Raw genomic sequence first — 144,179 nt, 5'->3', positions numbered from 1 at the left:
CTCTTCTTTTACCCTCTCCTTCATGCTTTTTTTCCCCTACATCTCCTACATCTTTCCCTTCTACTTCCCTTCTCCATGCCTTTTCCACTCACCCTTCCCTCCCCTTTACCCTACCCTTCAATTTCCCTCCTCACCCCATCCCTCCTCACTCCCCTCCCCTTCCTCTCCCACCCCCACTCCTATTCCCATCACTTCCCTTTTCTTTCTCCCCTTCACCTTCCTTCACTCTTCCCTCCTTGTGCACCCTTCTCTTCCCCTCACCCTTTCCTTACCCATACCCTTCCCCCACAATCTCCTCAAAATTCACTTCCATTCTTCAACCCACCCTTCCACTTCTATCTCCTGAACCTCACCCCCCTCTCCATCTCTCCCGCTCCCTCTGACTTCCCTTTCCCTCACCCTTTCCTCCCTTACCCTGTCTCACACCCTTCCCTGCACCTTCCCCTTCCTTCCCTTCCATCCCCGCTCCTCTCCCCGTCCCGTCACTTCCCTTTTCACCTCCCCATCCCCCTCCATCTTCCCTTTCTCTTTACTTCCTTTCCCTCCCTTTCCCTTTCCCATCCCCATCCCTTCACCCTCTCCCCTTTTTACTTTCCCTTCCATTCCTTTCCTTCTTTTACCCTCTCTCTTACCCCCTTCACCTCTAACTTCTATTTCTCCTCTATCTCCAGTTTCCCCTCCCCTTCACTCCCCCGACACATCCCACCTTTCCATCCTATCCCCCTCTTCCCTTCACCTCCATGCTCTATTCTATTCCTCCTATCCTCTTCCTTTCCTTTCCCTTCCCTTCCTCATACCTTCACCTTCCCCTCATACCCTACCCTTCCACTTGTTCAAGTCCCTTCCCTTTTTCCCACCCCACCCCACCCCGCTTCACTTCCCTTCTCTTCTCTCCCTTCCCCTTCATCTTCTCTGACTCTTCCCTCATTGCAGATCGTTCCCTTCCCCTTCACTTCCCCTCACCTCACTCTTCCTTCCCCATCCCCTCACAATTCATTTCCCTTCTCCAACCCACACCTCCACTTCTATCCATCCACTTCACTCCCCTCTCTACCTCTCCCGCTCCGGCTCCCTTTCCCTCTCCCTTCCCTGCTTGTCCACTTCTCCTTCCCTTCCCCCAACCTTTCCCCTTCCCTTCCCTCCCCGTCACTTCCCTTTTCACCTCTCCTGCCATCTTCCCTCCCTCTCCGCTTCCTTTCCCTCCACACTCCCCATCCCTTCAACCTCTACTTTCTCTCCCCTTTTTACGTTACCTTCCATTTCCTTCACCTTCTATTCCCCCTCTCCTTCCCACTTTCTCTCACTTCATCTCAGCCTTCTACTTCCACTCTCCCTGCCTCTTCCACTCACCCTTCCCTCCCCTTTTCCCTCACCTTCCCTGCACATCCCTTCCCTTCCCATTCCTGAGCTGACCCGTGGAGCTGACACCTGGCCGAACAAAGTGACGCCAGTCTCACTCAAAACACTAAACCACACAGACTTAGGGTCCAACATATGGGGATTTGAAGGAGTGGTGACGGAGGCAGCAATAGAAAAGAACACCCTCACAGGCAGCTGGGAGGAAAAGTGAAACCGAAACCGCCTTAGACACGGAACAGCCTAAGGGGTGCCACAGTGAAGTGAAGAAGACGACATAACAACAGTGTTCACTCCAGTGGGCGGTGACGGGAGCCTGCGTCACTACACTCTGTTGTCTCAACTCTGTGGCCTCAACTCTAAAGCTACCTTTGTATGATGCCCGGTGGAGCTACCTCGCGAACCATAGGGGAGATTAACTTTGGACTCCCTCCTTTGACTATCACCTACCTAGCCAGACTTCGGGCAAACACTGCCACGTCTCTCCTGACCTTATCTCCCCCCTCTCTCTTCCCCCAACCCTCTCCCCTCTCCGCTCCTACTCTTTCCAGCTTCTGTCCTCTGCCATCACCTGCCCCTGCCCCTTGTCCCCACCCTGGTTCTCAGTGAACCTCTTCCCTTGACACTTGAGACCGAACTATTTTGTCTGATGCCCGATGGAGCTACCTGGTTTAGCTATAGGGGAGATGAGCCATGGATTCCCTCCTTGGTCGTCACCTACCCAGTCGGTCTTCAGACAGACTTCCTTTCGTCTCTACAGTTGTCTCTTCCCTTATCCTCACTTTCTCACCTCCCCAACCCCCCACTACTTTTCTCTCTCCTTTCTCTCCTCTCCTAATGTATTGCTGATTGTCTGATGTAATTTGTAATTGTCTATCTTTTCTGTTATATTGTTGAACCACATTGTTCTACTTCCTTTCGTCTCTCCTGTCCTCGCCTCCCCATCCTCCCTCTATTTTATGTCTCTCCTTCTCTCCTCTCTCAATGTATTGAGACTGAACTATTGTGTCTGATGCCCGATGGAGCTACCTGGTTTAGCTATAGGGGAGATGGGCCGTGGATTCCCTTATTGGTCGTCACCTACTCAGTCGGTCTTTAGACAGACTTCTTTTTGTCTCTCCTTATTGTCTCTTCCCTTATCATCACTTTCTCACCTCCCTTACCCCCCACTACTTTTCTCTCTCCTTTCTCCCCTCTCCCAATGTATTGCTGATTGTTTGATGTAATGTGTAATTGTTGATCTTTTTCTGTTATATTGTTGGACCACATTGTTCCACTTCCTTTCGTCTCTTCTGTCCTCTCTTCCCACATCCTCCGTCTATTTTATGTCTCTCCTTCTCTCCTCTCTCAATGTATTGAGACTGAACTATTGTGTCTGATGCCCGATGGAGCTACCTGGTTTAGCTATAGGGGAGATGGGCCGTGGATTCCCTTATTGGTCGTCACCTACTCAGTCGGTCTTTAGACAGACTTCTTTTTGTCTCTCCTTATTGTCTCTTCCCTTATCATCACTTTCTCACCTCCCTTACCCCCCACTACTTTTCTCTCTCCTTTCTCCCCTCTCCCAATGTATTGCTGATTGTTTGATGTAATGTGTAATTGTTGATCTTTTTCTGTTATATTGTTGGACCACATTGTTCCACTTCCTTTCGTCTCTTCTGTCCTCTCTTCCCACATCCTCCGTCTATTTTATGTCTCTCCTTCTCTCCTCTCTCAATGTATTGAGACTGAACTATTTTGTCTAACGCCCAATGGAGCTACCTGGTTTAGCTATAGAGGAGATGGGCCGTGGATTCCCTCCTTGGTCGTCACCTACCCAGTCGGTTTTTAGACAGACTTCTTTTCGTCTCTCCTTATTGTCTCTTCCCTTATCCTCCCTTTCTCACCTCCCCTGCCCCCTCCACTACTTCTCTCTCTCCTTTCTCTCCCCTCCTAATTGTATTGCTTAATTTTTTGATGTATTGTGTAATTTGTTGAAATTGTTCTGTTACATTGTTGACTCTCATGTAAAGCGCTCTGATACCTTCGGGTCTAGCCAGCGCTATATAAAACTCTTTTAAATAAAAAATAAAAAACATTTCCCTTTTTACCCGTCCCTCACCATCCATCTTCCCTTCCCTCCTCGCTCCCCTCCCCCTTCCATCACTTCCCTTTTTACTAAGTATGGGCTGAAAATCCGTTCCGTTCGCGGAATTTGCGGATTTTTGGCAATTTCGCGGTCCGCAAATCGTGCAAATTTGTCCAAAAATCCAAATTTCGCAAGCTGCCGGATTTTTTTGCTTGGTCGGGCTTCAAGAATACAATCTCGCGCGCACAGCGTTGACTTACCGTGATTCTGAGTTTGCCGATTTGTTTTTCCTCCCGGTTTGCATGCGCTGCACCATTTTGGATCTTGCTGCGTGATCGCGCGAGAGTTTTTCGACCGCGAGAACGTCATTGCGGTGCGCCATGTTGCACAGCGAGAGTTTGACAACGCGAGTACGTCATAAGGGCCCGCGATCACGCATCGCGGGAGTAAACAATTGCGAACACGTAGATGCAGCGCGCAGCTGACTTCCGGCGGGAGATTTGAACAGCTCGCTTTCCCGAACTTGCAAAAATTGCAATTCTGCACAAGAAATCCACCGCAGGCAGCATAAACCTTCTGAAAATGATGGTTTTGATCAGAATAACTCCTCAGATTGACATTTGGCTACACTTTTTTGTGCAAGGAGTCCATTTTTGGGGGTGGGGTGGGAGGAAGGAAGTGCCCCAGAGTCTCCAACTTCCTGTTCCTGTCCAGCAGGCTCCCCCCAGTGCTTTGTCCATGTCCTGGTCACTTTTCATTTGGATCTGGAGCTGGAAGGATTACTTTTTGTGGCTGCTGCTGGATATTTGTATTTGAGGACTTTTTGGACTTTGGATCACTTTTGGATTTGAGATTTTACAAGTAAGTTGGTATTGTTTGTTAGGGGCATTGCAGTTGCTGCAACTACAATTTTAAAACTTTTTCACAACTTTAAAAACATATATTATGGGTAGCCACAGTATCCAGTAGGCACAGGGTTAGTCATGGGTGCATGATACAACTGTTTCTGTGAGTTTTGTTGAACTTAAATCTCATTTATGTCATGGAATTTTAGCTCACTGTTATATGTGGATTTTTTTTGGGGTGCCTGTAAAGACCACACTAGCCAGGAGGCCCAGGGGTAGTGAGTGGTGCATGGAACAAGGCTTTCTGTGGGGTGTCTTGAATTTAAACATCATTGAGGGCATGGATGGCATTGGATTGTGGTGATTTTTCTGTGCTTTTTGACTTTTTGCTGTGTTGTTGGGGCCTGGCCATGTGGGTGGGGGCCGATTTGAGGCCTGGTACAGGCAGGGCCTGGCCATGTGGGTGGGGGTCAAGGGGCCATTTTGAAGCCAGGCAGTGTGCTCAGGCCTGCACCCTGTTTCCCTTGCTTTCATCCATTATGCCCAGGGGTACTCAGTGGTGCATGGACCAAGTCTTTCTGTGGGGTGTCTTGAATTTAAACATCACTGAGGCCATGGATGGCATTGGATTGTGGTGATTTCTGTGTGTTTTTTGACATTTTGGGGTGTTGTTGGGGCCTGGCCATGTGGGTGGGGGCCATTTTGAGGCCTGGTACAGGCAGGGGCTGGCCACGTGGGTCGGGGTCAAGGGGCCATTTTGAAGCCAGGCAGTGTGCTCAGGCCTGCACCCAGTTTGCCTTGCTTTCATCCATTATGCCCAGGGGTACTCAGTGGTGCATGGACCAAGTCTTTCTGTGGGGTGTCTTGAATTTAAACATCATTGAGGGCATGGATGGCATTGGATTGCGGTGATTTTTGTGTGTTTTTCGACTTTTTGGGGTGTTGTTGGGGCCTGGCCGTGTGGGTGGGGGGCATTTTGAGGCCTGGTACAGGCAGGGCCTGGCCATGTGGGTGGGGGTCATGGGGCCATTTTGAAGCCAGGCAGTGTGCTCAGGCCTGTACCCAGTTTGCCTTGCTTTCATCCATTATGCCCAGGGGTACTCAGTGGTGCATGGACCAAGTCTTTCTGTGGGGTGTCTTGAATTTAAACATCATTGAGGCCATGGATGGCATTGGATTGTGTTTTTTTGTGTTTTTCGACTTTTTGGGGTGTTGTTGGGGCCTGGTCATGTGGGTGGGGGCCATTTTAGGCTTGGTACAGGCAGGGCCTGGCCATGTGGGTGGGGGTCAAGGGGCCATTTTGAAGCCAGGCAGTGTGCTCAGGCATGCACCCAGTTTGCCTTGCTTTCATCCATTATGCCTAGGGGTACTCAGTGGTGCATGGATCAAGTCTTTCTGTGGGGTGTCTTGAATTTAAACATCATTGAGGGCATAGTTGGCATTGGATTGTGGTGATTTTTGTGTGTTTTTCAACTTTTTAGGGTGTTGTTGGGGCCTGGCCATGTGGGTGGGGGCCATTTTGAGGCCTGGTACAGGCAGGGCATGGCCATGTGGGTGGGGGTCAAGCGGCAATTTTGAAACTAGGCAGTGTGCTCAGGCCTGCACGCAGTTTGCCTTGCTTTCATCCATTATGCCCAGAGATACTCAGTGGTGCATGGACCAAGTCTTTCTCTGGGGTGTCTCTTCTATTAATTGATTAGAATTGCAATTTTTATTTTGGGTCTTTCCGTTTTTGGGTGTGTTGTAAATATAAATGCCTAGTTGCAAATATTAATTGAAGCACGACATATGCAACATTTATTTAACTGATGTTCCTCTGGCTTCCTTTGCTTTTAGGTGCACAAGAACAGGACAACTACAACATACAGTTACAGTATCCTCCTCACTTCTCCTTATCTTTTAAATAATGTTATTGTTGTGAACTTCTATGAGTGTGACTCTGTGCATTTATTTGCTCTCTGCTTCAAATTCATCCCTCCAGCCATTGTATACGTTTTTCTTTGCTATTTTTAAAACTAATTTAATGTACTAAGTGTTTATTCTCTCTGAGGGCAGATAGGCAAGTGAAATTGCGTAATTACTGCAGCCCTCTACTGTCACATTGTTTCTTCATAGTTAGTAAGTTGTAGAAAGTACTACTTAGTTTTCAGTAACCTAACCACCCATTTAGCAAACAACTTCATGCATGCAGTAGTGCATGCACTTCCTTTATGTCCCTTAAAAGATTCATGGATATCTTCGTATCCAAAGATTTGTTTATCTTCATTTGTTGTTTGTCCAGTCTGTTTTTTTCCTCTCTCCATAAAACTTTCCCAAGAACCCCCATTCCCATCCAATTTTCAAACCCTAACCCTCTTCCCCCGGGCTGTGTGGTTTTCATTGAGGTGTGACTAAATGACAACAATAATTCCACACACTTGCTGGGGAGGATACAATCAAAGCAAGAGAAAAATCATTCAAATCAGAATTTCATGTGCGCCATCGTGGATTGATCATCAACAACATCCTCCTCCTACACGTGACGAATCGAATGCTTAATGCTTACGCTTCTGTGTCCTTCACCTTTAATACTATTTCTTATTGTAGCCATACTCCACGCAACTAGTACTGATATTTTGAATACTTTAGCACTGCTCAGGCTACAATTTATGGCACTGTTCTCTAACTTACTATCTATCGTAGTGTTCTAATGCTACGCTCAGGCCACTCAATGTTTCATTTCCTTTTTTTTCATATGCTGCTACTGCCAGTGTGTACCACTACTACTACCAGCACAACGATGACATTTCATCCGTCCAGGATTCCATCCCATACCCAACCTTAATCGTCATTTGCCATGCAGTCAGCCGTGTGCCTAGCTCTATTCTCAAACATGAATCACAGGTAAGATAAGCATTTTGGGGAGGTAGAATAATGGGCTAGGACTCGGAGGAGAAGAGAGACTGACAGTAGTGCTAGTAAAGTACTAGTAGGGCAATTGAATTCACTAACTCTGCTAGTGGCACTTTTGTACATTTTTGGACGTTTAGATAATTCATGCTGGTAAGTTTGAGGAAACCAAACGTACAGTAACCCCGCCCACCATCACACAAAATAATATGAATGCGTATACTATGTTTAAGTATGTAAAATAAATAAATATATTTTCCCTGACAAAAATAAACTATTCAAACACCCAACTCACCCCCCTCCCTAATCCCAACCAATGTCCAAATGTCCTTCAAAACTCCCTTTTAATCCCCAACGCCCAATTCCCACCCCCCCAACAGTCTTTAAAAAAGGGGCAAGGGACAGTCACTTCTTCCGGCGGTGTCCTGTGGACAGGTGGTCCCGCATCTCTTTGCGGAGGTCCCGGAGCTGGTGCTGGAGCTTCTCTACCACGCGCTCCAGGGAGTCCACTCTCCGGCGGAGGCGGCGCTGACGTGCCATCCAGGCTCTGGTGGGGGGGCAGCTGCTGGTGTCTTCATAGCTGCTCCACGGAGGCGGTGGGAGGCTATCGGGCCACGGTGCCATACCACTGGAGGCTGCTGGCTGGTGGACCCGGGGGCACTGGAGGAGGATGCTGCTGTTGCCATCTCCTCCTACTGCTTCCGAGCCACCAGCCGCCGATATTCGGCACAAATGGCCTCCAGTTTCCGGGCCCTCGCCCGGACAGCCATCTCCTTCCTGGTGAGCTTTTGTTGCGGAGCATCTATGAAGAAAGAATGAAAAATACTGTAACCAATACTCTTTAACATTCACACAAAATAATTCAACAGAAAGTTGTCTCACAGTAACACTAGCAACTTGCAAGCACAGTATAACATTTTGGCATGTATCTTTCCCGCCGTCATTTTAGGCCTGTAACATTAGTGGGAGTTTCAGGAATTCTACTAGTAGCACTATGAACTCACTACATAGTCAGAGAGTCAGAGAGTACACCAGTCTTCTTATTTTTTTCTCTTGTTTTGCGAAATAAATTACTTGTACGTAAACTTGTGGTAGCCGGCATAATACAATATAATTGTGGTGCGTGGATGTGCACTGCCAGTTGAATTGTGAATTGCCTTGATTTTTCCGTGCTCCTAGGTATCACTCACTACTCTCGAGTGATTGTGAAATAATCCGGTCTGCAGAACATAAGGTTTTGATCTGTCTCCTAGGGCATCAGGGTGTGCTGAGAGTCCAGCTGTTAGTTGCGTTCAAATTATTATTTCAAATTAAATCATGTCGCATAGTTGATAGTTGTTCATAATAGATTTTTTATTCAATAGTTTCGCTTTTCATTTAGATGTTGTTTTCACATCTCATTATATATCCATCATTCAATCATTTTTCGAAATCATTATTTTAACAATCTTGATCATTAATGTTCCCTTTACTCCCAATGCATTTCGGCGCTCTGCGCCTTTGTCAAGAGATTAATCTGTCAAAAAAACAATAATACATTCTGTTACCCATGTTTCTCCATGCCACCGTATTTCACATATATAGTACATGTAATTCATCCTGATTATCGTCCAATTCTCAACTCATGGCTGTTAGCTTCAATGTGGGAAAGCTTAACCCGTGTTCTTGGATTACCTAAATGCTATACCGTACCGCCCGGGTGCTTCTGTTTTGGGTCACTTATATGACAAACTAGAGTCTTCGCGCTGCTGGCTAGTTCGTTATTGTGCACTGCTGCTTAGCCTGTGCTCTATATCTAGAAGCTGCTGCCTAAATATCGTATATCCTTTGAAGCTGCTTATGTGTGAGATAACTCACTTAGTTGTGTTGTAGTCCCTCCGAGGAGGGTAGCGCTTACCGTGTCGGCGTTCTGGAGCCGTTACCTCGCTCTCTGCATGCTGGGAATGATGCGTGAAACGCGAGCGTACTGTTCGTGTTTTTAAAGAAACCTTCCTCTGTGACTGGGCTGTTCTTAAAGGCACAGTGTGTTATATGAACACCCTTAATGGGTAGCTTTCTCTTAGTGCACAGCCTACACGTTAGCAACAATGTCAGATATAATACACAATTCATAATCATACTTTTCACAAATAACAAGCAAATTTGATCCTGTCATTTAATCCCTTCGGTTTCATTGTTTGTAGAAAATAAATCCAATGGTTTTCTCGTTTTACCAGTGGTTTTCTGTTATCTCTTCCTGGTAATTTGTCCACTTGTTCCAAGATACATGTTTTAAGGTCATCAATTTGGTGTTGAGCCTCTATGAAATGTGTGGCTATTGACGACTTCATCATTTTGGTTCTGATGTCACTTTTATGCTCATTGAGCCTCACTTTTAATTTCCTTTCTGTTTGTCCCACATATTGTTTACCACAGGGGCAGCTTAAGAGGTAGATGATATTGGTGGAATCGCATGTTCCATTAACTTTAAGTTTTACCATGTTTCCACTTTGTGAGTGGCGGATGTGTTCGCCTTTCGTGATGTTACCGCAATTATGACAATTTAGACAAGGAATTGTCCCCTTATATTTGGTTGGAGCTCTTTTGTTGATGTTGGGTTTGAGCAATTCACCAATGTTTCTAGACCTCGTATATGCAAAGAGCGGCTCTTGAAGAAATTGACCTTTGAAATCTGGTTCAGTGGCTAATAGTAGCCAATGTTTAAAGTGGTAGCTCATGGTGGAAAACTTACTTACACAAGTGAAAGTGAAAGGCGAACACATCCACCACTCACAAAGTGGAAACATGGTAAAACTTAAAGTTAATGGAACATGCGATTCCACCAATATCATCTACGTAACATCAGAACCAAAATGATGAAGTCGTCAATAGCCACACATTTCATAGAGGCTCAACACCAAATTGATGACCTTAAAGCATGTATCTTGGAACAAGTGGACAAATTACCAGGAAGAGATAACAGAAAACCACTGGTAAAACGAGAAAACCATTGGATTTATTTTCTACAAACAATGAAACCGAAGGGATTAAATGACAGGATCGAATTTGCTTGTTATTTGTGAAAAGTATTATTATGAATTGTGTATTATATCTGACATTGTTGCTAACGTGTAGGCTGTGCACTAAGAGAAAGCTACCCATTAAGGGTGTTCATATAATACACTGTGCCTTTAAGAACAGCCCAGTCACAGAGGAAGGTTTCTTTAAAAACACGAACAGAACGCTCGCGTTTCACGCATCATTCCCAGCATGCACAGAGCGAGGTAACGGCTCCAGAACGCCGACACGGTAAGCGCTACCCTCCTCGGAGGGACTACAACACAACTAAGTGAGTTATCTCACACATCAAAGGATATACGATATTTAGGCAGCAGCTTCTAGATATAGAGCACAGGCTAAGCAGCAGCGCACAATAACGAACTAGCCAGCAGCGCGAAGACTCTAGTTTGTCATATAAGTGACCCAAAACACAAGCACCCGGGCGGTACGGTATAGCATTTAGGTAATCCAAGAACACGGGTTAAGCTTTCCCACATTGAAGCTAACAGCCATGAGTTGAGAATTTGACGATAATCGGGATGAATTACATGTACTATATATGTGAAATACGGTGGCATGGAGAAACATGGGTAACAAAATGTATTATTGTTTTTTTGACAGATTAATCTCTTGACAAAGGCGCAGAGCACCGAAATGCATTGGGAGTAAAGGGAACATTAATGATCAAGATTGTTAAAACAATGATTTCGAAAAATGATTGAATGATGGATATATAATGAGATGTGAAAACAACATCTAAATGAAAAGCGAAACTATTGAATAAAAAATCTATTATGAACAACTATCAACTATGCGACATGATTTAATTTGAAATAATGATTTGAACGCAACTAACAGCTGGACTCTCAGCACACCCTGATGCCTTAGGAGACAGATCAAAACCTTATGTTCTGCAGACCGGAGTAGCCGGCATAATGCCAGCTCAGTCAGCTTGCACCCAAGAAAAACACAAGCCATGATGACGCAGACTCGCATTACTTTAAGCAGTACATACAGGTGGGGATAGGGAAGCTCTTACTTTTCCATAGGGGTGGCACTGGCCATACTCGGTTACATCAAGGGCTAATGCTCAATGTAATTTATATTTCGCAATGCCCCCCGGGCCTTCACTACTACAAATGTAAAATGAAGATTATTCATTTCTGATCATATATCCACCCGATCACATGATCTTTGCTTATATGATGGATGACTTTAGGTGCTTTGTTTTGATAGATTGAGTGAACAACAGCGATAGTCCACCCATGATTGACACAGCAGAAAGAAAATTATTAGCATAGGGAGTGAGTGTGATACCCATAATTGCCGGAGGAAGGGACTTGACTTGATATAATGTGAACTATACAATACATAGACAATATATGCAGTGCTTGCAAAGTAAACTACTGTACTGTTAGTTAAGGGAGTAGTTCTGAACAATCACAACTTCTAGTATTTGGATTTCCTCTGCTTTGCTACTCTGGCACAGACATGCTGTTCAAAGTAACACTCTTCATCCACTGAGCGTCTGCTCTACATACGCCTCTGCTATCTATGAGGAAGAAGATACCATCCAGGCGTCCAAAGTAAACGTCTATCATTCTTCTAATGTCTCAACTGTACCAACTTTACTTTTTCTCAACAACCAACTAACACCCTTATTATTTTATTTGGTAAACCACCGTCTTGACTTGCATTTGAGTTTCACCCAAATGATATATTACAATGCACACCACACATGCATTTTCTGATTCACCCATACAGGCAGTCATCTTTTCTTTCTCCTCCAACCATCCTTGCTTCAAGCAGCCATGCATCTGATTCCTTCCTATCAGCCACCTCTGCCTGCATTCAAAAACACGTATCATTCTTTACAGTCATAAATGTTACGACTCGCTCGTCCTTCCTTTCACCCTTCTTTCCCTGTTCATTCATCACATCCCTCAAGTTCATCTGATATGACTTGGCATCACGATAAAAGTTTCCCAGCTGAGTTGAAGTCAAATAGAGGGGGGCATTGCTTACTCGAAAACTACCGCCGCTAATGCTATTGCTATGCTAAGTCAAGGGTGACTGTCTTCTCCGTGATTGGCAAAAATGTAGTTCTAAATTAGTAACTGTTCTTAACAGTGCAGTGTACTTGTACTAGTGTACAGTCTACTGTACAGTACAATCATACACTCCTTTGCGAGCCTACTCTAAAATGTCAATAAGTAAAGAGTATAATAACTTACCACTGTCCGCCGCTGCTGAGCCATCCCCCTCAGCTCCTCCTGGTGCCACTTGGGGTGCCGCCGCATCCGCCCCTGGAGTAGTGGACGCCTCCACGATGCTGGCCCTGGCACTGGTGGTAGGAGGTGCCGCATCAGATGTTGTGATGACACCTAGAAAAAACATGTCATATTTTTAGATGCCATACACCACCCCCTATGTCGTCTCGTAATGGAAGAAAATGTTAATACATAACCAATTTTTTATTATTGGGAATGAAAAAAGTGACGGTTTTGGGGAGGGTGTTAACCTTTTATATGCTTAGCCATTACATGCTACACTTTTTGGCACAACTGATGAATGCTTGCTTTTTAACGTGCACCATTTTTCTAATTACAGACAGAAGATTCCATTGCCTTTCTGCCAACAAGAGCTTTTCAATTCACCACCTACTCCTCATCACCACCAGTACTTGAAGTTCAAACAAGGTGAGGGCTCCCGCACAGTTATTCTAATAATTAGGGGCCAGATGTAGGTCGGTCGGTAACGGCCGAAAATCGGTATTTTCGGCCGTTACCGACAGGTATTGAAAAATTGGTATGTGTAGGGGCTTATTTTTACAGAATCGGTAATACCGATTCTGTAAAATACCGAATCGGTATTTTTTACCGATTCGGTAAATTTGAGATGTAGGTGGGACTCTTCTGAGTCCCACAAGCCTTACCGAATCGGTAGTTTACCATCAAATCCAATTTGATGGTAAAATACCGATTCCAGTGTGCATGCACATGTGTGCATGCACACCTCTGCCATATGACAGGCAGACCTGCCCTTGGGGCATGTATGCCTGCCACATGGCACCCGAGCCTGTTTTGGGGGGCCAGAGGGTGTCAAAGTGACACCCCCTGCACCCTTGTGAAATTCGGTATTTACCGATTCGGTAAATACCGAATCGGTAATGCCCATTCATTCCTATGGGCTTCCCATAGGAATAAATGGGCATTACCGATCGGTATTTAACGAATCGGTAAATACCGATTTTTCTCCGATTCGGTATTCCAGCACATCTGGAATACCTACATACCCACCCCTCAGATTTACCGATTCTTAATTACCGAATCGGTAAAATTCGGTAATTAAGAATCTGTAAATCAATCCTACCTACATCTGGCCCTTGATGTGTTAAGTTGAAGTATATTGATTCTAGGGAAGGGTGTTTAAACTTTACCATCATCTATCACCACTGCTTGCTCGGAATACTGCGCTACTAAAAATAAAGAATTTGTTTTTTTATTTCTTATTTGAAAATAAAACTTTAAAACTAAAAAACACTGTGGTTTTTGTTCACGGGTGAGTGAGCGGAAGGGTTTGCACTACTGCACTTTGCAGGCATGCTTCCGTGACTCTGATAGGTCGGGACTCGGCGGTAGTCTTCTTCTGTTCTTCTGGGTCATATAATCATTGGTCAGACACACTGGATAGTCGGTCAGGGGATTGGGGGGTTCAACTTCTGTTCGGAGTGAGGTATGTGGAAAGTCGAACTGCACCTATCATCAACAATGTCCTATTTCTCTTGTCCATACTTCTCTATGTCCAGAATAGTCCCTGAAACACTAGCGGTATGGTATGTGCTCCTATCAAATAAAAGAAGCCAACTACTAGCTTATTCTTGGTGGACACATTGACATTTTGTTGTTGGAAATTGTCAAAGCACTTACATTAAAAAGACTGGAATAGACAGTGAGGGCAACCTAGAGGACTGCACTCAGTGCCTAGAGCTATTGCTGGATCAGAGTTTTGTTTAACACAGTTTGCCGACTGGACAAGCTTAGCTACCTACACAGACCGAATCATAATAATAGTAAATAGTAATAGCACAGAGAGTGATAGTAGAGGCAGGATAAGAATGTAGAAACAGTCTACAAGAAGACCAAAGACTATTTTGTAAAAAATAGAATTAGGAAACAGTTTGGAATGAATAGGTGCTGTAAAAGTTAGGGAAGTATAATTATTAATAGTAATATTAACATTACAACAGAACAACTTACTGGGGCCAGCAGAAGAGATCTCGGAGGACCGATCCTGCCCACCTTGTTCCGCTGGCGTCGCTGTTGTCCTCTTACCCCTGGGAGTTGCTGATGATCATGAAATAAACACAAACATGGATGATTGTTATTTTGAAATATTTGATTTCTTTGACCACAATCTAAAATTATCTCGGGGAAACAAATTACCAACAATTGCACTACATGTATTGACCTATCTGATCTGGTCAACTAGGAGAATAGTACAGTATTGCTGGATTCGCAGACCGTCTACTTGGAAAGTTATGTAAATCACTAACTAAACCAACAACAAAAAGGTTCTACTACGACTGCCAGCACTCAGCAGCACGTGACGTGACAGACACAGTCCGTCATCATGATTGCAGACCACTGAAAAATGTCCTACTACTAATAAAAAGTCATAATATACTCAACCTATCAATCCACCACTATCTCTTCTTCTTAGTGGCAGCAGGGGTACAAAGGAACGACTAGACTTGAGTCTCTAGTCGCTCTAGCATTACGCAGTTCTGTAAAGTACTACACTCATACATAATCAGGCCAAATGAGCACAAAGTTCCAAACAAGTAGCCATAGTAGCAACGCCACTGAGCAGGCAAGCACCAGGCTGCAATCACAGAAGCTATAAACATTAATTTACCTGCAATGTAATCGAATCGGCAGCATTCTTGCTCTTCGGGAAAAACATATATTAGCAATATAATAACACAGAGCAGAAGAAAACAAAGTAGTTATTAAATATCTACTCACTAAGCCCAGGGATCTCTACGCCTAGCAGGTCCTGCTCCCAGTCAAGGAGGTCCGCCCACCGGTGCGTCGCCTGTTGGTAGGTGCACCGGACCCCCGACTCCCTAAACATGGCCCGGCACACCTTATCCAGAGCTGGCGACGCTCCCGGAAGGCATACACTGCACCAGGCCTGCCGCCTGCTGCGACAGTCTTCGGGAGGCGGCGCTGAACATACAAGATAAGTGAGGCCACCTCCACCGCGCTGAAAATCTCCCGGGCCAATACATCCTCCCCCCTTAATCGCCCGCAAGGCGGGGTGTGGGACCCTTCCCCTTGTTCTTCCCGGCTCCCTTTGCCATGGTCCTGGACAGGAATGGAAATAATAGAAAGAGAATAGGGAAAAAGTGAATAAAAGAAAAGAGTTAAAAAAGTAGTTTTAAAGTAACCAAAAGTAGAAAAAAACACAAAATATAGATGTAGAAAAAGAGAGGGAAAGATAATGAGTATAAAAGATCAAAAAAAAGTTCAAAGAAACAAAGGATTGCAAAGATTAGGGGAGGATTGAAAAAGCATTCCCAGAACTATAGCAATTAATGAAAAACAAGATGGCCGCGCACATTGAGGACCGCGTGGGTAAGTTTGCACGATATTTCCCCAGCGAACACGCAAAACTCACGCCACGTGCACAACGCGAGCATTCAACTAGCACCCTGAAATGGAAATACGCAACGCAAACAAGATGGCTGCGCCCATGTACGACCGCATGGGTAACTTCACGGTCGGCGCGCTGAAAGCGACCCGTGAACACGCAAAGCGCCGAGCGAACACGCAAAAAAAATTAGCCACAAATTCGCACAAATTCGCGGATTATGCGACCACAAATACGCTTTCGCACAAATTCGCGTACTGCAAATTTGCACATTTCGCCCTATATTACTTTTTACCTCTCCCTCTAACTCCATTTCCCTTCCCTTCTCTCCCCATTCCATTCCAGTTCCTTCCCATTCACCACCCTTCACCCACTCTCTTTTTCACTTATCCTCCCTTCGCCTTCACCTTCCATTCCCTTCCCTTCTTTACCCCTCCCCTTCACCTCTCCCTTCTACTTCCCATCCCCATACCTTTTTCAGTTACCCTTCCCTCCCCTTTCAACCACCCTTCCCATCACCCCATCCATCCCCATTCCCCTCCCCTTCCATTCTCCTCCCCTCTCTTGACCCCTCCACCTTCCCCACCCCTCCTTCCATCCTACCGCCTTCACATCTCTTCCTTCTGTATACCTCCACCTTCCCCTCGCCCTACCAATCCCCTTTTTCCAGTCCCCCTTTTAACTTTCTCTTACATTTCCTTCTCCTTCTTCCTGCTTTCTCTCCTCGTCACCTCTCCCTTCTACTTTCCCTCTCCCTGCCTTTTCCACTCACCCTTGCCCTCACCTCACCTTCCCTGCCCTTCTCCTTCCCTTCTTTTCCAATCTCTTCCCTCCCCACTCATCTTCCCTTCCCATCACTTCCCATTTTACCTCTCCCTCCCTGTCCAACTTCACTTTCCTTACCTCTTGCTCCATCTCCCCTTCCTTTCCCTCCCCATTACCCATCCCTTCACCCTCTCCCTTTTTACTTCCCCTTCCCTTCACCTTTACCTTCCCCTTCCATTCCTTTTCCCTTCCTTTTCCTTCCCCACCACCTCTCCCTTCTACTTCCACTCTCCCTGCCTGTTCCATTCACCCATCCCTTCCCTTCCCCTCACCCATCCCTCACTCCCCTCCCCTTCCATTCTCTTCCCCTCTCCGACCCTCTACCTTCCCCTCCTCCTCCTCCTCCTCCTTCCCTTACCCATCCCATCCTTCTCATCTGGTCCGCTCCCCTTTAATGTCTTTTCCATCCTCATACCCTCACCTTCCCTCACCCCGTCCCCTTTTTCCAGTCCTTTATATTCCCTTGCCCTTCCGTGTCCCCTTCCCTTCCTTTCCCTCACTCCCACTTTCCCATTTACCTCTCCCTTCTACTTCCCCTCTACCTCCCATTTCTCCTCACCCCTCCTTTCTGTCCCCTTCTCCACCCTTCCCATCCTATCCTCTCCTCTTCACCTCTCCCTCCCACATGCAATCCTTCTCCTCACCCAGCCCTTCCCTTCCTCATACCTTCACTTTCCCTTCTCCTTACCCTTACCTTTTTTACAGTCCCTTTTTTCCCCACACCTCTTCTCCTTTCCTTCACTTCGCTTCTCTTCCATCCCCCTTCACCTTCCTTACTCTTCCCTCCTTTCATAACCTTCCCTTCCCCTTCCCCTCCCTCTTTCTTTCCCCCACCCAACACTTCCCGTTTCCCCTCACCCCTCCTTTCTGTCCCCTTCTCCACCCTTCCCATCCTATCCCCTCCTCTTCACCTCTCCCTCCCACAGTCCATCTTTTTCCTCACCCTGCCCTTTCCTTCCTCATACCTTCACCTTCCCCTCGCTCTACCCTTCCCCTTTTTCCAGTCCCTTCCCTTCCTCTCCCACCCGCACTCCCTTCCTTTATTTTCTCTCCTTCCTCCTTCACCTTCCCTCCCTCTTCTTCCTTGCACACCCTTCCCTTCCCCTCACCCTTTCCTTACGCCCGCCCTTCCCAGCCCCTTACAATTCACATCCCTTCTCCAACCCACCCCTCCAATTCAATCCCTTTCCCTTCATTTCCTCTCTGCATATCCCACTCCCTCTCGCTTCCCTTTCCCCCACTCTTCTCTTCCCGTCACTCCCCTTTTCACCTCTCCCTTCCCTCCATCTTCCCTTCTTTCTTAACTTCCTTTCCTTCCCATTTCCCATCCCTTCACCCTCGTCTTCCTCCCCCGTTTTACTTTCCCTTCCATTCCCTTCGCCTTCTATTCCTCCCCCTTTTTACTTTCCCTTCCATTCCCTTCGCCTGCTATTGTTATGTTATGTTATAATATTTAGATAGCGCATGGCTGCCCCTTCATCGGGGCGTCCCAGCGCTGATTTAGAACACTGAGTGGGGGAGAAGAGCGAGGATTAGCAGTGGGGAAAACGCCAGGTCTTCACCAGCCTTCTGAAAGTCAGTTGATCGGTGTTGCTATGAATATGGAGAGGGAGTTCCATAAGGCGGGAGCCAACCACTTAAAAGATCGACCACCCGATCTGACTCTCCGTATTTATGGCATTCTGGAAAGGAGCAGGTCGGCCCAGCGCAGCGCTTGTGTGGGTACATAATAGGAGCGTAGCTCACTCAGGATTCCTGGGCCGATACCTGAGAGAATATTAAGAGTGATACATAGCATATTGAAGCATACTCTTTGCTCAAGGGGTAGCCAATGTAGGCGGTGGAGGAGGTTGGAAACATGACAGTGTTTAGGGAGGGCAAAGATAGCGCAGGTTGCAGCGTTCTGAACACGCTGCAATCTTTTGATCACAGATTTGTTGGAACCCATATGTAGCACATTACAATAGTCCAGTCTGGCCAGGATGGAGGCTTGGATGATCAGCTGAAGGGTGTGAGAATCAAAAAAACCAAGTATAGGCTTTAGACCTCACACCAGTCCGAAACATTTCCCTGCCACGGATTTGGCATGCGCATCAAAATTAAGTTCTTTATCCATCATAATACCCAAGTTCTTCACAGATTTCAGTTCGGGGGCACTCTAAGAGCTGGAGGCCACCATTCATTGCCCCAGAGATGGGAGTCCCTGCCTACCAGAAGGATCTCGGATTTGGCTGAGTTTAGCTGCAGAAAATTAGCGGTCATCCACTCCGAGATGGCTATTAAATCTACTCTGAATTTTGCAGCGTCCTGGCTGGGATTGTTGGAAAAGGTGATCACCATCTCGGTGTCATCGCGTATGACACCATTGAGATGCCACAGGCTTTGGCCAGCAGCGCCAATGGTCTCACATACACATTAAATAAGGTAGGGCTCAGTGCCAACCACTGATGAACACCACATTATTATGAGTGTGTGCAGGATGAGAAAGTAGGGGCAGCTACTTGGAAAGTCCGATCGGCCTGGAAAGACAAGAACCAAGAAAGGGCTTTATTGTTGACCCCGATCTCCTCCAGGGGATGGAACAGGATTTTGTGGAAGACCATGTCAAAGGCCGCACTCAGATCGAGCAGAACTAACACTGTAGTTCTCCTGGCATCTGAGGTGATCCGCAGCTGTTCTATGACCATCGGCAAAGTGGACTTGGTACTGTGCCGAGGTCAGAAACCATTTTGGAATGTGTCTAGTATTGAGTTCAGTTCCAAGTAATGAGTTAGATTCGAATTGACATGCGATTCCATGATTTTAGATAAGAACGGAAGCAGCGAGATCGGTCGGAAGTTTTCTGTAGGGGGACCACTTTGGCGTGTTTCCAGGATTTAGGGACTACCGCCGAGTATAGACTCCAAGCACTCAGGCAGAAGACACAGTTGGAATTTAAAAGCATCAGGTCTCAGAGGGTCATCTAGAGACCCTGATTTTACTTTGCCAAACAGTGCTTCCATAGCTTTAGTTTGGGAGAGATAGAAGGGAGCACAGCAAGAGAATAAGTCTCAGAGCCTGCGGACACGTTCCTCCCTGTGTCACCTGGAAGAAAGCTATTGTAGATGCGTTCCACCTTCTCCAGAAAGAATTTGGCCAACACTTCGCATTGCAGGCTCGAAGATATTATATTGCCTGAAGCAGAGAGAGGTTTGACCAAGTCCTTCAGAAGAGAGAATATGGTTTTCCTGCGATTATTACTGGTAGTGATCAGGTTAGAGTAGTACACTCCCCTAGTCTTGCAGACCAACTTTTGATATGCCTTGATCACACTTCCATATTGTGTTTTAGCCTGAGGGTCATACGATCACCTCCAGGTTCACTCCAGGACCTTGCGGTTCCTCCTGGATAGGGTCAGAGACTCATTAAACCAGACGTTAGCTGTAGCACTTTTTGAGTGTGTGAATTTGAGCGGGACACAGGTGTCCAAGGCGTGGGTAACCCACCCCCGAAAAAGCGCATCGGCCTCTTCCATATTCGTGGATTTTCCTGGAGGCTGAGTGCTCAAGGCCGCAGAAAAAGCCACCCGGTCCAGTTTATGCCAGGAGCTTTCGAGTGAGAGGTTGTAGTGTAACTGTAGTTTGAGGCCAGCTAGTGCTAGCCGCATGGAAATGAGAAAATGATCTGCCCTGGACATAGGAAGGGGTACTGGACTTCCAGAGACTGGAGATTTGAAAAAATCAGCTTGATGAGATGCCCTGCGATATGGGTAGATCCCGGGACCAGTTGGGACAATTGGCAGGCTGCCATGTCCCAGAGAAAGCTGAGAATGTCATGGGACTCCTACAGCTCTAAATGGACATCCAGGTCACCTATAACATTAAAATTAGCTGTATGAAGGGCTAATGCGTGTGAATATCTTTATTCGTTAAAATTTGCTCACCATAAAAGATGACAATATACATTTAAAAACAAAAGGAAACAAAAACACATTTCATCAAGTTAAAAATAATAACTATCCACAAGGGAAAAACCATGATTAAAATATAAACAGAGGACAAGACAATACAATTGATAAGGGCCACAAGCAATAGTACTCAGCAATTCGTTTAAATAGATGGCCTTCAATTATCTCCACTCTGATCAATTGGTGGCCTAGAGTCCATTTTCAAAATTCTCGAGCGTGTAAGCCAAGCACTACTCAAAAACTTTGCCACCCCGCAAATCAGTGTGGTAGATGATGAGTCCGAGGATAGCACTCGTAAGGCCAATCTATGGCATCTCAACCCCAAGCCCCTACAAACTGGTTTCAACCAGATGTTCCGTGCCACTTTATACGCGGGACAGGCAAAGAGTAAGTGGGCCACAGACTCTTTAGGAGCCGCACAGCCCGGGCATGATCGCGGTGGGCCACCGTGGTTAGCCCACCTTGTAGTAAAATCGTGAACCGGCAGGGTCCCGTACCTTAGTTTTAGATATAGTGCCCTATCTAGCGGCTTAGTTATGAGGTCAAAAAGGGGTTCCAATTTCCTGGCCCACTTGAACCCAAGTAAGCGCTCCGTAAGTGAGCCCCTGACCATGCTGCGTGTTGCCTCGGCCTGTACCCAATCCCAATATAGTTTCTTGATCACTAATTTAGGCGGGGGAGATTGAGTCACCCAAACATCTCTCAAACCCAGTTGAGAGACTAAGTGCCTCACGTTGGTCAACCATCCTATTTTGTTGCCGATATCAAGCGAGATTAGGTCGTCCAAACCTTCAGCATATTTGGCCAGCTCCTTAGTCCTTCTTAAGCGGACCCAGAAGAGCAGTGGGCGCAGCCTCACTATATCCTTTAGGGCTCGTCTACCAAGGTCTAGCCGCAAGGGGATCAGCGGGGTAGAAGCGGGTAGGGCCACCACATCTCTCAAAAACTTATTTTCTGCTAAGATTAACTCATTAACATTATCGAACCCCCATAATTCGGAGCTGTATAATGCAGCCGGGAGTATCTGACCCTCATAAATAGCCATAACCGGTGACACTGGTTTACTAATTGATTCCCGATACTCTCGCAAGGTCACCCCAGATACTCTTTTGTGGCCCAGTAACATTTTAGCCAGGTGATCCTTCCAGTTCATTCGGCTGTTTATCCGGACCCCTAAGTAGTCGAATGCATCAACCATCTCCAAGGAGGCCCCATTGAGCAGAAAGTTATTTTTAAATTTTTTGGAAGGCGAGAAGGCCATCAGTTTGGTTTTCATGGTATTAATGATTAGGCCTCTATCTATACAAAATGAACTAAATCGGTGCAAAAGTTTTTGGAGGCCTATCGGGGATTTAGCTATCAGTAAGGTGTCATCGGCGAAGAGTAGAGTCTGGATCTTTTCCCCCGCCAGGGATGGAGCATCCGTCTCTTCTCCTCTTAGGTGGTCCACCACTCCATTCACAAACAGGGAGAAGAGGGTCGGAGCCATTACACATCCCTGTCGGACTCCACTCCTCACGGGTACCCTATCTGTAAGTTGGCCCTGGGCACCCCATCTGATCCTCGCATATGTCCCCTCATGGAGCCTTACAATTAGTCTCAAGAGAATACCAGGGAAGCCCATGCTTTCCAGAATCTCCCACAGTTTAGCACGAGGGACCAGGTCAAAGGCCGTTTTGAGATCTATGAAGGCCATATACAGGCTGCCCTTCTTGATGGTAACTGTCTTCCAATAGATCCCAAATAAGCGAAAGACCTGGTCCATCGTGCCCACCTTCCGGCGAAATCGGCCTGGAGATGAGAGAGAATACTTTCCTCCTCCATCCAGTCACCTACCCTTGAGATAATGACCCTGCCAACCACTTTCTGAATTATATCTATCAAACTGATAGGTCTGTAGTTGGCAGGGTCATCTCTTGCCCCCTTCTTATACACCGTGACCACCTCGGCACCCTTCCAGGAATTTGGCACGGGGTGGCCCCTTACTATCAAATTCATAATAGTGGCTATAAGATTGGCCCAGGCCAAGGGTTCTGCGATCAAGAGGTCCCCAGGGATCCCGTCCGGACCGGCCGCTTTCTTTGGGGTCAAATGTCTAATAGCTACTGCTACTTCAGAGGCCGTGAATAGACACTCAGTCTCCCCCCGGGGTTCCCCTCCCACACCACTAACCACCATGGGACAGGATATATCTTCACTGCCACCATATAGAGCTGAGAAGTGATTAAACCACTGTTGGCTAGTTATATGGGCTGCTAGAGGTTGGGATTTGCCCTGTCTAGCTCTGTTAATTAAATCCCAAAATAACCTCGCATCCCTCTTGCTCACCGCATCTGTTATATCCTTCCAGTGCTCCTCCTCCCAATCACGTTTGGCCAGTGCTATTACTCTCAAATAATCCTTCCTAGCCGCTCTAACTAGTGTTGGATTCCTTGAGAGTAGGGCAACTGTCAAATTTTTCCTTTTCCCCTTACATTGTGCCGAGTACCACGGGTTGCTAGAGATAGGCGGTGTCATGTTCGGTCTACAACTTTTCCCTTTGGAAATAAAATAATGACTCACTTGATCTATCGTACCTTTATAAGCAGAATCAAGGCTGAAGGAAGGGTTCGGGGCACTATCGTCCTCCCGATTCCTTCCCTCTAATTTTTGTTGCAAGTCTACGACCAAGGATTTAATGATCCCTAGTTGGTCTTCATTTAAATGAGCCTTATCCCATTTCAATCTTCGATTATTCCCATAAGGGATAATCTCCTTAGTTGTTTTCAATGGCACACTCGCCTCCCTCTCTTTGTATTTCCCCCATTTAAACTTACTGCATAGAGGATTATGGTCACTATCCAAAGTAGGTACCACCTCCATATCGATAAGGTCAGACCACATACTAACGTCCATTAAGATGTAATCTATTCTGGACGGGCCCATAAGTCTATTAAAAGTCATTGCACCTGTCTTATCAGACAAGGTCCTGCCATTGAGAGCTCTTAGACTGTGTTCCCTGGTAAGGGCATTCATTTGGATTGCCCTTGCGGACCATTTCCGAATGGGTGGTACTAACAAAGGTGGGACAGACCACCTACAGTCTTCCTCCTCAGTGCCTAGGGGATCATCTCCAAGGAGGGGTTCATACGTACAATTAAAATCCCCACCCACAATAATTTTAGCTGCAGGAGGGCAATTAGCTAAAGCAGAATCTAAGCTCATTATGGTAGGAGAAGTATTATCCCCCGAAGCCCCTCTAGCATACACATTAAATAGATCAAGCCTATTCCCCTCAAAATGGCCCCTAGATGAAAGGTGCAGTATGTCATTACACAGAGGGTCATGGATAACCATGTCCCAATCCAGATCAATTCTTATCCAGACAATAAGACCGCCTGCTGGTCTGCCCTTCCCTCTACTTATCGCTGGGGAAAAGAAGGTAGTATAACCGGGTTTATCTAATGGTAGCAGACACCAGGTTTCCTGGAACAGACAGACATCGAACTTCTCGATGAATGCATACCATTCAGGGATATCTAACTTCCGTTTTAGCCCTGCTACATTCCAGGATAACAGATGTATTACTTGGCGGCCCTTAGGAGCTGGTAGAGGCCCACCCTCCCCCCCCCCAATACCCACATTATTCATACAATTATTATCTGCACAACTAGATTGCTTAGGGGGTGCAATACAACCAGCAGCATTAAACATACCCAAGGCTTCAAGGGGAGCCACATTCAAACAGGTACTAATCTTATTAGGAACGACTGGAGTATCCTCCTTGCATTTGTCATAAGTTCCCACTACTTTCGGGGGTTCCACACCTTGTTGAACGCAACCCTCCTCCTTAGACTGTGAGTATCAATCACAGTCCTCCATACCAGTGAGCTGCGAGAACCTATTATAAGTATCCAGAGGGGTGAAGGGTCTTAGATGCTCCATCCCACTATTATGACTTGGGTAGTGTCTCTGTGGTTTCGTAATCCAGCCAAACTGACCATTGGGCTGAAAGGGATATTGGCCATATAAGGGGGGATAGATGCTACTATATACAATTTGAGGATTAGGCCTCGGAGGATAGAACTCTTCCCGGTGGTTGGGAGGGTACGAAACAGACCTCGGATAGAAATAGGTTAAAGCCCTAGGTGAGATACAGTTTCCCCCTCCTCCATTGGGCCAATTTAAAATGTAATCTACTGCCAGAGGATCTCTAAAATTGACCACCACTAAGTCCCCTTCGATGTCTTTCCGTCTGCTACCCAACCAAGTCATCCGCCTGACATGTACTATATCACCATCCACATTTGGGGCTATGGGCCTGTACGTCCTCAACCAATGAATTATTTTATTTTTCAATTGGGCATAACCCTCCTTCTTATTTTCTGCTAATGGCGGAACCCCGGTCAAAACTACTACATAGGGCACAGCTTGTGGGGGAATCTCCACTTGTGGGACCTTAGTTACGAGGCCTCTAGTGTGTCTTCCTTCCCCCTGCCCCTCACATTTATTTACTATAGGTGCCTTTAGCACTGCCCTTTGAGAGTCACCCTCTGACCCTATCGCTAAATTGTTTGTGTTTTTTAAGGGGTTTGGTTTTTGAATACCAGGCGGAGCCCTACCATGAGGCTGTGACGTCTGTTTTGACAACTGGAGTGGGGCAGTAGGGGTTTTAGCTGGGGTTTTAACAATCTGATTAATCGGGACGCTAGTAATAGGTTTGGATTGAGCCCCCCCACTCCCCTGGGCCTTGGTTAATGTAACCATACTATTTATAGCAGACTCTAATAATGTCAGTCTAATTTCGACTTTCTTGATGCTCTCAGTAACGGGTAACAACAGAGACCTCAATAGAAATTCCAAATTCCCCATTAATGAATGGGAGGTCAATCTATTTGGTGTTGTGGGCCCCCGGCTAGTATCGGAGCCCACTATATTTGGGACCATAACGGGCGGAGTAACCTCTGGTGTTAGTGCATCAGATGTTAATGATGCTGGCAACTCCACAGTAGCCCTTGCCTGTGTTGTGGGTAATTTAGGCCCTTTACCAAAATCTGAATGGGAAATTTTTACTTTGCCTAGCCCCACCCTTAATTTCCTCCTTTTTAGGTCTCGCCCTGCGATTGCAGGCCAAAGGCCTGCTGTCGCAGAGCGAGACTATTGTTATCATTCCGGCTTTCAAGGACTCAAAGGGAGCCGGAGAGGACAACAGACTGTCACGCGCACGCAGCAGCAGCAGCAGCAGCCTGCCGGGATCAGGTCGCGCGCATCAACAGGCTCTTCACAACACATGCACAACACACATACAGCCCCCCCACGCATACACACACACATACATACATACATACATACAGAACCCCCCCGCATACACACACGCACGCACGCACACACATACACAGAGAACCCCCGGCGCTTACACACACATCCCTTACCTCGTCTCGGCGTCTTCGCGCTCCCTTGCCCCCGCTCCTCTGGTGCGCGCGCACCACTAGTTTCGATTCCCGCGTCGGCTCCTCAGCCAATCAGGAGGCAGTACTCCTTTTAGACATGCTCCCTCTCTGGTCCGCTATCATTTCTAACTGCAGGGTGCGTCGTGGCCCCAGCAAAAACGGCAGCATGGGCCAATCACCTTTGTTTTTGTAGTAGTAGCAGTTTAAAGAATGAGAAATTATACCTGTTTAAGATGTCAGCAAATGTTTAGGTGATGGCAGTTTTCGGTCTGCGAGTCTACGAATAGCAAACCGTTTTCGGAGTGAGCGGCCCTTTGCACACTGCAGGCGGTCGCCTCCTGACTGTTCTTTCGGAAGATTGTCTGTAAATGTTCCTGCGTGAATACGAAAAAGCGGCCATCTTTAAATGGAGACCGCACGATGTTCCTAGGACTTTTAACATAGGAATAACAATAATGTTTGTCATCATATGTATTAGGTTTGTACTATATCAATTTTAAATCGTATATATTTTTTAACAAATCTAGGAGATTGATTTAATATAATAATATAAGAATATTAAGAAATGCCTACGCTCACATTGTCTCATTCGTAGCTTCCATTACAGTTTGCGTTTTCTGCTATTTTCAATAGTTTACTCTTACAGAAGGTGTTTTTCAAGTTTGGTTTCTGATCTTCCCGTTGAACCTTGACGTTCTAGTATTGTTTGGTTCTATTGTTCATGTATTGCTCCTTAACCAAAATGGCGCTATGTTGACTTCAGAAGGGTATCCCAGCGTTTGTTCTGCAGGGCCCCGGAAGCGTAGTGGCTGTGGTGTCATCACTTGTCCCGCCTCCTGCTTTCCCTGTGTCTCCCTGGGAGGCGGGTGTAGAGTTCGCCAAGCCGGGGCGGACTTAGGAAATGAGGCAATATCCTACCTCCGGGACCCTTCTCTGAGCTGCTGTACTGTAGAGGCCCTGGGAATGAAGAGGACGAGGAGGAGACCGCAAGGAGCAGACCACGGGAGGCTGTAGCTCCCGGGGGTGGGGGCTGCAGTGTGGTCAGCGTCCACGGAGTCGCCATGCAGGGGGAGACCACCCCGGTCAGGGTCTGCGACACCGAGAACAAGCTGGAGGTTCTGGGGCTGCCGAACAAGAGCGACCCCGGGCCTCGAGGGCCAGGGGGTACTGGCTGTAGCGGTGGCAAAGGCTGGCAGTACAGGTACATTTACCCCTCCTTCTGCGAACTGTCACACTGTATTGTAGTTATTTAGCCTCCAAATGCAAAAAAAGATACGTTTAATGCACACAGCCTCAAGTATACCTATCACATTTTTAACACCCCTGACAAAGAGGTGCAGTCCATCGACGCCCAGGCTTTGCGTGCAGTACCAAGAGCTGAACGTGTGATGTTTTGCCCAGACATTCTGGCATAGCTTTCATCCTAATGGCCAGACAAACATGCGCGGCTCATAAGACCTAAGGAGATGAACTCTCACAGAGGCAGCCAGTAAAGCTAGAGTAAAATTACGGTACATTTCGCAAATGCTGGCACACAGGTCTACCCTATGCCCTCTATGTGCAGCATTCGATCACTGTACTTTTTTCAAAGGATGAAGACATGCTACCACGCCTGGTACTGTCAGCAAGTAATTGAATGTAATCCCTTTACTTTAGAAGAATCAGCTAACTCCTTTGCCAGAAACTTTGTTCATAGCACCATCCATTATTTATTCCACTAAAACACCTAAAAACACACATAGATGTTTTCAGTGCTAAAAGTTTGGATATATTGTTCAAGCACCCACTTCTGAATATGTTATCATCCTACGCCCATTAAGATTTTTTTAAACATAAAACAGTTTTGGAAATGCTATGGCTGCTATCAGAGAGGCACACTGTGTGATCTTGAACATGTCGCTGCAGCACCTCGACTTTTTTCCCTGCAGACAGACTATATGAACACTTCCTTTAGATACAGAATCTGCCTCTCCCCTGTTGACCATTGATTAGACCAGTTAGGCAGCGCGCACCAACTAACTAATAGCCTCTCAGAGCTATGTGTAATGTAAGCCTCGCTTGAAGGATGAAAAGCGGAGCCAGCCCTGCAGGGATTCCTGCCTGAGATTTGAAGGATCTCCAGCGACACTTAACCCCCCAGCGCCAATATTTACACTCAAAAGGCCTGCTTTAGAAATCATCCAGGGGGAGCTAGTCCTGACTTTGACAACACTGGCAAGAGATTGTTTGAGACTTAAGTCCTGTGCATGAAAGGGTGTCTGACTACAGCCTTGTGGGCAGACATATAATTTATTGGCTACACAGCGTGTTCGCAGTGACTTGTTTTATTTTATTTACATGAAATCACAGCTGCTGTGCGTCTCTAGCAACTTAATGGATTTTTTAAAGCTGGTATTTACCTCTATGTTTCTTTATTTTGTATATTGCCATGCAAACTCCTGCACGTATGTAATGTTTCCCAATATTCATTTTCCCATAGTTTATGTTCCCAGGAGACTCACCCTCACACACTCTGCACCCTCACACACTCTGCACCCTCACACACTATGCACCCTAACACACTCTGCACCCTCACACACTCTGCACCCTCACACTCTGCACCCTCACACACTCTGCACCCTCACACACTCTGCACTCTCACACACTCTGCACTCTCACACACTCTGCACTCTCACACACTCTGCACTCTCACACACTCTGCACCCTCACACACTCTGCACCCTCACACACTCTGCACCCTCACACACACACTGCACCCTCACACACACACACTGCACCCTCACACACACACACTGCACCCTCACACACACACACTGCACCCTCACACACACACTGCACCCTTTTTATTTGTAATATCAATACATCTAAGTCACGTAAATACAACACATATTGCATTACAAATGCTATAGGTGTCACATTTGCGAAAGTTAAAACTTTTGGCATTGTAAATGACAAAGCTATTTTCGCTATTTTCAAAACCAACACATAAATAAAAAATGTGTCATTTACAATACCAATAGCTCAAACTTTCCTAATGCGAGACCTATTGCATTGCAAATGCTTGTTTTACTCGGTGGTGGGCCATGTATCTGGGCTACCACTAGTTGTTTAGGTTTCGTTTTCCTAGGTTTTAAAGGAGTAATAGTGTCACAAGGATTATGAGTGGGAGAATCAATTACAATAGGGTCCGGGATCATACAAGGGGTTGGGGTACAGTCGCGCAGCAGATGAGGGAAGCCTTCTTGGCTAATGGTTTCCCTCCCAATGTCAGTTGAGTCCCCCTCCTGGGACGAGGAAAGGAGAGCAATGTCAGTAGAGGATCTATTTTTCATACTTTCTACTGAGCGTCGCCGCTCAGCCCTTCGCTCAGCCATGGTCAATTCCTTTTCACCCTCAGTCAAAACCTTGGGAAAATATTTGTCCAGTGACCGATTGCGAAGTTTTCCCTTCTTCCCAGGTGTCCCCTCATCAGATGGCGTAGCCATGGACTAACCTGTAGCAGGAGCTCCGATCTGCAGGAGTTAAGGGATGGGCCCAGCCCGGCCTACTCTGGCCTACAAGGGCCTCAGAGGGCCCGCCCTTTGCCCGGGCTTAGCCCCGGGCGCTCCCGCGTGCTCCCGCGCAGCGTGTGATGCTAATTCTTATAGGTGACTTTTGAGGCGGGTTGGGCTGGGCGGGGCGGTCAGGGAGAGCGGGCCAGCTGGTTTGGCCTGAACAACCCGGGACTCCTGGGAAATTGAGTCCAGGTTGTAGCTCGCAGCCCTGTCACACACCCAACACCCAGCAGATGACAGCCCCGGTTTCCCTCCTCCAGCGACGCGGGACCCGCGGAGCGGGTTCCGCTAGGCGTAGGCTCCGGTCCGTATGAAGCAGCAAGTAAGATAATGGCACAATGAATCCCAGGGTAAACTGGAAGCAGCGGCTTTTGAGGCGGGTTGGGCTGGGCGGGGCGGTCAGGGAGAGCGGGCCAGCTGGTTTGGCCTGAACAACCCGGGACTCCTGGGAAATTGAGTCCAGGTTGTAGCTCGCAGCCCTGTCACACACCCAACACCCAGCAGATGACAGCCTCGGTTTCCCTCCTCCAGCGACGCGGGACCCGCGGAGCGGGTTCCGCTAGGCGTAGGCTCCGGTCCGTAGGAAGCAGCAAGTAAGATAATGGCACAATGAATCCCAGGGTAAACTGGAAGCAGCGGCTTTTGAGGCGGGTTGGGCTGGGCGGGGCGGTCAGGGAGAGCGGGCCAGCTGGTTTGGCCTGAACAACCCGGGACTCCTGGGAAATTGAGTCCAGGTTGTAGCTCGCAGCCCTGTCACACACCCAACACCCAGCAGATGACAGCCTTGGTTTCCCTCCTCCAGCGACGCGGGACCCGCGGAGCGGGTTCCGCTAGGCGTAGGCTCCGGTCCGTAGTAAGCAGCAAGTAAGATAATGGCACAATGAATCCCAGGGTAAACTGGAAGCAGCGGCTTTTGAGGCGGGTTGGGCTGGGCGGGGCGGTCAGGGAGAGCGGGCCAGCTGGTTTGGCCTGAACAACCCGGGACTCCTGGGAAATTGAGTCCAGGTTGTAGCTCGCAGCCCTGTCACACACCCAACACCCAGCAGATGACAGCCTCGGTTTCCCTCCTCCAGCGACGCGGGACACGCGGAGCGGGTTCCTCTAGGCGTAGGCTCCGGTCCGTAGGAAGCAGCAAGTAAGATAATGGCACAATGAATAACAGCATTAGCCAGGGCTTCTCTAAAAAATGTTGAAAGACCAGGTGGGCAGTAGATGAGTAGCCCAGAGAAAATTAAGTTCGCTGTTAGCGTGATTTCGAAGAGCGCACTCTCACAGTCCGGGATGTCTCTGGGGGCGAGGCTACATGTGTGGACTGCTTTGTGTATAATTACAATACCTCCCCTCTCCCCATTGTTCTATTCAGACTTCACATTGCATATTGCATATCCATTGGGGATCGCCAAGGCTGGTATGGCCACAGAAACCTCTGAGAGGCAAGTTACCGTTAAAAATAAAACCTCAGGGGGGGCGTGGTCAGCCGGCACCCAAAATGGCCACAAAGGAGTAGAGCTCCGATCACCAACCCTCTAAGTTCCTCCACATCTTCGCAAATATGGGTTTTTGCCAACTATTTAGGCCTGTCCTGAGCTCCCGGACGAGCAAGGGAGCTCCGGTCCAAAAACGAAGAAACTCCGACGACCCAGTGCTGAGATATTGCTGCGGGCATCAGGACACTCCGAGAGGTGGAGATGTGGGTTCCAGCAACGACGGCAAAGGAGCGTCCTATTACACCTCTTAGATCGCTGGGAAGAGTGTGTTCCAGAGCGCGTCCTGAGTCAGCCCTGCCAAGTATCACGCTTCACGTGTGACACTAACGCATTTCAGTGTGGTGAGATCCGCATCACCGCACTGAAATGCATTGTCACGCATTATAGCGCCTCCTCAGCTGCCACGTGGAGCGCTGCTATAATGCTCATATGATGGACTGAGGTGCCTCTCAGTGCCGTGCGCACTGCTCCCGGTAAACAGAGGCAAAGAGGCTGGCTAAATCTGCTTGCAGCTCTACAAGTACTGACTGCTACAATGTAATTGTATCCAAGTTAGGCCTTAAACTGGGGGCCGATTTACGTGGCGCCGAATTTAGACTGACGTCACTACAGTCAGTGGCCAATGGTAGACTTTGACTGACAGTGAGATAAATAGCTACCTTCCTCCTGCTGCCACCCCGCGCTTTTCGAAGTTCAATTGCGCAGCTCCTGGCCTCGCCGCTCTCACTGCAGTGGGGTGCGGGCCGGGGATGAGGTGGTGGATTTCCACCGTCGATGGCTCATTAATCCAATCTGGAAAAGGATCCCACCTGCAGCATTTGGCCACAGGCTGACTCACCAGTCAGTATCATCGAGACAGCACCGGGGGCCAGTTCCAGTGAGAGAGTGGGTGCAGCATGATTAATGGCACAGCGGCAGCCGTAATATCTCACACAACGAGGGCCTTCACCCAGCGCACCGGGCCTCGCCACCCCCAGCCGGGCTCAGCTGCCCAGTGAGGATCATGATTATTCAGTAAGTGCTTGGGAGAGCAGGACATTTTAACTGTAATTTTACATTGCGTCTTAAAAAAACTTATTTGTGTGCGCTCGCATTTCTAGTGCTTTCGGATGTTTATTTCCTGCCTCACCCCTGCCCCAGCCCTGGCCCCTAGATATTCTTGCTGTCGCTAGCAACACTAGCACTTCTGAACACTGCTCTGAGTCCGGGAGAGGCTGAGCAGGTCGTGTTTTCGGCAGGCACGCCTCTCATACACGACTAGCAGGGAACTACAAATCCAATCAAAGTAATTGTTTAACAGAAACAAACCATGCAGGTTTGAAGCATCTCTAACTCACATAAAAAGGTTCCCATTAATGCACAAAACATAAATATGCATCTCAGTGACCAGTTTTTCATTCAGAGGCAGGCGCGGTGCGTCCATTGGGGCGTAGGGGCGAAGCCCCACTAAGCCCCATGGACCCACCACGTCGTCACTAGAAGCCAAACACAATTATTTAAAAAAATCGCGCTATCTGCCGGCCGGGAACCCGGGAGACACCCGACCTTCCCGGAGTGCGCAAGGGGGGGGGGGGGGGGGGGGGAAGGATCGGGCTGCTGCAGCTGCGCAAGTGTATTTTTGGGCACAAACATGCCCGCGCATGCGCAGATCGTTTTCTTGTGAATTCCCCCTTAGAGAGAGGACCAGGGGGCGGGCCGCAGCCCCCGGGGTTACACAGGGCGACTGGGCGAGGATTCATGGTGCCCCCCCAGCCAATCCTGGCGCAGGATTGGCTGGTCACTACATAGCCCGGTTACATAACCCCTGACGGATAGCACGGCCGACTTTGGTGCTGGGAAACCAGGTTCGAGCCTCTTATCGAGCCATATAAATGTATACATGACTTACTTTGGTGTTAAATAAATAGATATTTTAAAAAACAAATAAAAATGATGTTCCCACTAAGGTGTGAAATTGGTGTCGAATAAATACATGTTTTTAAAAACAATTAATATTAATCATGTATCATTGGTGCTGGAGTACAAGGTTCGAGACTGGTATTAAACGCTGACAAGCTGTGTGCAAGTTATATGGTCATAAAAATACATGAATGATGGATGCAGGATGGGTGGATGCATGAATGGATGCAGGATGAATGATGGGTGGATGGGTGGATGCATGAATGAATGATGGATGCAGGATGGGTGGATGGGTAGATGAATGATTGATGGATGCAGGATGGATGCAGGGTGGATGGATGGGTGCATGAATGAATGATGGATGCAGGATGGGTGGATGGATGATGGATGAATGATGGGTGGATGAATGGATGGGTGGATGCATGAATGAATTATGGATGCAGGATGGATGCAGGATGGGTGGATGAATGAATGATGGATGCAGGATGGATGCAGGGTGGATGGATGGGTGCATGAATGAATGATGGATGGATGGATGGATGGGTGGATGCAGGAATGGATGCAGGAATGGATGCAGGATGGATGATGGATGGGTGGATGGATGGGTGGATGGATGGGTGGATGGATGGGTGGATGGATGAATGATGGATGCTGGATGGGTGGATGGATGGGTGGATGAATGAATGATGGATGCAGGATGGATGAGTGGATGGATGGGTGCATGAATGAATGATGGATGCAGGATGGATGGGTGGATGGATGGATGGGTGCATGAATGAATGATGGATGCAGGATGGGTGGATGGATGGGTGGACACATGGATGGATGATGGATGATGGGTGGATGGGTGGATGGATGGGTGGATGGATGGATGCATGAATGAATGATGGATGGATGGATCGGTGGATGGATGGATGGGTGGATGCATGAATGAATGATGGATGCAGGATGGATGGATGGGTGAATGCATGAATGAATGATGGATGCTGGATGGATGGGTGGATGCATGAATGAATGATAGATGCAGGATGGATGCAGTATTGGTGGATGGATGGGTGGGTGGGTGGATGGATGGGTGGATGCATGAATGATGTATGGATGGATGCAGGGTGGTTCGGGCTCGCTCGCTGCGCTCGCTCGCTGCGCTCGCTGCGGTGCAATATGCAAATTAGTTTACGCCCCACAACTTTCAAATGTCACCAGCCGCCCCTGTTCAGAGGTCCTCAGCAGTCGTGACTGGGGACAGACCGACTCCGATACTGTGCAGCAGGTGAGAGAGGCAGCCTGCTGAACAGACAGAGAGATATTTCTCTCAAGGACATCGGCAGATGCACTATTTTGTATATTTCCCAGTCTAGGTACGGGACGGTAGTGTTGTAACTTTAATGGAGAAAAGGTAACAGTGATTTCTTACAGAGGGGTTAAATATCCCTGTTGAAAGCTATTGGCTGTACAGCAGTTTTAACATTTTCTTAGTTTCTTGTTGCTCAAATGGGTGTCATTTCTAATATTTATGTTTCCCTTGTCTTTATTACTTGATTTTGTTCGAGAGAAAGTGTCACTCATTGTGGTTGAAATGTCACCCAAAATTACACTGAAATTATAAAAATGTCACACATGGCCATCTGAAACCTTGGCAGCTATGCTGAGTGGCTCCGTGCACCATAAACGTGATTGTAGCCGCAGCGCTCCCCGCACGGACACCATGGGATTCCTGTGGTGGCCCTGAGGGACTTCCTGTAACCGTCCAGTAAGCCTATGCAGCCGGGCGCTCTCCGGTTCACGCTGTGGGCCTCGAGGGGCCTTGAACGCTTCTGGTAGGACTCGGCACTGCACAGCGAGGGGAGAGTGGTGCCTCCCTCCCTCTCCCTATGCTTTCTTGCACAACGCCAAATATTCGGGCCCCCACCGCATTTCAAACCACTGGAGACTCGATTTGGGCCCAGTGTTTGTTTCCGCTCCCCCACAGCAGGAGCTACACACCGCAACAGCTCATTGAGGCCTAAGAACCCACTAACAGGCTAAGGGGTAATATCAGAGTGGGGGACCCCTTCAGCAGCACCTGGGGTACCGATACTGCTGGCTTTGTCGCGATGGCCCGGGAGACTGGAGAGTGTCCCTCTCAGTAAAGAGTTTGCCTGCAGCCTATCACAATTAGACGGAGACTGGCGGCGCAGGGTGCTGACACGATCCGAGGTGTACTGAGAGGCACCACAGATATGAACTTGTCCTTCTTTCTGCAATATCAGATGTGGTGATCACCCCCAGGGCACTTAGGTGGGACACTAGTCATTATCGTTCTCTCTTGTCTTTTGGACATGCCTGATTCCCACACAAACAGCCTCTATACCCAAGGTGCCACGGGAGCGACTCCCTGGTGACAACTCAGCAACATGGCCAACGCAAAAGGGTCCAGACAGACCCACCTACTGAAACTGGCAAATTTCACTCACTCCAAGGCAGATTCCACAGAAGAGAAAGTTGCAGCGCATGAAGCAAAGGATCTGGTGGAAGACGGGGCCCGACCCTAGTGGATGTGATGGAAGCCATACAGGGTGTCCGCTCGGTGCTGGAACATAAAATCGACACAGTGACGGCTGAGGTCACCCTCATACATGCTGACCTACGCAACCCAGGGGAAAGGGTCAAAGCGACCGAAGACTCAGTATCTAGCTCCAAAAATCCACAAAATCACTAGAAACAACTGTTAAACGGCTCCAAGCGCAAACTTCAGACCCGGAAGCGAAATTTGAAGACTATGGGGGGCGCGTACAAAGAAACAATGAATGTATTTTCAGGGTCCCCGAGAGAGCGGAGGAGCAAACCACAGACCTCTGGAGGACTTAATTCAGAAACATCTACAGCCACGGTCCCTGTCACAATATTTTTCAGTCGAACGTGCTCATAGAGTACCCGGAGGTCCCGCGAAACCTGCCCCCCCTCCCACGTCCCATCCTGGCGAGAATATTTTATTTTCGTGACAGAGACATTATCCTTCAGGTGGCGCGGGCTGCCCCCGCTCAAATTTGAAAACTCTATGATTACGTTCTAGCCAGATATCACCTTCCCTCACTCTTCCCTCCTTGTGTGCACCCTTCCCCTTTCCCCTTCCTCTCACCCTCTCTTTTTCCTCACCCTCTCCGGTTCCCTCTCCTCTCCCTTCCCTTCCTTGCCCTTTCCCCCTCAGTGGAGAGTCAAGGAATGACTAGAGGCTGTGGATTCAGAATCAGATGAAGGGAGATCACGAGGGAGAGTCATGGGATGGGTAGAGGCTGGGGAGCCAGAGGAAAGGAGACCTCGGGAGAGTCAAGGGATGACTAGAGGCTGGGGATTCAGAATCTGATGAAGGGAGATCACGGGGGAGAGTCATGGGATGGGTCGAGGCTGGGGAGCCAGAGGAAGGGAGACCTCGGGGAGAGTCACAGGATGGGTAGAGGCTAGGGATTCAGATGAAGGGAGACCTCGGGGGAGAATCAAGGGATGGGTAGAGGCTGGGGATTCAGATGAAGGGAGACCTCAGGGAAGAGTCAAGGGATGGGTGGAGGCTGGGGAGTCTGATGAAGGGAGACCTTGGGGGAGAGTCAAGAGGTGGTAGAGGTTGAGGAGTAAGATGAAGGGAGACCTTGGAAGAGTCAAGGGATGGGTAGAGGCTGGGGAGTCAGAGGAAGGAGTTGTGGGTTTAGGGAGAGAGGTGTGACAGACATTGTTAGTGAGAGTGGAATGGGCAAGGCATGTTGGGACTTATAGGGCCACAAGAGGCTGTAGTGTCAAGCAAAGGTGGCCATGGGGAGAGGCTGGGGTAGAGGACTAGCTTTGGGGGAGACAAGAGATGCAGTGAAGTCAGAAGATATTGTGAGTTTGAGGAGTGTGAACACAAATAGAGGTTGTGATGCAGGGGAGAATAATTGGAAGCTGGAGTAGAGGACAAGGGGCTTGGGGGCCGGCAGGGGCAATGCGAGGCACAGACTGGCTGTCACTCAGTGCTAGACTGACAGGTCTAGGAGGAACCGGGTTCAAGCCCCACAAACACCAGCACTAACACATGGAGTGGGCAGGACTCACTTAGGCATGCCCACTGCCATTGTGTGTGTTGCATGGCAGAAGGCTGATTTTCTCAACCCTTTTCCCTCCAACCTCTACCTGTCCACCACATATCTATCTATCCTTCTGCTAATGCCCCAGCTTTTCGTATGGGGCACATTCATTCCCCCGCCTGCATATCTCTGGTTGGGTCTATGAATCAAACAACAAATCGGCAAGTTAGGTGGCTTGCCAGAGACTGTGCTTTTGTACTGTTTGCCTGTTTGTGAGCACCTGCCTGTGAGTTACTGCGCACCTATTTGCCTCTGTATATGTGTGTATATCTGCTACACAAGCACTTCAGTGTTTCAGTGATTTGTGCTACATTGTGGTAAATATGTGCTGTGTTGTGGCATAGTGGAAACGGGGCATATGGGTACATTTCTGTTGGGTTGTGGAAAATGGGCAAATATGTGCACAGCTGAGTTAGTAGCAAGGGGCATTGGACTGAGCAGTAAAGTGTTAATGCATGGATATCCGTTTTTCTAAAGTAAGCTTATGTTGCAATGTTATCTGTTCTGAATAGGCTTTTGCCGTTAGTATGATACTGTAGTGCTTTCATATGTGTGCTCTTTCGTACACTGAGAGATCTCCATCAGTCGATTGTTATTTGTTTGGTAGTGATGGTTAGTAGTGATTTCTTAACCTCTTCGCCCTGGCAGACATTCCGTCGGGGTGCGGCCAAATCTGACACGTGCACAGATCGGACGGCACCCGGCCGTCCTCTCCACACTCCCTCCGTGACGTCCGACGGCCGGGGGCCGTCCGATGCATGGAACAGGTTAAAGGTCTTATATAGTAAAGTTTATTGTTACTTAACGTGAAACAAAAATGGGCTGATTTTAGTAAAAGACCTTTCTAGTGGTCAGAGTCTTTGGTGTGCTGAAGTACTTTAGGGTATTCCATTGAGCTGGGTGGTCAGTTGTTTAGTAGCCCGGGCTTGGGAGATTGTTTTCTGGGCAGCATCACTAGCCTAGTAAAAGTTATTGATGCAATGTGTGCAGTAAATGTAGGTTAACATTATTTGAATGCCTGTAAGACAGATGTTGATGTGTTGCTTGGGCGCCTTGGTCTTGAAATCAAATGTTAAAGACATAACTTCTTTTGTTTTAAAGATCCTTGTCTTATTTGTAAGTTATTTGTTCTATGATTTGCCTGCTTTGGCTCTTAAGGTCAAGTGAGACCTCTGGCCCGACTCTAACCCGCTCTCCTCTACACTTTGAACTGCACTGATTAGCTGTATTAACTGATCATTGCATTTGATCAGTCAGACATAGAACACACAATACAAGGAATAAGGATTCCTCTCAAACAATCCTTGGTGACCATAAAGTAAATGTGCTGCATTACCCCCAACAGTCTTTCCACACAGAATGAGTGGAGATGTTAGACAAGGACACCATTTTGGTATTTCTACTTCTGGAAAAAAAAGTTGTAATTGCTTACTTAATAATTCTGAAAGCAACAAAAAAATTATTAGTGGAAAATTTAATTGATTTCAGCCACTGCCACTTGTCATTACTTGGGCCCGCAGTCCCATTCCATCATTCTTAACCATCCATACCACTCTAGTTAAAGAGTAGCCATATGTAAATCGGTATTGGCCCTTTCCCAAAAATGAACAGCCAACGAGCCCAAACTGCCAGGCCAGATCCGCTCCAGGAGGTAACACAAACAAAACAAGATCAGTGTCTGCCTTTTGGGCCTTGTCGGTGAGATGGAGCTTGAGCCCAATGGCACAGTGAGCTACAGGATCCACATCCAGTGATGGGGGAATGCTTGTAAATAGTCTTATGACTGGCAATCCAGGTCCCTTCTGCACCGGGAAACAAGCAACCCAAATTCCAGTCCAGAGAGAACTTGGCTTGGCAGTTCGGGCTGAACTGTTCTTTTTGGAGCAGGACCAAGGCTTATTTGCACATGGATCCAGGGTCTGGCGTTGAAGTGGATGTCTTTTCTTAGTAACCAATCTCAAGCAGTTCGCCTTGCCAATTTCTCCCCTAAAAACATTTAATTGACCTGCAGGGTGCCCCAGGGCTCCTCCCTTGATTTGATCTCTGTGTGAAAGAATGGTTGAAACCTTTAACTACGCATTCGACCTTCAGCTGGTGTTTGACACCAATTACTCCACTTCTTCAGTGTCTAATTTCCAGTCCACCATGAGCTTTATCAGTGAATGGATGAATAACAACCAACTGGAACTAAATCCTGATAAAACAGCTGATTCTCACAGAAGGAACTGCTAATTCATGGAACTCTAATTTTTGGCCTCCACTGCTGGGTAGCTCCCCACTTCCAGCAGGCTCTGTTAATAGCTTAGGGATTGTGATCAGTAATGATCTGTCCATGAACGCCCAGATTGCCCCAGTGATCTCTGCCTGCTTCTTCCATCTGCGTGGAATCCTGAAGATCAGTAGATTCTTGACCACTAAGGCCTTGACTCTGGTTATTCTAGCTGTGGTAATCTCATGCATTGATTACGCCAACTCACTATATGGTGGCATCACAGCATATCAATTACATAGCTTGCAGCTGGTGCAAAATCAAGCGGACAGGTTAATCTATCGTCAGCCCAGACACCATCATGTTAGACCTCTGATGAAGAGACGACACTGGCTTCCGGTGGCTAAATGATGTGCCTTCAAGCTGAGATGTACCATCTTTAAAGCCCTTGCCGGGAATGGCCCAGCATTCATTTCCTCAAGGATCCAGCGCTATATCTCTTCTCGGGAACTGCGTTCTTAAAATTTGAACTTGTTGGCCACTCCCTTATTCAAACATAAAAACATGGGAGACTCAGATTTGCGGTCTTGGCCCGCAATTTTGGAACTCAATTCCTGTGTATTTGAGGTCTGTGACTTCCGATGCACAGTTCAGGAAACAGCTCAAGACCAGGCTGTTTCCCCAGGCATATGAGTAAGCTAACTGGCCCGTCGATGCCACCCCCCTTTGTTCTCAGTGCCATACCATTTGGTGTACACACGCTAATAAATATTTTTAACATAACATGGATAGGTCTAACGTGAGGTGACATGGTGGTCAAAAGGTTGATGGATTTGAATGCTACCTCAATGGATTGTCAGTGGTTAGTCAAATTACAAGCATCCTCCTTTCACTTTTTGTGTCTCTGATGTCTTTATTTCAAGAACAAAAAAGTGACGGGGAATGCTTGAATTTGAATGTTACCTCAATGGATTGTCAGTGGTTAGTCAAATTACAAGCATTCTCCTTTCACTTTTTGTGTCTCTGATGTCTTAAATTCAAGAACAAAAAAGTGACGGGGAATGCTTGAATTTGTGTTAGCCGCATTTGTCTACCAAAATTCAGCAGAATAGGCACCACAAAGCTAATAGTCATCTCCACCCATGAAGTGATTCATCCATTTACTCTGTACCTTATTTGTATCTCTGGCAAGACTGTCCTGCAGCCTATCTCCACAGTGTGAATCAAGAAGGAGATGGCCGTACATTCAAATGAACACATTATAATCCATACATATATATTGTGAGAGTGATGTCGAGCCTTTTCTAAATGTTTCCAGCTTCAGAGACACAAAGAAGAAGTAGAAGATGAAGAAAATGGAAGTCAGGATTTGATGAAGTGGTGATGCGGATATCGAAGTTGAGAATGTCAACACATTTTTTATGTATTTCAGTACTAGGGGCCAGATGTAGGAGCCATTTACCGACCGGTAACGGCCGATTTCGGCCGTTACCGACCGGTAAATGGGTTTTTGGTATGTATGGGCACATTTTTACAGATTCGGTAAATTTACCGATTCGGTAAATTTACCGATTCGGTAAAATACCGAATCGGTATTTTTACCGATTCGGTAATTCCACATCTGGATTTACCTACATCTGACCCCCTCTATTTTACCACTTCTTAAATACCGAATCGGTAAAATTCGGTATTTAAGAAGTGGTAAAATAGATTTACCTACATCTAGCCCTTGGCCTCTTTTCTACTATCACTCATGGGTAGCAGTGTTGGTCAAAATATGAATACGTCTCTTTTGCTTTGGGGATTGGAAAGGGCAAAGGGTTCCAACAGATATGCAAATACCAGAGAACTCTTCAGTGGAAGCATTGCTATAACTCAGCAAGAGAAGCAGTTTGTATATTATGCCTGTGTGCCTTGGATTATTTTGCGTTAAGGGGGCATTCCATGGGCGGTGCATGAGTGTTTCTGTGCAACAAACCATGGAGTTTGACGCAATCGGTTTTCTACAAAGAACTGTAGACGGGGATTTCAACCAAAATCCTGCAACTCCCCGATGCAGGTGTTACGACGTTAAGTACTTTAATTTCTCCTTGTTTTTCCCTTTTTGCATGTGTGCTGCATTCTACAACATGCATACAAAGAAGGGGATGCCTTAAAGCATAGTTTTTGTCCAGGACGGGACCCTTTTCTACATAATAACGATGCCTAGCCCAAGGCACATACCCTTGCACTATAGCGTCAAGGTGTCTGCGTTGGCTCGTGGCAGCTTAAACAGCACCAGCGCAGGGAGAGAGCAGAACAACACCACATCTTAGTAGATATAAGGCTGTTCTGCCGTCTCTTATTCACCCGCCGCAATGCATCTACTTGCTGTGCTGCATTACATGGTTTCTTTGGAAATCTGGGCCTTACTGTGTACTTGATGATGGGTGTGATCACTGAAAAAAGAAAAAAATTAACTAATGCAGTAGATCAGTGACATGGCAGTGCTCCGACCTTACTCACTTCAATGTTTAATTTGTATTAATTTATTTATTAGGTGTTTTTATCATGTGACCCCAGGATGCCAAAAGAGAAGGGGATATAAGGGAGATCAGCCTCAATTAGTAGCCATTAAGACAAACATGCTTGACATAAGATGTGGGTCTTAAGTTGTTTGCAAAACGTACTGATGTTGGTTTAATTGCAAATGTGCAAGATTCCCAGAGGGAGGGAGGGAGGAAGGGAGGGAGGAGCCTTGTTGCTACAGACACTTGCCTTCAGATAATTTCAAATCAAATGAAAGTTTAACGTCATTTCGGATAAAATTCACAGACATATACATAAATAACACCTATTGTAGAAAGCAGTTATACACGATTATCGTATTACAGGATGTCTGAAAAAGAATTCTACACAAAAAGCTGATGGACGAAATGTTGAACATTGTCAAACATTCACCCCGAGTCACAGATCTGGATTAAATCCACCGTTATTTTGCTCACCAAGCCACCCCAGTTCAGACACAGCCATATGCAAATCAGTCTTGACCCTGTGCCTCATGGGAACAGTCCAGACCAAACTGCCAGGTCAATTCTTCCCTGGACCGGAATCAGGTATCCTACGACCGGTTTCGGACTTTCAGAATTCTAAACAGACAAAAGTGTGTCAGTACAACATATACAAAATTACAAATGCCAAAATGTTGCCCAAGAGATTTTCTACAAGAGATACATTTACAAGCTTCAGTACGATACATATGAATATGTGTTATGTTATTAAAATTTATACAGCGCATGAATACCAAGCAGTGTCTTGGTGCTAACAGTCCTGAAGCGAGCTGGAGCACTATTCATTGAATATAATATTCTAGCCCACAATTAGCTTGAATCTGCAATGGCAATTAGCCATTTTCTCCCTTGCCAATAGGTCATTCAACAAGTGTAGACGGACACATACGGTTCTACATGTGCGCATAGCCGTTGCACGCGACCTTGGTTTCTGAAGCCACATCCTATCACAGATACACAAACCGTTGTGTTATTGTTATATAATTGGAATTGTGAGCAACACCGAACTCAGCAGATACATGGACCGCTGTGTTTAAAGGACCATACAATTGGAATTCTGCATTCCGCAGGGTAGAGCGATCTTACTCTCCATGCTCATATTGAATAACTTCGTCCCTGAGACCAAACAAGAATACACGGATCCACGTGTTACTGCGCATTACTTACATCAAGCGCTGTTACGACCCACGCTGTCAGCCTCCCTCCCCTCACATTGGTTGCCCGGCTGGGTACATGTGAGTAATTTTTTACACTTTCACTTCCTTTGGGTGAACGTCCTTCATGCTGTCAGACTACCTTCGCCTCAGATGTCCCTACATCATTAGGTCCTGATGAGACTCCTCATTACATAAGGGGTTGAAACGCCATTGACAAAAACTAAAGCGAACCATTCCTCAGCGCTTGTTATTTCATAAAGACGCTGTTCTCATTACTTATCATTTATGATGGTCGACTTTACAAAATATTGGAAACCATGTGTATATGTCACCAATGTTTTAGGTTCCATGTTCACTGGGGACACTACGCACTATTGCTGTGCTGGTTTTTTTTTTAATTGCATTATTATATACGTAAATAACGATTATTATTACCCGAAATGATGGTGTATATAGTTTCTTCTCCTTTAGATACCAATGTAACTCTTTTTATTGCGATTGTACATATAAATAGTATTATTATTTTTTTTATTATTCCACAGGAACCGTTGTTTCGGCTTACAATTAAAATGTATACAGCGCATGAATACCAAGCGGTGTCTTGGCACTAACAGTCCTGAAGCGAGCTGGAGCACTATACATTGAATATAATATTCTAGCCCACAATTAGTTCGAATCTGCAATGGCAAATAGCTGTTTTCTCCTATGCCACATTGGCTTGAGGTAATTTGTAACTGAGAAGACTACATGGGCCCCAGTATCGTATTTGTAAATTCTCAGGGCTACCCTATATTGTCAACCCCACATGAGCCTACAGAGGGGAAAAATCCAAAGTGCCCTTTCTTTTTTATATGTCGGGCAAATAAATAGGGCATGTTCCTCCATTTCATCAGCATCAAAACAAGCAAGGCACACTTTTGATTTAGGGGAAACTGCCCTCCAGCAGTGAAGTATGCTAAGAGCAAAGTCCCTAGTCTGAACATGATATACAGTAACTGAGTAATTAGAGGGTTTACATAGTCCAAGAAAGCTTCAAATCTAGAGTCAGGTTTTACTTCTAAGAATCGGGGCATCAGCGTTCCCAAACATGTGGATGGCTGAAATTTTAACCACTCCCATTCCCAAAAGCGGTTCTTGACAGACTTGCAGAAAGTGGCGGTAATGGCTCCTGAGTTGATCCACAAACGTTCTGACCCAATTTGATCAAAGATGTCCTGATGTAACTTACTTAGGATATTCTTGATGCACCAGGGTATAATTAAATATCTCTGAGACATAATCTTAGTGTTACAATTCCTCCACTGACCAAATACGAAGCCAGTAGAGGATTGGTTTTAGCTTAATTATACCTACTATAGGTTTCAAATTAAGGTCCAATCCCACTGGTCATCATGGGATGGATGCTTTTTGGAAGTTTTAAAATTACTCTTATAAAGTTGTTTTGAGCCACCTTCACAGAATGAGCAATGCTATTTCCGCATAATTCTAAACCATAAATGGCACCACCAACTGCTTGACTCTATAGATCTCTAGGGCTGAGGTATCAGGGCAAAATTTTGTTCTGTTGGAAAATCTGGTTATAGCAGCTGGGCCCGCTCCTCGCCCGGGCACACTCCTGGCCGTGACTCGAATGCGTCCCACCCAGCGTAACATGCCAATACCTTTTGAAGAGCCCGAGTAGAGCAAGAAGCCCAGGGCCTGTCTCATCTTCTCATGGGCTTTGAGGCTGTTGTAGTTCTTCCTGTGTCCCAAAAGCACTCATCTCAATCTTCGTTGGAGAAGTAAGTAGCAGTGCTGAGAGGCTGGTCATGGGTGTCTGGTCAACACCTATTGAATACATATATTGGGAACTTTGTCCAGAGCACCGATATGCACAGCTTTGAACATTGAGCAGAAGGTTTAGAGTTAAATTGTGTGTTTTATGGGCTGTCAATGGAGTGGTTTTAATGTTGAGGTTAGAAAATGTCAAGCTCGAAATGTTTTTTGCCCTTTGAGGCTTGCTCATTGTTTTAGTTGAAAGACCACCCTAAACTCCTTTGTTGTTCTTGATACGTGAGGAAGCATGGCGAAGACAAGACCGAGTTGGTCATGAGTTTGTAATAGTGAGACTATGCGGCGGAGGTTAAAACCATATTTTTTGTTACAGACCTTGCTTGAGATGTGAAGGATATTTCAGCATCAAAGACATTGAGGTTAGTGACAGAATTACAAAGGGCAGGTAGAGAACCTAGAAACAGGGGCCAGATTATCGTGAGAACCAATGATACTCGATGTCAATGAATCAGTTCTAGTGGTTCACAAATTTAGCCATTTTTCTTCATCCATTTTTACACATATTTGTAGTCGCTGTGTACTTTTTGTCTGTTTTCTGGTACTTTGATATGGAATGGTTTTAGTATTGTTGATGTATACATGGTATCCTGAGTTTTAACTGTTTATGAATGTCGTAAAGGGAGGCAAGTCGCTGTTCATCAGAGCTGGCAAGAGGGATGACCCTTGGAGCACACCACAGGTCACATGTGTAACTTTTGTGGTGATTGAGGTGAGTTTTAACTTGTGGGAGGGGGAAGATTTGGACCAGTGTAGAACCATTGGTGTGATAATTTTCCACAGTTTCCTCCAGGGTGTGGCTCTTGGGTCGTCCTCTCATAAACTGCTTCTGTTCACTGCAGATTAATTATAATAAATATGTGTTAGATCTATGGGACAAAGGTTGGCTAGTACTATGGCTTTAAAAGTAATATACTGAGTAGACTTTGACCACTGGCCTGTCACGTCACCGTCCCTTACCTGCTCAATCTCATCATAATGCAATAAACTTGTCTGATTTGCAGAGCCAGAGGCCATGGAGGGATTGTAACAGGGTTTCATATTGGGCTTAAAATAGCTCAACAACAATATAAAGTTGGGGCTGCACATTCATGAGCCTCATATAACTGTCAACTCTGGGGATGCACTACAGGACTTTGACTCTTTACATTCTTCGCCAGTGACTTATTTAGAGTCGTGTGATGTGAGAGTGAACAAGGTGTGCTCTGCTTTCATTCCAGAATAGCCATACATATCTGAGGCACATTCCTTAACCCCTTCGATGCTGCGGACAGCCCACGGCCATCCCACGTGACAGTCAGCGTGTGCGGAGTATGGCCGGGGGCCGTTCGAACCCCACCCACTCATTAGAATGCCAGCACCACAGCGGAATTCGCGCTGCGTTCAAGGTGTTAATGGATTGTCCTAGATGCTAAGTGTGAGAATGGGAATTTAACTTGTTACCTACGTCCAGGGGCTTTGAGACATCTAGACTGCATATGGTCACTTACTAACTTGTGTTGTATCAATGAAGCTAGTTTTCCAATGTCAACATACTCTTAACGTTAGTTAGGGTGAGTAGGAGCACTGTGTCTAACCTAAGGGTGGACCTAAATAAAGGGTGCTTTTGATAATCACGGGAAGGATTCCCAGGCTACGGAATGATCCAGGACCAAGCTCCTTTACAAGGGTTTTATGGGTCCCAAGACATGTCCTGTATGGAAGTAACTAGTAGTCAGTAATGGCCTAGTAGCAACAGGACAGCATTTCCTACTCTATCGAAACAGTGGAAGATAGATCACAGAAATGCATGTGGTCCTAAAGTTCTTCAGAGTTGTAGGACAGTGCAGTGGAGTAGCTAGTGTGTCACAGTTCTTATTGAAAGAATAGAAATCAGGTGCCACTGCACCTGCTGCGCCAGTGCCCATGGGATAGGTCATTTATGTTGCTACTTATAACTAAGCCTGGCGGAGTTCGCGGAGTTCCGCTACTCTTCGTGGAGCTCCGCAAGCGGCAGTGTGCGTTAGATAAATGCAGCTCGCTGTTATTTTCAGTGCCAGATGCTTGTCTGCACTGTGCAATCATTGCGAACTGCACCACGCAGAGAGCAAGCAGGCTCTGCTTCCTTTCTGCCACTCGAGTAGATTTTTACTCGCGTGGCAGCTTACTCAACGCGAACGGACAGTTTCTCAATGCGGGCGATCGCGTGCATATGTGACCCCTCGCAATGAGAAATCTGACCGCCCGCATTGAGAAGTCTCACCGTGAGGTTGATTTTCCTTGCTCGCACTCGCCAACTTGATGTTGACGATCGCGAACGAGGAAATATCTCGCCGGGAGGAGGATTTTCCTCGCTCGCCAACTTGACATTGATGAACGAGAGCGAAGAAAAAACTCTGCTCCACTGCATGGAGCGGACTTTTTTGGAACTCTGCTAGCTCCATGTAACGCGGAGTGCGAAAACTCCGCAAAATCCACGAGCATACGTGGTTCACCGCACAGACTTACTTATAACATCTGTTTAATTAGCTGGTGACGGTCAAATGTGACAACTTGCATGTCAAGAGATTGCAGCCAAAGTTAGTTCTCGACAAAACAACTTGCATAATGATAACAAAATCTATACCTTTCATTATTTCAGTGATCAAGGCACCCTTCATCCTACTCCATCTCTGCTTCAGCTTGCTACAAAGTGTGTTTGTACAAGGTCGGGTGATTTATCGTCCACGTTTTTCTCGGCACTAACACATTTATCCGGATAATCTTCTTACCTGTGTCTCAACAACATCCCTCAGTCCAAGCGTCCTTTATCGACTAGGGATCATGTGGATTCCATGATACTCATTAGGAAGCAAGGCCTTCTCAGCTCTTGCTTCAACCAATAGAATTCACTATCCAATGGCCCGAAAGCTCAGTGATCCGCGCTACTTTGTTAAAGACCTGATTTTTCAATAGGTGTAGAGTTAATCATCCCTCCAGTAGACCTGGAATCACCTTGGTGGCAAATAGCATATTACAATCAATTCATCCTCAATCTCATTACTCATCAAACACACCTCTTACTTAGGACATACGCTTCTAGTCACTAACATGCAGTAATTAAAGTTGTATATTTGATGACTGTCATTACACCAGAAAACATTTATGCAAACCATGACGTACACTGGCGGCCACAGTCCAAACAGAACTTTAGATAACCCTCTGGCACCCTCTTGCTCACAACACAACCCCAAAAAAACATACATGGCAAGGCAATGCCCACCAATAGTTTCATCTCCTGACACAACAACCATGTGCAGATGTAGAGCACTCATTGGTCAGCAAATTGTGTACCTCCATGTGCACAACAGAGCAATAAAGTCATATAGCAGGCAAAGAGTTGACCTCAACTGCATGATATACTCTTCACATATTCCATTACTCCAAATTATAAAAGAAAATTAAACCAAAGACACCCTTCCATTCTCAACATGCACCACAATGTATTAGTTGACAGTTGATTCCCTCATAACAGTGCAATCCACTTTTCATGCACCATTCCTCAGAAAGCTAACAGAAAACTTTAATCAGCCCTTCCCACACACAGTCAAGCATCACAAAGAACCAAAGCCATTTACTCCTTCATTATAAGTGCCATCATAATACCATGAGCTTTTGGCGAACACAGTCTTATGACTTCCACAGTAATTCCACTTGTGGTAATGCCATTTATTTTTCCTGGGACAAATTCTCCAGGACACCCCTGGCGCATTTTGTTCCAGGAAGATGTCTGCAATTACATTTTCACATGTGGAAATATATGATAGCACTAATTTCTCTATGTTATGCCCCATTCCACAGGGGCAATGGGAGAATTAAAATTACTCTTGTAGTAATACTGCTACGCAATATTACCAATTTCCGCAGTATCAAACATGCTAGATACGGAATTACCACATGTAGTACTATCACAGGGTAATGACCATTTGTAATCAGGCATGGGCACATTAGGATTTTTTGCAGGCAAAATCTTGAAAATCTCATATTACATGCAGTTTGTGAAATTCCAGGTGATTCTTCCCCAGGAAGACTGGTGCGTGCATAAAGGGTTGTATGTCGGAACAACGAGTTCCTCAACCCTGCATACTTAAACAACAAGGCCTGTATAACAACTGCATCTTAACCACGCATTGCTTTACCACGCATGCCTTTACCTTGTTTTTTCGTGGTTAAGGCATGCATGGTAAAGGGGTATGCATGGCTAAGGTTACCACCCCCCTACGCCTTCCCTTGAGCCCTAAAAATTACCCCGCCATCCCCTAATCCCTAAAAACTACCCCATCCCCCTCCCTGAGCCCTAAAAACAGCCCTTAAAATATACCCCAAACTCCCCCTGAAAACTATCCCGAACCCCCCTCCATCCCTGAAAACAACCCCAAACCTCTAAACCCCTGCAAACTACCCAAACCCCCACCCCTAAAAACTACCCGAACCTCCCCACCCAGCCGCGGCCGGTGGTGGGAGTACCTACCGGGCGGTGACGTGGGGAGGGGGAGGGGCAGGGTGGGGGTTAGTAATGTATGGATTGCGGAGTTTAACAGGTAAGTAAACATATAAATAAATAAAACAAATTTTGTTACGTGCACTGCATCACCAAATGTGATGCAGTGCGTGCAACAAAATTCGTTTTATTTATTTATATGTTTACTTACCTGTTAAACTCTGTAATCCATATATTACTACCCCCCCCCAGCCTGCCCCTCCCCTCCCCACGTCACTGCCCGGCAGGTACTCCCACCACCGGCCGCAGCTGTCCCCACCCCTAAAAACTACCCCGAACTCCCACCACGCCTTAAAACTACCCCAACCCCCCACCACCCCTAACACTACCTGAGCCCCCACCCCCGTTGAAAACTACCCCGGACACCTATCACCCCTTAAACCTATGCCAAACCCCCACCACCCCTGAACACTACCCTGAGCCCCCATCACCCCTGAAAACTAACCCCAACCCCCACCACCCCTTAAAACTACCCTAAACCCCCACCATCCCTTAAAACTTCTGCAAACCCCCACTACCCCATACAACTACCCCAAACCCCCACTATCTCTTCTAACTACCCCAACCCCCCCTGAAAACTACCCCAAACACCCTTCCACTCCTGAAAACTACCCCAACCCTCCCCCTAAAAACGACCCAAACCCCCACCCCTAAAAACTGCCCCAAACCTCCTCAACCCTAAACACTACCCTGAACCCCCAGCACCCCTTAAAACAGCCCCACACCCCCACCACACCTGAACACTACCCCGTTCCCCCACCACCCCTGAACACTACCCTGAACCCCCACCATCCCTTAAAACTACCCCAAAACCCCACCATCCCTTAAAACTTCCTGTAATCCCACCACCCCTAAGTCCTACCCAAACCCCCACCACCCCTCAAAATTACTCCAAACCCCCACCACCCCTGAACACTACCTCGAGCCCCCTCCACCCCTAAAAACTACCCTGAAGCCCCAGCATCCCTTAAAACGTCCTGAACCCCCACCACCCCATACAACTTCCCCAAACCCCCACTATCTCTTAAAACTACCCCAAACCCCACCACCGCTGAAAACTACCCCAAACCCCCTCCACTCCTGAAAACGACCCCAAACTCCCACCCCTAAAAACTACCCCAAACCCCCACCTCTAAAAACTACCCCGAACCTCCCCACCCCAAAAACTACCCCGAACCCCCAGCACCCCTTAAAACAACCCAGAAGCCCCATCACACCTGAACACTACCCCGTTCCCCCACCACCCCTTAAAACTACCCTGAACCCCCACCATCCCTTAAAACTTCCCCGAACCCCCACCACCCCATACAACTACCCTGAACCCCCACTATCGCTTAAACCACCCCATAAAACTAGCTCGTACCCCTACCACCCCTGAAAACTACTACCCCCCCCCCCCGGCCCCATCTCCACTTACCTGTCTGTGTCTGCTTTCCAGCGCTCCTCTTTCCCCGCCTATTCGGAATACTAGAACCCATTTGCCTTAACCATGCATGTGCGTGGTTAAGGCAAATGTGTTGTTCCGGCAAGCATGGTTACACTTGAGGGCTTCCGGAACTCGGGGCTCTGGCCTCGTTGTTCCGGATGTTTCCCGCATAGTGTCATATGAAACAGTAATATTATGGTCCCTTCCTTAAACTACTCTTTGACTGGTACCCCATATAACCTTTTAATACAAAGTGTGTCCTTGAGTTCAATTTTCCCATGAGATATTAAGAAACAAATTTCAAAGCATGTCGGGGGATTTCATGTTATTTTCACAAAATGTCTAAAAAATTAATTTCAACCATACCTACTTGTGATGAGTGTAAAGTGAGCAAAGCAAAGCTCCTTGACAATATAACACACTCCTCGCACATAATAACAGTAATGATTACAGCAGTGCTTTAAATGAGCCGGTACTGTGCAGTACTGAGTACCAGCACTTTTTAGGGCTCGCCTGCTGTGCGCATGCGCATAGCTGGCGAAGCTCTATAGGGGCTTAAACAGCGTTTACCCAAGCACGATTCCACTGGCGATTTCTTGAAGTGCATGTGCTTTTTAGGTCATTGCGCAAGCGCAAGCCCTAAAAAGCGCGAGCACAATGCCACCAGCCGCCTGCCTGCCTGCCTCGCATTACCACATCAAAGGCAGCTTCTCAGCGTGCGCTCATCCCCTAATTATTCACGGCCGGCCGGCCGTACTTTCAGTTTCACGGCCGCCGGCCGTGTCTCCTTTTATGCTAACTCCCTCTGTACCTCTCCTTGCATCCTCCTCTTTACTTCGATTCCTGCTGTTTTCTCTCTTCTCCGGCTGTTTGCTTTGCTTCCTTGTTAGGACTTGTGCCCCCCTCACCCTCACCCCCTCACCCTCACCCTCACACTCACTCACCCTCACACTCACTCACCCTCAACCCCTCACCCTCACACTCACCCTCAACCCCTCACCCTCACTCACCCTCAACCCCTCACCCTCACCCCCTCACCCTCAACCCCTCACCCTCAACCCCTCACCCTCAACCCCTCACCCTCAACCCCTCACCCTCAACCCCTCACCCCCTCACCCTCAACCCCGCACCCTCACCCCCTCACCCTCAACCCCGCACCCTCAACCCCTCACCCTCACCCTCAACCCCTCACCCTCAACCCCTCACCCTCAACCCCTCGCCCCCTCACCCTCAACCCCGCACCCTCAACCCCTCACCCCCTCACCCTCAACCCCGCACCCTCAACCCCTCACCCTCAACCCCTCACCCTCAACCCCTCACCCTCAACCCCTCACCCTCAACCCCTCACCCTCACTCACCCTCACTCACCCTCAACCCTCACTCACCCTCACCCTCACTCACCCTCACCCTCACTCATCCTCACCCTCACCCTCACTCACCCTCACCCTCACTCACCCTCACCCTCACTCACCCTCAACCCCTCACCCTCACTCACCCTCACCCTCACTCACCCTCAACCACTCACCCTCAACCCCTCACCCTCACTCACCCTCACTCACCCTCAACCCCTCACCCTCAACCCCTCACTCACCCTCACCCCCAACCCCTCACCCCCAACCCCTCACCCCCAACTCCTCACCCTCAACCCCTCACCCTCAACCCCTCACCCTCAACCCCTCACCCCCTCACCCTCAACCCCTCACCCTCACCCTCAACCCCTCACCCTCAACCCCTCACCCCCTCACCCCCTCACCCTCAACCCCTCACTCACCCTCACCCCCTCACCCTCAACCCCTCACCCTCACCCCTCACCCTCAACCCCTCACTCACCCTCAACCCCTCACCCCCTCACCCCCTCACTCACCCTCACCCTCAACCCCTCACTCACCCTCACCCCCTCACCCTCACCCCCTCACCCTCAACCCCTCACTCACCCCCTCACCCTCAACCCCTCACCCTCACCCCCTCACTCACCCTCACACTCACTCACCCTCAACCCCTCACCCTCACACTCACCCTCAACCTCTCATCCTCACTCACCCTCAACCCCTCACCCTCACTCACCCTCAACCCCTCACCCTCACTCACCCTCAACCCCTCACCCTCACCCACCCTCAACCCCTCACCCTCACCCACCCGCAACCCCTCACCCTCACCCACCCTCAACCCCTCACCCTCACCCACCCTCAACCCCTCACCCTCAACCCCTCACCCACCCTCAACCCCTCACACTCACCCTCAACCCCTCACCCTCACCCACCCTCAACCCCTCACCCTCACCCACCCTCAACCCCTCACCCTCACACTCACTCACCCTCACCCTCACACTCACTCACCCTCAACCCCTCACCCTCACCCTCTCACCCTCAACCCCTCACCCTCACTCACCCTCACCCTCACTCACCCTCAACCCCTCACCCTCAACCCCTCACCCTCAACCCCTCAACCCCTCACCCCCTCACCCTCAACCCCTCACCCTCACACCCTCAACCCCTCACCCTCAACCCCTCACCCTCAACCCCTCACCCTCAACCCCTCACTCACCCTCACCCCCTCACCCTCAACCCCTCACCCCCTCACCCTCACCCTCAACCCCTCACCCTCACTCACCCTCAACCCCTCACCCTCACTCACCCTCACTCACCCTCAACCCCTCACCCTCACTCACCCTCACCCTCACTCTCCCTCACCCTCACTCACCCTCAACCCCTCACCCTCACTCACCCTCACCCTCACTCACCCTCACCCTCACTCACCCTCATTCACCCTCACCCTCATTCACCCTCACTCACCCTCACCCTCACTCACCCTCAACCCCTCACTCACCCTCACTCACCCTCACCCTCACTCACCCTCACTCACCCTCACTCACCCTCAACCCCTCACCCTCACTCACTCACCCTCACCCTCACTCACCCTCACCCTCACTCACCCTCAACCCCTCACCCTCACCCTCACTCACTCACTCACCCTCACTCACCCTCACCCTCAACCCCTCACCCTCACTCACCCTCAACCCCTCACCCTCACTCACCCTCATTCACCCTCAACCCCTCACCCTCACCCTCACTCACCCTCACTCACCCTCACCCTCACTCACCCTCACTCACCCTCAACCCCTCACCCTCACTCACCCTCACTCACCCTCAACCCCTCAACCTCACTCACCCTCAACCCCTCACCCTCACTCACCCTCACCCTCAACCCCTCACCCTCACCCTCACTCACCCTCACAACACATATTGTGTTACAATAGGTGTCACATTTGCGAAAGATAAAACTATTGGCATTGTAAATAACAAAGCTATTAATTTCGCTATTTTCAAAACAAGCACATAAATAAAAAATGTGTCCTTTACAATACCAATAGCTCAAACTTTCCTAATGCGAGACCTATTGCATTGCTGTGCTTCTCTCCCCTGCTGCACTCTCCTGCTCTCTAGAGATGTGGCCTAACGACCAGAGCTGCCATCTAAGTCACGTAAATACAAAACATGTTGCATTCCAAATGCTATAGTTGTCACATTCGCGAAAGTTATAACTATTGGCATTGTAAATGACAAAGCCATCAATTTAGCAATTTTAAAAACCAACAAATAAATAAAATATGTCATTTACAAGACCAATAACTCCAACTTTTCTAATGCGAGACCTATTGCATTTCCAATGCTTGTTTATTTTGAGAGTTAGAGTACCTGCACTTCTCAAGAGAGCAGTAATACTTTTAATTGGAGAGTACTGGCACTTCTCAGAAATAAGCAGATAGTCTGGTACATGGTGCCTGCACATCTATTTTTCCATTTCAGTGACTGGATTACACCGAACTCTCTAGATATTTTATTTACACCCACAGGCACAAAAGTGGGTACCAAAGCCAGACAGGGAGCAAGCGATCCCCTCTGACAGTAAAATGCCCACAGATACCAGCTATGTTTTCGATAAAATACCATAAGAAACAGAATTTCCATTTCCACACATACAAAACACTATACAACATCTGTATAGCTGACAAGCCCTACCACCCCAACAGTACAAACCACTCACTACCCAACAACCCAGCACAGAACTCACTGTCAGAAATTACTCTGATCAGATTAATTTCACCGTTTTCTGGCACTTTATCCTGATCTCTTTATTTTTTTGTTTGCAGTTTATGCTTGCTATGGAATAGTTTCAGGTAAGTGCACTGAGGTCCCTGAGCACTGGATGTCCTATGTAAAACTTCAAAAATTAGGTAAATAAATGCATGTATACAATCCAATATCAAAGATGTATGGTAGATATAAGTATGCATCCTAACCACACAGCCCAACTCTGACAGAAAGGGAACAGAAAAAAAATAATAATACATCTTCCCATGTCAACCCAAAGCCTAGCAATTTTTGGACTCCATAGGAAGGAGATATCTGTGAATAGTCCGATGGGACATTTATGTCTTGATTTGGTTTTTGGTGGAAGGGTTAACTCTGTCACAAAGTGAGGATATCAACTGTGCCTTATTAACATGCAATACATCCTATGACATTTGTACTAAGTTCAAACTGGATGACAGTCTGCCATGAGTGTGACAGCATACCAGTCCCCCAAAATCTAAATCAGGACCTTAAAATCAAAATCAAAGGGGCAATAACGCACTGTCCTCTCCGTTGAAGCCATGCCGTGGGGTGATTTCTGTATTTTAGCAAAACTGAGGTGGAATGAATAAAGACAACAGACTATGGGGCTTATTTACAAGCACCTAAAGACACGGGTATGTCACTTTTTCCCATATTAAATGAGACGCACTGGCGTCGGAAGGGCCTTGTAAATAACTAGCCCCTATCTTTTATGTGATTGCGTTTGGAATTTCTGAGGCTAAAATGATGAGGTTTTGTTTGGACCTAAGATGGACGGAGCAGCCGGGCACCTGCGCAGTTAGTTCACCCGCTCGTCTTGAGGCAGTTGCAGGTGCCTCCCTTCCGCGTGTTTGTGCGCGCTGATTGTGACCTGTCAGACGATCTGGAGCCCTCGTAACAATGCCACACAAGACAAGCACAAGGCGAGGATTGTGCAGGCTCCTTGGAGGGTAACTTGATACAATCAATCCTGCATTCCCCAAAGACTGGGCACGAGCAGCAGCGAGCTGTGCTTACAGGAGCAGCGGGGAAGGCGCGGAACTCCTTGTCATGACATCTACATGACTAATTAAAACTGCTGAAGATAGGGGAGGGTTAAAGCATCTATCTTTTCAGACCTGAGGCATTTTTTTCTAAATCCCTGAGCTTGAGCTTAATGCTGAGCATGTAGCTGCACCAATGAAAGTGGAGTATATTATATTCACCTGCAGGGATACAGGGATGATCGGGGCTTGAAATATTGGCCCCTAGAATAGTATATGGACCTGATGCCTTATTTAAAGGTTTACACACAGTGGTGTAGTAATGGTCACAAGTGCAAGCAAAGTAAATATAGGCACAATTTGGGCGCATTGGGCCCCTAACACCTTAGAGCACCTAGGGCAGAGGTCTTCAAACTTTTGGAGGCTGAGACCCCCCTGTCAACATTTTCAAGCGTAAGGACCCCCTCCTGACAAAAGTTTGTAAACCTCTAGGTTATGAGGAAGGTGAGGACCAAATTATGCGACAGGCTTGACTAAATTGTGTGAGTTGAAAATTTAAATAATGTTCTGTGATGTTGCGTATTTTGGGGTAGCATTGCTTTATTAGTTAGAATTTTTTTTTAAACAACACAGTAATACTGAGTAAAGATTTCACCCCATCAGTACCAGTTTATAACCAAAATACAGCAATTAACATCAGAAAGATGTCTAGTCAACGTCTGTGAAGGGCCTCCCAATCCGCGGGAATACGCGCTGCCACATTAGAAGCTCACCTGGCCATAGCCAGGAGCAGCAAGGGTGCATTCAAACCGTGGCGGTCTTGTGCCGAGTTAAGCAATTTACCTGTGCCCCTTTCCTCTCACCCCCTTCCTTCCATCCCTCTCTTCTCTCCTCTCCCAACCCCGGATCCCTCTCTCACATTGCAGACAGATGGTTATTAGCCCCAGGACACCTTTTGGTAACAGTAGCGCACTACAAATGTAAATAATAGGCAGAAGCAGGGGATCCACTAGACCCAAACTTCGGGGGGGGTGTTAACACTCCCAGCCAGGGCTTGTCCAAGCACTGGTCACTCACGGTGCGACAGTCTTTTCACCTTCTCCATGAATTCCCTCACTACCACTCACCAACAATACACCTCTTCTCTCTATAGTACCTGTCTGACAAACATTTCATTTTTTTATAGCGCTACTCATAGTTTACTCACACTCAGTTCTGTGATGTGCATGGTACATCTTCCTTGTACCAGGCACTTTAACCTTCTGCACTGTGTGGGTGACAAGAGTGTCCATGTGACTGCACGGTGAGCAATGCAACAGTGTGAGAGTAGGGTAAGAGGAGTGACTGCAGGGTGAGTGAGATGACCATATGAATTTGGGTTTGGCTGTAAGTGCAGAGTGCGATGAATTAGTGCATGGTTAGTGATGGCCTTGTTTGAGTGAGCTACAGATTGAGCAGTAAGGGGGGGACAGGTGAGTGAAGTGTCACATGAGTGCAGGGTGAGAAGTGTGCTTGTGTGACTGCAGGGTGAGGTACAGAGTGAACAATGCAAGGGAATTTTTAGTGTAGAGTGATCACTGTGAGAGCAGGGTGAGCGGGTGAATGTTGTGAGTGCATGGTGATCAGTGTGAGTGCATTGTGATCACTGTGAGTACATTATGATCACTGTGAGTGCAGGGTGAGTGGGGGAATGTTGTGAGTGCATGGTGATCAGTGTGAATGCATTGTGATCAGTGAGAGTGCATTGTGATCAGTGTGAGTGCATTATGATCACTGTGAGTGCAGGGTGAGCGGGTGAATGGTGTGAGTGCATGGTGATCAGTGTGAGTGCATTGTGATTGCTGTGAGTGCATGGTGATCAGTGTGAGTGCATTGTGATCAGTGTGAGTGCATTGTGATCAGTGTGAGTGCATTGTGATCAGTGTGAGTGCATTGTGATTGCTATGAGTGCATGGTGATCGCTATGAGTGCATGGTGATCAGTGTGAGTGCATGGTGATCAGTGTGAGTGCATTGTGATCGCTGGGAGTGCAGGGTGAACGTGAAAGTGAAGGTGAGAATGAGAAGTGAGTAGTCTGAAAGCAGGGTGCATTCCCAGAAACTTGAAGCGTGGGGTTTCAGATATAAGTTAAACTATTGCTATAAAGGCATTAATCAGGGTTCGAGGGTGGAGGAAATAAATAATGTGCTGATCCTGCAACAAACTTCCAGTCTAATGATTAGGGTTACCAGCTCATTATTTTGATGGCCCAGAAATAAGCAGTCACTACAGCTGTATTTTTTGCACTTATCTGTGAATACTTAGAACAGCAAATAGAAATAGAAAGCACTTTTAATTGTGTTCTAGGGATGCCTCAATGATCCATGACCAACAGGGGGCACTGGGCGTTTCCCCGGTAGGCCGCTAGGGCGGGGGCGGTTTTGGGCCCCTGGGGGCGGTTTTTGTTACCGGGGGTCGGCAATGTCGGCCCCCGGTAACAAAATCGGCCGAAACCGGCCATCGCAAACTGCTCAGCTGCACTCCCTCTGACCCCAGGGGGAGCCAGCTGAGCAGTTTGCCAGGGCCGGTTTCTGTTCTCAGTCCGGCCCTGATGACTAATAATTAAAGAGAATAAAGACAGAAAAGTCACATAACTAATTAATAAATACTTTTTTATTTATAACTCAATTTAGTGTCAAGAGCAGGTCTCTGCAGGATCTTTAAACAACACATAGCAGGCATGTTTCTTTTGGCAACCCAGCTTTATATTTCTTTTCATTAAATGCATTCTCACACTACAGCAGTAAGTGTAAAAATACAAATATAAGGAATAGGCAGAGTAGGGGCCCAGGGGGTACTGGAACCATAACAAAATTAAGCTTTGGTAATCAGTTAACAAAGGCATGTAAATATGCTAATGGTCTTTAAAGACCTGTGAAAAACTGGGCAGGAGATAAGACTCCAGACACTGCCCAGCCAAGCCCCCATCAGCTCGAGTTTCACTGCAGCAGCCCGGGATGAGACACAGGATGGGGGATGAAGCCCTGGAGGCCAGGCAGAAGTGACACTGTGAAGGCGCGACCCCCTTTGCATCGCTCCACGGCCCCCCTGGGGGTCGCGCCCCACAGTTTGAAGACCCCTGACCTAGGGGGATATTTAAAGGGACTTGACGCTACCAGAACGTCACATTTAGTGACGTCTGAGGGTGTTAAGTCCTTTGCCCTATTTACAAGGCGGCGTTACCTTGCAAATAATGCCCCTATTCATGCAGCACTTAGTGTGAAAGGGGCGTGCAAAGGGTGTTGCAGTGGGCATTCCTCAGCAACAGTCATTGCTTTTTGACACTCACCCATATTTACAAGGTATGGGGAAGTGCCAAAAATAAGATCAGGAAAAACGTAATCTCAAACAGGCGATACGAGGTGAAATGTTTCATTTCTCCTCATATTTTGCTCTTTCCACGTGTGCTACCTTCTGCAGCACTACAGCACACATAGAAACAGCAAATCGCCTGTTAAGATTGTTTATGAGCAGGAAGCTGTCCCTTCCTGCACATAAACAATCGCCCTACTCCCCAGGGTGCCCTTGCTAGGCTGCTTCTTTAGTGCCAGCGCCAGGGGAAGTGTAGGGGTGCTCAGCATTTTTGTAAATACGGCACTTCCCTGCATTTTGAAACTGATGGAGCGAGAATTATTGATTTTGGAGTAACACTGCGCTCTGCTAGTTTCTAGTTCATATGCCCCCAGGTAGGGCGACCACCCAGTATCGAGCAAATTCTGGGCAGTAATTATTACATTCTAGGCAAAGGCTCAAAATTCAGCACAGAAGATTCATTTTATGGACCCATCTATGGAGTTTAAGCACTGATATAAAAGTAAGCAAATAGAAGGTGGAGACTTGTACAGTCAAAATAGTTCATAGGCTTTGGTTTGAGCAAAGGATGAGCATTTGAGGAAGCATTCATATGTAACATGGGTTACTTAGAGATTAAAACATCCTAGTAATCATATGTACATACCTAAGGCTTTTCTTTCCTTTTCCTATCTCTTTTATAAAATGCAAAATACTATAACAGTGGACTGTGTAGTCTCCAACTGTGACTTTGGAGGGTCTCTCTCTCTCTCTCTCTCTCTCTCTCTCTCTCTCCCAATTGGAACCAGTCAGAGTGAACGAACACCAATTAAACACCAGCAGGGAAAGGAAAAGTTAGCCCCTCTAAATACAAAATGCCAAACTGGAAGCCTGAGCCACAAAACTCACTAAAAGAAAAAGGTGCATCAAGTAACTCACTCACAGTTGAATGCAACAAGGAAATAGTCAACTGAGATATACGCACCAGGCCAGGAGAGTAAAACGAGCCAAAATGCATTGCAGGGAGACCACCAAGGGGAAAACACATTCAAGGTATCCCACTGAAAGGGAAAGATATCCCAGGGAACCACGCATGTCTGAGTACCCTCCAACAGGCTACTACACGGAAAACACTCAAGGTAATCAATCAAGAAGGAAATGTGTGCTATGAAGTCACCCAACAGGAGACCTATATTATGTAATAGATAATGGAGATAACTGTTCTTGGTCTAAGCCAGTGTTGAAATGTAAGTAGAGCAATCCACAAAAAAACAACAGAAAAGCATGCACCAGGTAAACCGCTAACAAGAAAATGTGCTATAGGTCACCCGCCAATGTGGACTCCTGTCCCGGAAACCCAAAAAACTTGAACAACAGAGAAACATGCACATGGTTAACCCAAAACAAGAAAAAGTGGTCCAGGTCACTGACAAATGAGGAACTATGTCCCAGAAAACCAGCCAATGTAGAAACATGCCCTGTGGCTTACAAATCAAAATGTAACTAATCATCATGCTTCCCAGGATCAGAGTGCCATAATTCACTTTCTGAGGAGTGATTTAAAGATCAGATGTCTGGGAAAGTCTCATTTAGTTGTCTGTTCATCTTATTCAAGTAAGGGTTCCTTCTAATTTCCACCCTCTACATCCTTGTCCGCATTGAGGGGGAGGATACGGCCCAGGTTGCTGTCTCTAGATATACTCCTTTCAATGGTGCTCATTTGAATGGCCCTCTCTTGTTTACCCGCTGATTCTCTTGTGCACTCCAGTGCTGACGATGTCCAATTCTAAAGGATCATGAGCAAGCAAATTCAATGACATGCCCAAGAAACCTATATATATCACATAGAGGTATAGCTGAAGACGTCATTCTTAAATGTTTGCCGATCTGTCAGTTAGGGTTTTGGACCAGGATGCTCACCCACAGTTAGCGGCATGCTTCCTCATCGGGTCCCGCTCACATCGAAGATAATTTTATGTTTGGATGGGTTCCCATATCCTGGGAGGTGTTCTATAATAGTTTTCCCTAATGAATGGATACCATATCTATTGTGTTTATATGAAGGACCATATGAATAATAGAGAGAAAAAAATGTACTTCGTGTTGTCAGTTAAAAAATGCAACACCTGGAATTACCCTGAATGCGGGGTATAAATGTCCCTTAGGTGCAGAGGAGTGGAGACTACCCTTAAGTCACTCATTCATCAAGGGAAATCCACTGCTACTGTTTTCGTTCCTCCACCTTCTGTACATAAACACAATAAGAAGGGCATGCATCCATTCGAGAGCTAAGTCCTGATAGAAGGCACTGACCCATTTGGACTTAATGGTATTGCCGAAACATGTTGACTCTAGATTAATTATATGGCTAGTTACTAGCTGGAGATCTACACATATTATTTTTAATCTTAATGAGAGCACCATTATTAAAATGGATACTTGGTGACCACCAGATAATGTTACCACATTAAGGATCTCATCTGTATGTGATATGAATAGATTAAGGGAGCTAGTTTAATCTGGCCCCTTTCCCCTCCATATTGTTTTAATTTCCCCAGGAAACCTGCCACAACCCCCTGCCTGGCAGGGGGTTTCCTAAAAGTAATTTAGAAGCAACGTGTACATTATGCTGCTACACACTAAGCACACCATCATCCTCCATCCCACTCAAGTCCATGCACCAAACATTGGTCAGTCAATCACACCCACTTTTGCACCACTGCATCAACTTGAAAAAATCAGATGTCTTTCCTGACCCCAAATTCAACCTTGACACACAGATGTCCTCTGAAGTCCACCACTACTTTTGTCAACTTGGACACCTTCTCTCCTAAAGCCGCCCCAGAACAGTAGCCCACACTTTACTCTCACCTAATTAACTCACTCTACCCTGGTCAATCTCCCATCTCTGAGTGTTCCCGAACAATGCTACAGGACTTGTAGTGAGGAAGCAGCACCAGGACCAATCTCACTGACAATGAAATCTCTGATCTAGCCGCCTGTTAACACCCGAGCCACCTAGAAAATACCAAATTACAGTGCAACACAGTCCAGGGTTTGTCATACGCTCCTCTGCCAATAATCTTCTCGAGATCCCATATAATCACAGTTAGAGACTGATACTTTGCGGGTCAAGAGGCTTTTTTTAATGCAATACACTTTAATTAACATATCCAACAACATCATCAACTTCAAAGCAAAACTGCCCACCCCACAACAAAGCCCCCATCTTGCAGGAAGATCAACCACCAGTAGTGGCTGCTAGTGCTACAGGGCAGTAGTGGTGGTCTGTGAGAGGGGGGGTTAAAAAAAAAAGAAAAGAATAAAAAGAAAAATCCAGTTACCGCCTCTACTCCGTCCTCTTCGTTTTTTGGGGGTTTTTGCAGATGTATTTAGCGCAAACTCGACCCTAAGGTATTGGAGCACTTTACATGAGCAGCGGTTACGTTTCGCAACAACACATTAATTTTTTGTGGAAGGCACAGAGAGATTAAGTGATTTGCCCAGAATCACAGGATGTGGAGTTGACCACGATGCTCAAACCCTGGTTTCCCAGCTCCAAAGTCAGCAGTCTAGCCATCAGACCACATCCTCTCCCCAATCCTCGTCCGATTGATGCAGGAAACAGGAAGCACCCAGGCTCCCAGACTCCCCTAAGCCAATTAAGATGCTGCTCTCACTACATGACAGCAGCATCGTGATTGGTCTGGCAGCCTGGTTCGGCGCTCAGACAGGAGGTGGGAGGCTGTGCTTGTTCTCCACCCTGTTGTGCAATACAGCCGGGTGGAGAAATGCTAAGTGCGCATGGCTGTTTGGCTGGGCCTAAGGCGGCTTGTCAAACCGTCATGGGCACTTAGAAGGTGCCTACCACTTCTCCTCCTGCTCTATGGGCAGCCAAGCACGCCCCACACCTAAATATAGGCAATAGGGAAAAATAAACTAATAATAACATGGTGTTATCATTTTATTTGTGGCGATGCTCCTCCGCCTTAGCAGATGAGCCGTAGCTGTAGCCACTATGCAACCAAGTCAACCACCTTGTAACCAGCAACCCTACATCCTTACTGCAAAGCTGATAATCTCACAACAAAGATGATAGCTAAAAAACCAGGGGGCATATTATCAAGGACGGGCGATACATTATCGCCGCTTTTATCGGCAGGAAATTGCCGATAAAGCGGCGATAATGGGCTTGATAATATGCTCTATGAATTCCTATCGAAGCCCATGTTAGATGTCTTCACATCTAACATGGGCTTCGATAGGAATTCATCTTCACATCTAACATGGGCTTCGATAGGAATTCATAGAGCATATTATCAAGCCCATTATCGCCGCTTTATCGGCAGTTTCCTGCCGATAAAAGCGGCGATAATGTATCGCCCGTCCTTGATAATATGCCCCCAGGTCAATAAAGGAAGACCAGTAATCTCACAGCAATAACATGCACCACACAGTAAAGACAGTCACCATGTCACAAAGCAATTCACTATACAGCAAGGCCACCTTGTTACAATGTTCACAGCCTCTTACAAAATCCAAGAATATCATCCTCAGATAAAGTTTCCAAACTTGATCTGTAATCCATCTATTCCAAACACAGTCCAGTAATGTTGTGCGACAGTGCAATTCACAGAGCCATAATGAATAATTGTTTTAATTTATTTAGCTATTGCCTATTCATCTTCTAGGTAAATTCCTCTTCCCAACAGCTCTTGCACCCATGTTCCCTGCTATCAGACTCACCACTGCTGCAGTGAGAGAAATACAAGAGAATGGAAATTGCAAAGAAAAGTCGAAATTTAAAAATGCAAAGCAGAATGAAAAGATTGATTGGTCAATTTACTATAAAAAGGAACATGAAGCCCTCATGAAGTCAGTTTGGGTGGATTATTTATTAATAACTTTAACAAGACAATTGCAGGTGGTATTCTGCTGAGATCAAGAGCCTTGAGGGCCATAAGGACTGAGTCGCAACCTTAAGGGGTCTTGAAATATTTGTGTTTTTTTAGACTCCTGTCCGAAACAGAACTTTGGTCCCTAGGAGCCTCGTATAGCGTGGAAATAGAAGAACGAACGAGTGCAGTGTGAAGGCCATGGCTGGTACTGGAGAGTGAGACCCAAAACTGGCACTGCAAGGTAACGGTCCAGTACTGACATTGCCAGCTGAGTGCCCTGGGCTGGCACTGCTAGGTGTCAGCCCCGTGAGTCAAGGGGCACATGGTGTGAAGACAACTTAGATCCCTAGGGGCCTACTATGTTATGGAGAGAGCTGAGCCAGTGCAGTGTGAGAGCCATGACTGTTACTACACAGTGAAGGTCCAGCAACTGAATGCTAAAGGCTCTGGTCTCATACTGCAGGATAATAGCACTGTTCTAACCCTCCATGCTGAGTGCTCAGCGGTAGGACAATCTGGTAATGGCCTAGTGCTGGCACTGCAGAGAAAAGGCCCAAGATAATGCTGTTAAGGGTGCCCCTTCCTGCACAAAAGCAGTCCTGCCTGCAATGCAAGGGTACCTACATTGATGATAGGCTGCCAAAAAGGCACCAGCGCAGGGAGAAAGGACAGGAATGCACTGTATTGCTGAAAAATGGTGCATTCCTGCCCTTTTACTTTGGCATAGGGCAGTGCAGCAAGGTGCCTTGCTCACCAACAAAAAGTCTAATTTCCAATCAAAGGTCTTGCTTTGAAAAATAGCCAGGCGCAGCCGGTACAGGTAAGAGTGGTGGGGTGGGGCAGAGGGAGGGGAGTTGACAGACAACGGAATAGGGAAAATAAAATAAAAAACAAAATAAAACCAATAACCTTGCGCTCGCCGCATCACTTACTCGGCGATGCGGCTAGTGCAAGGTAAGTGGTTTCATTTCCTTATTTTATTTTCCCTATTCCGTCATCTGTCAACTTACCCCCCTAACCCACCCCGCCCCTGCCCTGCCCACCGCTCTTACCTGACCGTCCGCGCCTGAAAATAGCATACACTTATTAAGAGATTGGTTAAAATGCTAGTCTGTAGTGGAACATAATGTTCTCTAGCTGTGCTATGGCCACACATAGTTTTCCATTAGATATAGATGTAGGCTATATTGTCGTGTATTCCTATAGGTTCTGAATCGATCCCCCTATTCCTGACCCTATTCTGGTTAAACTAACTATCAAGTTAACTAACAGTCAGCCCATGAGGCAAGACAAGCCCCCATGATGCAGATACCGTTATCTGACGCAGTCACACTACGGCACAGGAACGTGTTATCCGATTAGGTCATAACGCTTGAGATCTAATTAGACAAGCGACATTCCTCCAGCCCCTGATAAGGCATACGACGTTCTCATAACAAATCAAACCTATGACAACCTGGGAAAAACCCTGCGGCCATTGTTTTGATTTCACCGAGAACTTTAGTAAAGAATGTGCTAACGAGCAAGTCGTATGACATCTTTATTGACGTATCTATGTCCATCCTTACGTCAATCTCGGCACCTTTAAGGTATAAATATTACCGATCTTGCCCTATGCAAACACACGCGTGGTGACAAGACGGAGCAGCCATACTTGCCGAAGCCGAGAGCAGAAGCAGACCCCGCTGGCGCAGCCCCGCCTTCCTGACGCGCTGAGAGACGCGCTGCTATCTCAAGCCGAGAGACCCAGCACCGGCGCTTCCGGGTAGCCCTCGCAGGCAGCCTGGAATATCGAGACCAGAGAAAGAGATACCATCCCTCATTCATCCTAAATTCCAGGTACAGAACTGAATAACCCCCCACAGAGAATTCTTTAGTTATTCACTTGGCAAAAACAAACTTAACTTAAACTGTAACTTTCTATTCCCGCCCACGCATTAGACTTAGGTCAGGTACACGGGGTAGGCGTATTTAGAAACACCAGTTGAGTACGTTTAGTCAAATGTATATGTGTATGTAAATATATTTTAATCATTTTAAACATCATATGGCTCAGAAACCATATCAATGTTTTTACAGTATTATTTTATACTATTGCTTTTAATGTATGCACTTTACTTAACTATAAGTATTGCAATAATATCGATCCATTTCTCATGTATGAGAAAAGAGACTGATCAATAAATAACACCTTTTATTGAACACGCCCGTCTCTTCCTTTTCTCTACATTCTGATGAGACTAAGAATGCACGTACTGACTGAGTAAAATAATTGCCTTGTGCTCACACGACTCTCGAGATTGACTCTTGATTAGGGGAGAGCAAAGTTGTCATGTTCTATGGTTGTCAGAAACTAAATCCCTTCTTGTCTAATCAGGGAAGTTAATTCCTCCTTGAACATTCGAGAAAGTTTCTAGCGAACTCTGAGCTACGCTGGCAAACCCAAAAATTAAGTCTAGTATCGACAGTAGTAGACCTAGTTAACGTCTGGTCTAGGCCTTTACTGCTGTAGGTATTATTCCAATGCGCAGAGCCTATTGGGAAAATAGGAACTACACTACATGGCGCCCAACGCGTTTGGAAAGGGCGATAAAACTAACGTAAGACATTTAGAGTAACTCAGTCGTGCTTTCTCACTCAGACCCCTTTTCCCAAATACTCCAAAGACGTCTGGAGTGGGTGAAAGGTTATATCCTCCAAAACCTCGCAGGAGGGAACTCCTATGTATGGTTCTTGGTATAGTCAACGTTGAAGGATAAACAGTTCCAAAATATGGTGCATCTAATCTCTGTTTCCATAAGAAACCTGATCTGCAAACAAACAAAATAACCATCCTGTCGGTAAAATGGGAGACAGTGATGAAGAAAGAGAGGCAGTTAGATTAGCAACTGAACTCGCAGATGCTGATGCTACCATGCAAGCAGCAGACCCGAATATAACACTCATTCCGGTCATTAAAAGGAGATCTATAACCTTAAAACTTATAGAAAATGGACTGACACCTAGAGGTGGCACAGTCATATTCGTAATTGAGGCACACGAATATCGGCAGACAGAGGTATACTATTCATGGATACATTTTCCAGCAGCTAATGCTGTAACAAAGTACTTCCACTATTACAAAGTAGAGGAACCTCCTAATGAGTACACTCCTTTCGAGGAGGTGGAAGTACCACTCAAATTCCAAGAGCATTTGCTCTTATTTGATGGCGCCCTAATACATAACAATCACATTACAAGGCTCGGTCCTTTAGGAAGACCAGGAGCAACGTGGCCGGTCTTAGCCGGATACACACCACATCCAGACATCGAAAGAATGCCTGCAGCAGAGCTGTTAATACAGCTAAAACAACTACTAAAAATTCATAGACAATTAGTTCAGTATGTAATGCGGACTTCAACAATTCAGCCAGCGATCAAACTTCCACAGCTGACCCCTCACCAGGGGAACACAAATAAAATTACACCACAGAACATCCAATCCTGCCTAGGTAAAGTTCCAGCTAAACGGGAACAAATACCATTCTGGTTGGCACAGAAAATTACCCAAATAGAGGCGGTGTTTCCTGACACCACCCCATTAGAAAAACACAGGATTCTGACTATATGTCTCCCAATGGGAATCGCACCACACATTGAGGACTGTGACACTTGGGGTACAGTCTTTGCTTCCATCTACACAAAAACGCACGGTGTTCCATCCATTTCGGTGATACCAGATGTGCTAAAACAAATTCAAGATGAATACGGTCCAGAACCTGCTTTAACTCTTGGTATGAAATTACTAAAAGACTTCAAGCAGGTCTCGGCTATATTATTAGCCAACATAAAAGGTGAAGCAGCAAACGTGGCGATCCGCCAGAGGTTAAAAGAGACAGATATAGCAGACCAACCAGCTGAAATTGCCAGAATCATAGAAAAATCCTATGAAGAACTAGGCAGAGACAGTCTGGGTGGAATACCAGTAAAACCGCAACTGACTACAAGTCCAGAAAAAATATTTTTTAATAATAATTCACCAAAAAAGAACTGGGATGGAAACAAACAATCCAATCCTAAAGAAAAGAAATTCCAGTCCCGAGGGAGGTCTCCTAGGCGAAGAGAGAAATCTCCAAACCAAAGACAGAGGTCACCGCAGAGTGACCCCTCTGGGAATAGATATAACCTTAGAAATAGGGATAATATTAAAAGACCTGATAGATATCAAGACATTGATACACGTCCCTCTCAATCTTTTCAGACTTCCTCGCAGAAATCGGAAAGAAGAGGACGACCAGAAGAGCACGCCAAGTCCAAAGACAAGGAACCTGCTCAGCTAAAAAAGAAATTACAATTTCCAAAAAAGAAGGTAGCCAGTATCAAGGTAGTTAACAATGCCGAGAATACTGAGGACACAACTGAAAAACGGAGAGTGGGCTCAGACAATGCTAGACAGCGCAGCAGAGGTGAGCATAGCTCGCAAAGTCCTTATGAATCATCTGGAGACAGTGGACACGAATGAATATCTTCAAGTGGAAACTGCAGACACCAGAGTTAGCAAACCCCACAAGATATACGAGATAACATTACGTATAGAGGGAGATAAGACTAGGAAAATAAGGGGACTATTTTGGGATAATCTCTCCAAGGGCTATGATATCCTTCTAGCTGAAAAAGACTGGCCATCAGAGTTTGTCAGGGAGTGCCCTCATGGCGAAGAAGTAATTATGCCTGCCTTCTCGAATCAAATCCCGATTCATAAAAAATATACACTTGCTAGAAAGTGGGCAGTGGCCTTAGCACCTGCTTTATATAAAAATCATGTAGGATGGGATGAGGATTCTCCTCCTCACAAAATCCAGTTAAAATCGCAACCTACTGCACAAAGGCAGTACCCAATTAAGCAGGAAGCTAAAAAACAGGTAAATGAAATACTAGATCAGCTAGAATACCAGGGGGTGATTGAAACTTGCACCTCACAAATGAACAATCCTTTGTTTCCGGTCTCCAAACCAGATAAATCATATCGTCTAGTTTTGGATTACCGACACCTTAACACATGTTGCAAAACTTTTGCAGTGCAAAACTCACACAGTGCTGCACTAATGAATAACATAGTGCGCAAAAAATACAAAACAACCTTGGACATCTCCAATGGATTCTTTTGTCAAAACATAGCACCAGAGAGCAGATATTTAACTGCATTCTCAGTAAATGGCACTCAAAAACAATTCTGTCGGTTAGCCCAGGGGTACAAGAACAGCCCGGGGGTATTCTCAGCGAGAGTAACAGAATTACTACAACTATATGATGATGAAGCATTATCTTATGTCGATGACATTTACTTAACAGATGATGACTTGGATACTCACTTGAAAAAAGTGAACACCATAATACTTGGTTTCGCTGCAGAGGGTTACAAATTCAACTTCAAAAAATCCAGAATTGCCCATCTGACGGTCCTATTCTTAGGATATGAGTTATCAAGTGAAGGCAAAAGCCTGGCAGACAATTTCCTAGAGAAATGTGCCGTACTCCAAGCACCTAGAACACTAAAAAACTTACAGTCAATTCTAGGTTTCCTAAATTTCGGAAGAACATACATTGCAAATTACGCAGAAAGGGTCAAACCCCTTTATGATCTAATTAAACCAGACTTTAAAAGATCCAGTTGGACTCAAACACACACAGAAATTTTGAGATCCTTACAAACAGACATGCTAATTAAAACAAAATTAGAAACACGTGATAACACACGCAATCTTGTGATTCGAGTCATCCCAGGGAGATGCGGATTCACATACCTGACCTCTAATGAGGGAGAAAAGGTACCAATTGCATTCAAATCACACTTGTACACTAAGGCTGAAATGAAATTTAGCCCAACGGAAAAAATTCTTACAGCAACACAGACAGCTATAGCAAAAGAACGAGCCCTGGCACAAGGTAAACGAATAATAATCGTGACACCAATACCAGCCTTAGAGGCGGTAACAAAAGCAAGCATTCCAAATGCTAAACCACTCCATCCGAGATGGATACAATGGGCTAACTCTCTTGCTGCAACAGACGTGGTGTACGAATTCGATCCCTACTTAAAAACACAAGAATTTCTCCAATATGAATTTGAATGTCCTCCGGCAACCGAAATTCTGCCTCTAGATCACTACGGCTGTATAATATATACAGACGGATCAGCACAACCCGCAGTAGGGGGTAAACAAGCTTACAGTGCTGCGTGCGCGATTGTCAAAGGTCGTTGGCACGAAGGGGAATTTAAACCAACCCTCACTAAAACACAATCCCTAGGAGATTGTACAGCTCAGCGAGCTGAACTACTAGCATTCAAGATGGCGCTTGAAAATACCGATCGAGAATTCCCCACACTCATAGTGTGCGATTCGTATTATTGCGTTCAGTCTTATAATGAATACTTGCAGATCTGGCTTCAGAACGGTTTCAAGGATGCGAAAGGTGGCACAATAAAGCATAAAATGCTCTGGGAACAAGTAGCTCTTTTACAAAAAGAACTACCAAAGACTCACGTGATACATACACTGAGTCATCAACGTGATGGCGTTCACGTTGCAGGGAATTCATTGGCTGATGAGGCCGCGAAGGCAGCTGTGCAAACGGCTTCCGTAGCTGCCGTCACCCGGTCAAAAACCAAAATAGACAGCGAAATATTACAAGCTGTCAGCGCTTCAGAAAAGGATTCGATAGAACCACTCCCTAAAGGCTTTCCAGTAAAATACTCATACATAACTGATGCAAACAATGTTCCTTTTGCTCGAATCCCTGGAGTGGGGGATAGGGCAATTCCAAACATGGAGCATAGGTTAGGACTAATAATAGCGGCACACGAAGGGCTTGCTTCTATCCATGCTGGCGTCTCATCCACAGTATCATTATTAAAACAGAGATACTGGTGGCCACAAATGAGAAGACAATCAAGGAACTATGTTCTAGAATGTGAAATATGTCAAAAAATGAAAGTATCAACGGTGAGACGTCCAGCTCAGACGCCCCTTCTAATCTCGGATAAACCATTAGCCTGTGTTTATCTAGACCACTGCGGTCCCTTACAAAGGGATGGTAACTATAAATATATCTTGGTTGCAGTGGACTCATGCACAAGATTCATATGGATGTGGCCCCAGCGAACGGCTGACGCCAGAACTGTTATAAAAGATTTGCGAGTCTTTATCGGCACATACGCAATTGGCATGCTGCATTCGGACAATGGTCCTGCTTTTAGCTCTCGGGCTTATAAGGAGGCCATGGTCAGCATGGGCATGCAATTGCGGTACTCTTGTCCATTTCACCCTGAGGGGAACGGAATTGTTGAAAGAAAAAAACGTGACATAAAGCAATCTATAACGGCAAAGGTATTAGGTTCGGGAGCTGGGTGGGTCAAACATCTAATAAGTGTCCAACGTAGTCTAAATAACTTGCCAAGAAATTCTCTGAAGGGATTCAGTCCGTACGAATTATTATTTGGAACTAGGATGATGATCTCTGACCTTGATAGTCAGACTTCAGTGGTGAAAGAAAAAACCTTTGATATCAAAGACCGTTTGGCTATTTTGCAGGACTTAAACAAAACAAGAAAAGACCTGAGCAACACACAGTTGAAACAACAGCCAACAACCACTGAAGAATCACCACCTGTCCCAGCAAGACCTGTCTGGATTCCAAAAGTCGGGGATCTAGTCAGGGAGAAGATCGCGGTAAAGAAGGAATTTGGGCCTTCTTACAGAAAAGCAGTTCCTGTCTTGTCTGTCAACAGGACAAGATCAGTTGTACTACCGCCACTTGCTGGAAAAAAGGAGAACCGAGTTGTATCCATCGACCTGGTAAAACCACAACATGTGGCCGATAACAAACAGTAGGCCAAGTGGACTCCCTATAAGTAGCAGAACACCAAGGTTTGCTACCAGTACAGAGGTCCTATCAAAAAGGCTCATCACATTCGAAACGCCCACAGAAGAACAAGAAGGACTATGCAACAATGCAATAGAACTCAGACCTCTGAAAACCCAAATAAAAACATTTAGCAGAGACACACCAATCTACAATGAAGTACCGATTGAAAATGCAAAAAACAAAAATTCTGAACCAATTGGAACAATTGACAGAACTGCTTCCGGTTATTTCATCAACTTCGATGATTCCTCTGACGGCCTCAGTGAATCAAAGACACAGCCATGATCAAAATCCTTTAAAGACAAAGCTAAGGAACTTTTGAAACAACTGAAAGAAACATATCTGATTTCTCCATGGATTGAATTTTGGGTGGGTTTTGGTGCATTTATCCTCATACTTTGGCTCATCATGGTATTTACTTTGGGACGCTTCATTGAGGGAAAATATGCTAAAATGGACACAGCAAGTCAGAACATCAACTTGGTCCTCAAACCACACACATCTTCACACATCGAGAAAAGAGAACTTTCTCCAGAACTTTCTTCAGCCAACTTCACAGCCAATCCTATACCTGGTGGGGTAGCCTGGGACAACACTGACTATGAAATTTATGGTCCGGTCGAGATCCTGAAATATCCACACCAAATCAAGATCTCCTTGAGTGATTTTGCAAAACAAAACTCATTTGCTGATGATTGGGATTTCGAAAGCATTAACAACATGATGTCTGACTTAGTAATGTCTGCTAAATTTACAAAACATGATTATTTGCAAGGTTCTACAAATTATGATAGTATGTATTGCTATAACCATTATGGTAACCATTTTTTACATAAATCTGCACAACCTAGAAATGTTTTAAATTATAATCAATGGGAACATTGTGCTACACCTCCAAAAGGGAGCTCTAGAACCGTGTATGACAAATATTCATATTTTTCAGGTTTTAACACAAGTAATGCTGAAACATTTTATTTTAAATTGTCAAACAAGACAGGGATGAAAACCATGATAACCAACACAAAATTGATTTATTCAGACTCATTCTTTGAACAAATGAATACTTTTGGATTTGATTATTGGGACAAAAATGTTGATTTGAAAAGTGTTTGGGGTACAAAAGAATGGCAAGTACAGGGTATAGAAGCTTTGTTTAGAGCCGGCATGATCCCAGAACAAATTATATTTTTAAATGACACTGTTCAACAAACCACCTGTCTTGGCTTAGCCAAAATCAAAGATTTAAATAAACCGTCTATTCCAAAGCCAACAATGTTTAGCAATAGCTCTGATACAGATGAAGAGATAGACGTAAACCATATATTAAACCAAAACAGAACACATCCTGATTGGAAACAGTGGTTGATCTGGCCAACAGATACTAATAACTGTCAAGACAGATTCCTGAACAAAACACAGGGGTTCAAAATGACCAGGCCAGACCCAAGATATCCCCAAAGACATCACCCAGGGATAATAACAACCTACAGTGTGGGCAAATTATGCCTTCAATGGCTTCAAACTTCCACACTGCCTGAAATTAAGCAACACCTAACTTTACTTACTGATGGTGCTGACTTGCGTGATTTCATTCTGGGACCACGCAAACAGCGTCAAAAGCGTTTCATAGCAGCCTCTGTATATGCAGCATACAATGAGGCCTGGAAGGTTACTCAAATTGAAACAGCAGAAAGAATACGGGAAATTGACCGTATCAATTTGGAAAAATCACTTTCTGTAGTGGATAATGGGTTAATGACTCTGTCCTCCAGAATTTTTTCATTGGACAGCATTGTGTCTTCAGCAATCGATATATTATCGCAATACTTACTGTTATTACAACATGGTCAGTCACAATTGCGTTCTATTGTACAGCTTGGCTGGACGTTACAAAATCTGCGTTCAGGCTATGTGCCTTGGCGTTTAATCAACACAACGTCACTATTCCAAATCTTTAACCTTACTGATAGACAAATCGGTATGGCGCAAAAGGGTGCTGATTATACAATCTTGAGCATTGAAAAACTAGAAAGATTACCAATGACAATGTCAGAACGACCTGTCAGTGAATGGATAATACACGGAATCATAAATATTCCTATCTCAACCTTCAGGTTTCAATACTGCCAAAAATATATACAGGCTGGCATGTACAAGAAATTGGGTAAAGGGTACCTTAAAACAACTTGGAACCTGCCATATTCACATGCATGTGTCAGTAATAAAGGACAGAAAGTGTTTCTTAGTGGCAACAATTGTGCTATGTCACTAAGCGGCACGCTTCTGTGTAACGGTATTAGTTTGCACGGAGCCTGTGAAGGGAATTCATACAACCTTTCATGTCACCAGCAAGGCGCACCTGCAACAGAAATAGAACCATTCTTTCAAAGACTCTATAATGGGAGTTACATTCTTATTGTAGACCGCAGATGTTGTAGTCTTATGCCCGGGACTCCTTATCTAGTCACTACGACGGCGAAGGTCAAGTGCTGTGGACGTTCTTTGTTCCCCAGCTCCTTTCCAGACAGGGAGGCAAGGGCATGGCCCAATTTGAAAATTACTTCTATTCGAATAGATACTTTAAGCAGAATGAAAACAGTGCTTCTACAGACGCCTACAAGGCTCACGTCATCAAAAGAAACGTATGATCTACAAGTCGCAAGGACGACTGCAGAGATACATACATTATTATCAACTAATTCCCCCGTACATTTCGCGGAAATCCTGAGCGAAATCTTAAATATTTCTGATACCAATGGGATCTCAGGGGTATTTAAGACAGTATTTTCGATGGCATTAACACCATTCAAAGCCATACTGGGTATTTTTCCAGATTTCGTCCATTCGATTTTTGGCGGACTTCCCTTGATCCTGGGACTAATTGCAGGAATCCTATTCCTAGTCCTTATTTTTCGTTATGGCAACCCATGTCACAGATCAAACTCTCGCGACAATGGAAGATACGATCCTAGCCATTGGATTCCGGGACCGGATATCAAAAATCCTGGGACTCTCCCGGCTTAGAGACCTGAACATGACTTGGTTTCTATCATTTCGACCAATGTGGCAAAGGTGTGTTTTACCTGTACTAAGGTGTCTGCTATGCGGAGAAGAATGCGTGTTAGACACCTGTCTGACGCTACAATCGGATGCGCCAGTGGATGCAGATACACTGTTGGTTCCTACCAAGGTTCACGCTTTGTGCTGCCCTCAAAGGCTGCCAATCCTGATGACGGCATTCCTGGAATCTTCACCACTACGATTGAAGAGTAGTGAAGTTCAAGATGAAAGCAGCATCGAACAGGTACGACCTTCTGTCAGTGATGCAAATCAGAATGTCAATGGAGACGATCATGCGCATGAATGCATGGTTACACCTATTTCCGACTTAGTGGAACTTTCCCATGAAGCTGTTGACAGTTTTTTCGAAAGCCTGAATGATATGATGTTCTCTCCAGAACAGAAATAGAGACTTTTGAGTAAACTCGCACACGGCGTTCCCTGAATTCGGCCTTCAACTTTAAAAATAAAGTCACATGAACAATTACAATCCAGTTCACGGACAGCAATTTTTCATCAAACCCCTAAAATATTTTCCCATATTTTTTCAGGGACACTGATCTTCTGCTTAAAGTAAGAAACTATTCCTAGAGAACTAAGATTTCTATTTTTAGATACTTTTTAGACTTTAGCTGCCCGCTGGTATGTTCACAAACATTTTATTATGTGATGAAATGGTCTCGAACTTTCTTTCTGTATAGCCATATTAAGAGCCATTTCATGTGTATTTCTCAAATACCAAATTAGCAATAATGCATACAAATGCGTGTTTACTTTTGCATTTAATTCATAGCTTAAGTGCATACAATATATGACTGCAATTTTTCAGTATATTTGAAAATTTCAAAATGCATTTATGTATTTTGGGGTGGTAAGGTATACACTATACTCTGTAGTATGTTGTCCTATGTTATACTATGCATAGATTAGTAGATATGACCATAGTTAGCGTGGAGTGGGTGTCGTGTATTCCTATAGGTTCTGAATCGATCCCCCTATTCCTGACCCTATTCTGGTTAAACTAACTATCAAGTTAACTAACAGTCAGCCCATGAGGCAAGACAAGCCCCCATGATGCAGATACCGTTATCTGACGCAGTCACACTACGGCACAGGAACGTGTTATCTGATTAGGTCATAACGCTTGAGATCTAATTAGACAAGCGACATTCCTCCAGCCCCTGATAAGGCATACGACGTTCTCATAACAAATCAAACCTATGACAACCTGGGAAAAACCCTGCGGCCATTGTTTTGATTTCACCGAGAACTTTAGTAAAGAATGTGCTAACGAGCAAGTCGTATGACATCTTTATTGACGTATCTATGTCCATCCTTACGTCAATCTCGGCACCTTTAAGGTATAAATATTACCGATCTTGCCCTATGCAAACACACGCGTGGTGACAAGACGGAGCAGCCATACTTGCCGAAGCCGAGAGCAGAAGCAGACCCCGCTGGCGCAGCCCCGCCTTCCTGACGCGCTGAGAGACGCGCTGCTATCTCAAGCCGAGAGACCCAGCACCGGCGCTTCCGGGTAGCCCTCGCAGGCAGCCTGGAATATCGAGACCAGAGAAAGAGATACCATCCCTCATTCATCCTAAATTCCAGGTACAGAACTGAATAACCCCCCACAGAGAATTCTTTAGTTATTCACTTGGCAAAAACAAACTTAACTTAAACTGTAACTTTCTATTCCCGCCCACGCATTAGACTTAGGTCAGGTACACGGGGTAGGCGTATTTAGAAACACCAGTTGAGTACGTTTAGTCAAATGTATATGTGTATGTAAATATATTTTAATCATTTTAAACATCATATGGCTCAGAAACCATATCAATGTTTTTACAGTATTATTTTATACTATTGCTTTTAATGTATGCACTTTACTTAACTATAAGTATTGCAATAATATCGATCCATTTCTCATGTATGAGAAAAGAGACTGATCAATAAATAACACCTTTTATTGAACACGCCCGTCTCTTCCTTTTCTCTACATTCTGATGAGACTAAGAATGCACGTACTGACTGAGTAAAATAATTGCCTTGTGCTCACACGACTCTCGAGATTGACTCTTGATTAGGGGAGAGCAAAGTTGTCATGTTCTATGGTTGTCAGAAACTAAATCCCTTCTTGTCTAATCAGGGAAGTTAATTCCTCCTTGAACATTCGAGAAAGTTTCTAGCGAACTCTGAGCTACGCTGGCAAACCCAAAAATTAAGTCTAGTATCGACAGTAGTAGACCTAGTTAACGTCTGGTCTAGGCCTTTACTGCTGTAGGTATTATTCCAATGCGCAGAGCCTATTGGGAAAATAGGAACTACACTACAATATGAGCTAAGAACTATAGATGACTTTTTGGTAATTTCTTTTATAGAGAGTCATACTCTTTGCGAAGAATACAATGCTGTGCCTGCATCAATTGTAGGTCAGATTGCAACCAATGGGAAAAATGCGGGAACAAATAATACATTTGATCGGTGCACCTGTTTGCAGGTGTGACCATTTTGTGCTACACTTTGGTGGTGCTAGAAGTAGGTGGGTGGCAGGTGCTGAACCCTACCCAGACGACTTGGACAGGATCAGGAGGAGAATGGGCAATACCGACGGCCTGATTTTCCTGATTTCTCTCGCAGCCTTTCATGTGTCTTCAGAGAGTCAAAGATTAGATGTCATTAGGCCAAGAAGAAGATTTTTTTTTTTACAAACAATGTAAATTCTTGTTTAGATGTTTCTTATTGTAAATTGAGGATTATTTAATAACCTAAACGTATATGTTAATTTACTGGAATTGAGCTAATAATGAGCGAATAGCATATGCAAACAACTTGCTAGCAATCTTTAATACTTTTTCAAATATTTACAATTCTCAATGACATTGGAAGTAAAATAAGGCACCCGGCTTTTAATGCTGGGTGTAATAAAACAATATTTTGATTGCAGTTAAAAAAAGGTATATATTAGCTTTCATTTTTTTGATGGACACAAGACTGAAGGTAATTTAATGTATTATTTCTCTATTTTTTTTATTACAGTTTTTAGTCAAACATGACACAGTTGCAAACTTACCCATCAGTGTTTTTGTTCGGTTACATTGTAGATAAATCTATGCCTATGTTATTTTGCAATTTCAGACTTTGATCTAGTCTACTGATGTTTTTCTGGTTAAGTTATTCTTTGATCACTGTGACAGGTATTTGACCCCTCTAAACTAGCATTCCATTAATTGCCACTTAACTGCTATCTAGTAGTGTGGCCTTTGTGCTCTCATAAAGACTGATTACATACAATTTTGTAGATGAAAAGGCCAGACTGATTACATACAATTGTGTAGATGAAGATGCCAGTTACAATTGTGCAATTTCTGCCTTGTGTAGAAATACCACAGTCATAAACATCACCTTGTGGGTGAGAGAGCGCAAATTAAGAAAAACTGTAGAAGTGCACCATATTTACAAGCACGTCATATTAGTCTAGTAAACATGTTATAAGAGTGCCGATTTAATAGAGTGAAAATACATAAGAGTGTTTAACTAACTGTAGAATGCATATATCTGTGTGAGAACTAATGTAGAATTGTGTAGAAATACTAAGATAATGTTGGAATCCTACGTTATGTGGCTGTGGAAGGGGAAAATGTAATTCGGCTAAACGTAGAAATGTGTAGGCCACATGGCAGTTCACATAGAGTACAAGATGCTGTTACAATTTCTTGTGAGATAGTGGATTTTAATGTTATTGTAATTCAAAGTAGTATTGATCATGGAACTGAAATATATTTTATAGAAGCGTTTTCCATATAATTCGTGTGTGTAGTAAGTTAGAATACTGTTTAACAAAGAAATTAAATGTTTTACAGAGCGCATAGGCTTGTTTCATGTAATTTCAATAGGCCTGAATAGACAAAGTAATTTCTTTTGATCTGCATGTGCTCGTTAGAGAAAGGTCGTGTTAGACAAACTGTAGAGCCTGTTCAAATGGTTTACGACTTCAAGATATGGTGGAGGCCGGAATTTGGGGCCTACAGAGAAAGTGTCTGTTTGCAGGTGCGAGGGGATCTAATCAGGAAAGTGATGAATAGACTTTTGTTCAAGAGAGCCAGGCACAGGCCTGTAGGAGTCTTCAGGAATTTCTAGGGGGTACCGTCTTGCCGGAGAGAAGCCTGGGAAGCAAGGTCAACGCTAACGATGGGCCTAGAAGGAGTACCAGCATGGAAATTGCCGCCAGAACCAACACCACGTGAGGGGCGTCTCTAAGGGCGTTTCTATTGGAAATGTGATTTTGTATTAGGGACAGCACCCCTGGGTGGAGTTAAGGCAGATGATCTGAGGAACCTAAGAGAGCGGATGGGTAGGCAGATAGGGAACTGCAAGACTTCGACTTTGAAACAAAGACTAAGGGAAGTGTGTGATCTTCTTTGGAAGTCACCACTGCTGACACCTTTTTAGGTTAAGATCTTGCTAAGTAGGGATGTCACTTAGTCCAGTGTAGGGACAGTCTAACCTGATTTTTTTCCTTTCTGTAAATGACTCAAAAGCTACAGCTGGTATCTATTCTGGCAACTCTGATAATATTTGAATTGGCTCTAGTGGTATTCTTTTGCAGACTAAGAGCATTTTGAAAGCTAATGTTTGTATTGATACCCGTATATCTTTTAAATCTGATTTTGAGATGTTTGTATCTCCAGTTAAGTTTGGCTTTGTAATAAACTTTTAAAACTTTTAAGCTTCAGTGGTTCTTTAGAGTGGAGTAAGTCTTTAACTGATTAACCTAGTGGTAGATTGCCTTCTACTCAATGACAGGTACCAACGGTTCAGTCGACCTGAGTTGGGATCTAGATCTATAACAATAGACCAGAAATCCCGCATTAACAGTTGGTAGCAGATTAGGATGGTTACCTTCTTGAGGAAGGTGATCTAGACTAGGTTAGTTTACCCCAAGGTCCCTAGAGCTCGAGAGGTGGCCTGCCGAAGAAGGCACTGACGGAGAGAGAGAAAAGCAGCAGTATCGGACGAGAGTGAGTATAACAAGGGTCATGCGTGGACAGATTGTGGTGTTTTGTGTTGTATTTGTATTGTAATGTCATGCGGAGTTGAATGCCTGTAGTGTGAGTGTGAGAAGGTTGTGAGCGCGCGCAACCTGGTAAAATCTTAAGTTCGGGGTAGAGCTTAAGTGGTTCGGGTGTATCGAACATCCAGAGTAATTGTCGACCAGAGTAAGGAGGTCATGAGGTACCATTGACCGCCGCAGGACCGAGATAGGGGGAATGCAAGAGTGCGTGTGTGGGTAACGGACGCAGGTCGAAAGTTACCGTGTGCAAGTAACCTATCAGAGAAGGCGATTGTCTGGACGTACAAGAAAAGACATTTCGTCGGTTAAGGTGACAATTACAGTTAGACTGTGGACGTACAGTCAGAAAAAGTGATCGCTTGGTCGGAAGTAATAATTTTTTTTCAGAGTATGAATGGGACGCATGCATGACCGGGAGACGAGCGGAGAAAGGAGGGGAACTGCTGCAAAGGGGGACGAGTGACGTCAGCGAGCGCCGCGCTGAGACAGGTCGGTCAGTGTGAAGCCGCGCTTGAACGAGAGACGTCAGCGAGAGCCGCGCTGTGATAGGGCGGTTGGGGTGACGTCGGCTAAAGCCGCGCAGTGATAGGACGGTTGGTGTGACGTCAGCGGAGAGCCACGCTGTGATAGGCCAGTTAGCGAGAACCGCGCTGAGATTGGTGGATCGTCATCAGGAAGTAAACAAACGCGGAGAAAATAGGAATTCGTAGATTTTGAACATGAAGTGTTTTAAATGTTTGAGAGGGATTTTTAAGAAAAAAAGAAGAGAATCTTTTTACGGGGAAGAGGCACCGCCAGAGGGTACACCAGCTCACTATATGGCAATGAACGTTGGGTTGCATACCCTACTGTGGCTCGAAAGTTGGAGTAAGATTACAGAAGGGAACGAGGAACTGACTTTTCCGAAATACAGAACGTTTAGACTAGAAGTGTTGCATCAGCTGAAAGCAGTTATGTCCTCATTGAGACCTTTGCCTAGACCAACACAGTTTGAGGCCCTTATTGCGTGGATTAGGGCAGCGCACGACAGGAACCAGAACAGACGCTAAGAAAGGGTACGGCGATCAGTAAAGGCAGTGCAAGATGCTAAATGGGATGAGGAAGCCAAGAAGTGGAGGGTACAGGTGATTGAGGTAGACAAGTTGTACCCCTTGAGAGAGGTTACAGGTGGAAAGAAACCCATGGAAGAGGATGATGAGAGCGAGTCGGAGGACGGCCTCATAAATAGGTTGCTGATAGATAGACCGCCTCCGGACAATAGGGAGACAGAAGGTACGGGGCTCCCAAAGGAAGACAGGGTTGGCATAGAAGGGTATAGGCCACTCCCTTTAGCGGATTGGGTACCTAACAAAGATGAAGGGACACTTCAACATAGTCCTGTACAGAGAGTAGTCGGAAGGTTTGTGGTGCAGAAGACGCCAGCAACAGAGAGGGCTGAGTCTCATGGATTGCCAGAGGCTCTTCAAGTACCTGTTACCATAGGTCCTATACGGTCGATTTATAACCCAGAGAAAGGGAGAGAGGAAGGACAGGTACAGCTAGACAGAGAAAGAGTTGAAATGGAAAGAAGGAATAACACGACCAATGCCTGGAGGCAATTGCCAGGACCAGTAACTTGGAGCACCCCATTGGATTCAGCAGTGGGTCCCGTAGTAGAACAGGGGGGTCAGAGAGGACCGATGGACCTGAGGGGACCACGGCCGAAATCCTACAAAGAGTTGAGGGCTGACTTGAGGGAATGGGATGAGTCCCCAGAAGTACCGAGCAACAGGCCAAGAGCAGAAGCAGAATGTGGAAGTCGAGGCAATGGAACATTGTCTCACTGCGGGGCTAGCGCAAGCAGTCAGGAGTGGGACGGTAAAAGTCAGGAGAGTAGAGGAGTTATACGTCATATTGACGGTGGAAATGGGCAGGAGCGAAGTGAGAGAAGTACCGGATGTGGAGAGATGTCTCGTCTCATTCAAAGTGAGGGAGACCGAAGGACACAAGAATACAGAGATAGGTTTAGGTGCACTCACCATCCACCTAATGATAACGTACAGCACTGGAGTCGTGGGAGCATAGGGAACAGTGGAGGATCTTGCCATGAGTCGAGAGATCAGAGACCACCGGCAAATGCTGAAGAAATGGGGAATAACGGAATGTCTTATCATGCATCTAGGGAAACCATGCAGGATGGGAATGGTGGGACTATGAGAAATGGGAAAGTGTTTCACCATACACCCAGAGAGGATGGAACTGCATGGGACCTGGAGAGAGGGGAGCAAGGGAGGACTCCCCACAACTCGCCTGAGCCTAGACGTAGGACTCAGAGCTGTGATGGGAGAGATGTAAATAGACTCTCTAGAGATGGCGTACTAAAAGCTGAGATAAAAGCCAAAAGACTTGATGTGTCCAGTTTAAGATCTGACCTGGAAGATATAATAGATGGTACATTGGCTTTAGAAAGGATTGAGATGTACGAGCAGGATGAGTTGTTGTTTATAGCGAAGGACATCACCCGAAAGGCTAGAGCAACTCATGAGAAGCTGTCTGAACTGGCAGACAAGTATATGGTAGATTTGTCTAGAACCAAGTCATTACAGGGTAACCACAGGTTGCAGTATTCAGATCAGGACTTAGATGAGAGGAGGACAACTGGATTAAAAACACACATAAGGGAACTGATCACAGGAATAAGAGCATGGAGGGACCTGGAGAAATGGGAAGAGAGGTGGTCCAAAAAGGGAACTGTTAGACGAAGTACGAATGTGATGTCTCCGGAGGGAAGACTAATGCAGATGGAGGCATTCCCTTTGCGGGAAATATCGAATGGGAATTATGTACATGTGCCCTGGAGTAGGGGAGATTTGGCTGCATTCACAAACTCATTTCCGAAGTTAAGGGAGAGTCCGGTAGAGTGGTACAAGCAGGTAGAAAGGTTTGTGAAGATCTCAAAGGTGTTGTGGATTGATTTGAACACCTTATTTGACATTGTGGTCCCAGGAGATTTGTGGACAGCATGCAAGACTAGTGTCGAATGGCCGACTTCAGAACCAGAAAGGAATGCTCGTACTAACGGACCGTCAGAAAGTGTAATGTTAAAATATGAAAGGGTGATTACGTGGTTGAAGGATAAAGTGCCACCACAAGATATAGACTGGGTAAAGATAGACAGAACAAGACAAGAACCCAAGGAGACAGTTCATGAGTATTATGAAAGATTGCTGAAAACATTCAAACAATACAGTGGACTCGATGTAATGGACCCCAAAGATATAGGACAGTTTGTATCAAAGTTCGTTTTGGGGTTGAGACCTGATATTTGTTTGATGATACAGCAGCATTTAATTTGTTGGCAAAACAAACCATTGGATGAGATTTTGAGATATGCAAGATACTGCAGTGATGAGATAGAGTCCAAAGCAAAGAAATTAAAGGAAAAATTGATGGTAGTGCAGATGCAGTCAGCTGGAAAGGGTGGACAGCACCAACAGGGAACAGGGACAATGGGACGAAAACCAAACAGTCAGAATAGGGACAACGAGGAAAACCCGAGACCTAGAATAGACCTCGCTACGTTGAAGAAAACGACAAAGTGTCATCAGTGTCACCAGGTGGGACATTGGAGACGCGAGTGTCCCTATAACCCAGAAAACGGAGAAATAGAAGTAGAGGAGGAAGTTCAGGAAGTTCCAGTTCAAAGGGTGACGGTGTCAAAAAGTAATGTGGTCAAAGGGGGGACTTCGGCTCCACGAGCTCAGTTCCCGCAGCCACCAAGGATCTTGACAGGGGGAAAGGTCCATAGACAAATGCCTTTGTTTACAGGTAAAGAAGAGTGTTACTACGTTGATCCATTGACGGGACGACGTGTAAGTAGAGAAGAGGACTGTACCCTCGGGGCAGTTCTAGAAGTGGATCAAAGAGGACCGTTTGTTGAGGCTGAAGTGGCAGGGTGTCCTACAACGTTCTTGGTGGATACTGGAGGTACTCGATCAACTTTGAGATCGGCAGTGGTTCCAGATCTACCAATGTCGGGGGAAACAATTCAGGTGGTAGGAGTTGCAAATAAGAGAATGAATAGCCCTTTGACGGAACCAGTGTCAGTGAAAATAGGAAACTACTCGGATGAACATCAGTTTGTAGTATGTGATTCTAGTCCTGTGTGTCTGTTAGGAAGGGACTTATTGTGCAAGCTGAACTGTACCATATACTGCACCCCTCAGGGAGTAGAGGTACAGACTACAGACGATGATGCTACCTTCAAAGTTGTAAATTCGAGAACATGCATAGAACTGTATCCTACCCTAACAGTGGAAGAGCTCCCATGGGATTTACGAGATGCAGTGTCATCAGGGGTGTGGGATTTTACTGGAGAAGAGATAGGGCTGATCAAAGGAGTAGAACCAGTGAAGATTATGGTTAAACCAAATGCTGAATATCCAAGAACACCTCAATACAAATTGACCCCAGAGACGATTGCAGGAATAAAGCCTGTGATCGACTCTATGATTCAACAGGGAATACTGAAGGAAATCGTGGGAAGTCCATGCAACTCCCCGATTATGGGTTTGCAGAAACCTAGTGGGAAATTTAGAATAGTGCAGGATGTTCGAAAAATTAACAACATAGTTGTTTCATGTTGTCCAGTGGTACCGAATCCATCAGTGATATTGTTTCAGATACCATTCCAAGCTGAGTGGTTCACAGTGATAGATCTTTGTCAGGCTTTCTTTTCAATCCCATTGGATGAAGAGAGCCAGTACCTTTTTGCTTTTAAAAATGGAAGATCGCGTTTTAACATGGTGTCGTATTCCACAAGGGCTTACTGACAGCCCATCAATTTTTAATCAGATACTGAAGAAAAACCTTGAAAGTCTAGTACTGCCACAGAACTCGGTTCTGGTCCAGTACATAGACAACCTACTTGTTGTGTCAGAAACAGAAGAGGCTTGTAAGACAGATACCATTGCCTTGCTGAACCATTTAGCTGAAAATGGACACAAGGTATCTCCGAGCAAATTGCAGTACTGTCTGACAGAAGTACAGTACTTGGGTCACCGGATAGAAAAAGGAAAGCGCAAGGTGTCACCAGATAGGATAGAGGCGATAATGAAAATGAACGCGCCTACGACACAGAGAGAAGTCAGGATGTTCCTAGGAATGGTTGGTTATTGCCGACAGTGGATAGCTAACTTTTCACTGAAAGCAAAACCCTTACAAAAACTGACGCACAAGGAGGTGAGTGATCCGGTACCATGGGACAATGATTGTTTGATGGCGTTCCTGCAGCTGAGAGAGGATTTGTGCTGTGCTCCGGCTTTGGGAATGCCACATTATGAGAAACCATTTTCACTCTTCTGTTGTGAAAGGGAGGGTTGTGCTTTGTCAGTCTTAGTGCAAATTCATGGAAATGCCCGTAGACCAGTTGCGTACTTTTCTGCTACCTTAGATCCAGTAGCCGCAGCGTTGCCCGGATGTCTCAAATCCGTTGCTGCAACAGGTGTCAGCATTGAGCAGTGTGAAAATATCGTAATGGGACACCAGTTAGTGGTGTATGTACCGCATTCTGTAGAATTGTTGATGACCAGGACCAAGACACAGCACATGACCAACAGTAGGCTCACGCGCTATGAGCAAGTTATTCTTGCTGCAAAGAACGTGACCCTTAAGAGGTGCTCTGTTTTGAATCCTGCTACTCTGATGCCACTTCCTAATGACATAGAAGGCGAAGAATGTGAAGATCACGATTGCCTTGATGTGACTGAACTATGCACGAAACCAAGACCAGATATCGTGGATGAGCCATTGATCGACCCTGATGAAATTTTCTTTGTTGATGGCTCATGTTTAAGAGACGATACTGGTCGGTTAAGAGCAGCTTATGCTGTTTGCACCATTACAGGAGTTGTGGAAGCCGCCTGCCTGGAAGGAGTACACTCCGCTCAGGTAGCAGAAATCATTGCATTGACACGTGCCTGTATAGCAGGAAACAAAATTAGAGTCACCATTTATACTGATAGCCAATATGGTTTCGGTGTAGTTCATGATTTTGGGCAGTTGTGGTCTCAGAGAGGTTACATGACCTCCTCTGGTTCGCCTATTCGAAATGGAGAATTTGTGCGATTGCTGTTAGAAGCATTACAAGGTCCAGCTGAAATCGCAATTGTCAAATGTGTAGCCCACACCAAAAATACCGACTTTGTGTCACAAGGTAATAGATATGCAGATGAAGTTGCCCGCTATTGTGCGGAGCAAGGATATTCTTTCACGGAGGTGGAAGTAGGTGGAGTTCAGGAAAAGACAGAGTTAAACATAATGTTAGAAACAGTAGATACTTGGGAGGATTTGAAAAACCTGCAGGAGAATGCACCAGATTCTGAGAAAAAGGCATGGGAAACAGCAGGTTGTGTAAAAAGCTAAATGGATTTCTGGGTTTCAGCAGATGGAAGAGCAGTGTTACCTGAGGAATTAGTGAGTCCAATGGCACGACAGATACATGGTCCAGTACACTTAGGAAGGGATGCCATGCTGAGGGTATTTAGGCAGACTTGGTATTGCCCTAAGTTTAGGATTGCAGCAGAAGCAGTGTGTAGGAGATGTGTCACATGTCAGCAACTAAACGTAGGGAAAAGAACACCAGTTACAATGAGTCACATTGGGAGGTCTGGGGGGCCTTTCAACAGAATGCAATTAGATTTTATTGAAATGCCAAAAAGCAACCACCTCAGGTATGTTCTGGTGGTTGTATGCATATTTTCCAGATGGGTTGAAGCATACCCTACACGCAGGTGCGATACACTCACAGTAGCAAAGTTGTTGCTTAGAGAGTTGATCCCGCGCTACGGGGTGCCAAACTCCCTGGAATCAGATCGAGGAACTCATTTTAACAGTGAAGTTGTGAAAATGCTTTGCTCTGCATTGAACATTGATCAGAAGTTGCACTGTAGCTATCGACCAGAGGCTTCAGGTATTGTGGAGCAGATCAATGGCACGTTGAAATCCCGAATAGCCAAAGTATGTTCATCGACTTCCTTAAGCTGGCCTGATGCTCTGCCTTTGGTACTTATGAGTATGCGTAGCACACCAGACAGGAGGACAGGTCTCTCTCCGCATGAAATCCTGACGGGGAGGGCAATGAGACTTCCAACTGTCCCAACCACTGCTTTGTTGAATATTACAGATGACCTGATCCTGGATTACTGCATGGGACTGTCTGACACCATTAATTCTGTGTCCCTCCAGGTGCAGGCTGCTGAGGTTCCATCTTCCAGAGACTTGTGTCATGATCTGTGCCCAGGGGATTGGGTCTTACTGAAAAAGCATGTCCGGAAGAACTGCCTAGACGTGCGCTGGAAGGGGCCCTACCAGGTCATCCGTACCACGAATACCGCTGTGAAGTGCGGAGGGTTGCCAAATTGGATCCACGCTTCCCATACTCGAAGACTTCCAGCACCCCTAGAAGAAACAGCTCCTCTCGCAGATGAAGATTCAGCTGTGGACGGTGAGCCACTAGAGGGGATCAGTCAAGCTGTGGGGGTGTCTGAGGAAGTTGGGAGCGCTACCGATCCAGAAGAAGAAAGACAGGACGGCAGTGAAACCGAAGTTGCCACTGAAGGAGAAAGCTGCTGTGAAAACAACTCAGACACAGATCAAGTCCAGAGTGATCAAGAACCGAGTGAATGGACAAGAAATAGGAGAACAAGACGTGGAGCAGCTACGTGGCCTGAAAGAAAAAAGAGGCCAAGCTTGAAGCCAGCTCGAGAGGAAACTCTTGCTCCTATATCCGAAGACTCGGATCTGGACGAAGGTGTACAAGAGCAGGAACAGGAAGGTCTAAGGAGATCAAGGAGGGTGCGAGTGCCATGCAGAAGATACTCTACTCCTGAGTGGACCTACCTCGCTACAGATGTCCGAAGCACGCAGAACTGGGAGGGTGAGGCAAGTGACCCTGGCCAGAACTGACCCCATCATAACAGTGGAAATAGAGTTGCTGATACCAGGAGTGGAGGTTGAAGGGTTGCTGACACTCAATATCGTCTATCCTCCTCTCCTGAGTGGAATAAGAGACTTGGTTTTAAACACAGTAGAATTTCCAGCTTGTTGTTCAAGGACCCCAATACTTGAGGAGCTCCTTCTTCGTTTGGAAATATTAGAATGCGTGACGAGAGTCGTTGGAACACGTATAATTCCAGATTGCTAAAGACTCTGTAAAAGACTTTGTAAATAAACAAATTGAGAGATAACCTAGCGCCGAGTGAAAGAAGAGATTTAGGGACTTCCATTTAGTGGACGGAGAAGGGCTAGGGTTGTCTGTTGCTATGGAACATAAAGACTGATTTTGCGGAAGGGATCATCAGCTTCCAGTTGTGGTTCGAAAAGAGACATTGTGCAAGGAAAAGAGACTTTGTGCTGTGAACGAAAACTAGAGCTACACTGATTGAGATCATGGAGGTTGGCAACCCGAACCGCAGGGCCAAATGTATAATAGGCACACTTTTAGTGGGAGTGATTTTTCTTATAACTTTAGTAGTTACTATATCATATGTAGTGGGACATGAAAATGAAGAGAAAGCAACAACAAAGACAAAAATTATACCGATACAGAAACCTACTATTGCTGGTAAAGAGGGGGACAATACAGAGAAAGACAAAGCTTTACTAGCAGCAGAGACTCGTAGTTTACATGTAGATGAATCACAAGGGAACTTTAAATCAAATGCATATGCTAAATTGCTATACGAATATGTTGATGCTATGGAGGCCAAAAATTGCTATGTGTGCATGAAATTGCCAGCCTCTGTAGACGAAGGTATCAGATACCATCATCTTCCATTGACTTATGGAATCACATGTAGTTTGCTGCTGAGCATATTTTATGAAAGGGATGGGTTCGAGTACTATTTCTCGAACTTTGACTCAGTGTTACCAGAAGTTCCAAATTACAAACATTTAAATAAATGGGATTATTATAAGAGTGAGGACAGATTACAGAAATTTTTCCTTCCATGGAAAACTTTAGATACTTCACATGCCCGAAGAAATAATTTGACTTGTAAAGTGTCAGAAATTGAGAAAAAGTTTGTAGGGCAGGTGGATGATCGATACAGGAGACAAAAGATTTTAAAATCTTCAGGTCAATGGAAAACAGATTGGACCGAGGAAGAAAGGGCACACCAAAGAAAGGGTAGCAATGGTCCAATTGCTCTAGATCGAGAGAAAAGGGGGAAACTGTGCATACATAGAAGTGAAACTTATTATGAGAATGTATTTGTGGGAAAGGTGAGTTGCGAACATGCTTTCCAATTAGAGTATTATTCTAAGGATTTCCTGAAGGAAATGCAGGTGATCCCAAATGTATATTTTGTCTGTGGGAGAAATGCATACGTGAAACTACCAGATAATTGTTATGGATCATGTTATTTAGCAATTGTCTTCCCCAAAATATACCATGCTGAGGATTTGCAAATTATAGAGGGAGAAACACCAGCTAGAGGAAGAAGGGATGTCAGCACTGAGGAGGTAGTTGGAGATGTATTTGATGTTATGTTTCCTATTTTAGGGATAGCACTAAATGATGTTAAGATAAGAAGATTGGCAACAGTTGTAGATAGACTATCCGCCAGTACTGCTAGATCACTAATGCTGGTGGAAGGAGAAATGCAATCGATAAGGGCAATGGTTCTTCAGAACCGACTTGCTCTAGATGTTCTGTTAGCCAAAGAGAGAGGAGTCTGTAAGGCTTTGAAGGTCCAGGAATGTTGCACTTACGTTCCAGACAATTCAAAACCTCTAGAAAAATACATTCGAAACATTACTGAAATACACCATGAAATAGAGGATTTGACAAAGGCAACAGTGTGGGAAAAAGTAGGTCAAGGAATGGGTAAAGTTGGAGGTTGGTTTGCCAACCTAGGAAAGAATATCATTTGGTACATACTGAAACCGATTATCATAATAGTGATTTGTATAATCACTTTGTGGGGATTGGTGCGGCTGTATCAATGGTATAGCTCAAACAGGTTGCAAAGAACCATGAAAAGACAAGAGAGGAGATTGACTGCGATGCAGGATAATCAGTACCGGAGTCTAAAGGCTCTAGAGACGATGAAACGAGGGGGAACTGAAACGACTTCAGTTTGACTTAGTCCATACCTCAGGGATGGTGTTTTGAGGGTGATGACTACTGAAAGTCATCAAAGGGGGGATTGAGAGAGCGCAAATTAAGAAAAACTGTAGAAGTGCACCATATTTACAAGCACGTCATATTAGTCTAGTAAACATGTTATAAGAGTGCCGATTTAATAGAGTGAAAATACATAAGAGTGTTTAACTAAATGTAGAATGCATATATCTGTGTGAGAACTAATGTATAATTGTGTAGAAATACTAAGATAATGTTGGAATCCTACGTTATGTGGCTGTGGAAGGGGAAAATGTAATTCGGCTAAACGTAGAAATGTGTAGGCCACATGGCAGTTCACATAGAGTACAAGATGCTGTGACAATTTCTTGTGAGATAGTGGATTTTAATGTTATTGTAATTCAAAGTAGTATTGATCATGGAACTGAAATATATTTTATAGAAGCGTTTTCCATATAATTCGTGTGTGTAGTAAGTTAGAATACTGTTTAACAAAGAAATTAAATGTTTTACAGAGCGCATAGGCTTGTTTCATGTAATTTCAATAGGCCTGAATAGACAAAGTCATTTCTTTTGATCTGCATGTGCTCGTTAGAGAAAGGTCGTGTTAGACAAACTGTAGAGCCTGTTCAAATGGTTTACGACTTCAAGATATGGTGGAGGCCGGAATTTGGGGCCTACAGAGAAAGTGTCTGTTTACAGGTGCGAGGGGGTCTAATCAGGAAAGTGATGAATAGACTTTTGTTCAAGAGAGCCAGGCACAGGCCTGTAGGAGTCTTCAGGAATTTCTAGGGGGTACCGTCTTGCCGGAGAGAAGCCTGGGAAGCAAGGTCAACGCTAACGATGGGCCTAGAAGGAGTACCAGCATGGAAATTGCCGCCAGAACCAACACCACGTGAGGGGCGTCTCTAAGGGCGTTTCTATTGGAAATGTGATTTTGTATTAGGGACAGCACCTCTGGGTGGAGTTAAGGCAGATGATCTGAGCAACCTAAGAGAGCGGATGGGTAGGCAGATAGGGAACTGCAAGACTTCGACTTTGAAACAAAGACTAAGGGAAGTGTGTGATCTTCTTTGGAAGTCACCACTGCTGACACCTTTTTAGGTTAAGATCTTGCTAAGTAGGGATGTCACTTAGTCCAGTGTAGGGACAGTCTAACCTGATTTTTTTCCTTTCTGTAAATGACTCAAAAGCTACAGCTGGTATCTATTCTGGCAACTCTGATAATATTTGAATTGGCTCTAGTGGTATTCTTTTGCAGACTAAGAGCATTTAGAAAGCTAATGTTTGTATTGATACCCGTATATCTTTTAAATCTGATTTTGAGATGTTTGTATCTCCAGTTAAGTTTGGCTTTGTAATAAACTTTTAAAACTTTTAAGCTTCAGTGGTTCTTTAGAGTGGAGTAAGTCTTTAACTGATTAACCTAGTGGTAGATTGCCTTCTACTCAATGACAGGTACCAACGGTTCAGTCGACCTGAGTTGGGATCTAGATCTATAACAATAGACCAGAAATCCCGCGTTAACATGGGTGTTCCAAGGACAGTGCCGAGCAAGCTCTTCTTCAAAATTAGGTCAATATTCATGAAATGAAAGCTTTGTGGATATTCACAAACATTTCCAATGCCTTCCACACTCTCCTAAATTTACATCTAATTGTACCAGGAATAATTGATGTTTGGAGGGAATTAGGGCTTCACGAAAGACATGTATTGAAAAAAAAATTTCTAATATTCTTTCTAAATATTTTATCATTTGGTGATTAGTAACTTAATAACATATATTTTTTTTAATTTTCTGCTTAAAAATATTTTTAATTTAAAGTCTTGTATTTCCAAATGTCCGTTTGAAATTGGGAACATTTAAAGCACTTTATGTCACTCACTAGATTACATATGACTCGGTCATTTAGATTGTATTTAAAAGTGCTTGAAAGTGTATGAACGTGTATAACCCCCATGATTTAGAGGGCTTGTGTAAGGGGCAACACTGTGCCTCACTCTTACATTGTTCCAGCACCATTGCTACACTGTGCTTTTTCCCAGCGTTCATGAGCTAGGCCTTAACTGCTCTTCCACAGCTATCGGTGGGGCGGCATGGAAACTGAGCCCGGTATGACCGTTTTAGAAGTCGAATGTGGGCTAGTGAAAGGAAGGTTCGATCTCATTTATGGAACTTTCTAGTTTATTATTATTATTATCTAGTAGTTTGTAGAGCGCGCAGCTACCTCTAACGGAGTTGCTCCCTTTAACCAAAGAAAATTAGAACTAACTACATTGTGCTTGTTCTGGGCATGAAAGGTGCATTCACTGTTGCTGCCCAAACCAAGCCTTCACTCTGTGTGTTCCTATAGCCTGAAAACCCCCTTTTTACTGTAAAAAAAAGTAAAATAATTGGCTTGGCCAGTACTTTTTTCTCTGTTCACCCAGTATCCTTGAGAGCTTCTGCTTAAACCAAAAGAAACGCTAGAATAGTGTTGGGTCCAGGACATAGAAAACAGTTTCCTTATTAAAAGAAAACCCTTGGAGTTTACCTGATCATACCCGAATACACACAGACTAATATTATAGCTCATCTCCGAGTCAGAAAGGCATTACAATTAATTGCTGTTTTTCCATCCTTCTGTGCTTCCAATATTGTTTTTACATTGAACTAGAGCAGAAACTTTGGTACTTTCCTACCATTACTACCTGAGAACACCAAGGAGGCGTTCTCAGGTAGTAATGGTAGGAAAGTACCAAAGTTTCTGATATATTTGTGGATGGCCAGAAGCTAGCCTCAACTTAGAGTTTCTCATAATCGGGAGTACAGTTTAGCTATAATGACTCATGGGCCCAAACTATAATCATGGAAAATTGGTGTTTATCCGTACATCTAAAGCCCTTTTAACTTTCTCAAAGAAATTAGGAAAGAAACCGCCTGAGGAGCTCCTACAAATATATAAAGCAAAATGTATCACATCAGTTATGTATGGAGCAGGAGTATGGAGCCTAGCTAACACTAAGCTATTGCAACAAGTCGAAAATTATTTTTTAAGATTTATTCTGTCAGTCCCGTCTAGTACCTCCTCTCATGTCTGCCACGAGGAGTTGGGTCTCTCCTTTATTTCTGATCTTATTAAAGTAGAACCTATACTGTTGTGGCACAGTATTTGGACAAAGGAAAAGACACAACTAAACAGGGAGATTCTGCAGAACTGACTTAAATTACACGGACCTTTAAAGATTCCTTGGGTAAGATTTGTCTGTGATTTTATGGCTGATTTAGGGCACCCAGAATTTTTCACTGACCCCGCGACCCTGCAGACAATCCCTAGAAAAGTTCCTAAAAAGGAGGCTTTACACTTGTTTGAGACGATTAGATTGTCAGAAGAACTTTTAAAGCCTAGTGTTAGCCAACACCAATTACTATTAACTACGTTAAGAATGGAGCCATATTTGACATTTGTCCAAGGGACGTATGATAGAATGCTATTTTTTAGGTTTAGGCTTAATACTGTGCACAGAATAGGGACTCTGCCCAAAATTAACGACTGGTCACGACAGTTAGCATTATGCCCTTGTGACAACCAATCTACTCAGTCCACTATTCATTTAGTCTTCTTTTGTACATTGTATTCAGTGTTAAGGAAAGGGTGGCTACTTCCACTTTTAAAATCTATGGGGCTGAGGCAATGTCGTCCCGCACTGATAAAACTCCACCACCTGGAGAATGAACATGTTGCTTGGAGGTTAGCCATGTTTTTAAAGAGAGTGCTTCAACTAAGAAAAAGTCTTATTAATGAAATGAATTTTAAATATCAATGAATTAAGCTGTTATAATCATAGTATATTTTACAGAATGGAATGTGTATGTATGTTTAAAACTGATTTAAACGCACTGTTTACTGAGATTGCTTCTGGTTTTAACCTTTTCAATTTTACTATTGATTTTTAATGCTTTTATGATTGTTAATAATAACATTCGAATAAAGCTTTCCTTGACTTGACTTGACACCAAGGAGGCAGATCTGTTGCAAGTTAAAGTCCAGGGTGAGGTACCAGATTATCATTGTCAGAATGTGGTCTTGTCCTAAATATGATTTTCGATTGAGTAATTTGAGTTATTAATAGAAAACCTACACCCAAAAGAACAATATTAAACTACAATTAGGACCCAATATTTATGTCAGATTACATATCATTATAAAACATTCTGACATACAGCACCCTGCAGGGTATTGTGAACTGCGTGTATATCCCACCAACAGCTGGGCGGGGCCTTGAATTAGTCCTGGGCGTAATTTTAATTCCACTGGTAAAATTAATGTAATTTCAGACATGTGGTGTGAAACCACATGACTACTCCATCTTGAGTAATTAAGAGCAATGTGAGGCAAAATTCTTACTGCAGGGGCACAGGAACAACAAAGTAAGATAGACCGAGTGGCTGCCGGATACTACCGTTCATGTCCTGTCGCATTTAGAGCGGCTTCTTAGCACCAAATACATCCTCTGGCCCATTTCGGAAACAAGGATGCATTTTGCATTACAAAAACTGTGGTAAATGCTGGATTACACTTCTCACACATAGATTACACTTCTCACACATTTACTCATAATTACGAGAAATGTTGTGGTGATTACGATTAATTATGCTAGAGAGAATTATGTCAGTTGCACCCATCACTACTATGATTACCCCACCATCTTAAGGGTTGTAGAGGTGCCACATGACCTCCCTTCCATTGAGCTCTGCAAGAGCTGTTGGCAGTCTAGTGGGGGATCCAAAACACTAGCAAAAATCTGCCATATGGCTAGACAAGGTTTCTACTACCAAGCCACCAACACAGACAGGAAAGATGTTTTTTTTCTGATGAGGGAGCTTATTCTCTCCTAAATCAGTGGATAGGTGTAGTCTGGGTTCAACATCCCACTGGCTTCCCATCTCTTTTCATTACCTTTGTCTTTCAGTTGCATAGAGAAATTATATTTAAGAACATTTATCATAGTCTGGACAGGTGACCATTCACTGAGTCTGCTTTTGACTGTTTGATCACCAAACATGTTGAACTAATTACCTATGAGTCCTTTTTGGTTTGCACCTGCTGACAACATAGGTGCTGTTGCTGTGAGGGATTTGCTTGCTATATAGGGCTTGATGCCTGCCAATTGCTTACCATTTCTAGGCTTCATTGCCATTCTTCTTTGCTGCCTCATAATTGGCCAGCATGTGCCTGGCATTACTTCCCGTTCCTTCTGTGGATCATGGACTAAGCACAGATTGATTCATCTTAATTATTGTCCTTCTGCAGTTCACACTATGATTGAGGGACCGCAACTCCTCGGCCCTCCTTGACAACCTCACCAACTTTGGACTGAAACAGCTCGTCACTACCCCCACCCACAAGGCAGGATGGGAAACATCCTTTACGACGCAGTAATGACACCGCAGTGCCATTACAATGCGGGTTTCACAACGCAAGTCGTTACCATGACTTGCACTGGAGGGCGCTCTAGGACAAGGAATAGTGTAATTTACTATCCAACACCTTCCCCACTGTATGTAGACTGGAGTTGGAATAGTAAATTACACTACTCCTAAGTCCAGCGCCCTCCAACGCAAACCTTTGTAACGACTTGCGTTGTAAAACCTGCGTTGTGATGGTCTGCGGTGTTTTATACCGCGTTGTACCATGAAATGAAATGAAATGAAATGAAAAAGAATTTCTAAAGCGCATGGCTGCCCTTGAGCGTCCCAGCGCTACGCTACCATCATACATCCGGCAGGACAGACCCTCAACCCCATCTTTGCAGGAGGTAACAATATTCACTTCAGCCACACAATGCAACCCCCCTGGACGGACCACCTCTGCGTACGTTTCTCTTTCGACAAGGACACCACTCACAAACCTACACCACACCACCACGAAGGAACTGGAGCATGGTCACCAAGGAGCACCTCAACTCCATCCTCAACCACGACCCCCCTCCCACCTCGACTGACACCAACTCTGCAGCAGTAGAACTACACAGATGGATCACCAATTGCGCAGACAAGCTCTCCCCCTCCACAACCCAGACAGACAGCACCCCATGAAGTCCACCTGGTTCACCACCGACCTCCAAGAAACCAGACACACCTGCAGATGCCTCAAGAAGCTATGCAGAAACAGCAAAACCATGGAAGATTGGACCACCTACAAGAACGCCATGACAGAATACCACCAACTCATCAGATCCTCCAAAAGGACCTTCATCCAGAACAAAATCCTCAATAACTCCAGCAACCCAAGGGAACTCTTCAGCATCATTCAGGTATTCACCAACCCCCCCAGTGAAGCCGCTGACGTCACACCCTCCCAGGACCTTTGCAACTAACTCAGCTCCTACTTCCATCTGAAAATCAAGTCCCTCAATGACAAATTCAACGAACAGACACCAGACAACAAAACAAATCCTTCCTCCAGCAACGACAGCCAGCATACCATCTCCGCCTGGACCACGGTCACCACTGAAGATACAGCCATGACCACGAAAAGCATTCACTCAGGAGCCACCACGGACCCCTGTCCGCTGCACATCTTCCACAGAGCCACTGCCGCCATAGCACGCAAGCTACGACGCACCATCAAAACCACCTTCAAATCTGTCAATTTCCCTGACGACTGGAAACATGCTGAAGTCAAGACCCTCCTCAAAAAGCCCTCTGCAGACTCGATGGACCTCAAAGACTACTGACCCATCTCTCTCCTCTCCTTCACGGCCAAAGTCACTGAGAAGATCGTCAACGTCCAGCTAACAAACTTCATCGAAGAAAACTCCATCCTCGACCCTTCCCAATCCAGATTCTGCAGCAGCCACAGCACCGAGACCACCCTCCTCACTGCCACAGATGACATCCGCACTCTCCTTGACCAAGGCCACACCGCAGTCCTCATCCTACTGGATCTCTCCACAGCTGTCGACACAGTCCCCCACCGCACTCTCACCACCAGACTCCACGACGCCGGCATACAGGAAACCGCCCTCGACTGGCTCCACTCCTTCCTCACCGGCAGAATCCAAAGAATTAGACTCCTGCCCTTCCTCTTCGAAGCCACAGAGATCAACTGCAGAGTACCCTAAGTATCATCGCTCAGCCCCACGCTGTTCTACATTTTCATGGCCCCCCTCGCCGCCATGTACAGACAGCATGGACTCAGCATAGTAACCTAAGTCGACAACATCCAGCTCATCCTCTTCATCACAAAAGACCCCACACCACCATACTCAGCTTCCAGGAAGGAATGGAAGACGTCACATCCTGGATGAGCAGCAGCTGCCTGAAGCTCAACTCTGAGAAGACAGAAGTCCTCGTCCTTGGACCCACCCCATTAACATGGGACAGCACCTTGTGGCCAACCACCTTCTAAAACACACGCACTCCCACGGACAACGCCCTTCTCCTACATCGCAGCAAAGACCTGGAACGAGCTCCTGATCAACATCAGAAACTCCCCCACTCTGCACACCTTCAGGAAGAGCCTCAAGACCTGGCTCTTCAGCTGACTCGGAGCTGCCCCTCCCCCACAGCACCTTGAAACCTTCACGGGTGAGTAGCGTGCTTCACCATTCCCTGATTGATTGAGGTACTATTTCTTCTTCCCCTCCCACTTCTACTTGTTCATGGTGCTTCTTTCCCCCTCTCGCCCATCCACTCCATGTATTCTCATTCATTTTACAGAATTCAGCTACTCTTCTTAAAACACCCTCATTAACTCGCCTGTCTTGTCTATTCACATACTTGCTGCTATGATCATGTTCTTCCTTATCCTGAAACTGTAATGGTGCATCATTAATCAGCAGATACTGCTGTTTCCTTAACATCTGCAGTGTGCAACTTGCACGTTTGACAAGTTGCATTTTACTGCTATAATTTATACTGTGTGCAAACATCCTACGTCTTTGAAAAGGTGCACTAACATCTGTAAAAACTGCAAGCTCCTTGCATTTTAATTACTAGTGCTATATGCATATTTTGAACCTTTTTTCCTCAGAACCGCATGTCTTATCTCAAAGTAAAAAATGCATTAAAATAATTCAACTGTTCTGCCTGCCCTGCGCTTCGCAACAAGTTTAACACAGCCATCTGAGCATCTCTAGTGAAATGTGACAGCGTGGTACAATTTAGAAAGGAGAGAGAGAGCGACAGAGATTTGTGTGCACACTGCACAATGCCATATAATTCCTCTCCACTCCACTCCACACAATGCTATACAATCCTACTCCAGGCCACACCATGCCGCATAATTTTACTTCACTCCAAGCCAAACAATACCACACAATTTCACGTCCTCCACGTCACACAATGCCAATTAATTCTACTCCACTCAATGCTACACATTGCTTCACAATGCTACACATATCCACTCTACTCCACAACACTACACTCAATTCCATTCCACTCCAAACCATACAATTCCACTCCACTCTACACAATGACCCAACATTCCAATCCACTCCACACAATACCCACAATTCCATGCCACTCCACACCACTCCTTGCCACGCAATGCCACACAGTTTCACTGCACACAGTGCCACTCCACTCAGTGCCTCTCTACTCCACACAATGCCACTAAACTCCACTCTATGCCACAAAGTGCCACTCCACACTACACAATATCACTGCACTCCTTGCCACACAGTGCCACCCCACATCACACAATGCCACTTGACACCACACAATGCCACACCACGCCACAAAATGCCACTCCATGCCACTCGACACCACACAATGCCACACCACACCACAAAATGCCACTCCACGCCACACAATGCCAAACCTTTTGACTCCACGCCACACAATGCCACTACATTGCACGCCACTCAATGTCACTCCTCTCCACGCCATACAATGCAACTGCACTCCACGTCACATTTCTCAACTCCACTTGACATCACTACACTACACACCACTCCACCAAAGCCAATAGATCCCAAATAGGCGAGCCCTCTTAGCCTTGCTGCCAATGCTTGTTATAGGAGTCATAAGCAGGGCACGAGTCTGGGGTAAATGCGGGTGGACGGCATCCACCCACTATTTTCACAGGGTGAACGCCGTCAACCCTGCCAAGAATTTGGGCCCCACTGAATAATGTGCTGAACTCGCCCCGGTGTAATTTTCAAACACTGGACACTTTCAGCAGCGCCTGCACGTTGTCTGCTTTCCATCTGCAACAAGCAACGACATGCCGGCGGGGACGGGACGTTCGTATTTAAGACTCCTGCTGGGCCCATAACAAAGGCCGAATTTGGGGGGTCATCAGGCCTCCAATCAGAAGCCTCACACCTGATGCAAATGAAGCGGAGGGGAAACAAAAGCTCACAACTTGTTAGCACTTCACACATACTTAAGAGAGGCAGCTTTTCACTTTGTTCAGTCCCTGTTTAGGAGATATGCATGCACTGTAAGAATGTCAGACGGGGTGGTCTTTCCCAGTATTTAAAGACAGCAAATTGTATTTATATAGAGCTTACTACACCCGAGGAAGCGTTTAAATAATTTAAGTAGCGCTATTTTTTTGTATAGCTCTACTCATCCTAATTCAGGGTGTCAATGCGCTTTATGAACACATGCACATTACATGTACAATAAAGTGGAAGAGGTGTGGCGCCGCGGCCAGGGCGACTGACGCTGGAATCTGGGGACCACGGTTCGATCCCCGGCTCCGGCGGCAGGTTAGCCCAGCACCATGTGACTCTGGGCAATAGCTTGCTTAATCTTCCCGACGGCCCCCCAGCGCCTAGAGACCCTTACGGGTGATTGTGCGCTTTACAAATGTGGACTTTAACTTTAACTTTAACTTTATGTTTGTAAATGAATGTACAGGATGTGTTACATAAAACTGGGGTATTGCAAGGTGTAGAAGTCACATATCATCTTCCATAGCTCACTGTGATAGTATACTCACAATGCTCTCAAACGTACACATGATAGACTTGCTAAACATATATGTGAGGGCTTTAGATCTGATGTCACTTCTTGTGATGCCACTTCCTGTAAAGTTGTGATTTGTGATGCCACTTTCTATGATGTCAATTCCTGTGATGCCATGTGTGAGGTCATGCACTGTGATATCGTGCTCCATGATGTTGCGCGCCGTGATGTCGCGCACCGTGATGTCACTTGCATCCTACCTAACTAGGTTTGTCCCCCCACTTCTTTTTTTAGGACTTGTGCCCTGGTCATAGGGGCATATGCATAAGGAGTTAATGCTGCTGTAGCATCAATTTTTTTACGTTACAGTATTTTTTTTTAATTGCCTTATTTACAAGTTGCCGCCAACCTTAGTTAGTGGTAGTTTTCTGGCGAAAACATGACCTTTTAAGATCGCCACTTCTGTTAGCGGGAGTTAATGAAAGTGAGATGCAAGGTAGGCGTTTCTGTTCAAAAACTGCTGCTAACCCCACTTCGCGATATTTACAAGGTATTCTGTGTATGGTGCAAAACCAAAAAAACTGCCTCTAATTGCAGTTAGAGGCAGTTTTTTTAAGACCAAAAAATAGCTGGTCTTAAAAATGGTGCAAACACTTAGGGCCTCATTTCCGAAGGTTTTGGTGCTGGACAGCACTGTAAGGAATGTTGCTGCGCTGCCCTGTGACAAAACTACAGGGCAGGAATGCGCACCATCAATAAGATAGGGCGCATTCCTGGGCCTCATTCATGAAAAGTGTTGCATCGCTGCAACAAAACAACATTGCACCACTTTTCACGATTCCTTTCTTCCGACACCATGGATGAGCTGTATTCACTGTACAGAGCTCCATGTCGCAATTAATGACAGATACGTCTGGGATCCTGACGTATCTGTCAGAGCTAAAGTCATGCATTATTGCAGTTGTGTCACAAGCATGACATACCTCCAGCAGAGCATGGAGCCAGCCTATCCCTGTGGCACTACATCTCCCTAAGGTACTGACACAGTGGCATCCTACAATTCTTGTAATGAAATCTGATGAATTTCACTATGCCACTCCTTTGAGTCTTTGTTGCGTGGGAACGCCCACCCTGCATATACCATACCGAGTACAGGTATAATGTGGCACAGGGCTTCACAATGTCACGCATATGCCTAGATGCGGCACTTTGCAAATACGGCGCAACGTGGTGCAAGTATCACGCTGCAAGTATGTCAAGGAAATGACGCACTGGTGTGGTGAAACTGTCAGAAGGGGCTCATGAATAAGCCCCCCTATCTTTTTCCCCTATGTTGGCGCCAACGCAGGCACCCTTGCGCCATGGTGCAAGGTTGTCTGTGTTGCGGAGTTGATTGATGTTGTGGCTCCATCACTTCTCGAGACGTCTGCATATGCGTCTGGACTAGTGGAGCATCAGATGTACTTGCATGTACAAGACATTACAAAGGATCTGGACATAAAGGAAGAGAGAATTATTTTTGTTTTTGAAAGTGCATGTGGCATCATATATTAAAGGGCAATTTTTTCATAACAGTCAAAACAACAGTTTGGAGAAAAACAGCACTTGAAGCATGTAATGCGGTGGCAACCCATGGGGGCTTTGTGCACTACGTGATAGTGAGACAAATGGTGACGGCGCAAGTGACATATGGGTGAAAACAGCGATAGGTCCAAAAAGGAACAAATGAAAACAGTATATACAAAATTGTTGGTTCCTCCTATGTAAATCGGTAATTGCTGTTAGTTTGGGAACCAAAGAAGGTAATGCGCCATGAGTTGAGCTGAAATGTGGGTCGACGTTCTTCTGTGGCCTTGATCCAGCTGTGAGGGGGAGACGATGATGGTGGTGGTGTACGGTGGGCATGGTAAAGACATGATGTATGCATTGAGGGGAGGTCCAGGAGAGTCCGTGGTGTGATGTGTAGTTGAATTTCTTGCTGGTGGAGAAGACGTATTCAAGTGTTTGTCAGGCTTTGTGGGTTGGTGGGGTGATTAGCTGCTTGAGTCCGATGTTGGCGATGTTCCCCTGGAGGGTGGAGGTGTTCTGGTCACTGAGGTTGTCTAGGTAGAACTTGAGGTTTCTGAGTAAGATGTAGTCGGTTGATGGGACAGCCTGGGGTGCAATGAGGCCTACAATGGCATCAGTGAATGTTGGTCCATCGCCCAGGGGGCCTGTAGATTGGGATGCTGCAGAGGATGGTGTTGGGGTTGGTCTGAATCTGGAAGTGGAGGTGTTCCATGGGCACCGTTGGCTCATTAGAGTGAGTGGTCAGTCGGAGTGTGCTTTTTTAGACGATGGCAATGCCTCCTCCTGGACAGTCGGGGTGGTCCTTGCGGGTGATTTAGTAGCCGTCAGGAATGGCGATGGCGATGTCCTGTCCGAAGCAGAGTTTGGTCCAGGTGGAGAAGGCCATGTCTGAAGAGGTGGCGTCGAGGAGGTCCCAGATGTCTGTGGCGTGGAGGACTGCACCCTGAGAAGGATGGAGTTTAGCCGGTCTCGTGCGCTGTTGGTCTGCTGGGCGGCAAGAGGCGCTGGGGTGCTGGTGTGCAGAAGGTGCATTTGCAGTTTTGACTGGCGCAGGGTGCAAGGGTATTCTTTGGTGATGCTAGATGGGAGGCGGTGTGGCATCCATGGTCGTGGGCAAGTAGGGTGCAGGCGTCATAGTGGTGGGGAATCTGAGAGGCAGGGTCCCTGGTGCTGGGCACGGTACAGGGCCGGACAGACCCAGATGGCCTTACCTTTGGCGTCCCTTCGGCGCACCAGTGGCACGCCCGCTGCACTTGGCCACACAGCATCCACCATTAAGTAGTGCTGCTGGGGGGCTTGACAGCTGTGAGGTGGGAAACGCGGGAAAGGACACTGAAAGGAGCGGGTACACGGGTGATCGGAGCGGCAATGAGGAAGAGGATAGGGAAACTGGAACTGCATAAAAGCACAGGAAAAACATAGCCAAATACAGCAAAGATAAAAAATAGAGAAAAAGGTAGGAAAGCAATGGAGAAGAGCAGAAATATGAACAGGAACTGCAGACGAGAGGGACAGGAGGACAGTCAAGCTGCAGAGCAGTGACGCTCCACCACTGGACCATCAGGAGTGAGGTGCAGACAGGAGCCTCTGCGTGGAGGAGGGACTCTAACACCTGACTTCCATGTCAGAGGAACCAGCAGCAGCAGATGGGGATAGCAGCAGCAGCAACAACCAGACGGCGAAGAGCTGTGGAAAGAAGAAGTCCACTAAGGGTTAGTCCCCCATATACCCAAAAACAAACTAACAGGAGGAAAGGAAAGGCAGCATCACACGGTTGTCTCTTCAGACCTGACAGTGACAACCAGATTCTGTGTTCCCCAGTTCCCCAGCAAGTAACAGTGGATCAAGCTGCATACCCAAGGGCCGGGGCCAGAACCGGCCCCCATGCCCCTGGCACCCACTGCCACCATTGGCCTTTCTCAGCAAATTAAACAAGTTAGTGGAGACCCCCACCAGTCTTGTTTGGTGCCCTCAGTGATTTAGACAGCTGCAGCACAGGGATTGCTCAGGGCACGGTGTGCATCACCAACAGGCGCTAGGCTTGGGTCCGACTCATCCCTGGGACTCCTCCACTACGCGTCCCACCTTCTCCTCACCTGGACATTGACACCGGGGCTCAATGCACTGCACTCTCTTCAAATCTCTGGCTCAGCCATCAGGAGCCTCTGCAAGGTGGGATTTCACAAGCCTGGGTACAGCAGTTGCCGCCAAGTCCGTTGGGGAACCCCAGAATGCAGGTGTGGCAACAATGCCCCCTTAGGCACAAAGTTGCAGCGCTCCCACCACACAAGTTTGGTACAGCTCAGGGGCCTCACCCTCCACAGCGTCCGGCCAGCACCACATCCATAATCTCCTCCATGCACTCCATGGTAGTAGTGGATCGTAATATGCGATGCAGACCTTCCTATGTTCATGTGCAGGAGCACCTCTACTGTTCACAGCTCCAAGGGGCACAAGGCGGTCTTCTCACACAGGTCAGCAACGTGTCTACATGTGACCTGCCAGATGTCACCACCAGGTAAGAGTGAGTGCCGCGCCTCAATGTCTACCACCACGGCCCAGTGACTCCACAGCACCTCCGCACCGCACTCCGCGTGCCAGATGCAGGCCAAGCGAGGGCTCCGGGCCCTGGAGACTGTGCATACTTTCAAGTTTCTGGATACCATGGTGTTGAAAGAACTGCGCAATGAAAAGTGATGCATCACTGGTTTGGAACAGCGATACGCCTCTTTTCATACATGTAGCCCTGAATTTCCTCTTCTAATGGGAATCTGGCTGGTCATCCTGGTTGTTGGTGCGCTTGGGGGGTGTTGATCTGTGCTACACTTAGCCCTGGCTGCTCCATTCTGCATGTGATTTGTTTTATTTCCTATCTTTCATTGGAGGTGAACTTAAAGGCTATTTTTAATCTAGAGGCAAAAAAAGATACTTGGGCCGTCTAACATGAGTTTTTTTGCCACTAATGGGCCCTTTGTCAGTTTTCGCCCGAAAACGTCAGAATTTGTACCGCCTTCACGCTAGTGTTAATGGCAGTTTTCACTGCAGCTACCTGAAACTATCGTCATGTAGCCTCATATTGTAAATACATCGCTAAAAGGGCGATAGTTTTGGGTTATAAGCCGTGTTAAGAAAGCCGCTATTAACTAGCGGTAGTTGTTGTACCTATGCCCCACAGTTTGGCGTGAAAATTAACAGCCAGCTTCTGTGTGACTCTTTTTATGAATTAAAAGTCATACCATTCTAAAAGAATGTTGACATTCTGTGTGTTTGTACTGTAGAGCCAAAAGCAGTGCAATTTATACACCATACTTCATGGAGACCTTGGCTTGGTGACATTTTTAACTTGCAGCATACAGGACAGAAAATGCTATTAGCGGCCTAATCTATGTAATCTGGCCCCCAGGGACTTGGGGGGGAGAAGAGCATCAGGAAATTCAACTGCCCTCTCAGCACACAGCCGAAGGATGCTTTATAAAATATTCAGAAATTCAATTGAAAAAGTCACTTCAGGAATAAAAGCACTATTTCTAACGAGACACAGACCCAGGGAACCTTCATCAGAATGTACTTTCGAAAAGGCCTTGAAGACAATGCTGAGTTTTTATGCGTGCATTCTGGCGCTGGTCACCTCTAGGCAGGAAATTATAGAATTATTTTATCTATATTTATCTTTTTGGAGTAATAGTGTTTGCACATTTATGGCCACTATATGAATACTATATAGGGGATTTATACTGGGGCACATAATTAAGAAAGAAAAAAGCAATAACCTCTTCAAGAGCTTTTAGCCTTGCCAATGTCTTTTAGCCATGTTGTACACCAGTATGACTGCTGTTCCGTATAGTCAAAAGTTAGTTGAGTGGAGTAAGGTTGAGTGGGGGGAGTGGGTTTTATTAAGGTAAATTGGAGTGCGGCAGATGGAAGTATGGTAAAATGGGATGGAGTGAGGTAGTTTGGGATGGAGTGCAGTGGAGTAGAGTGGAGTGGGTAGATTGAGGTAGGCTAGAGTGGAGTGGGGTAGGTTGGAGTGGAGTGGGGTAGATTGGGGTAGATTGGTGTGGGATAGATTAGACTGGGGTAGATTGAAGTGAGGTGTATTTGAGTGGGGCAGAGTTCGGAGGGTTAGATTGGAGTGGGGTAAAGTGGAATGGATTGGGATAGCTTTGGGTGGATTGGGGTAGATTGAGATGGAGTGGGCAGATTGGGGTGGAGTGTGATATATTGGATTGTAGTGGAGTAGATTGCAGCAGAGTGGAGCAGGGTAGACTGTGGTAGATTGGGGTAGACTGGGGTTGAATGGAGTGGAGAGGGGCAGATTGTGATGGGATAGATGGGAATGGGGAATGGTGGGGAGGAGTGTAGTATGTTGAAGTGGAGTGGGTTAGATTAGAGTTTTGTGGTTTGGTTTGAGTGGAGTGGGCTAAATTGGGGAAGACTGAGGTGTAATGGTGTAGATTGGAGTGGAGTAGAGTGGAGTGAGGTAGATTGGAGTGCAGTGAAGTGGAGTGGAATGTAGCTGTGGCCGTTAACTTGTATCTCTTGCACCTAAGGGCATATGACTATAGGGTGCCTAAAAGCGCTTTCGGTGGAATACATATGAGAATAAGGACATAGGTTTTAGGGAGAAATGTAGTAGTTGCTGCACTGCACACAACTGAAGTGCATTAAACAGACAAACACTTTGTATACACAGAAAAGAAGTGCAAAACATATAAGACTTAGGACACAGGTCAAGGTAATGGTAGAGTCAATACAACAAAATAGAATTCCCTCATGGCCTAAATAATTTTTTATCTTATGACATAGTTCATATACTTTTCAAAAAGCCCTTCAAAGCATAGCAAAAAACACTTTCTTTATTTGTATTTTCAGTGATTTATTGATTTTTTTGTATTATATCAAAATACTTTTTTCTACTTTTTTATATATTTTTCTTTTTGAATTTATTAAACTCATTTGGTTATTTCATATAAACATTAAAATACACAACATCAAATATATATATTTCAAGTTATATATACTCATCAAAGAAACCACCCTTCATGCCACACACCTCTACATACTCACATACTACTCATACATACGCTTGCACACCCTTCACTTCTCATCCAGAACAATCTCTTTTTTCTGTGACTGAGGTAACACAGATTGTAATGTCAATTTCCACGCCAGGGCGACGCGCGTTCCGGTGGGCTTGTACCACCTTCCTCAGGACCAACAGAGAAAAGTTTGCTTCCTTTTTGTGTGGACACAGGGTATCCTCCAAAGATTATAGTGGCATATAACTACAGGGTGCCAAATAGCGCTTTCGGTGGAATACACATGAGAATAAGGACATAGGTTTTAGGGAGAAATGTAGTAGTTGCTGCACTGCACAAAATTGAAGTGCATTAAACAGACAAACACTTTGTATACACAGAAAAGAAGTGGAAAACATATAAGACTTAGGACACAGGTCAAGGTAATGGTAGCGAAAATGTTTTTTCAAAGCATGCAGTAGCAAACTCTTAATTTTTCCTTTTTTACACGCATCCCGTTTTCCTTTAAGGAAAATGGGCTGCATTTATTTTAACGGATAAACAAAGTATATCCTGAGCTAAACAACAATACCTCAATATAAGTAAGCAAATTCCGAAAGGTGAAGTTAACCATAGACTTCTTCAGGGCTATAGCTAGAATCAAACAGAACTCTCCATAATTCATGAGATCATTTAAAAGAGTATTTTGTTTAATGGAGGCTCCTAGTTCAATATGAGTAACAAAATCCCAGAGAAGAAATACTCTTCTGTAGTCAGCCCCCGATAACCTTAAAATCGAGAAAAGTTGTGCAGAGTAAATATGTCGTGGCTATACGCCACGGCACATTTACTCTGCACAACTTTGAATTAAGGAGAGTTCTGTTTGATTCTAGCTATAGCCCTGAAGAAGTCTATGGTTAACTTCACCAAGACGAAACATGTGTTGGCGGCTAGTGTGTTTTTATGAAGACAAACAACATTAATAAAGGAAGATATGAAGATTACTCATCTTTCGGAATTTGCTTACTTATATTGGCGTATTGTTGTTTAGCTCAGGATATACTTTGTTTATCCTTTATATGTGGTTTTGTGTATACATCACCCATTTGGGTTAATGGTGGGTGACCTCAATCTTATCCTTTGAGCTTTGGACTGACTGAGAATTCCACTATTGTCATACCCCAGCGCAATTAACACTCATTCACCTGTTCCTATTGTATTGCATTTTTTTAAAGTTGCTTTATTTAAAGTAAACACAGGCACATGGGTCTGCTGTCCCCAGGAGGCCACCCTCCCTGTGTTCCTAGCGATTCCTAAATGGTTTGCAAAGTGCGAGCTACCTCATGAATATTAATGAGGTAGGTGAATTGCGAGCTACCGGGAATCGCTAAATGAAACTCATGGAGTTTCATACAGTAGGAATACCGATGACCTAAGTACAATTCAAAAAGAATCGCAATTAGGTCATCAATATTTCCACTAATGATAAACATGGCGCTAAATGTAAGTTTTGCATAATAAAAGAATTCCAACATATGTTGAACATTTTCTTTTTTTCTTATTGCAAAATGCTAAGAGACATTCAGGGCAAGATGTACAAAGCATTTTATCAGTCACAAATGGCCCATTGGGACGTTTGCGACCAGTAAGATGCATTTTGCCATGTACAAAAGGCAAGATGCGACTCAGTAACTGCATTTTGTTTTTGCGATTTGGTATTAGGAAGGGGCCTGTTTAGGGTGTCCCTTTCGAATACCAAATAACACTGGTATGTATGAATGTTTTGCGACCAGAATGAGGTTGCAAAACATTCATAATATACCGACTCCGTAGAGGTTGCGGTAGCCCATTCACAAACGGTAAGGGTTCCCCAAGGGACCCCCTTCCCCTTTGTGAATGTTGGTGAAAACATTTTTTAAGAGCTGACAGTGGTCCACTGCCTACTCTTAAAAAATGAAAATCAATCTTTTCATTATTATTTATGTAATGCTGCATCACAGAAAAAATATTTTGTTTTTTTTAAAAGCAATCACAAACATGATTGTCTGCTGACCCCAGCAGGCCACCATCCCTTGTAGTTGTAGCCCTTTTCAATTGGTCTCAAATTACAACCTGCTCATGAATATTGATGAAGCAGGTTAATTTGTGACCCATTTGGGAATCACTAAATGTGTCCCAGACATATTAGTACATTTGATTTTGTGAGTCTCTAATTGCGAGACACAAAAAATTACAATTAAAGACTCGCAAAATTAAATTATCGTACATCTGGCCCAAATTTGTAGTTTGAGAGCAGGCATACATAGTAAAATATGTCAGACACACTTCTTTAAAGATGGTGTGGTGCACTGCACGTTTTAACCACATTATCCGCTCTTGCAGTGTTTCTGATTCCCACAAAGGCAGGTAATGTAAAAACACATTATTTAAAGACACCTTTATTTTATGTTTGTATGGTAAACTGTTTTGTTGTACATGAGCGCCCCCACTGTGGACGCAGAGCATAAACAGGTAATTTCAGTAGCATGTTGATGGAAGAAGTGTGGCGGAGAACAGCCTGTGCAGTTGGTTGAGGGGACCAACGTGTTAGCCCGCAACTTATACTCTCAAACGTTCGAGGTGTTTGACTAGCCAGTCTAAGAGCAAGTGCAGCGTCGGCCTTTACTAAGATAGCGCCCTAGCCGTGAGGCCAATAAATATTATATAAACGCGCACACACATTACTGGAAATGTTATGCATATTCTAACTAGCGGTAGCGTGCAGCGTGGGTGCCTCCCAACATTTTACCCGTTTTTGACATGCCTGTATTTTACATGGCACATGTAGAGGCCAGGAGGCGCAGACCTCTACAATCAATACACATGCCTGGAGATTTGCATTGCTATAACTGACACAGTGGTTAAATACTGCGTGAAAACGTTCTCACCTACAGCGCAACGCCAAGCCCAGCCTCAGGGGCGCGCAGCTCAGTGGGTGGGAGATGGGGTGCCGGGGTTAGGGGTCTTCTGGGGGGTGCGGGGCCAGCTCGGGTCACATGGGGAAGGGTGCATGGTTGCTTTATAAAAACACAATCACGGACATGTTGGTTTGCTGACCTCAGCAAGCCACCATCTCTGGGATGACTATGATTCCTAATGGGTCTCAAACTGCCACTACCTCATAAACACTCATGAGCATGGTTGAAATGAGATCCACAAGGAATCCCTAAATAAAACTCAATGAGTTCTATACGTTAGGAATAACGATTTCCTACATGTGATTTGGGGAGATTGGCAAATAGGAAATCAGTCATGTTTGTACATCTCGCCACCTATGCGGTATTGGATCAGGACACTTTCAACCCACTCGTTGACATTGTGGAGCTGACATAAGCGCCTTGTCCGAATCTCTGATTAAAACTGTCCTTTTCCTAGTAATAGGCATTCAGTGAATGAGGAATAATTAATACAAAGGGGCGGTCAGAGGAGAAACAAAGCTTTCAGAGCTTCTGCCTCACATGTGTTAGACTCAGATTGTTGCAACTGTCCTAGTGTTGTTGCTTTGTTCCATTGGTGACAGCTTACAGTATCCCATAGTGCTCTGAAGCACCCATCACGGAACATGTAAGCAGCACAAAACACACTTAAGGTAGTTAGATGCTCATAACACAGGGGCCTGTTCACCAAGGCACGTTGGAGCAGGCAAAGTTGTACTCCTACAGTAAGTACTTCTTTATGTGCTCTCACATTCCTTGGTGGATAGGCCCAAAAGCATAAATGGATATATTCAGCGACTCTTCATCAGCGGAGACAGCGTCACCCCACTGAGCAGTTTAAAACGGAAAAATAAAATGATAATAATGCAATGTTATTATCATTTTATTTTGACGTTCCTGCATAGATGCTGGGCAGGGCTGGGCTGGCCAGAGCAGGGGTCAGGGGGAGGAGTGGTGAGCTCACTTGGAGTGCGCATGTCAGTTTGGCCGGCCGTCTTGGGCTGGCCAAACAGTAATGCGCACTTTGCATGTTCTCCACCGGCTGTATTGCACATCCTGAGTGGGGAACATGCAAAGGCTCATAGTCCCCGTTTGAGCGGCGAACCACAATGCTCAGGACCAATCACAACGCTACTGTCATGCTGGTGACAGCAGTGTCGCTATTGGCTAGGGGAGCCTGTGTGCTTCCTGCTTCCTGCGTGTCGACGACTGAAGACGTATCGGGAGGCAGCGGCCAGGCCAGCCTGCAGGTAATTGGACTTTTTTTATCAACCCCCCCCCCCCACACACCCCCCCACACACCCCTGTTAAGCAGCAGCCACTACTGACAGTTAGTGCAGGAAGAATAGACTGTGCTCTCTTTGCACTTTTACTAAATGGGTGTTTCAGGGCAGATTCACAACGACTTGTAAGTGTAACTGAAGGAGTGCCCTTTTAATAATGTTTTGCGTTCATAAATATTTGTGTGAGTCCCCCTCAGATGCATGTGGGAGTATGTAAAAAAGTATTCCGTGGTACTACTTCCCCGACACATAAATACTTTTGAAACTGCCATCATATATTTGTGTTTCTCACTGTAACAAGTGCTGATTTAAGACCACGCACCCACATGTGTCTTAGGAGAGTCTGCCTTTATCGAATCAACACATTATTTAGGCTGTCCGATTTTGTGGAAAGCTATTCTCAAAAGCCTTCCCTTTTGAACCAAATATTTTTGCCACATTCTTGCCCATCCCTGCTCCATCTTGTCTTGGGCGGAAAGGAAATGTCAGAGAAGGTTGTGAAACCTTCAACAAACAGTGATAACAGAGCTATTTTTGTGCAGTTGAGATTTCTTAGCAGGAAGCCATCTCTCAGTTCTCCGTTAAACTTGACCTCATAACACGCGGGAAAGATGCCATAGGAGTTTATTGCCTGGAGCGTTATCCACCTATAAACCATTGGAATGTTAGAAAGACTCCACGTCATTGTTTTTCTTTCATGGAAATAGACAAAGGTGCCGGCGTATGGTGCCATGGGTGAGGCCATGACCAGTGTGTGCATGGGGAATTAGGGTTATGGTTACATAGCTAACCATAACTGATGAATATGAAGATGCAGGCTGGCAGGATGGCCCAGCAAAGCCTGCTGGCATCAGACTTAATCTACACCCTATATATTTGGATTGGGCATTCACTCCTCTAAAGTTGCTACATTTGGTATACTTCAACTAGGTAATAGCAGCACCTGCCATGTACCACTCTTAGAAATGCTAACACAACACTGTTGTATGAAGTGAAATGCAAGTCAATCAACAGGAATACTCATGTAAGTTGAGTTGCGTTAAATATAAGTTTATTGAGCATTAATGTCCATCATCAACTGCCCCACGTCCGAGCCGCCAGCATACGCCCCTCTCAACTACCCACCACATTCTAAAATTGAACCCCTCACTCATCATTCAGTTCCCCCAAGACCACAACGCCACCCCTTACTACCAAACAATAGAATGAACACCATTACTGTGCAAATGATTATAAATAAACAGAAAACTATGCCCCACCCAACTGAACAACTGACAACTCAAGCTATAACTTCAGCCAAGAGAATTACATCAATGAAAATATTGGCAAAAACGTATGTACAATACTAAATAAACCTATCGATCAAAGGATGACACACAACAGATATATACACTGTAGAAAAAATGCAACTGTACAGTTCTAATGTTATGAAAATCTAGATAAGATAGTTTTATAGATAACATAGTACAGCGCATAAAACAAAATCCTTCAAACAACCAGGCCTATTTTTTTCTCTTTTGTCTTGGATCTCTCGTCTACTGTCATGGTACTTCTCCCTACACCTTATTCTTCTCTTGGTGGAATGGGCACCAGCATGTTCGTTCCTAAAACCTCTCATTGGGGTTCCAACAGGTCTAACCAGTCTGGACATACTCCACACGTCACCTGACTCCAAAACTGCCACTTTCCTTCTGACCTCTGTGTTCTTCAAAGGACCCTCAAAGTTGGACTCTCCTTTCCTCACAAACCAGGGATTCTTCAGGTTTATTATGTCAACCTCACTTCATATACCTCTCTTCACACCATGCAGATTATCATGACATATTTTGTACTTTTATGGGTGCTCCCACACTCTGCCATCCATATGCTTTAAGGAATCCCAACCATCAGAAAACAATTAAATCATGGCCAATCTACCTCTTAACCCCTCAAATGAACAAAATATCTGTTCGGAGTGGTTCAATGAAGCACAATGTCTACACTCGAGGTCATTATAGTATAGTATCTGGCTATCACCCTCTTGGTGGTGATCCAGCGGTTCAGCACGAACAGATGCCCCACTACCATATACTCACCTGGGCCCATAAACTCACAGGGGTATATTACCAACAACTAGCGATAATTTTTGTCTCTAACTTGTTTAGAGACAAAAATTATCGCCGCACATCGGCGATTTTTATCGCAGATAAACCTTGCTATTAGCAAGGTTTATCGCAAATGCGATAAAAAACGGCCGCAATGCATGAATATCGCTGAAAAGTCCGCGATATTCATGCATTATCGAGCAAATGCTCTTAGCCATGTTATCCACCTCCCATTGGATAACATGGTGAAGAACTGCTCAGGGCAGGTGTTAGCTTTTGGAGATATTCGCGCTTAGCGCGAATATCTCCAAAAGTTGGTAATAGGAGATAGCGATGTTAGCGACTGTTTCCAGTCGCTAACATCTTGGCACGCCCACTTTGCATGTCATTAGTGATAAATATCACTGACATGCAAAGCGGGGCCCAAGATGGTCGCTATCTCCTATTAGCTGTCACTAACTGGTGTTAGCGACAGCTTGGTAATAGGGAGATCATTTTATCTCCGCTTTCTTGGCTTTTAAAGCCAAAAAAGCGGAGATAAACCCCTTGATAATATACCCCACAGTGCGTACAACCACTGGGGTCAAGTTTATAATTTTCCACAGTGTTCAAGATTAGTTATTTAATACTCCTAACTAACCTTTCACTGATCAAAAAGTTCTTTCCTCTGGTGAATGGACCATTAGTTGAACTAGTCGATGGTGAAAATGACAGAAAATTAACTATACTTTTATTCAATGTAAATAACCAAAGACTCAATGAAGTTTTAAATCGTTATCTAAATTAAATCATGTGAACCACTTCAAAAATACAGCGCAGTCACCTTCAATCATAGAAGAGAAAATTCAATTCATTAGACACCAAGCATATACTCCGTACTCATACAAAGATCAATGCTCAGAAAGGGAGAGGATAGAGAGAAAAGTACATCAGTAAAAAAACGAGAAATTTATAATTACCAAGGATGGTGTGAAAGACCACCAACCCCCTGGCCAAAGAGCTGGTGAGGGTCCCCCGGGATAGGGCAGGAGACAAAGACGTCAGGACAGGATTCAGGACAGGATAGTTACCTCTCTAAAATACTGACGATTGCGTCGCACCCCTCTCTGACACTCTCTTCCTCCTCGAGATTCTTCCTCAATCTTCTGATCTAACCTAATTAATTAGGATAGAAAGTTCTGCTACAGGCTCTGCATTCGATTCTTCATCAGCATCTCTCCCAGCATCAGCATCTGCATCACAGCATTCAGTTCTGTCAGCTCTTGTTCTGCAGCATTCGGCACTCTTCATCTGACTAATTACCTAAAGCTATCTCAATTATACCTTTCGTTCTACATGTTCCACCCATTGATGTTTAAATATCATAAAAATACTAAATCTGACTGCTCAAGCAAGGGGGAAGCTCCATCACACCATGCTTACATGTCATTAAAATCAGTTAAACTATTGTTCGCAAACCCATCCCCTTAATTTCTATTAATGATTTTAGTTCTCATACATTTCTAAATTTACTTCACAACATTTCTATTAACTTTCTGAATGTAAGTCCTCATCGCTGAACTCTTTACCATCCATTCCCAGACTATATCACTTGTGTCCTTGGCTCCTGTCCAATGTCAAGGTAATAATTCCGGGTTAACTTTTAGCAGTCATGCGCATTCCTCCCGTGACTCAGCTTAATTCAGCTATACGAGAGAGGCCCAAATATGCACCAGTGATAAAGTCAAAAAGACAGATATTAGATTAAAAAATAAAGTGGTCACACTGTATACCACCTACCTCTACTCTATTCCCCTTTACTTATTAATACTTTTCCCGCATTAGCATTAGTAAAATTGCATGTTTTTGTTTCAAGCAAGCAGATGCCACGCACGTGAATCTTCAAGACTCCATTTTAGTATCTTCTGCTCATGCGCCAGAATTTCCTTCCAAGAATTAATACGTCATACTACGTAGATGCAGTTGACGCATGCGCACAACAGTTTCCCGTTTAAAGCAATATTTGTCAGTTGTTCATATTATTCAGGTTAGTCAACACATAAGCAAGCTTCACTAACCCGCGTATTAATGTGGTGCGTATTAGTTATTCACAAAACATGATTTAATAACCTATTAGTAAGTTAATGAGTGGATCGCATCCGAGCAAGTTTCTTTTCCGCGAAACCTTGCTCCATCAGTGGTGTAATCAACCAGAGCAAGTACAAACCTCTATGCAGATTTCAAGCATTCCAATGGTCCTACACTATCTCTCCACAGTTTCTGCCAAGGTTCACTAGGCACTCTCACAGGCGCAAGTGGTGTTTGACTCACAATTTTGGTCTTGTCCATTTTTGGGCACATCATACAATCTCTGAACATTTCTTCAACCATTCTGTCCATGCCTGGCCACGAATACAGTTCCCTCATTCTGGTTTTTTGGTTTGATTTCTGCCTAAGTGACCTTCATGTGCCAAACATACTAATTTCTTACTCGCACCTTCCTGTAGAATTTTCTTGCTATGCCTGCACAACAGACTCTCCTCCAAATGCAACTACTCCTTGACAGCCTCAAAAAGTGTTTCATCTTCACCCGCATTCCTTACATCTAGTCAACCATTGACCACAAACTCACTGATCTTGATGTCTTCCCTCCTTGCTAGCTCCCACCCGTATTTCTTTATTGCCTCTTGACCAACCCAATACATCACATACTGATCTTTACACATCTCTTCAACTTCTCATGCCACTGGTAACCTCGAGAGGCAGTCGGCTACTTTGTTCCTGACTCCCTTAACATACCTCATTTCAAAAACAAAATTTCTACTCCTTCCATCCGTTTATCCTGCGTGTGGCATGTTCACTGCCCTTGCAAGAGAACACATACACCAAAGGCTTGTGGACACTCCATACCACAAAAGGTACTCCCCACAAATAGAATTTAAAGTGTTGAATTGCCCATGTGCAAGAGAAAAAACCTCCTTTTCTATCACTGAGCAATGACTCTCTGAACCTCTCAAAGTTCTTGAGGCGAATGCCACCACCCTTTCCTCACCATCAACCAGTCGGGCTAGAACTGCTCCTAAGCCATATAGGATAGCATCCACCATCTAGGTTGTCTTCCTGCTTACATCAAAATGTCCCAGGGTTGACATTTTCCACAATTGACTCTTGACCAATTCAAAAGCAAGCCTGCAATCCTCATTCCACTCAAAGTTTTCTCCTTTTTTGAGGAGCTACCTCGTGGCATGTACTAAAGAAGCAACATTCTCTACAAGTTTAGAATATTTCGTAAGCCCAAGAAATTAAATTAGCTGTTCCTTGTTCTCGGGCACAGGTGACTTTACCACCGATTGTGCCAAATCCACCTTTGGGCTAATGCCTTCACCAGAAATGGTGTGACCTAGAGATGTAACTGTCTCCACTCTGAATTGACATCTCTCTCTCTCTTGACAGTCAGTCCAAATTCCTCTAACCTTGCCATCACCTGTTCCAAAATCCTTTCATGACGTAATCTATCTTCGTCGTACACCAAGATGTCATCCTGAAAGAATAAAATCAACTCCACACCCTAAAGCACTTTTCCTCTGGAAACACACTGCCCCCAACCCAAAAGGCATTCGTACAAAATAAAAAGCACCCAGTGTAGTAACAAAAGAGGTTAGATGCCTAGACTCTTCACGCAACAACACCGGGTGGTAAGCAGAAGATAAGTCCAACACACTGAACACTTGCGTTCCCTTCAATAATGATAATTCTTCGTCAATGTGTCCACCGTAATATTTGTATTTAATTCACAAACGTCAACACATATCTGAATGTTTTTTCCCCATTCTTGGGTGCCAACACAGGTGGTGCCAACCAATCAGAAGAAACTATCTCTTCTTTATCTCCTACATTTTTCAATTACTCTAGTTCTTCCTTGAATGGTTGCATTATCATGTGGGGAACCTTGGCACTTTGTAAACTACCGCCTTTGCCTCTTTTAGAAAAATGATCTCATGTTTGAATCCTCAGAGTAATCTGAGCTTGCGTGTGAGCAGTCCTGAATAATGATCGATTATATCAGCATCTTCACCCACATGCGCCACCAATATAACTTGGTTAGGGGAATTCAGATTTAGGATAATCAAATCACACCAACCCAAAAGATTGGCCCCTCTCTTTGTCACATAGATCTTTCCAACTGTTTCCCTAACCTTGAACACAATGTTCTACAATTACACCCTCATAACCCACTGGGCTTATGACAGGTTCAAGTAAAGTGATGCCTTCTTTCCCAAAAATGGCATCCATGTTCTTGTCTCCAATTAATGTGTAGGGAGAACCATAATCAGCCTTAACATTTTCTGCCTTTCCACCAATAGTAACTTTGTACTCTGGCATTTTTATCACGCCTTTATCATACTCTGAATCCATTGCAGAAGAATCTGTATCTAAAAATAACTTTGTTTAAATCCTCCTGTAGTTTTGTACTTTTTAAATAGCATCAGAATCCCTCATCTCGATTACTTGCTGACACCTGGACGTAATGCCCCATCTTACCACATTTGCTGCAGGTAGATAACCTAGCAAAACAGTTAGGGCGATTAGAGTTATGAAAGGGACTTCCCCAGCGGTAGAACTTGAACTTTCCTGCTACTTGTTTTTGCCATCCAGAATTCAGTTTTATCCCTTTGGACATGTCATCACGAGTTTTGTCACCCACTCTAGCTATTTCTCCCACCTTCAGTTCATCATTTCTGATCTCCTGAACACAACTAGTGGTATTGTCAATGCGCTCTATAATGGAGATAGCGTCTCTCAAAGTAGGAGTTTTAGCCAGAAGCTTTACTGCATATTTGAGTTATTTGTTCCACATAGCAACTGGTCTCTGATAAGGGAGTCAGTGAGTTCTCCAAATTCGCTAGTTCTTGCTAGATTGTTTACACAGCTACATAATTGGATATCGTTTCCATTTTCCCTTGATTACGTGAGTAAAACTTGAGCTTTTCCATAACTATGCTGATTTGAGTCCATTAATGTCGTTCGAGCATTTTCACTGGCTTCTCAAAGACATCTGCTGGCTCTAAATCTCCTGGACAAATAGAGATCTCATACAGGCTTCCATAAACTTTACTCCTTTCATTTCCTAAGTTATATAATAGTATATCTTGCTTTCTTGTAGGAGAAAGCTTCTCACCCCTAGTATCAGTCAAATAAGAATCAAACAATTTCTTCCATCTTTTCCAACTAAATAATGGTTCCTCTGCTTCCGACAAGAAAGCTGGAGGTTGCGTCATACTTGCTGAAGCCATCGTTTCCCAAAAAGAATTAACTGGCACGATAAATTAAAATAAATACATAAAATAATAGTCAACACAATACACTAGTGCACAAGGTAGATAATTTGGTGAGGTGCACAAATCTCAGCAGTTCTCGTTGCAACGTTGCTCCTGTCAATCAAATGTCTTCAGTATTCTAAACCTCAACTTTTTCACGCTTGCAAATGCAGAAAACACAGCATTGAGCGAGGCCTGTTGTGTGTTTCCTACTTTCTTCGTAAGACTGTGTTTGGGTAACATAAGCATCAAAACTATGTGAAAGTGAGTCTGCACATACCATCAGAATAAGTTGACTTTATTTCTGGCTAGTTCACAGTGCGCCATCTGGGCCCCTAAACTGCCAGGACAATGGATGGTGTCTGCAACCTCAGAACATGACAACTCTGATTCCCACAAAAAAATTATGGAAACAGATTCTACCCTTTTGTTAGTAACTCGGGCATGCTCAAAGGGAGATGCTAGAGTAGGCAAATTAGCATTTCAAACATTTATTGAAGCAATTGTACAATTCATCATGCCTTTGTATTAGATTATATGCATGTATATCATTGCACTTCTATCTAGAGATGCCTATCCTGTAAAGTATAGGGTGTGCATGCCTGCCAGAATACCTTAGAGTGATTTAACTCCACATTTAGTTGAGTGTGTGTGTCATCTGGCAGCCAGGCTTGGTGTACAACAGGTGCCATACTCTTTAGGATGGTGTTGGAACTCAGCTGGGTTAGAATTCAGACATGGGGTCGATCTTCGACAATCTATCAAAATGCACCTCTGGCTAAACAGAGGCTGCCACCGTTTAAATAAAAAACTGGACCAATTTGTTCCATGCCTGAGTCCTGGTCCTGTTGTCATTGTTTATACTAGCCATCCAGGGCTGTCACTGAACAGACAACAACAAACAACATTTTGCTCAGTGTACTAAGTCCTTGTACAGATGTTCCAAGGCCTGATAATGTGCCTATGAAGAAGTGTAACTGCAAGCAAAACCATTTCTGAGTACTTTATCTCATGGGGCCGCAAAAGGTAATGTGTGTTAAAAGTCATCGTCTAAAAAGATGTCAACTTTAAATGTGAGAATATAAAATGGAAGTGTGTGTACCCGGGGCCTAGGCAACCATATGACATGCCAGTTTCCAAAAAATGCTGTTGCTAACGATGTCACTCCAAACCAAGTTTCCCAATAAATAGGGCAGAAGAACTCACCTCAATTCGTCGTCCGATGTCGAATAAACTTGACACATCGGATCCAATTTATAAGAGTGTCGCAACTACTCTGCGGTGATGATGGACGATCCTGCACCCAGCACAGGTCCCTCATTGCCACGTAATGCATGGCAATTGCCAGGAATACTCATGCAAGTTGGGTTGCATTAAATATAAGTTTATTCAGAATTACTGTCCATCATCAACTGTTTCACATCCAAGCAGCCCAAATATGCCTCTCTCAACAATGGATCCCCTCACTCATTATACAGTTCTCCTCAATCAAACAAGACCACAACAAAGTGGTATCTTAGAATAACTAATTATTAATTTTAGTGTTTTTAGGTGGCCTCTGTGTGCTGGATCTAAGGTATGGGCCTGTTTGCTGGTTCTCATTCATCTCTCCCTGGCAAAGCACTGCTTTTTTTCTATACTTCGTGATACCTGGTTTGGGCAACTGAGTCGTGGGCTAATTAAGAAGCTACTTTTCTGGGGACAGAGGGGCATATTACCAACCATTAGCGATATTTATCGCTAACGAGGCTTAGCAACGAATGTTTTATCGCTAAGCATCGCTTGAAATGGGGAAACATCCTTTACAACGCAACTTTTACCACGCAGTGCTTTTACATCGCAACTTTTACAACGCAAACCATTACAACGCATTGCGCTGGGGGGCGCTCTAGGATAGGGAATAGATTTAATTTACTATCCAACACCTTCCCTAGTGTCCACGGGGACTGGAGTTGGAATAGTAAATTAAACTATTCACTATCCAGCACCCCAAAGCGCTATGCGTTGCAAAGGTTTGCGTTGTAAAAACTGCGTTGTAACAGCATGCGTGGTAAAAGCATGCGTTGTAACGTCATACATCCCTTGAAATGATCACGGAGCTAACTTGCTATTAGCAAGGTTTATCTCAGAAGTGATAAAAATCCTCGCGCTAACTGCCAAATGAGAGATTATCGCTGGAAAACCAACGCTAATCTCTCGAAGTTTGTGTAGTATTTAAGTCCATACATACATATAATGATGTAGCCGAGGCAGATGTAGTTGAATTAAGTAGTTGGTTTATTCAGCCATTAGTAAGTTAACAGGAAGAATAACTCTGGAACAAGCAGCCCCACCAGGAGCAGCCTCCTAGCTGCTCAGCCCATCTTTAACTGCCAACTCTCATACCAAGCACCCAAGCATTCCATACATGTCAATCACACCAACATTCTTACCTGGAACACTCACACTGGCTGAGCAGCTAGATGCATTGAAATGCAGGAACATAAATATACAACTCAGAATACTACATTATCCTCTCCCTTCCGAAAAGAAAAGAAAGAAGAAACTATCAGCGAAGAAGAAAACTATAGACAAAGAAATTACAATTGATGATAATAATCTGTAAACCCAGGGATGAGGAAGAAACCACACCACGAGAGGGAAAACAGAAAAACAAGATAAAGAAGGAAGAAAGAGACAGTAAACACAAGCACTGACACTATCCTCCTCCTTTAATATTGAAAATAAAGATAAAAGGAAATATTTACTCACAAAGCAAATGAGTAAGACCTAGGATGAAGAAAAGATCACCACAAAGGTAGACTGTGGCAGACAAAAACCACTCCTCAAATGAGGAACTCAGAAAATAAGGGCTAAACCCAGAACGAAGGTGTACAAAGGACAAGCCAAAGAACACACGCAGCACTGGATGGTGTAGCACAATGTGGCAAAATTCCACTCCTCATGTGAGGAACCCTGAAAGTATGGGGCTTACCCATAAACGAAGGTGTTACAAAGGACAGACCTAAGAACACACGCGGCACAAGATGGTGCAGCACAATGTGGCAAAATTCCACTCCTTAAGTGAGGAACAGTAAAAATATGGGGTAAACCCAAAAAGAAGGTGTTATCAGGACATACCCAAAAACACACGCGGCACGAACAGGTGCAGCACAATGTGTCAAACCAACACATAGAAAAAGTGAAGCACAACCAGCTAACACACAAGACATAGTGAGCCAAATAATGACTACACGCAAATGAAAACGTGAAGCACATGGCGACTTACACACGACACTGAAAATGTGATGCACAGGGCGTCTTACACACTGGACACGAGACCATGCACGCAAATTATGTACAACAAAGTGTCCAACACAGGCAGAGAAGGTATAAAGTCCTAAGAAAAAGACTTTGACCCTATAACCCAGACATGAGGGTTAACTAATGGTAAAAAAGACCATGAGGGGAAATGGGACTACAACCCAAACCCATCCCAAAAACAGGGATACAATGATGCACAAATGAGGGTGAGAGAACCCTTAAGCATAACTTTTGCGCAGACATGAGTAAGAGAACTCAAGTACCAAACTTAAGTATAGAAATGAGGGTGAGAGAACCCTAAACGAGGATGAAGGTGAGAGAACCCTTAACAAACTGTCGCGTAGATGTGAGTAAGAGGACTCATTTACCAAACTTAAACACAGACCTAAAGGTGTTAGAAACCTAGACCAAAGTAGAGCAAAGTAGAACAGGCTTGCACAGTTATGCAAACATGAGGGTGAGAACCCTTAAACTAAAAATGTGGCACAAAAGTAAATGACAGGTCATTTAAAAATTGAACACTTTTCAGAATAAAAACACAATTGTCATAGGTGTGCCTGTCACCGAGATGTCATAGGTGTGCCTGTCACCGAGATGAAAAGACAGGCCTTCGAAAAATCTTAAAGACCATCGTGAAGGAAGAACTTCGCCAAGATTCAATGCCAAGTGAAGAACAAAAGTACTTGAAAATACTTTACAGCATGTCAGATTGTAAATGGAAAGACGAATGATCTTGCGGAGAACTCACCAAACAATCTGGAAACAAAGTAAAGTGTCCTTGTCCTGGATAACTGATCAACGCACCCGACATCATGCTCAAAGTACATATGCGATAAACAGCCAGTCCGGTGCTGCTGGCGCTGAAGCACGCTGCATTCATCCCCAAAATGAAGAGCTTGTCTCCTCACAGCGCGACAATATGTTGAAACAAAAAAAAAACTTTATTGTCCAAACACTGGTTGGCAGGATACCGCATGAAATACAAGTCACGAGCATAGAAGGCAGCTTGAATACCTGCTCACGCCAATTCCAAGATGGCGGCACGCTCAAGAGACGCCCGCCGAGTGGCTCACGGCACACTTCTGTTGCCTAGCGTCTACTGGCAGCGTTTAGACCTCGTAAGCAAGAAGACCTCATAAGGCTCAAGAAAAACTTTACGCTGGATAAATGTCAAGGTGAGACGCGCGAGCCCAATTTAAATCTTGAATGGCAAACAACTGTCATTGAGAGACTACATTACTACACAATGTTTGAAACCAAGAAACTGTACCCAACTCACCCTTTTGGCATATCCTTAAGCAGGGTGGAAGGCAGAAAGGTCCTTAAAGATGAACACAAAAGCAGAGTCCAAGATTTTGTCACAACGGTGGCGCGCTAACTTGGAGAGACAAATCACCACATTTTCCGTTCCACAAGTGACAGACATGATAAGACCCATGCCGCAGATCCAGACTCCTCCAACATAGAGAAAAACAAGTGAATTCCTTACTTTTGTAGTGGCAGTGAAGATGTTTGTAGAGGCAGAGTAGACAAAGAATCAGATGTAAGGATCTAGTTGCGCTGTAGATATTACTAGTTGCGCCCCGTACGTTTCTTGATGCGTAGATTTCTCTTCGAGATTCTGGCATGCTTTAAAGCTGAAAGACTGGTGTTGTGGGCAGGCCTGTAATCTGCTTAGATAACAACACGCCTGGGCTTAGGACTGTCCGGTGTAGTTGATACTGGTGGGGCTACTTTCCGTGCTTGTAGAGATTCCTTCTTCTTGAGATGATAGATGCTTGTTCCAATTTCGTTACAGGATACTCCCAACTCTTTTTAAATGGCATGTTCTGCGCAGGAAAGTCTCCAGATCGTCGCCATAAAATATGTAGTATTTAAGTCCATACATACATATAATGATGTAGCCGAGGCAGATGTAGTTGAATTAAGTAGTTGGTTTATTCAGCCATTAGTAAGTTAACAGGAAGAATAACTCTGGAACAAGCAGCCCCACCAGGAGCAGCCTCCTAGCTGCTCAGCCCATATTTAACTGCCAACTCTCATACCAAGCACCCAAGCATTCCATACATGTCAATCACACCAACATTCTTACCTGGAACACTCACACTGGCTGAGCAGCTAGATGCATTGAAATGCAGGAACATAAATATACAACTCAGAATACTACAGTTTGGCGTTAGCTTGATGATAGGGGCTCACAAACTTAGCCATGATATCCACCTTCCATAGGATATCATGGCTAAGTCAGGAAAATACCAGGTGTAAAAAAAGCAGCGCTAACCGCGGTTAGCGCTGCTTTTTTTTTATCACTAACAGGGTTAGCGAAAATCTTGATAATAGGAGAAATGTCGCTTAACAACATTTCTCCTATTATTTTTCTCAGGAACGCCCCCTTTGCATCTCATTAGAGATGCAAGGGGAAGCGTAGGGAAAAAGGGTGCTAACATGCAAATTTGCGTGTTAGCACCCTGTTGCTGATAGGGAGATAATTTTATCTCCGCTTTCTTGGCTTTTAAAGCCAAAAAAGCGGAGCTAAATCCCTTGATATTATGCCCCAGAGAGTTTATCCAGTTGGGTGTCTCCAGGTTCAGTCCCTCTCCCTGTGTTGGGGAGTTGCCTGTGGTTTGATGTGTAACATCTAAGCAGCTGGGGGTGGTGGTTGGTTGTATTCTGAAGTATGCTGATCAGCCACGGTCGGTAATGGGTGTACCTGTAGGGCGGTGACGTGGGGAGGGGGAGGGGCAGGGTGGGGGGTAGTAATCTATGGGTTATGGAGCTTTACAGGTAAGTATACATTTAAATAAATAGAACAAATTTATTTCGTTGCGCGCACTGTATCGCATTTGGGGATGCAGTGCATGCAACGAAATTCGTTTAATTTATTTAAATGTTTACTTACCTGTAAACCTTCGTAATCCATATATTACTACCCCCCACCCTGCCCCTCCCCCTCCCCACGTCACCGCCCTGCAGTAACACCCATTACCGACCGTGGCTGATGCTGATTGTAATCATAAATTTACTAAAATAGCACTTAAGACCCCTGATGAGGCGTTGAAGTGCTTTTTCTGCGAGTAGCACGCTACTCCGGAATCCAAGATTAAGACTTGGTAGGTAAGTACATTTTATTTTTCTTGTGCATTAGTTGTGTTAGGTTTGTGCTCTTGATTTCACGCGTAATTAGTATGATGCTCAACTCTATTTTAGGCTGTGAACTCCCGAGGATGTTCCTTATATACAGGACTGTCTTGGTGCAACTGCGCCCTGGATATCGCATAAAAATCCATCCCTCAAAAACTGAACTCATTTTGTTCACAGCTGCTACTCGGTTTACAGCAACGTTCAAATTCTGCCAGCTTAATGCACTTTCCTCACTGGAAATTAGGTCAAAAAAGTTTTTAATATTTAATTTACTCTTGGTTCTAAACTGCTGCTTAAGCCACACAATGATAAATAATAAATTAAACTGATTTAAGTGATAATGATAAATACGATCTCAAAATCATGTTTCTGAAAGCCCTTTTTCTGATAAAATTAAGACATTTTTAGACACTCCAGATTTCTGAACTCAGGGCCAGGCCCTCAATCTTTGCATTTAGACTGCAGAAATTCTATTTTGATTAGTTGCCCTACTGTTGCTCTGCCTCTTTCTCCTTTGAAATCTATTTCCCATATTGCCGTTTGTCTTGTTCCAAGCACAGTGGCTCACAATATCTCCAGTAGTATTTAATTTCACTGATTGCCCTTGCACTTTCGAACTGAGTTATAACTTTTCTTCAAAACATTCAAAGCGCTGGGGCGTGGCTTGCGCGCCGCTTCAGCATGGCGGTCCACGCTTGAGCTCCGTGGCAAGAGGCTCCCGGCCGGCTATTTCTCCGCTCCCCAGCTGCCCTTGTGAGCGGAAACGGTGGTATTCAGCAGCGGAATATGCAGAGAATGGAATGACGGCGTTTTCTTGCTGTTTCTGTCACAGGCTGCATGATTTCTGCCTCAGGCTTCCGAGACGCTCTTTCTCTTCACGGATGGCCGCCATTTCCTGCTCCTGACGCACTTGGCTGTTCTCCTCAGGAATGCTGTCGTGGATACATTCTTGCAGCTCGTGGGGGATGTCCTGGCAGTTTCTGCTCTGATGCCTGCATTTGGTAAAAAAATTTCCTTTTTTATGCTCTTTTCCTGCTACTTGGCTGGCAATTCACTTGGCCTCGCGCTGTTCTCTCTCAGGACAGTTCTATTATACTAGTGTGGTATTTTTCGCAAGAACTCTTTGATGAGCCCTCCTACTCTACTTGTAGTTATCTAACTCAGTAACTACCTATCTACTTGGCATATAAGTCCGCCGCTATTCTCTCCTTGGCGCCTATTGAGCTCAGTGTGCTATATCTGTAGTTTTTGGACTTCAGTCTGCGCACTTTTTTCACTCAAGTGGTTATTTATTTTTTCTCGGCGGCTACTCCTTCATGGCTGCCACTATGGGTCGTTCCTCGAATACCAAAGACCCTAAAGATGTTGGCGCGTCGCTGAAAAGGCTTAAGTCGGTGTCTCCTACGCCTGAGTCTACTCATTCAGATAATACTTCCACGCTGGACACCATACTGGCACGCCTTAATGAAGTGCATGATATTGCACAGTCCACAAAAACTAATACAGACTTACTGCAAGTGGAGGTATCTGCTATCAGGAATGACTTTAAAGCCCTCTCTCTTCGTGTTTCGACTGCGGAATCACGGATTAGTTCTGCGGAGGATGGTATGCACAAACACTCCAGATCCCTTAACCACTTGGAGCGCTCAATGGCGGCATTGCGCAGAGACCTAACTGAGCAGGAGGACCGTAATCGTAGATCTAACCTACGCATTTTTGGTCTGCCGGAAGATTCAGAGAAATCATCTTCATCTATGATAGAGTTCTTATCTCATTGGATTCCGGACACCTTACAAATCTCTTTCCACAGAGACTTTGAAATAGAAAGAGCACACCGTGTTCCAACGTTTCGGTCTAAGTCAGCTACCCAGCCGAGGGCAATCATTTTTAAACCATTGCGGCATCAGCATACTGAATTGATTCTCTCTCATATGTGGAAAGCTAAACAAGTCATCTGGAACGGTCATCTGATCTCAATTTCTCAGGACTTTGCCAGAGATACGGTTATAAGGAGAAAAGGCTTCCTGAATTTTCGAAAACGTCTTTCTGAGATGGGTATTCCCTTCTCGTTTTCTGGTCCATCGAAATTCCGCATTACTTATAAAGGACGTTCTAGAATCTTTGAGGAGCCGGCTGATCTAAGTACCTTCCTGGACAACCAGCTGGAGATAGAGATGGAGATTCAAAAAGCGACTTCACAGGCTCCTGGTGCTTCGGGCACTTGAACTGTCTCCTTCTTTTTTCTGCCTATATTTTTCTGTAGGAATTGTTCTCTCTCCTCTTCTGGTCAGCTTATAGGCCGACCTTCACTTCCATGGCTGTTCATGATCTTTTTCTGTTCTTCTTGTGTTCTTACACATTTCTGTCCTATTCTTCTTTCTGGCATCCACAATTGTTCGTTCCTTTTATAGCTCTCTTTCTCATGGTACCTCTTAATATCTCTTTCATGTTTTCTTCCTCTACTATTTTACTCCGCTTCATCGACTTGTCGTTCTTTATTCTTACTCTTTTAATCAATTTATTCTGTTTCTTTCACTTGTCTTCAATTATTCTTCTCTCTCAGCTCTGTCATCCTTTCTTTCGACATACTTTTCTATTTTCTTGCTGCTTCTCTCTTAACAGTTATCTTGCTTTTTTCTGGTATGGGACATTCTCTATCCTTCTTTTTTCTTTTTTTTTCTCCTCCTATTCTGATACTTTCCTACCCTCTTCTCTCACATATATAATGTTATTTTATACAGTTGTTGTGTATTCACTGAAGATGTAGTTATTTGTTTCGGATATACATATTGTTTGTTTTGCATTAATCTACTGTTCATGGTTTTCCTCATGTTTTTCTTTTTTTCTTATCAGTTTTCTACTAGTATTTAGGAATATAGATATGTTTCTCGCCATTGACTGCTATTTAAATGTGTTTATACAATATCTAAGTTAGAGTATGTTTATTTACATTATTAAGCTGCTTTGCGGTACTGCTTTCGATTGTTACCAGTTTGTTTTTTCCTGCTAGCCGGCTATTATAGTTTTTGGGGCTATTGATATCAACTATTTTTTAGCCTAGTTCGGGTCCCTTACTTGCCTTTCCACGTTCTCCCTGGTATGATGTTGGCCTTTTTTAGGCCTCCCCTCCTGCTTCTCCTCTCCTTCCTCTCTTTTCTCCTTTCTTCTCTTCTTTCTTTCTCTCTTTCTTGGATTCCCCACATAGACGCTCCCGCAATATTTCTTTTGTTTGCTGACTGGCTCCTTGTATTCATGGCGTTTGTCCTTTTTCTGTCATTCATGTCGTCTTTTTTCTATTTTTATGTTTCCCTATGCCAGGTTTAAATGTATTATCCCTTAATGTTAAGGGTTTGAATCACCCGGTGAAGAGGTCGAAAATCTTAGACTACTGTAAGTCTCTGTCTTCTGATTTGGTTCTTTTTCAAGAGACCAAGGTCACTAACAAAGAGGCGTTGTTTTTAAAGAAGGAATGGGTTTCGGATGTTTGCTGTTCTGATGCCTTTGGTAAACGAAATGGAGTCATTACACTGGTTTCAAAGAATTCTGGTTTATCGATACTGTCTTCCGATCATGATTCGGAGGGTCGTTGGCTGTTGTCTAAATTGTCGGATGGACAGCATGATCTGTATGTGATGAATATCTTTGCTCCTAACGTTGATGATCCATCCTTCTGGAAATCGGTTACTAAAAAATTAAATGACACCCCGCACTCTGGTAATCTTATTGTTGGGGGAGATTTCAACTACCAATGGATCCTCTTTTAGACAGGAATTCTGCTTTTCAGTTTCGTCCTCCTAAATCCCACAAACAAATGCTCAACATGTGCTCCATTATTCATCTGCAAGATATTTGGCGTCTTCATAATCCAACTGATAGTGATTTTTCTTTCTTCTCTTCGCCTCACTCTTCCTTCTCTCGTATTGACTATCTCCTGGTTCATTCTTCTCTTGTTTCTTCTTCCTCTTCTCCGATTATACATGCTATTTTGATCTCTGATCACGCTGCGGTAACTTTTACGTTATCATCCTTTGCCCCTAAATCACGTGCTCGTTCGTGGAGATTAAATACCGAAGTTTTACATGATCCTTCTCAGGTTCATGAGTTTTCTGAAGCTATAGATACCTTTTTCCACGAAAACGAAGGTTCTGTTTCTTCCCCAATTGTTCTTTGGGACTCCTTTAAATGCACTTTCCGTGATCAAGTTATTAAATGTATGTCCAAACGTAATTCAGATATTAAAAAGGAACTTACGGATTTGTCTTCTGATATAAAATCTCTGGAAGCTTCCTTTAGGCAATCTAAGGATCCAACTTGTTTACAACAAATAAAACTTCTAAAATACAAATATAATACCATTGTTGCTAAAAGAGCCTATATTGGGGTGCAAGCTCAAAAATCCAAGAAGCTGTTATTAAAAAATCGGGCTGGGAAAATTTTGGCGGCTACGTTAAAATTTCAGGATTTTTCTTTCAAATCCTCGCAAATCTCTTCCATTACTGACCACACAGGCTCTAAAAAATTCCAAACAGGGGAAATACTTGAAGTTTTTTGTGATTTTTATAATAAGTTATATACTCCTTCTAATCATTCCTCTTTTGAACAATGTCAAGATTTTTTAAAATCGGTTCCGATTCAATCGGTTTCTGATGCTGATCGCTCTTTCTTAAATGAGCCTATTTCCCCCGACGAAATCGTGTCTGCGATTAAAGCTACTCGTTCTGGCAAGGCTCCAGGCCCTGATGGGTATCCAATTTTATTTTATAAGACTTTTCTCCCTACGCTTGTCCCCAAATTGAAATCTGTCTTTGATTCCTTTGTTAAGGATGGATCTGTTTCTGGTACGGCTGCTGAGGCTACTATAGTGGTGCTCCCGAAGGAAGGAAAGGACCATTCGGATCCTAAAAACTTCCGACCTATTTCTCTCCTTAACATGGAAGCTAAGATTTTTGCTAAAATCCTGGCCAAAAGATTAGAATCCTTTATCCCTCATCTTGTGCATCCTTCCCAAACTGGTTTTGTGAAAGGACGTCTTGCGCGAGACAATATACGCACATTCTGTCATATTCTCGGTGCGGCTAAACGATCTCAACTCCCTGCCGCGGCCTTGGCCCTTGATGCGGAAAAGGCCTTTGATAAGGTCTCTTGGCCTTTTCTTCGTGCTGTTTTGTGCGCGCATAACCTAGGCGAATCTTTCGTTAATATGGTGATGTCCTTATATTCTCAACCTAAAGCTAACATTAGAGTTAATGGTGCTACGTCGTCGTTTTTCAATCTTAGTCAGGGCACTAGACAGGGATGTCCTTTATCCCCACTTTTATTTTTACTATCTATTGATCCCCTTCTTCGTTTGATTGAGTTACACCCTGACATCAAAGGTTTTTCTTTTGGGCCTCACTGTATTAAAACTGCTGCATACGCAGATGATGTTCTTATCTTTTCAGATGATATCGCTTTGGCAATCCCTGCTGTTTCTAACATCATTTCCTTATTCTCTTCTGTTTCAGGGTATACCCTGAATAAAGATAAGACGGAGATGTTCCCTTTGAATGCCTATTGTTTCCCTTCTCATATGGGCTCAGCGGGCTTTAAATGGCAGTCTACACACCTGAAGTACTTAGGAATTTATTTTTGTTCTACTCTGTCTGCCACCGCTGCCTATAATGAATCCCAGACTATCCTTAAAGTGCGTCGTCTTTTGGATACATGGTCTCCGAAACATATTTCATGGTGGGGTCGCCTTCAGACTCTCAAAATGATGATTACGCCGATTATTAATTTTGTTTCATCCATGCTTCCGCTCAAATTGTCAGATTCCTTCTTTCGCGAACTCGACACTCTGACTTCTAAATTTTTGTGGAATGACAAGCGTGCTCGCCTTGCATACAAATTTTTGCGTCGCCCTTGTGATATGGGAGGGTGTAATTTTCCTGATTGGGAAAAATGCCCAAACTGCCTTTTTGGCCTCTCAAGGTGCTTTCTGGTTCTCTCCGCCATCTCTTCACGTTCCCTCTTGGCTGCTGATAGAACAGGAACTAGCATCCCCTTTGCCTCCCGCCTCTTTTTGCACTACTTCTACTTTCCATATCCTGTTTTCTCGTTCTATCATTCTCGATACAATTGCTGCGGTCAGGAAAGTAGACAAGAAGGTGGCGATTCCTTTGCATAAAACTAGGTGGTCATCTATCTGGCGAAATTCCAAAATTAAGCTTATCATTACTCCAACTTTCATGTCCGATTGGGCAGTTAAGGGGATTTCTCTTGTCAAACATCTCTATGGTGATTCTGATGAACCATTACCTTTTTCTACCTTGGCTCAAAAGCATTATTTAACAAATCTAGATTTTTATACTTTTCTTACAATTAAAGTGGCCATTGCCAAAGTTCGTCTTCATCCTACCTCCTCTACAATCTCACTTTTTCAGCTATGGATTAAAACTGGTCATGTCGCCTCCAAAATTTATAAATTTTTGTCTTCTGCTTCACTTCCTACACAGACGGTTGCTCAACAAAAATGGCTACATCATTTTGACCATGCTATTACTGACCATATTTCCCCTGATACTTGGCAATCAATTGGTAAATTTTCTCTCCGCAATAAGATCGCACCTTCCTTAATGCAGTCTAAGTTTTTCTCTATTAATCTTCTCCATTATACACCTGTACGTCTTCATTTGCTTAACCTTAAAGATGACAACTTATGCTGGAGCTGCGGTTTGGTGGCAGGCGACTTTCCTCATATGTTTTTCCATTGCTCCTTGCTTCAACCTTTTTGGAACCTCATCCAGAAGCATCTCTCTCTTATCTTTGGTTTTCAGCTCCAACTTTCCTTCCCCTTAATCTTATTAGGCCCACTGGCGGCCCCTACTCCTCTCCCTTTAGATCCATTGGAGTTGCAGTTGTTGGATCTCCTCCTGACTGTAGCGGTGAAAATTATTCTTATGGAGTGGAAATCCTTTTCAGCGGTTTCCTATCATACGTGGTGGTCTTGGGTCTCCTTTTTACGCAGTGCGCACACTTCGGTTGATCAAGCTCACCTCTCTCTATCTATTTCTAGTGGGGTTTGGACAGCTTTGGATGATTATATGGAGTTGTCTTCCAAAGGGTTGGTTCCTCAGTTTCCTTTTGATGTGTCTGTATGATTGGTGTCTGCTAGTTGGTCTCTAGGCTGGGTTAGTCCTGTGGGAATCCTTCTTTTCTCTTTTTTCTCTTCTTTCTTTCCTGTCTTCTCTTCCTACTCATCCTCTCTTTACTCTTGCTCTTTTCTCCTCTCTTCTTCTTTTCTGTCTCCTCCCCTATCCCCTTCTCCACATTTTGATAGTGATACGTTTGTTTTATTGCCTTGATAGAGGCTTTTACTTGAATGATATTTATATCTCTCAAGGGCTACTGTCCCTTATATCTATATAATCTCTTAGTTTACCTATTACTTCTAGCCCTTTTTGCATATGTCTCTTGCATCGATTGTATCACTTGTATCACGTGTATTGTATTTTATATTCATTATTCTTACCATTATTCTCATTAATAAAATGTTCTTGAAATCAAAAAAAAACATTCAAAGCGCTTTTCTGTTGGTCTGTCTATTCCCACTGCTGCCGAGTTAAGGTTCTTAGATGCTCAGGAGAAACTAAAAGGAAAGTTCTTTGCTGTCTGATTTCAAAGTGCTGATTTTCCAATAAGCATTTTAGATAACTGGTGTACATTTGCAGAATTACTTTTCCAAAGACACTCATATTGTGTAGCATGTTGACAAACGTTGAAAAGTTACTTTTGCAAACTGATGTTCTCATGCTGGGGTATTAATTAATAAACAAATTAATTGATGAATTGTTTATATTTTTTCAGTGTTTTTATTTAGTCCCTCAATTAAAAAAAATATTAATTTATTGGGTTTTTCTTTATAAACAACTGTTGCAATTGGCAGGGTCCATCAAAATGATAAATACAGCAGTATATACCATGAGAATTGCATTGTGTTAGAAAACAAAACAGGAGATGGACACTTGCACGTGAAACAGCAACGAACATGTAAAATCAGCCGATGGGTCACTATGCATGTCAGGAGCGCACTGCTGCTATAGTAAGAACTGGAGATACAACCATGAACTGGGGTTTGGGGGGGTAGGGCTGGTGTTGTGGGAACCAGTGGCAGGCCATGACTTTGCAAAGGAGAAATGGATGTGTGTGGGTAGATAGGTCGTGAAACCATGGTGATGGAGTGTGTGGGGGTAGAAACAGCAGGCAAGCTTAGGGATCCCCACCATGGAGGTGGTGGATCACATGGATGGCGTGTTGGAGGCATGGGTGAAGGTCATCAATCTCCACCCCTGTAAGAGCTGTAAGAGGAGGGTAGACAACTTTTTGCACCCAGCACCTACCAGATAAGGTCGGTGTCTGGGCACCCTTGGATCTCGCTGCTATAGAACCTGATCAATAGTGTGGCATAGTGCCGTGATATGCAACCTGAGGTAGTGGGGCATTAAATAGGCCTGCACATTGGATGCTTTTAGCTGGGAGTGAACACAGAGTACGCTAAAAGGCCATGCCCTGTGACCATGTTCCAGTGCCCACTGGCCCCAAACACGTTTAGCAAAGGACCAGTACATTTCATAACAAAACCAAATAATGTCACTGAAAAAAACGTTGTTCATAGAACTTTATAGCTGCTTTCAGGGCCAACAACATAATATGTTATAATATTTTCAAAATACCCTTAAACCCTTTATTTTAAGGTATTTTATACTTGCAATATAAATTGTAAAAAACAATACAATTCTGAAGCTATGGTGAGTTTTACAATACTACCCCAAATAATTGCTTGTGACCTCACACTGGACATACAGATAATATCACAAATGAGTAACCTAATATGTTATTATAAGTCTGGAACGACTAAAGCAGAACTCTCCCATTTCCATTAATGCTTTAAACTGCAGCACAAGCAGCACAGTAATTATATTGTGCGGGCTGAGCAGAACGGACTGTACAGAACACGGTGTGGGTTGAATCTAAGGACATTGTAAGGGAAGTTTTCGAATGGACTTTGGCATTGTAAAAATTATTGATTCCTGTGTGTAGCATCGGAAGTTAAATCTTTGCTTCTGATTGTACGTAAGCAATTGCACCAATTTTGTGTACAGTTTTGGAAATAAGCATGCTGGGCTTTAGGGCAGCTTCTAAAGTGGGTATCGGAGAGTAAACAAATATGTTCTTCCCGTGATTTTGATAATGGCTATTTTTAATGCTGTCAGTATTTTTACGACAGGTGCAATTTTTTTTTCCTCAGTTGAATAAAGAAGTGATCCGTATACAATAGGTGTGTGTGAGGAAATGTCTTTTTGCAGGTTCAACCCCCACTTCTTGTCCCATTTATTTGACCATTAGGTACTGGTGTACTGGTGTAATGACTGTAATACACTGGACCCTGCTAATCAGGACTCTGACCCTCAAAAAATGTATGTTTAATTGGTTTCTACCCATTTGGAATAAGCTAACCTATAAGCCCCTTGTATATAGCACCAGGGATATTCAGGGCCTGTCCGCTAAATGGCCCTGCAGCACTGGTTGTGCCACCACATGTATGACAAATTAGAACATTGGAATGTTGGGAGCTCCATTGCAGACAATGGAGTGCTCCCTGCTTCTACGGGCCGGTAAAGGCCCGCAGAGCAACATTCCAATGTTCTACAAAGGCTTCTCGAAGTTCGAGGAGATTTATATCCCCTCGAGCTTCGAGAACCCTTTGTTTAATTTGTTAGAACATTCTGCCCTCTAGTGGCAGAATGTTCTAATAGCCTTATAGCCCTTCGTAGCAGGGCTATACCGGCTATTAAAGTCCCGCTGTTTCGTTAAAGTCCCTCGCCTTCGGCTCGGGCCTTTAACGATTCAGCGGGCCTTTAATAGCTGGTATAGCCCGCTACGGCGGGCTATAATGCTATATTAAAGCATGTCTCCCAGCCTCCTACTGCAGATTGGTATAGCATTTTTAAACTGCTAACTCAATTATGCTATTTAAAGTAAATCCATGCCCAAGCTTCCCTTTTAATACACGTCAACCGGAATGTAAGCATAACAAGCCCTAAAGCAGAGTGCTTTATATTTAAAAGTAGTACATATGCTTTTACATGCCCTGAGAGTAAACACAACAAATTGTTGTTTTTCTGTAGAAAGACTAGTAGCCCCATCAGCAAGTTCATGCTTACATGCTGACCACTCACCTGTGCTAATTTCTGAATGGGAATACTAAAATTGGTCATTCAAGGTATGAAAAGAATCGGTACACAGACAAAATATCGAAAATAAAATATCGATATACAATAATATCGATGTTTTAATTTCGATAGTATAGAATATCGATGTCCAAAATATCGACAGACAGAATATCGTTTTTTTAAGGTATGTATGTTACTAATATCGAATTTTACTAATATCGAAATTTTGTTTAGTGTTATGTATTTTAATGTGTTGTTTATATATTTGTTAAACATGTTTTGTAATGTATGTTTGAAAATTTGTAAATTTGTTTACATTTTGCGACTTAGTATCAGAGCGGGTTGTGGGTTTATAGGGGAATAGGGTGGGAAGTAATTTAATAATAATTAATTAATTAATATATGTTTGTAAATATTTTTAATTAATACTTAATTGGTAATTAAATAATATTAATTAGTTAATTAATTAATATAATTTTGTACATATTTTAATTAATAATTAAGTGGTAATTAATTAATATTAATTAGTTAATTACATTAATTAGAGTAATTATTTTATATATATAATTTTTTGGTATTGTTAATTAATTAATTGGGAAACAATAATATTAATTAGTAAATTAAATTATTTACAGCTAATGTGCTAATATATTTACTTTATTGTTATTGTTAATTAATAATTAATTGATAATTAAATAATATTAATTATGTAATTAAATTATTTAGAGTTAATGTGCTAATATATTTAATGTGTTGTTATTGTTAATTAATAATTAATTGGTAATTAAATAATATTATTTATGTAATTAAATTATTTAGAGTTAATGTGCTAATATATTTATTTTTTGTTATTGTTAAATAATAATTAATTGGTAATTAATAATTATTAAGTGAATAAATGATATGATTTATTTCTGTGTAGTGGGTTGTGTGTTTATAGGGGGATAGGGTGTGATATAATTAAATGTAATTAATTAAAGAGATTGTAATTTTCTTTGGTATTTATTGTTAATTAATTAGTAATTAATATGTGTTATTTAGTTCATTTATAATTACATCAATTTTGTAATATTAATTGTTATTAATTGATTAATTGAAATTTATTAGTATTTTTAGGGTTCAGGGTCAGTTTTCAGTTCTTGGGTAAAGGGGTATTTTTTGGGTTCAGGGTCAGTTTTCAGTTTTTGGGATAAAGGGGTATTTTTAGGGTTCAGGGTCAGTTTTCAGTTTTTGGGTAAAGGGGTATTTTTTGGGTCAGGGTCAGTTTTCAGTTTTTGGGTAAAGGGGTATTTTTTGGGTCAGGGTCAGTTTTCAGTTTTTGGGTAAAGGGGTATTTTTAGGGTTCAGGGTCAGTTTTCAGTTTTTGGGTAAAGGAGTATTTTTAGGGTTCAGGGTCAGTTTTCAGTTCTTGGGTAAAGGGGTATTTTTTGGGTTCAGGGTCAGTTTTCAGTTTTTGGGTAAACGGGTATTTTTTGGGTCAGGGTCAGTTTTCAGTTTTTGGGTAAAGGGGTATTTTTAGGGTTCAGGGTCAGTTTTCAGTTTTTGGGTAAAGGGGTATTTTTAGGGTTCAGGGTCAGTTTTCAGTTTTTGGGTAAAGGGTTTTTTTTAGGGTTCAGGGTCAGTTTTCAGTTTTGGGATAAAGGGTTTTTTTTAGGGTTCAGGGTCAGTTTTTAGTTCTTGGGTAAAGGGGTATTTTTTGGGTTCAGGGTCAGTTTTCAGTTTTTGGGTAAAGGGGTATTTTTAGGGTTCAGGGTCAGTTTTGGGTTTTTGGGTAAAGGGGTATTTTTAGGGTTCAGGGTCAGTTTTGGGTTTTTGGGTAAAAGGGTATTTTTAGGGTTCAGGGTCAGTTTTGGGTTTTTGGGTAAAGGGGTATTTTTAGGGTTCTGGGTCAGTTTTGGGTTTTTGGGGTACAGGCGTACAGGGTAAAAATAAAATACATTTATATTTAAATTAAATCAATTAAATGAAATTAAAAAAAATAAAATTACATTCAATTATTACGTTTTTATTTTATTTTAAATGTATATGTATTAGTATTAATTTTTTATTTATGTTTTAATGTTTTTATTTAATATTTGTAAAATTATATGTATTTTATAATTATTTTTACATTATTATTTATACATTTTAAAAAACGATATTTTTAACTTCGATATTTTTGTACTACGATATTAATTTTTCGATATTTTTGTACTTACCTTTATGAAGATATGACTCCGATATTTTTGATTTCGATATTTTTGTGTCGATATTTTTGTATGTCGATATTCTGTCTGTCGATATTATGTCAGACATTCAAAAGAATCAGTGCATTAAACCTGACCTGATGCTCAAGACAATGTTAATGCAACTTTAAAGTAAATGGGAACTTTAGAAAGTTGCCACACGGTTGTTCAACTTTTTCCTCTGACTGTTTACAGTTTCTGGCCACAAGAAACCCTTCTGCCCTCCTGCAGGAGGTGTGAATGACTCTCAGTAAGGAACACAAAGGGCCTGCCATTAGAAGAGTTGTTTCTTCTCCCTTGCAAGAATGCCAAACTTGGTGTAGGCCCAAAAGGAGAGCTTCAAATGGGAAACCGCCTTTAAGGGACGAATAGTGAACACACACAGAGGGGCTTTAGTTCTGGTAGACAGGTTGATTTCAGGGACAGAGAGGGAGAAACAATTGCAAACCAGCTTTCCTGCCTGCGTGTAGCCCTCAGGTAGCCACACCTCCATTGTGGGCTACCGAACTACACACACAGAGAAGGAGGACCTTTTATCTTGAAAGTAGGCAGCATGCTGCATCTGCGATAGCTAGATGCCACACTTTGCAGGAAGTCGTCATCAAACGGGAGAGGACCTGGTAGCCCATTGGCAAGTAGTCACTGCATCCATCCAGGGCATGTTCTGACCATAAAAGTGACACCTCTGGCACCTGGACCTCAGATCATGTCTGTACTGATGAGTAGGCCATGCTGGCTCCAGGGCCCAGGGATGAGAGGCTGCACAAGGACTGGAATCCACCTGCTGTTCCCTGGGTTAGCAAAGAGAGGACTGTGCCTGTGGTTTTCTACTTGAAGAAATGTCACGTCCAACCCTCAGACCGAACAAGTGACTCCAAAAGCCAGTATGATAACTTCCTGTTAAAGCTACAGGGCCACAAAAGCTGAAGAAGCCCGTAGTGGTGAGATGGTAGCCACAATTGCCTGACTTCCGCTGACTGCCGAAGGGCAACCTGAGAGCCCTTCAGAAGTTGCATCAGTGTCTGTTGGATACTGGAGAGTCATCAGAATGAAGTTTGGTCTCCCAAGTCAGGGGTTGTCACCAGTTAAAGGGAACCACTTGTTTTGCTGTAACTGGAGACCAGTAGACCAGTGGCAAATGATTTTTGGCTGGACTTCAACCGAACTTTTAGTGACATCGGACTCTGTGGTCAAAGTCACTCCAATGTTACTGTGGTCTGAGAAGTATTCCCAGGAAGTCCCTTGTCACCAGAGCAGTATTCTCATCCTTCAGTAGCTTCAACTTCCTGTATCTCTTGAATCAGGAGCACTCCATTGAAGACTATGGCGGTTCACCCATAGAACATAGAACTGGACTGGAGACTGCTTTGACTGCAAAGTAACTGCCCAAGCAAGCCTCACTGTATCCTGTGACTTTCTCCATGCTGGAGTTGGTCACTCAAAGTGGGCCAGAGTTGTAGTTTACAACTTTACAAAAACATGTCAATGTTTTCAAAGTAAGCGCTAACTTGGATACCTGTCAAGGCTTGTTTGCCATTTGAATGAAAAGCAGTGATTTATTATATACGTAATAATTTATATCTCTGGTACTCTCTGGTGGATTTTGAACATGTTTGTGTCTAAAAATTCATAAAAATAAGACCTACGTTTATAAATTGGTGTTGGAGTTCCTTTGTGCTGCATTTGTTTCTTTTTTACTTGTTTTGGTACTTTTACATGCTTTTCACTTGGTCCTTTGACAAATCCTGGCTGCTCAAACGCACAGCAACCCAGAGTTGAGCTAAGGTTTTGCAAACAAGCATGACTGGACCCAAAACAGATTTGTAAGTATATTACAGAGTGAGGTCGCACCACCACCCAGTAGCAGTCGGCAGTAGGAGTTACTGCAGGGCGGTGACGTGGGCTGGGGGAGGGGCAGGGTGGGGGGCAGGGTGGGGGGGTAGTAATGTATGGATTACGGAGTTTAACAGATAAGTAAATATTTAAATAAATAAAATGAATTTCGTTGCGCGCAATGCATCACCAAATGTGATGCAGTGCGCGCAACGAAATTCGTTTTATTTATTTAAATGTTTACTTACCTGTAAAACTCCGTAATCCATACATTACTACCCCCCACCCTTCCCCTCCCCCTGCCCTAATCACCGCCCTGCAGTAACTCCTACTGCCGACCGCTAATGCCACCACCCCATATATTAAACTGCTCTCTGCACATATTGTGGTTTGCCTTCTAAAGAATATGTGTGCTTCCATATGTATTTAGAACAACCCATATAACTATTTTTTGTTTATTATTTGCGAATATTTAGGGCATCATTATGATTCTGGTGGGACTGCCACCGACAGGCCGTCATGGTGGTCCCCCAACACACAGCCCTTCGGGCTCACTGCGCATTACAATGCAGACAGTCAAATCCTTGACTGTCGGTGGACAGACCTCCACCTCCGAAAGGATCTACTGATCCTGACGGGACGGCGGTTGGAATAGTGACTCTGAATGGAGGCACCGCCATCAGGATTACGATGTCCATTTCCGACAGCCTTTTCATGGCGGTAACACAGCCACGAAAAGGCTGTCAGGAAGGCACTTTGGGAGCCCCAAGCAGGGCCCCCATCCCTCGTGGGCCACTGCTAAGTGGTCTGATGGGCACTTGTAGTGTCCCCTCACACATCCATGCACTGTGTGCCAGGCACTACATGGTGCATTGATGTGCACAAACTTCCTTTTTCTACTGCGACCTGTGCTGCAGCCTTTTCCTGGGATGCAGCACAAGCCGCAGTAGAAAAGGATGTTTCCGACCACGTACACAGTGGTCTTATCGTAATATGGAGGGTCGGACTGCCGAATCTTTGTTGGGCGGTCTCATTCCCGATGCGTGGGCGGTTGGTCATCTGACTGACTACCATTGTAATTAGGTCCTTAGTTTCAAACGGTTTGCCATTCTTTTAACAATTCTGTGTTTTTTGGTATGAACTTCTTTTTCATGGTGTTTGAATTTGTTATCAAAACTAAAACCTTTTATTAACAGTGAACCAATTCACAGAGCTGGACAACACATTTCGAATCTTTCATTATTTCACACGTGTGATCAGTGCCTTCAATTAACCCCACAACAGGGGCACACCACTAGTCACGGAGACTGATACAGCACTGAGTTTTGATCTCCAAAAAGTGACCTCCAGAACACACAGCACGGCACAGAGAGCTGCACAACACTTTGTTCTGAGTGTCTCTCAGCACATTGAACACAGTACACATCATGGAAAGTCTTCCTCAGTTCGTTTAGAGAACAGCATCGCTTCATGTTTAAAGGTTCACACAGCACACTGGACGGAGCCCCGAAAAACCCTGAGCAGAGAACTGCATTGTGGAAGACTCGGCAGAGACTTTGGGGCATATTATCAAGACAGGAGATAAAATTATCGCCGCTTTAGCGGCAGAAAACTGCCGATAAAGCGGCGATAATGGGCTTGATAATATGCTCAATGGAATTCCAATCGAAGCCCATGTTAGATGTGAAGACATCTAACATGGGCTTTGATTGGAATTCTATAGAGTATATTATCAAGCCCATTATCCCCGCTTTATCAGCAGTTTTCGATAATTGTATCTCCTGTCTTGATAATATGCCCCTTTGACAATACTGTGTAATGACTTAGCATTATATGTAGCTGGAGCACAGGGAGCGTGGAATGGAAAGCATGACTTCCCCTTACATTTTGGCAAGCAGACCCCGCTTATACCCAGGGGCCGTGAGGGTAGGAGACTGTGTCACGTTATAACTTTTTTTTAAAATACATGCAGCAAGTTTACTCAGCGCAAAAAAAGTTTTTTTGTTAAATGGACCGACCAAGCGTACCACTCTTTTGTTTTAAGATATTGTCACTTTCAGTCATTTCAAAGACCAATGACACTCTCCTGCGACAGTGGCATACCATAAAATGTCTCCCCACCCTGCAGAATGTGACAAGGATCCCCCGAGACTTCTATATCTCACAGATATCCATGGGTTCAGTAGGGAATAGGAGGGGTGGGTCCTGAAGAGTGGTGGACACTCTGACCGTCAGGGGGTGCAGGTGAGAGAGCGCAAATCGAGGAAAAAATAGAAGTGCACCATATTTACAAGCACGTTGCATCAGTTTAGTAAAGATTACATAAGAGTGTCGAATTTATAGAGAGAAAATACATAAGAGTGTTTAATTAAAATAGAATGCATATATCAGCGTGAAAAACTAATGTAGAAGTGTGTAGAGATGTTAGAATGATGTTGAAATCCCACGTTATGTGGCTGTTGTAGAGGAGAATGTAATTCTGCTAAACGTAGAAATGTGTAGGCCACATGGCAGTTCACAGAGAATGAAAGGTGCTGTTATACTCTCACATGATATGGATTTTAATGTTGTTGTAATTCAAAGTATTATTGATCATAGAACTGAAATATATGTTTTATAGAAGTGTTTCATATAACCATTGTGTGTAATAAGTTAGAATACTATTTAAACTAAGAAATTAAAGGTTTACAGAGTGCATAGGCCAGTTTCATGTAATTATAATAGGCCTGAATAGATAAAGTCATTTCTTTTGATCTGCATGTGTTAGTTAGAGGAAGGTCATGTTAAGCATAAATTGCGGAGCCTGCTCGAAGGTTTAAGACTTAAAAGATACGGTGGAGGCCGGAATTTGGGGCCCACTGTACAAGTGTCTGTTTGCAGGTGCGAGGAGGTTCCAATCAAGAGAGTGATGAATAGAGTTTTGTTCAGGGAGCCAGGCACAGGCCTGGGGGAGGCTTCAGGAATTTCCTGGGGGGTACCGTCCTGCCGGAGAAGAGCCTGAGAAGCAAGGTCAACGCTAACGATGGGCCCAGAGGAGTATCAGCATGGAAAATGCCAAAACCAACACCACGTGAGGGGCGTCTCTAAAGGGCGTTTCTATTGTAAATGTGATTTTTGTATTAGGGACAGCACCCGTGGGTGGAGTTAGGGCAGATGGTCTGAGGAACCTAAGAGAGCGGATGGGTAGGCAGATAGGTTAACTGCGAGACATCGATTCACAACGAAGACTAAGGGAAGTGAGTGATCTTCTTTGGAAGTCACCACGGCTGACACCTTTTTAGGTTAAGATTTTACTAAGTAGGGATGTCACTTAGTCTAGTGTAGGGACAGTCTAATCTGGATTTTCTTCCTTTCTGTAAATGACTCACAAGTTACAGCTTGTGTCTATTCTTGCAACTCTGATGATTTTTTAATTGGTTTTGGTGATATTCTTCTGCCGACTAAGAGCATTTAGAAAACTTATGTTTGTATTGATACCCGTATATCTTTTGAACCTTATTTTGAGATGTTTGTATCTCCAGTTAACTTTGGCTTTATAATAAACTTTTAAAACTTATTGGTAGTAAGTGGTTCTTTAGAGTGGTGTAAGTCCTTAGCTGATTGACCTAGTAGTGGATTGCCTTTTACTCTATGACAGGTACCAACGGTTCAGTCGACCTGAGTTGGGATCTAGATCTATAGCAATAGACCGGAAATCCCGCGGTAACAGTTGGTAGCAGAGGATGGTTACCTTCTAGAGGAAGGTGATCTAGACTAGGTTAAGATTACCCCAAGGTCCCTAGAGATCAAGAGATGAGCAGCGGAAGAATCGCCTGCCGAAGAAGGAGCTGACGGTGCGAGGGAAAAGCAGCAGGGTCGGACGAGAGTGAGTATAACAAGGGTCATGCGTTGACAGATTGCGGTGTTTTGTGTTGTATCTGTATTGTAATGTCATGCGGAGTTGAATGCCTGTAGTGTGATTGAGAGAGGGTTGTGAGCGCGCGCAACCTGGCAACCTGGCAAACTGGCAAACTGGCAACCTGGCAAACTGGTGAACCGGTGAACTGGTGAAAATCTTAAGTTCGGAGAAGAGCTTAAGTGGTTCGGGTGTATCGAACATCCAGAGTAGTTGTCGACCAGAGTAAAGGGGGTCATGAGGTACCATTGATCGCCCGCAGGACCGAGATAGGGGGAATGCAAGAGTGAGTGTGTGGGTAACGGACGCAGGTCGAAAGTTACCGTGTGTAAGTAACCTATCAGTTAAGGCGATTGTCTGGACGTACACGGAAAGACATTTCGTCAGTTAAGGTGACAATTACAGTTAGACTGTGGGCGTACAGTCAAGGAAAGGGATCGCTTGGTCGGAAGTAATCATTTTTCAGAGTATGAATGGGACGCATGCATGACCGGGAGACGAGCTGAGAAAGGATGGGAACTGCTGCGAAGGGGAGACAAGTGACGTCAGCGAGAGCCGCGCTGTGATAGGCCGGTTGGTGTGAAGCCGCGCTGTGATAGGCCGGTTGGTGTGAAGCCGCGCTATGATAGGCCAGTTGGTGTGAAGCCGCTCTGTGATAGGCCGGTTGGTGTGAAGCCGCGCTGTGATAGGCCGGTTAGCGAGAGCCACGCTGAGATTGGTGGATTGTCATCAGGAAGTAAACGAACGCGGAGAAAATAGGAATTTTGTAGATTCTGAACATGAAGTGTTTTAAATGTTTGAGAGCGATCTTTAAGAGAAAAAGAAGAGAATCTTATTACGGGGAAGAGGCACCACCAGAGGGTACACCAGCTCACTATATGGCAACGAATGTTGGGTTGCATACCATACTGTGGCTTGATACTTGGAGTAAGATTACAGAAGGGAATGAGGAACTGACTTTTCCGAAATACGGAACGTTTATACTAGAAGTGTTGCATCAGCTGAAAGCAGTTATGTCCTCATTGAGACCTTTGCCTAGACCAACACAGTTTGAGGCCCTTAATGCGTGGATTAGGGCGGCGCACGACAGGAATCAGAACAGACGCCAAGAAAGGGTACGGCGATCAGTAAGGGCAGTGCAAGATGCCAAATGGGATGCGGAAGCCAAGAAATGGAGGGT

This window comes from Lissotriton helveticus, chromosome 7 (assembly GCF_964261635.1).
Source record: "Lissotriton helveticus chromosome 7, aLisHel1.1, whole genome shotgun sequence".
In the NCBI taxonomy this organism is placed as follows: Eukaryota; Metazoa; Chordata; class Amphibia; order Caudata; family Salamandridae; genus Lissotriton; species Lissotriton helveticus.
The sequence above is the reverse complement of the archived record's forward strand: the minus strand, read 5'-3'. Positions refer to the sequence as shown.